This window comes from Chelmon rostratus, chromosome 2, assembly GCF_017976325.1.
Source record: "Chelmon rostratus isolate fCheRos1 chromosome 2, fCheRos1.pri, whole genome shotgun sequence".
NCBI lineage: Eukaryota > Metazoa > Chordata > Actinopteri > Chaetodontiformes > Chaetodontidae > Chelmon > Chelmon rostratus.
Window position 1 is genome coordinate 15,414,457 of NC_055659.1, and position 140,149 is coordinate 15,554,605.

The 140,149-nt window shown below is 41.0% G+C and overlaps 10 protein-coding genes across 12 annotated transcripts in view; 5 read left to right on the forward strand and 5 right to left on the reverse strand.

Annotated features, from left to right (window-relative positions):
- rereb (arginine-glutamic acid dipeptide (RE) repeats b) overlaps window positions 1-2,354 on the forward strand; it is a 10,492-nt gene extending 8,138 nt beyond the window's left edge. For both annotated transcript variants that reach the window (XM_041957425.1, XM_041957433.1), the window contains exons 14-17: window positions 1-65; window positions 175-315; window positions 428-602; window positions 1,315-2,354. The exon at window positions 1-65 is cut by the window's left edge and continues 638 nt beyond it. In XM_041957425.1, coding sequence (XP_041813359.1) covers window positions 1-65; window positions 175-315; window positions 428-602; window positions 1,315-1,348 — 415 coding nt within the window. In that variant the 3' untranslated portion in view covers window positions 1,349-2,354. The remainder of the gene's footprint in view (window positions 66-174; window positions 316-427; window positions 603-1,314) is intronic.
- Window positions 2,355-10,409: 8,055 nt separating this feature from the next.
- c2h1orf159 (chromosome 2 C1orf159 homolog) lies at window positions 10,410-16,423 on the reverse strand. Of its 2 annotated transcripts, none has more exons than XM_041956830.1 (9): window positions 16,251-16,423; window positions 15,341-15,421; window positions 15,161-15,245; window positions 13,883-13,978; window positions 13,733-13,789; window positions 13,384-13,518; window positions 13,188-13,213; window positions 13,005-13,029; window positions 10,410-12,726 (listed from the first exon to the last, which is right to left on the reverse strand). In XM_041956830.1, the coding sequence occupies exons 2-9, from the start codon at window positions 15,410-15,412 to the stop codon at window positions 12,623-12,625; spliced, it is 600 nt and encodes a 199-aa protein (XP_041812764.1). In that variant the 5' UTR covers window positions 15,413-15,421; window positions 16,251-16,423; the 3' UTR covers window positions 10,410-12,622. The 2 variants fall into 2 exon arrangements, with proteins under 2 accessions (XP_041812764.1, XP_041812773.1); XM_041956839.1 differs by lacking the exon at window positions 16,251-16,423 and adding an exon at window positions 15,622-15,753.
- Window positions 16,424-17,214: 791 nt separating this feature from the next.
- LOC121613642 (interactor of HORMAD1 protein 1) lies at window positions 17,215-20,589 on the forward strand. The gene is made up of 7 exons (XM_041947175.1): window positions 17,215-17,297; window positions 17,923-18,061; window positions 18,472-18,608; window positions 18,734-18,782; window positions 18,894-18,978; window positions 19,277-19,392; window positions 19,496-20,589. The coding sequence occupies exons 1-7, from the start codon at window positions 17,230-17,232 to the stop codon at window positions 20,204-20,206; spliced, it is 1,305 nt and encodes a 434-aa protein (XP_041803109.1). The 5' UTR covers window positions 17,215-17,229; the 3' UTR covers window positions 20,207-20,589.
- A 484-nt stretch (window positions 20,590-21,073) lies between these two features.
- On the reverse strand, window positions 21,074-24,900 carry kbtbd12 (kelch repeat and BTB (POZ) domain containing 12). Its single transcript, XM_041947162.1, has 6 exons — window positions 24,789-24,900; window positions 23,040-24,182; window positions 22,676-22,946; window positions 22,344-22,494; window positions 22,005-22,202; window positions 21,074-21,915 (listed from the first exon to the last, which is right to left on the reverse strand). Exons 2-6 carry the CDS (start codon window positions 24,110-24,112, stop codon window positions 21,746-21,748), a joined length of 1,863 nt encoding a protein of 620 aa, XP_041803096.1. The 5' UTR covers window positions 24,113-24,182; window positions 24,789-24,900; the 3' UTR covers window positions 21,074-21,745.
- Window positions 24,901-25,851: 951 nt separating this feature from the next.
- On the forward strand, window positions 25,852-33,427 carry slc26a6l (solute carrier family 26 member 6, like). Its single transcript, XM_041945556.1, has 19 exons — window positions 25,852-25,991; window positions 26,157-26,296; window positions 26,777-26,887; window positions 26,966-27,141; window positions 27,237-27,401; window positions 28,345-28,497; window positions 28,803-28,885; window positions 28,986-29,133; window positions 29,242-29,355; window positions 29,810-29,887; window positions 30,066-30,161; window positions 30,256-30,362; window positions 30,562-30,631; window positions 30,716-30,808; window positions 31,183-31,293; window positions 31,546-31,968; window positions 32,141-32,195; window positions 32,273-32,418; window positions 33,377-33,427. Exons 1-19 carry the CDS (start codon window positions 25,852-25,854, stop codon window positions 33,425-33,427), a joined length of 2,460 nt encoding a protein of 819 aa, XP_041801490.1.
- p4htmb (prolyl 4-hydroxylase, transmembrane b) lies at window positions 32,925-38,163 on the reverse strand. Its single transcript, XM_041960805.1, has 9 exons — window positions 37,609-38,163; window positions 37,410-37,491; window positions 36,456-36,646; window positions 36,245-36,341; window positions 35,544-35,706; window positions 35,242-35,427; window positions 34,914-35,004; window positions 34,623-34,746; window positions 32,925-33,678 (listed from the first exon to the last, which is right to left on the reverse strand). The coding sequence occupies exons 1-9, from the start codon at window positions 37,942-37,944 to the stop codon at window positions 33,461-33,463; spliced, it is 1,488 nt and encodes a 495-aa protein (XP_041816739.1). The 5' UTR covers window positions 37,945-38,163; the 3' UTR covers window positions 32,925-33,460.
- Window positions 38,164-40,320: 2,157 nt separating this feature from the next.
- Window positions 40,321-51,970, reverse strand: LOC121623504 (myosin heavy chain, fast skeletal muscle-like). Its single transcript, XM_041960793.1, has 41 exons — window positions 51,957-51,970; window positions 51,627-51,680; window positions 51,153-51,368; window positions 50,763-50,906; window positions 50,526-50,682; window positions 50,410-50,437; window positions 50,202-50,310; window positions 50,016-50,108; window positions 49,845-49,908; window positions 49,647-49,745; window positions 49,448-49,551; window positions 49,093-49,231; window positions 48,833-48,951; window positions 48,486-48,635; window positions 48,244-48,414; window positions 47,843-48,149; window positions 47,650-47,723; window positions 47,460-47,547; window positions 47,249-47,366; window positions 46,898-47,021; window positions 46,659-46,795; window positions 46,216-46,471; window positions 45,874-46,116; window positions 45,609-45,785; window positions 45,160-45,305; window positions 44,974-45,064; window positions 44,498-44,887; window positions 44,291-44,417; window positions 43,739-43,857; window positions 43,448-43,644; window positions 43,179-43,362; window positions 42,924-43,089; window positions 42,462-42,586; window positions 42,068-42,376; window positions 41,762-41,965; window positions 41,553-41,678; window positions 41,234-41,404; window positions 41,046-41,150; window positions 40,814-40,909; window positions 40,594-40,725; window positions 40,321-40,460 (listed from the first exon to the last, which is right to left on the reverse strand). The coding sequence occupies exons 3-41, from the start codon at window positions 51,354-51,356 to the stop codon at window positions 40,440-40,442; spliced, it is 5,814 nt and encodes a 1,937-aa protein (XP_041816727.1). The 5' UTR covers window positions 51,357-51,368; window positions 51,627-51,680; window positions 51,957-51,970; the 3' UTR covers window positions 40,321-40,439.
- Window positions 51,971-54,483: 2,513 nt separating this feature from the next.
- On the forward strand, window positions 54,484-73,152 carry LOC121617109 (myosin heavy chain, fast skeletal muscle-like). Its single transcript, XM_041952150.1, has 42 exons — window positions 54,484-54,532; window positions 59,637-59,814; window positions 59,968-60,004; window positions 60,155-60,365; window positions 60,474-60,617; window positions 60,722-60,878; window positions 61,073-61,100; window positions 61,216-61,327; window positions 61,406-61,498; window positions 61,777-61,840; window positions 61,924-62,022; window positions 62,111-62,214; window positions 62,426-62,564; window positions 62,762-62,880; window positions 62,984-63,133; window positions 63,221-63,391; window positions 63,486-63,792; window positions 64,060-64,130; window positions 64,599-64,686; window positions 64,847-64,964; window positions 65,041-65,164; window positions 65,256-65,392; window positions 66,233-66,488; window positions 66,583-66,825; window positions 66,914-67,090; window positions 67,172-67,317; window positions 67,411-67,501; window positions 67,866-68,255; window positions 68,370-68,496; window positions 68,618-68,736; window positions 68,831-69,027; window positions 69,114-69,297; window positions 69,382-69,547; window positions 69,734-69,858; window positions 69,990-70,298; window positions 70,380-70,583; window positions 70,679-70,804; window positions 71,446-71,616; window positions 71,749-71,853; window positions 72,501-72,596; window positions 72,762-72,890; window positions 73,037-73,152. Exons 4-42 carry the CDS (start codon window positions 60,162-60,164, stop codon window positions 73,055-73,057), a joined length of 5,811 nt encoding a protein of 1,936 aa, XP_041808084.1. The 5' UTR covers window positions 54,484-54,532; window positions 59,637-59,814; window positions 59,968-60,004; window positions 60,155-60,161; the 3' UTR covers window positions 73,058-73,152.
- A 7,184-nt stretch (window positions 73,153-80,336) lies between these two features.
- LOC121617102 (myosin heavy chain, fast skeletal muscle) lies at window positions 80,337-92,204 on the forward strand. The gene is made up of 41 exons (XM_041952137.1): window positions 80,337-80,350; window positions 80,557-80,603; window positions 81,042-81,257; window positions 81,665-81,808; window positions 81,890-82,046; window positions 82,284-82,311; window positions 82,463-82,574; window positions 82,710-82,802; window positions 82,882-82,945; window positions 83,035-83,133; window positions 83,226-83,329; window positions 83,426-83,564; window positions 83,664-83,782; window positions 83,917-84,066; window positions 84,151-84,321; window positions 84,410-84,716; window positions 84,806-84,876; window positions 84,960-85,047; window positions 85,168-85,285; window positions 85,373-85,496; window positions 85,604-85,740; window positions 85,846-86,101; window positions 86,201-86,443; window positions 86,532-86,708; window positions 87,012-87,157; window positions 87,253-87,343; window positions 87,430-87,819; window positions 87,900-88,026; window positions 88,461-88,579; window positions 88,674-88,870; window positions 88,956-89,139; window positions 89,223-89,388; window positions 89,525-89,649; window positions 89,960-90,268; window positions 90,371-90,574; window positions 90,658-90,783; window positions 90,957-91,127; window positions 91,223-91,327; window positions 91,421-91,516; window positions 91,697-91,828; window positions 92,075-92,204. Exons 3-41 carry the CDS (start codon window positions 81,054-81,056, stop codon window positions 92,093-92,095), a joined length of 5,814 nt encoding a protein of 1,937 aa, XP_041808071.1. The 5' UTR covers window positions 80,337-80,350; window positions 80,557-80,603; window positions 81,042-81,053; the 3' UTR covers window positions 92,096-92,204.
- An 8,800-nt stretch (window positions 92,205-101,004) lies between these two features.
- Window positions 101,005-136,396, reverse strand: LOC121616300 (voltage-dependent calcium channel subunit alpha-2/delta-2-like). The gene is made up of 38 exons (XM_041951035.1): window positions 136,281-136,396; window positions 125,712-125,793; window positions 120,259-120,375; window positions 119,803-119,862; window positions 115,719-115,763; window positions 115,427-115,562; window positions 115,182-115,313; window positions 115,029-115,086; window positions 114,897-114,947; window positions 112,561-112,660; window positions 112,258-112,419; window positions 112,050-112,160; window positions 111,876-111,954; window positions 110,097-110,146; window positions 109,821-109,910; window positions 109,645-109,710; window positions 109,246-109,320; window positions 109,058-109,132; window positions 108,793-108,864; window positions 108,514-108,585; window positions 107,279-107,340; window positions 107,070-107,146; window positions 106,911-106,971; window positions 106,733-106,830; window positions 106,550-106,640; window positions 106,363-106,425; window positions 106,145-106,248; window positions 105,129-105,227; window positions 104,529-104,620; window positions 104,383-104,430; window positions 103,757-103,828; window positions 103,517-103,669; window positions 103,381-103,433; window positions 103,082-103,137; window positions 102,573-102,696; window positions 102,346-102,455; window positions 102,145-102,227; window positions 101,005-101,100 (listed from the first exon to the last, which is right to left on the reverse strand). The coding sequence occupies exons 1-38, from the start codon at window positions 136,394-136,396 to the stop codon at window positions 101,005-101,007; spliced, it is 3,291 nt and encodes a 1,096-aa protein (XP_041806969.1).
- Between the last annotated feature and the right edge of the window lie 3,753 nt (window positions 136,397-140,149).

Consider the following 140,149-nt stretch of genomic DNA (forward strand, 5'->3'; position numbering starts at 1 on the left):
TCATCACCAACACTCTCACATTCACTCGCACCTCCACCTGCACCAACAGGATCCACTCGGTCAAGGTGAGGTTGGAATTATTGACTGATTTTGAAAAGTTAACTAGTCAGCAGTAAAATATCCGCTGGTGTGAAGTTGACCTTCATTTACTGTATAATTTATTTCTTCATCCAGGTTCAAGCCCTCATCCTCTAGTGGACCCCCTGGCAACAGGACCACGTTTGGCCCGGTTCCCCTTCCCTGGTGGCCCAATCCCCAACCCTTTGCTCAGCGATCTTCCTCATGACCATGAAATGCTGCGCCACCCGCTGTTTGGTTCATAATCTTATTTTTTTTAACTCTTAACATACATCCCACATCTTGAGTCTTCTCTGAGTCCAGCTCCTCCAATTTTGTCTTCTTAATGTAATGTTTGTCTTTTCCATAGGAGCTGCATATCCACGAGAGCTTCAGGGCCCCATTCCCCAAATGTCTGCTGCTCACCAGCTGCAGGCCATGCATGCTCAGTCTGCAGAGCTGCAGAGGATGGCTATGGAGCAGCAGTGGCTGCATGGGCATCACCTGCATGGAGGCCCTCTGCCAAGTCAGGAAGATTATTACAGGTGAGGTTTTTTGATGTAGGGCTGAAACAATTACTTGAGGAACTAATTTGCATAATAAACATCTTAAATTCAAATTCTCAGCTCAGAGCTTTATGCACCATGGAATTATACAGCAGACCAGTACTCAGGCAGTAATTACTGTTGCACTAAGAGCACCACTGTGTATTGTACTCAAGTTGAAAATAGATATTATAATAGGTTCATACAAAGAAACCCATGATTTTTGTCTTCAAGAGACCTGACTTGCGTGTTGGTACGCTTTGGAGATTTTTAATGTACCGTTGTAGCGATATAAGCAGTGTTTTAACCATTTTGTTTCATTGTTTGGATGCACATACACCTAAGCATATAGGCAGAGCAAAAAAAAGAGAAAAGAAAAACTCAGTGATGGAAAAGCATCCCATGATTATTATTATCATAGCTATTCAGCTAAACAGGAACTTATAGCTTGTATACAGTTAAACTGTTTACTCTGATTGCTAGTGTGGTTACCACCAAGCAGTAAAATCTGGGCCTGAAAACTGAAGCCAACCTTGGCGTGTCAAAAACTGCACTTCTTCGATTGGCCACTTGAGGCGTGCCCCAGAAGCGTGTGAATTCTGCAGACCACTGTATTAGCATCATTCCACATTGCTCTGTTGAATTCATGTGAAATGTGTTTTTCAGCCAAGTGCTCCAAGTGTTTACTTACTCTTGTTTCTGTTTTTTAAAGCCGTCTGAAGAAAGAAGGTGACAAGCCATCTTGAGTCCCAGGTGGTGCATGCGCTACACCCTACACCCATACTGTACCCAATAGAATACTGTGTACTTTTGAGACTGTAAGAGAATATTTGTGTGTCCGTTTTTTGTTTTAATATATTTAGAAAAGCTCTTTATGTGCATTCCTTGTTCAGCACTTAATGGGACTGTCAAAGTCCGTCTGAGATTTTCATATCGCTTAAGACTTTATACTAGTTTTATTATCAAAATGATTAACTGTCTCACCCATTCATGTGAGATTTAAAGTGACAGATTTTCTCTAACAAACTGTAAAACGGTTTCATATGCAGTGATATGAATTTGCTAAAACACAGCTCTTACAAAGGATATGAAAACAGACTGACTTTGGTGTTCAGTTTAAATATCCCTATGGTTTCTAAAGGATTTCCTTGTACAGAATGACATTTAAATCAGTGTTTGAATGATTGTAATGACCTAGCATGACTCAGTCTTCATATTTCACCAAAGTAGAGTAGCAAGTTGCATTGTGGTGTTTAGACTTTGAAAGCTTAGTAGAGGTTGGTTTTACTCTCAAATCTGCTAAATATTTGTCTAAATCCTAAAGTTTTATATATCAAGATACCTTTTCACAGTATAACCGAAGCTTTTATTCGCTCATTTTTGAGATTGTAAATATTACACGTTCACAATATTCTATATGAATGAGTACTATTGATATAGCAGTAGATGTGAACACTTGACCCTTGATTCAGCACGATAGCAGTAAATCATAAGCTAAAACAGTATATGGTATTATAAGGTAAGATAATTACTTATTGGACCATAATCTGTCACTACAGACAGAACGTTTGATTAGAATAATGTATTTACATTGTTTTGATGAGAATAACTGAATTGGAGAGAAACTAAATCTTGAGCATTTTAATGGACTTTTTAAAAGAACAGCCTCTAAATTCAATATTTATGTGACATTATATGAAAGTGTATCCATTGCATATTTATTTCAATAAATATTTCTGCAATGACACGTTATTCTCTTTGCACTTGGACTTCCTCTGTTTGAAAGAGAAAACACACCTGTGGTAAGTGCATTCAATTGTCAGTTTATCAGGTACGCCTAGCTAAAACTAATGCCATCGAACACAACAGTTCCTTGGTACAGCCTGCCTTCATTAAGGTTATAATGGAAACGTATTAATTGCATTATGCAGAGAAATGTTGCTGTTATTTAGCCTATTTCTATTGAACATTAAAACCTTCATGAACAAATGTATTGCAGGACTGTTGTATTTGCATTAGTTTTAGCTAGGTGTACCTTATACACTGGCAACTCCATGTGTATGTACTGTGGGAAAACAACAGTGTAGTTCCTGCTGGTGCAGTTGTTTCCCACACCCATCAAAGTAGACAGAGAGAAGCGTGGGGTATTCATGGTTTTATTGCATTAAATCACTTACTGCACAAAATCTGTCATATATGTAAAATTATATGCACCCAGTCTTGTTTCACAAGGGATATGAAGTGTTCCAACAGCAATCATTTGTTGGTAGATCTTTACATGGAATAGATTTTAACAGTGGCAATAACAGATATGAACAGAACAACAGATATGTCAGTTTTATTGTTTTGCATAAGCAAATTCGTTATTCTTAAAGCTTACACATGGTCTGTTTTTGCACCACAGCAGATGCATTGGCCTTTTCACTACACAGTATGCTTGACCAGTGGTTCACAACGTGGGGGTCCTGAGATTAAATCTAAGGGGTCGTCTATTACTGGAGTAGGAAACAAAAAAAAAAAAAAAACTAAAAACTGCTGCACAGACTTTTCTTCAGACTTGTCTCTAACCTTTGCTTTTTCCTTGTGCAGTTTAAAACTGCATAGTTTTACCTTTTCAGGCCTATAGAAATAATTCTAATTAAATGTTCTAAACAAGGAAAATCACTCTGAAGTGCTCACAACTCATGCAGCCTGTGAAGAAAGCACAGCACTGTTTTAGACGATTACCCATCATACACAGCTCAAGCAGGCACCTACTGAGTCTCTTTCATACAACAAACATACTAACCAGCCTACAACATGACTTTCTTTCAGGTCTTCACCCCCTTTGTTATCCTTTACATAGACACTCTGTATAAACTTTCTATCTGTCCAAAAACTCTACAAGCTGCCATGACGACAGACAAAGCCACGTCTTAAGCACAACAGGACATTCAAAAAGACAAGATAAAAAGTGTGAACAGAATGGTCCATATATCAACATCGGTTCACCCAGAACATAAAATTTGAAGTCATGAAAAGTTTAAAATGCAGCTGAAATGTTCTCATGTTTGCAGAATGAGCCTGCTGACATGCTATGTTTTTATTATTATAAAAAAATCCCATAAAAAAACAAAACCAACAATGTCTAAGTCTGTCTCTCACTGCTTTCACGCTTCCTCCTTCATTCTGTCTGTGGCTCTCAACCCCAAGCCAATCCGTTCCTGTTAGAGACGTAAATCACGTCTTATATACGTGTATTAGGCTTTTGGTTAGACAAATAATACGTGTTATTGGGATCAGGTCATTGTTGGTTTGTGTCTTTTCATAGAAAACGAAAAACATACTGTCCAGACTTATCCTTTTACTAAAAGTGGACAACTAGCTTCAGGCTGAAAAGAACTTAAAGCATCAGTTTGCTGGACCCAGGTGAAAATGTTTGGAAAAGACTTCTCTTGCGCGAACATGTCAGGGATCATCCTGAGGAGGATTCTTTGTCTTCACATACTGCCGCAGGTACTGGATAGCCGATAGCGCGCTCACGTTTGCTAGCAGAGCTGAAAGATTTCAATAAAGGTTGCTTTGTAGAAGTGGATGACAGTTAGTAAAAAGCAAGTTAAACAGTGCACTCTAAGTTGAGTAGTTCAAAAGCCTGGAAACTTCATTAAAAATCTGAAGTATTTCTCAATCACATTTAATATCGTTGACTTAGTAAAGTTAGTCCATCCTTAGTTATTGATATCTGTGAAGATTCTCAGTCATCTGGGTTGTGATTATCCAATTAGAAATTAATCTAGGACAACTGGACTTGTCTTTAGATAACGTTTGGAGGACAACAACATATATATTTGGATAGGAAAGACAGAGTGAAGGAGGCTGTTTACGTCGAAGTAGAAACTATCCCTCAACAGAGGAGGTCAGCGACACCACTTATCCTCCACCATTTCCATTTCCCAGGAGATTTAACAACTATTCATAGTTGGCCTCATGTGATAACTCCAACCGTCATTTCCACTCAGGTGACTCCGACAACTGCCGTTATGACAGCCAGGAGCGCTAACACCAGATGGTGTCAACGACCTTGATAATGGCCCCACAGAGGTTAAATACTTGGGACTCTCCACCAGGTAGACAGACCTGAAGAAGCCCCTTGGATGAGAGGCGAAACATTTTCAAGTTTGTACGAACAAGTTCAGTTGCCCTAGATTCAACCCTCCTCTGATTCTTAGCTATTTATTAAAATTCAACTCTCCAACAGTTATTAACAGAGTTTGAAAAAAAAAAAACCTGACAAAGTGCTTGGTGCACATAAATACCTGACATCACCTTTTCCCAGCAAAGTCTCGGTCACTTCAAACCAGTGACAAGAAAGAGCAAAAAAAAACCCAAAACACAATTGTGTGAATGAACTCAAACCTTTTTGGGTTTTGTTCTCTTGTGCTTGCTCCTAAGAAGTAGTGGTGGAGAAAAGATGTTTCTAAGGGCCTTTAATGTTGTATTTTAGACTCCAGGTTTTAAGTTAAATTAGTAGATTAATAACAGCAGAATATCTTATACAAGGAGTTTCATACCTGCTTTCCAGGCATCAGCAGCTTCTGGATCAGAGGATCTTAATACCCAGGAGGCAAAAGCAATGCAGACCAAACACATATCTGACTGCTTCAGTGTGGAGACGATGCCCTCTCGTCCTGTTCGAGACATAAACATGCACAAGAAAGTAGAACGCATTCAAGTGTAGTTTTGCTTTCAATGTGTTTTTTCATCCAATCTAGTGAATGAAAGAGTTCAGACTTACTTGCTGTCTGTGTAGTTTCCAAAATCCTCTGTTCCACTGCTAGCTCTCTACACAACTGAGAAGGAGTTGTAGATATGCTCCTATCTGTGAGCACAGGTACTGGTGGATCTGTTCCCTTGATGGTAATCTTGTCCGCCTTAACTGGAAACACCCAAGCACCGGACCCTCTGCACCAGATGCTACCTTTGTCGTGGAAGCGGATCTTCCTCACCGACAGCAAACTTTTCCAGCAGTCGATTCCACGCGGGTCTGCTGCAGACGCCCCCCAGTCAACGCCCTGGATGAAAGAGTGAGACACAACTCTGATTGGAGAGATGTCAGCCTCCGCCTCGCAGTCTGAGCTCAGGAGGACATACTCCGAATGTGGGAATGTGAGTTCTCTAACAGTGGGATGAGAACAGGAGAAAATGGGGATGGGTTTCTCCTCGCTGCGCTGGCAATCGCGGAGGGAAGAGAATGACGTTTCATCGCTGAATGTACGAAGAGTGTAGCGAAAGAGAGGAGCCAATGAGATGTCCTCTGGATCATAGATGGTGACGCACCTGGAGTCTGTCTTTGCTTCATTGTCTGTGAAAAAGTATTCGAACACTTGAGGGAAGGATATTGGAGTATGTTCATCCAGGACGTCGGTGTTGGATAGACATGGTGCAGGCACTAGTGTCCCCAGGGTCTCACTTTCCTCCAGAGGTGGACAGCTGCTGAGAAACAGACTGCTCTCATCATTACCAGGCAACAACTGCAGAGAAACATCCTCTGTGTTGAGAGCTCGTACGTTGCGCACACTTTTGCTTTTTGTTATCCGTCTCGGACACCCAAGTTCACCTGAAATGAAAGAATTTGAGTCCTGGTCCTCCAAACACTGCCCCGTAAAGTCCTCTGAGGGTACAGGTGTCTCCTTTCCTTCAGAGCTTGTGGACTCCTCTTCCTCATGCGCAGTGAAAGCTGAGTAACTTGTCCTTTGTTGGTTTTTGCTTTGAGGGTCAGGACTGGGGTTCCGACTGGTGCCAAGAAACTGCCAGTACTCTTCCTCAAAATCGGAGGTGGAAAACTCACAGCTTGAGCGATCTGGTTTGGATTCGTCAGGCTGCGTGAAATAGTCTGAGTCAGCGGTGTCGGACGTGTCCATTAGACCACCATCAGACAAATTATACTCCACAGTGTCAACCAAAGAGCTGTGATTTGGTGGGAAATCATCTACATTCGGTGTCACTGTTTCTTGTGTGTCTCTGGGAGGTGTGCTCCTATCCATCCTGAGCTGCAAGATGTCATTTATGGTCAATTTTTCCATTTCATCCCAAAAAGCAGAAATGGCAAACACAGGTCGAGTGTGGCCCGTAGCTTTGACATATGCTTCAGGGCTGCTGGCCACAGAGCAAGGGGTTAGGGTGACATCGGGAACAGGGGGAAGACTGAGCTGATCTCCCGAAGAGCAACCAGATGCTGAGAGACGGATGTCATGTTTTTGGAGCCCAGGTGCATCCGAGGGCGTGCGGAGCGGCGTGCTGCGTGTGATGTTATCGACCACGGAGTCGTCATCTGGCATTTTGTCTGCACGTTGGGCAGCAGATGGAGACGTCAGGTTAGGCTCAGCATTGGTGCTTTCATAACCTTCACAGTTAGCAGCTGTTACACTGCAAGAGAGAGGGCTATGACAAGAATGCATCTCTCTGTCCTGCGTGTCATCGACATCAGTGCGACTGAAGAGATGGATGTTTTCTATCAGAGATGGCGAGCTCTGCAACTGTTGGTTTCCAATGAGAGGATGCTGAGGTTCCTCCACTGATTCAGTAGCTGACTGATAGCTTTCAGACTCACAACTGTGAGTGGAGAGGAATTCAACACTATCTCCAAGCTCATCGGACTCCACACTGTCCAACCGTGAAGGGTCTTTGGGTGTGGATATGTCAGGCGATGTGGATGCTGAGCTGCTTGGGTCGTGTTTGTTTTTGTCTGTCGTTGGCCGAGCGATGTCCTCTTCACCTGACATTAAAGACACCTGCGATGAATCTGACATGACTCCCATCTGAACGCTCTCAGGATCGTCTTCAGCACTTGGATGCCCTCCTGAGCTCTGGTTTGATTGTGTGGCATACTCTTTGTCCCCCCCTCCCTCAGATTCATTATTATCCCTGCTTATCTCTAACTCCAAGCCATTTTCACCTGATTTCTCCCGCCCGGGGGTTCTGTGCACGTGGTTGTTCTTACGAAGTTTTTTTTGTCTTCGTTTTTTTTTCACAGATGTGGCGTGTGCCCGCTGTCGTGCGGGACTGTCATTCACTGTCACAAACCAGCGCTCTTTTTCTGCTCTTGAAGCAACACCGCTCACATCCCCGCCCACAGCTCTGTCTGTAGTGTGTGGCTCATTCACATTTAGTCCTGCACCGTCGTGGGAAAGTGGGTCAGGTTCATGTAGGGATGAAGTGTCACTCTCAGTTTCAGTTTTCAGCTCTGTTGATTCTCGCTCTGAAGACTGGACACACAGTTGCTCAGTTTGCAGCGTGGCTGCTATGTTGTCATTTGTCACCTCTGTGATGTGCTCTGCAGTCCTCACATTAAGCTCTGTGTTGATGCTGTTTCCTTCAGGACAATCAAGGCGTATCTCAGACTTCACCTGTCTTTCACTGTCTTTTGGTGCAAGATCATCTTGTTCTCCTCCTGAACCCCTCAGACTAATCAGCACCTCTTCCACGCAGCATCCTGCAGCTTCATGGCTGTTTGCAGCGTCACTCTGCTGCAGCTCCCTTTGGCCTCTGTTGAAGACAGAACTTGAGTCCTCTGAATCACTGAGGCTCACGTTATCAGGGCAGGCGAGCGAAGGCTGCAGCAGATCACACTCCTCACTGTCCTCATAGAAGCTCGTCCAGTCATATTCTGCAATGTGCATGCTGTGATCTAAATCATCCATTTTGACACCTCACATGCTCTTCGATCTGAAAGAAAAACACAAAGATTAGTTTTGGAAGGTTGTAGATTTGGGTATTTTATTTGAAAAATGAAAAGCAGCCTCATGCAGTGTGTAGTAGCAGATCCTTGGTATCCTCACTGGGTTATAGTTAAAGTTACATCAACACATGAGTTAAATACAGAGCATGCATTTGCTTTGCTTGACATTGCTTGTATTTAGGGATGCACCAATCCACTTTTTTTCAGTTATGATCCGATTTTGCTACCTGAATTTGGATATCTGCTCTACGGAGTACGGAGAAGTCCTCACAGTAGACAGGGATCATTCTTTTATGTGCATAGCAACAACAGGCTTGACTTAAACATTGCTTTTCTAGCTTTTGAATGGCAAACTGTTGCAAACACTTACAATTAAATTCATTAAATCACAATTAACACAAGAAGTTTTGAACAGGTAACTGGTGAAAAGTGTTCAAACAAACAAGAACCAAAAGTCACTGTAAATGTGTGGTGCAAATAGGCACGTCGACGTAAACATAGAGTTGAATCGAATAAATCTACCCCATTTGTCGCGATAGCTGATCCAGCTCTTCGAGTATCATTATCGTATATGTGCATCCGTACTTGTAATCAGCTGTCATTAGGAGACTGTTGTGCAGAGAGCAAATAAGCTCCTGTATTAGTTCAAAGCTCGAGAGATTAAGATGTCAGAGAGCAGCAAAGCAACAGCAGAGCACCGTGGTCACAAGCTCCGTAACAGACCCCAAAATACTCCGTGGCCCTGCTCTCAGTCATGTGACCTGATATGAAAAATTCAGCAGGCTAATATCAGCACAACGTAGCGTATCAGCTTAACAAACAAACTCAGTGGGGGAGTTAAGTTGCAAAAAAAAATTACACTGATGCAGTATGATGTAAACACCTAAACATCATTTTACTTACAAAATTGCACCAACTCAAATAATTCATGAAGGTGTAGCTTACATTTTGTATTTGATCAACACATTTTGTAGTATTGTTGAAGCTGCAGGGTAAAATATTTAGATTTTATGATCATTTGATCCTCAACATAATGGACAGTTATTAACCTCCTTTAACTTTCCTATGTCAAAGTCATTAAAGGCCTTGTCCATTACACATTATGAACACAACCAATATGAAGCACATAGCTGCATCACATTCTTGTTCATGTGTTTCTGCAGTAGGTAGGAACCTACCTGTGGCAGAAGGACCGAGCGTCCAGGTTGAGGGTGTCGGTACTTTCTCCATGCAGGGACATTTCAGCTCTGATGTCCGTCTGTCCTTGCAAAAGTCAGACTGGGGCCTGGCACTCAGCTGTTATAAATAGAGCAGTATGTCCAGTCACATGTAGCTGCTGGTCCTTCCATTACCAGAGGTGTGACATTTCAGTACCCTAAAATACAAGCCCTCATATATTTCTTAAAGGTGAGGTCGATAATCAATTCCATTATTAACATGATAGAAATTCACATTCACATTTTGCTACCATACTACCATTTTTTCCTAAATATTTTTTATTAACACAAAATCCTGTCATTACAATCACAGTATTTAACATCTAGCCTTAAAAGTCTGACACACAAAAAAAGCCTTTCAGTAGTTTTTTTACTTTAAACTTGAAAATAAAAAACCTGATTGTGGGGTCGATATTTATACTTTCAAAATGCACCTGTAGGACCACTCTCACCATCCCTTCATGATGTCTCACATCCTGTCATGCAGAATAGTGTATTTTAAATATAAATGTCATAATTCCCCCCGAAACAAAAACAGCATTGTGCTATTCACAATGATTTTGGACCACAACACCAGTTTCAACAAAATATTTCTCTCTCATTGTTGACTTGTAGTAGTATACTATTCAATTTATACACAAGAAAAACTATCATGCTGAGCTAACTCACAGTGTGGATATAGATGTGAAAGTGAAAATAAAGGAATGTATTATACCTTGGTTTCTGATGTGCATACTGTAAATTTAAGTAAAATCAATTAATTACTACATAGTTTGCCTATCTGGTAGGAGCCAATCAATTCAATAACCAATAGGGAAATTCTAAAGTGATCAGCAGAATAAATTGTCATATAAAAAAAGAATTCTCTTCTGGCACACAGTGAGGCATTGTTTATTATTAGCAGCAGGAATCACAAAAGAAACATACAGTATCAAAACTAGTCAAATTTGTCTTTGAACAATATGAAGCTAACTAGTGTCTGTACAACTGCACAGAGGGAAACAAAGGTTATGGAAAGGTGCTTTATTTCTCCAAACATCTTCAGAACATTTTTCATGGCACTGAAACTAGAATACGGATATCCTTACAAAAAACAATACATCATTTGTATAAAACAATATGTACATGTATTCAGCTTATGGTTGTCAGTACGACAGCATGAAGCAAAAAGGGGAATAATCAGGAATGATCGCTGCCTTTTGTTCACCTTATATGGCTTCACATATACTGATGGTGGAATTAACTTTTTAAAGCCTTAGAGCTGTCAAGATAAAAAAACAAAAACAAAACTAAGAAATAAAATGCCATGTAGCGAATAAAACTTGGATCACAAGCCTTTTTTAGAATTGTGTACAGTAAAGGCCACTGGATGTAAATCAAATACCCAATTATTCATCAAGCCATGAAGAAACGTTTCCTGGCTGCATTTAAAGCTCATAATGGCACAGTAATCACAGTAATGGCACACAGTAAAAGCCATTTTCTTCAGACAACATTTGGCAAAGTAGTCAAGTAACGTTCACAATGCAACAATAATGTTGCCATCTATACAACAAAAAAAAAAAGCCGCAATGACACTTGACGGCAACACGTTATTTCGGGTAATTCTTCTAAAAATTAGCTGATGACCTCAGACAAATAAAGTGCACAAGGGTTCAGTAATTTTATACTTCGAGAGAAAAATATGTTGGAATTTAAATTTACTTCATCGAACAAAATTAGTATTTTAACAGCTTTTGTAGGATCACTATGAAAAAAAACATGATTTTGTTGTTTAAAATGACTTTCGATCTTTCCTAATTGAGTGGTTCTGTTGTGGAATGTAATTCATGATGCGTTTGGCTTTGATGCATGACTTGTTTTACACGTCTAATACATTCACCTTGGTTAAGCTCATAGAAATAATAAATACAAAATGCAATCATAAAATCACAAGATGCAATCAAACAATCATCCATACAGGGCCTCCAGCAACTCTCCCTTAAGTGTCCCGATTAAACGCATCATTTATTCTGTTGTGCTGTCTCTGTTGTTCTGTTGATTGTAATCAGTAAGACTCAGTGCACAGTTACAAAATGCAAATAAATATCACACATTAAAAAAAAACAAAAAAAACCCCCCAGACTTCTATCAAATGTCACTGGGCTGTCACTTAGTCCCCCTCCCACGCTCGCATGCACACACACACACACACACAAACACACACACAAAATCAGCTTGGCTCAATTCATCTTTGCTTTAAAAGAACAGTTTGACATTTTGGGAAATATGCTGTCTTGCAGAGAGTGTAATAGATGGGAATATCAACACTGCTCTTGTGTCTGTTCAAATATGGCTACAGCTAGCAGCCAGTTAGTTTAGCTTAGCATAAAGACTGGAAACAGGGGGGAACAGCTAGCCTGGCTGTGTTCAAATGTAATGAATCTACCAGCGCCTCTTATGCTCACTGTTATATCTCATTTGTTTAATCCGGACAAAAACCAACATGGCAAAAAGATAAATCTCTGAAACAGTCCGGCCCGTACACTGGAGGAACTGTTTTATTTTCACTTCAGTTTTTATTCAGATTAAAAGAGATATAACATGTAACATGTGCGAGTCAGTATATTTCCTTAAATGTTGAACTATTCCTTAAACAGACCAGGTCCACATATTCATGAAAACATCACTTAGATTCTGGAACTCAGCTAAACACACAGTAGCAAACAGCAGATAAAAGCTATTTAATAACAGTGATTAGACTTAAAAACAAAGGAGTGATGCTGAAGTGCTGCAAAATACATTGGCTCTTTAAGCTGTCGTGTGAAAAAACTAATTCAATATGAACAAGTCAGGGGCTGTTTCAAGAAGTTGCCAGGTCCGTTTCTGGATGTTTATCGTTTTCAATATCGCACTCTTGTTAAATACAGAAAGAGTTAACAGCCCCGGTGGCAAGAAAGCAGCAGAAGCAGCTACAGTTAAATTTGGCCATTTATGTTCGAGTCAGCTGCTCTTCCTTCACACTGCTGAACCTTCACATGATAAGAAAATGTGACATCGTTCCTGAGCGATCTCTCCTACCTGCACCAGCACTCCCACCCTTCCTCCTACACATTATAGTCTTGAGTGGTGGATGTGGTGGGTACGGTGGCACTATTCAGTGTCGATGTTGCAGAGGGCCGCTCCCTTCTGACATATCTCGGCTTCCTCACTTCAAAGGAAACACAAAACAATGGAGAACATATAATCACCTCTGAGAAAAACATGAGGAGACATGCACTGGAATCGTTCTGAGCTAACTTTCGGCGTGCTTTTATGCGCAGGATTGCCATTTTTTTGTGTCTTGGCTGCACCAGCCCTCAAACGTGGAACACTCCTTGCCAACATTGCCAAATAGTCTTAATGTTTTGACTGCTTTGCATTACTCAATAGTTTCACATAGTCACACTACGACCTGTTCAGCTGGTTGTAGTGTGTTTACAGTCTCACCTGACGACGACGGGATCATGACAGCCTGGAAGGGAAGAAAAAACGAAGTTATAGCCACCCCTTTGAGACAAACATTTACAGATAAAGATCAGGCTGAGGCTATAATTAACACATTCACACTCACTACGCCAAAAATCTGTTCTGTGTGTGGTCAACTATGAGCGAACAATAAAACTGACTTACTGTCTCACTTGGTTGGAATATGAAGGCTGTAAAAGCACACAAAATGTTGTTAGATTTGAGTTTAACTGACTGAAAATCATGTCAATTATCTTGGATTTAGTGGGTGTGGTGGGTCAACAGGAGCTGCAGAGCTTCGTAATTCAGGTTCCACAAAACGGTGCTTGCATAATTACAGTCTGAGCTGCACACTGTTTACCCTTGTTGCGGCGGTAGAAGATGCTTGGTAGCCTATTTGAGCGTTTGAGGTAGAAAAAGGAGGCAACAGAGAGGATCAGGAACAGGCTGATCAACAGTGTTCCCAGAAGAAGAGACGCTGCCACACCCGGCCCTCCTGCTCAAAAACACAACACAAAACAGGAAGTGGTTGATGAGAAACATGGTGAATATCTTACCGCTGCAGACACTCGAAAAAGACAGTTGATTGAAACTGGGTTTTTCCTGAAAATCTAAACTTGTAGACACATTACAATAAAGGCCATGAAATAAATGTCATATGTGAGGAAAACAGTAAATCAGTCCATAACGGCTGTAGTGTGATATCTTACCGATTTTAGGAATGACAGTAGTTACAGTTGTGTGATTTCTCCTCTCCACTGTATAGTCTAGTGAGCACACAGAAAGGTCACATTAAAAACATGATACATTCAGATTTTTATGCATTTAAAGACACTCAGCCGACAGTTCCCCGTCCTTACTGTAGGTGCAGACTGTTATGTTGTCCAAATCCACAGCTGCTGAGTCACAGAATATGCAAACAGTGTTGCTGTTCTCAAGGACACGCAAGAAGCATCCTGTGCAGTTCAGAGGAAGAATATATTTCACGTTATTTGCCAGTCTTTGCCCATTCATGCTCTTGCAGTTATTCATTTCATCCTGTAACGTAATTGTAACAAGATGCAACAAAGTGATATGCTTTCCACAATTCATTACATACATTTTTTATATACTGTATTTATAATAACTTTACTGGTATTGGCTGAAATAAAAACATTTTGCCCAACTACTCCAATTCAAGTTTTCCAGTTTAAAAATGAACAAAGAAAGGTTGTTTTTTTTTTTACTGTGGCCTTAGAGCTCTATGCACTGTGATGTAAGAAAACACATGCAAGTAGACAAAACACAATCAAATTAAGAAAACATCTTTACCAATGTGACAGCAAGAAAAAAAAGCTACAGAGAAGTCAAAGCCAAATACAAGAAACATAACCAAATACAGAAACATTGTACGTAGCGTAGACGAGAACAGAAATTGAAAAATTAGCTGAACATTTGGTTTTTGTCAGTGGGCCTACAAGCTTGTGTCAACCTCTGTAGCTGGTTGTGTTTTCTCTAAATGTCGTGCGTGTGTTTCTTCATTTTCTTGTGCTGCTCTATTTGCCTGCGTTTTCTTGAGTGGCAGTGCGTTGAGCTTTATTTGCTTTTTAATCCTCCCACTGTGTACCTGAAGTATGCAGGAGCTGTTTAAATCATGTTAATACATCTCCTCAGTGCCATTACCTTTTAATGAATTCAGAATACAGTAGCTCTGTATTTGCACTCATAAAGCAGAGTTTAATAATGAAATATGATACATAAATACATAAATGCAAACTAAAGCTAACTGACTCTGTCTTATAGTAAACGGTAGCTGTTGAATATTCAGAGGCTTTATAGACCTCCCAAAGTCACATCGATGTTATTTTAATTTGCACACATGAAATATGATCTTGTTTGCACAAGACATTATCCTGTAAAAAGTGAAATGATTATCTTGTGGCATAAGATTAAAAAAAACAACAATTCAGATGTGGATGGAGGCTCCATAGCTTTATTATTAATTTATTTTTTTACTTTCATCAAAGTAATTACATGAGCTACACTGATTGCAGGCAGGAGCATCATTTCACTGAGGCTAATCCCTAACTGATAATGATAAAATCACAGTGATATTAAAACGTCATAACTCTGAGTGACATTGTGTATATCCACAGTACCTGGTTCACAGTGGGTGTCGTTTGAGCATGAACTGTTCACTCTCTGTTTCTCGCCACAGCACTCAAGTGAGTTCTGATGTAGGGCCTGCACACAGAACAGCAGTCACAGATTAACTAATCAGTGTAACCTGAACAAAGCACACACTGGCCCTTTGGCTGGAGCGGCTTCTGTTTTTCTACCTTTGTTACAGGTGTCTCGGGTCTGATAAGAATCACAGTTGCAGCCAAGACCAAAAGGAATGACAGAGCCATGTTCAGACCCTGAAAGATCACACAGACTTGAATTAGACATGCACAGACTGTAAGAAACACACCTTTACATTGAATAAAGGTCGAACATTTGCCTAATGAATGTGTCATGTTATGATGAGGATAACCAGAAATATTCAAATAGTTTCAGGTAATTTCCTGTCGAGGGATCTGCTTCTTATTGACCAAACAAAATCTAATTCAAACAATACCTGCAGTAGCCATTTTTGAGGTGTCTTGCAAGGCTGAGAACATGTTGTCAATTTCACAAAGCAGTGTACAACATCAGGATGTCTAAATATGTTATAAAGTAACTGCCTGAACAACACATTTGACAAGTTAAAATCAGCTTCTTCCGCACAAAGGCGTTTCTGGGCATTTTTGATACTGGTCAGCGTTGCATCCAAACTATACAACTATACATGAGCCACCCACCCAAACACAAGTTTGAATATTCATGAGGGGGAAGTCTTCAACAACATTAATGTCAAATACATGTTTTAACCTTTACGCCTACGTGTTTTAATGCAAAAATAATTATTTCACGGGTTAAGCAACGTAGCGAATGTCTCAGAAAATGACATGAAGTGTGCTAACGACTGTAGGAGTTACACACGATACAAGCAAGGTGTTTAGCTAGCTAGCACCTGTCAGTGGGATGAACTTGAGTCGTGATTGAGCTGCTAGCAGTCAGAGCTAAAATAACGATGTCAGCGTTACAGAGGCAGATTTGCTTATCTACTTAAATCTGTTTGACATCACAGGGTATGTCTGAACGTCTGCTTTCGCAGACTGAGCAGCTGCACATTACTGAATTTGGATACACACAAAGTTCACTCACCAGCCAAACACTAGGCTTTGGCCTGACCAAACTCTTAGGTGTGGTTTACCCAACGTCAGATCTCGTACGCCACAGCGGTATTACCACACAGTCACATATATTTTTGCCAGCTTTGTTATCAACACACCGCTGCAGTTCAGCCACAAATAATCCTACAGTGCGTAGCTCATAGCCATAGCTACCTGCTTTCATTTAGCAGAGACACTTCCGGGTGCAATTTTCAAAATAAAACCCTCACCGTTTTGTGGGCTTCGTTCACACAGTGCTTAGTACAAAAAAATAAAAAATAAAATTCAAGTTATTACATTTTTAATTTAAAATTAAGATTAGAATTAATCTAAAATATTAACCACCATTCATTAATAACTGTAGTAATTATAAATTAGATTGATAGAAATAGAAATTAAATTGAAAGAATGATCAGCATTTCCATGAAAGATTACAGTCAGGGTCCATTAATTTGTCACATAATTTCAGGGGTTTGCAGTACAACTATAACCTGCTCTAAAAAGCATAAAGGCATAAAAACCTAAGGGTGAATTTTATTTCTTGCGCATCACAAAAGGTTCTCCCAATGAGGATCAATTATATTAACGTTGAAAATCTTGTTCACTAAAGCACATTTTAAAAACAATACTGTGAAATGCGAAAATGAGACAAATATTAATATCAATTCAAATATATATATAAAAAACTTCTATTCAGATTTTTCGTTGCTTCCTTTAATGATAATATGAGATACAATATACTGTAAATATAGCCTGTTAGATAAGAAATAATACTACCTTTCTTACAATATAGATTATAATTGAACACAAAACAATTGTGCTTAATTTGTGGAAGTTTAATAAAACACTATTACATTAGGAATATGCATTATATGAGTAAAATTCAGTCCAGCAACTTAAATTTGACGTGAGTGTAGTCCTATTTTGTCGCCGGCACCTGAACGCAGCCAAGGCTCGTGCTGTAAGATGACATGGCGGGCGGGAGAGATTTAATACTGGCAAACACGCTTCCTGTATTGACTTCAACTCTTCATCACAGGTTATAGGAACTGTGAGTCAGCTTAGAAACCATCGCACAGTATCAAACTCAGCATAACTAGCATGTGGAAAAGGAGTAATAAGTGTTTCTTGCTAAAAAGTTAATGCTCATTTAAGATTTGTTTGCCTTCATGTTAGTCATTGTTAGCTAATTAAACCGTTTATAGATTCGCGTTAAAGCTAATTAGCGTGATTCCAACCCATCTGTCAGCAGTTAAATTGATGCTCTCAAGATGTCATGGCTTGCTAAAATTGCTACTAACTCGTTGTCTTTACAAACAGGTAACTAAAGACGATGAATCATATGAGGAGCATAAAAGAAATGCTGAGCATCCCAACTGGAAGCAGGTGGTTAGCTTAAGTGTTAGTGTGCTGTTAAACTTTGACTCCCATTAGCTATGACTTTTCTCCAGCTGTAAATAATGTTATATGAGGATGCTACCACCAGTTTTTAATCTGAAAACAATGTAAGATCACTGGATCATTAAGATATTTGTGGAGAAATGTTTTACATGTCTGTGAGTTTATGTGATTTCTACAAACACTCTCTGTTTTGCTGCACAAACAAATTGTGTGTTTGTGTTTTCTTTATTCATCACACGCTGTGGGGACAAAACAATGAACAGGAATGTGGCTGCCAGTGCCCACCCCTCTTTTACAGACTCTCAGTTTTTCTTTGGGTCTCAGTTTTGGCATGAAAATTCTCAAGGCACATCTCAAGATATGAGTGTTTCATCCAGGACCTCCCAACAAAGTTCACAAGAGGTGAGATTTATCAACTTCATCTTATAGCTTGTTCCTGGTAATATTTTCAGTAATGTCTTTGAGTACCCAGAGGCACACCCCTTTGGTTTAATGTCATTATAACTTTCACATATGTGAAAGTGTCGTGTTTATTAAGTGTGCATAGTAATGTGTCTAATGGGACAGCAGATGTGGATATTTGCTGGTGTGTTGCACTGTGAGAAAAGTCAAAAAGTCCAAGTGATGCTATTTGTGGGTCTACCACCGTTGTGCTTTTGTCCCTTCAGTAACTTTTACATACAGTATAATATTTTATCAGCCAATTTATAAGACCATGAGTGCATACAGTTTTATTAACCACTGCGATTATGTGAAAAATATGCATGTCTTATGTCTGTATCCTTTAACCTCTGTGTTTTCTTATTACTTAGGGAAGTGACCCAAAGTTTTCAAACAGTTACCACACTAAACCTCTCCTGTTTGGAGAACTGAAGGACAAAAGCAAAGCCTTTGGAATATTGGACACATTTGAGGAGAACAAGAAAAGGGCAAAAGAAAAAGCTGACAGGTTATTCTCTGTATCACTTGAAATATGCAACTCACCTTGAAATTATTAATGGGTGATTTTAAAGAAATATGCTAACTAACTTCTGAGAATTGTACATCTGTCCCATTGTCCCTTTTCTTTAACAGTGATATTTTAGTGAAAGAATACCATCATTTTCAAGAAACTCTCAACAATGTAAGTGATGATAGGCTTCCATTCTGTTGCTCTTTTGATCACACAGCTTCTCTTTTCTTTATGTAAAATATTTATTTATTTAAATAATATAAATGTTGCAATGTTTTTCAGATTCAACAGTTGGTTGCTGGCACAGAGAGAAATACTGCTGTGTGTCAAACGGTCCTTGAAAAATTTGACAATTTTGCATCAACATGTAAGTTTTCTAATTGATTTTTTTTTTTTTTGTTGAAATTATACTGCTTAGTATCACTCTCTGTATGCTCTGGATTTGGTTAGTTTAGTAAAAAAAAAAAAAAAAAGAGACTGTGAGCAAGCACTTCCTATTGCCAGTAGATGGTGCTCTTTGCCCAATAATTGAACATTAGTTACTCATACTCTCTAAATAGAAAATTGCTGTATGGTTCCATAATTTCCTACATTTCATTGGCTTCAGTGCCATAAGATGAAAGGTTGCTTTTAATATGCTAATTTATATCCTATTATTGATCCAGTGCAAAACAATCTTAGCAGTCTTCAGAGTGACATGTCCCAGCAGTTTGAGACATTATTGAATAAAGTGAACTCCCAGAAGGAGATGATGACTGAACTGGAGGACTGGGTGCAAAAGGTGAGTTGTATGGATGTAGTTTATAGTGAGTATTACTGCAGATTTAATAAGATGGAAGGCTGATAAATTCTCCTGATTAATGATGATCGTTTTTATCATTTAGAGTGGAGACGCCACAGCAGAACTTGGCTCAAATCTGCAAAGCTGTCTTGACTGTCTGAGAGAGGAACAGGTGAGAGAACGAAACATACTTGAAGAGGCTCTGAAGCTGCTCAGCACCTTAGTCTCAGAACGCCCAGCCAAACAGAGCTCTGAGAGACTGAATGACAGTGCCATTCAGACATCACCAGGGCTGGAACAACCATTTTCCAACATGCTTCAAGGCAAGCAGCTTGCATATATGTCACATAACCTTAAACACAGTCAGGCTGAAGGTCCCCCTCAGGATCCTAACTGCATCACAGGAAAGAGGAAATCCACTCCGAGAGGCCACAGGAGGCGCAAAAAGAGGCCGCTGGTGCTCTCTCAGAGGAGTAAACTCACTGTCACGGATGAAAACAGTCAACCTCTCATGAACTGTAACAAACAACAAACACCCCTCTGTGAGCATCGTGATCTGAAAGCAGTGACCGGCCAGGACAGTCTAAACCCAGCCTGTCTAACAAAGCCCGACAGGGAAATGAGGTCTATAGCTAGAGGTTGTTTGATCACCCCTCTCAGCTGCTGGTCTCAGGACAGCAACAGCTCTGCGTGCCCCACAGGAATCGAACCCATCTTAGAGAAGCTCTCAGCTGAGTCCAGGACAGGGACTGTAGCGAAACCTGAAGGCCTCTGGCAGTTGTTTGACAACAGTGATTGTGATTTAGGCTTTTAGAGGTTGAGTAGAGGACTCAGAAAGTGCAGCGTTTGTGTTCTTATTTTTAGAATACAGGGGAATAAAAGAAAAAAGTTTATTATTATATTTAATATTACTTGTGACCTATGTTCTATTAGTTGTCGAGATGTTTAGTGTTTTGAGGAATGAACACATTGATAAATGTTTTTGTCATGTGCTTATGGTGGAAGAACTGTAGAGGGGTGTAAAAAGGTGTGAATTACAAGTAAGTTAAGGACAGAGTGACCTACAAAGCATCACATTTAAAGTTTTTCAAGTACTGTAACAGTTAAGTGTCTCTGCTGACTTTAAAATTAAATTATTCTGTATTTATATGTCTTAACTTAAAATGGAAAATAAACTGAAAGGTTTTTGCAAACAAACCACAAATCTCTTAAATAATTATTGGAAACCAAATGTAACTACTATGCAGATCTATAAAGTAATGACTTACCCCACTTATCCACCCCACTTATACCACTGAGGGTAGACAAAATATTAGAAACACCTTTCAGTATGATGCAATACAGTTCAAAAGCACCATGAACAGCCTCCAAGATCACCGTAAACATCTCTCTTAAACAGTTCCAACATAAACTGAACATTCAGCTACATGAAAGTAGGATTTTAACCAATTGCACCTCATAAACTTGCAACTGAGACTCTACTTAAAGTTTACTTTAAAAGGAATTGAGTGTCTGTGTTCAAACCACAATAACCATAACCATAATATCGCTAAAGTGCAAATTTATTAGCAAAAGACAGTTTTATTCTGCTTTAGCAAGCATAGCACAAAAACAAACAAAACATTGATTAATACAGTACAATAATATAAAATATTTACTTTTTAATAGTTATATTTCCTTAGTCTGCCAATGTGTGTTTGCTGAAGTCATAACGTTTTAGTCTGTAATAACAGACCAAATGCTTTACCAGTACTTTGATATAATTGTAACTATAACTAGAGCTGCAATGATCAGATGATTGTCAGAAAATTAATTAGCAACTATTCTGATATCAGTTAATCATTTCAGTTATTTTCCAAATCTGTGTCAGTCCATCACTGTGGCCTCTGAGAAATTGTAATGCAATTTTCTCACTACTCAACATTTTATAGACTTAACAATTAATCGATAAGTCAACAAAATAATCACTGGATTAATTGAAAATAGTAAGAGTTATAATATAGTAATTATAACCATAATTTATGTCTGTTTAATGTCAAAGACAATCATTTCCTGGTGTTGCTGATAACACTCTGCACCACAGAGCTGCAGGTTGGAAGTGATCAGTCTCTGCAGATGTCAACAAGTTAAAAAAAACAACAAAAACACTGTATTTACAAATTATCTGCCTATTCTCATTCCAACAGCGTGCAAATCATTAACCGCAGATCCTCTTTCATGCAGCAGTGCACTAAGATCCTTTCTGCTTGAAAAAATGAACGCCTTTGGCCCAGCAATAAGTGCATTAATAATTAATGATTGATTTCCTTCACTAATTCTCCCGAACAGACTTTGATCTGATCTGACAGGGGTGTCACAGTTTAACCAAGTCTGCAGGTGGGGACATGAGTGCCCTTGGGTTGAGATTTGCCACTAAGCAGACATCGTAGTTGTCATGCATCAGAACGCGCCGAGCCACTACTGTCCACCGGTTGTCCCAGGGGTCCAGCTCCAAAATGTCTTTTGTTATATCTTCATGACGATCTAAGGGCAGAGAAGAAACAGTGATACAGTCACTTGGAAATGTCTCTCAAACACTTTTTAGTTATTGGATGTGGATATTCCTTATTCACCTGCTCCTTTGTAGTATCCACACACGTAAATCTTGCCCCCCACCACTGCTGCGTTCGGGCCGGTGGTGCGCAGTGAGAGTTGTGAACATGGAAGAGGAGGTCCGTCCCTCCAGTAATCTCCATCTGGGTTGTAAATTTCCACCGCATCGAGGCAGTGGCGTGATTGCCCACGGTCCACACCCTGACATCCAATACCTCCTGCAAAATAGCATCATTGTGTAAAACTAATTCTTACAGAAATCAGGTTATGCAGCAGGATCATGACAGTATTATGTACTGAATTAATATGCATTGAAATTAGCCGTTTTATGAGCAAGTTAACTGAATAAAATATCTTACCCAGCACATAAATTTCCCCATTGAGTACAACAGCACTGCAGCGATACTTGGAGTACTTCATGGGACCTAACTCCGTCCACTTATTTGTGTTTGGATCATACTCCAGGAGGTGGTTACTAAGACGTTCAGGCTCATCATCCATCCGATATGACTGGATGGTTGAAGGGGAGGGAGGTAGTGACAAAGCAGAGCAAGTGCAGTCAGAGAGGAGTCACGTACAGACACAGTCAGAGCTCACATCATACGAGTTCATGGAGTCTGATTTTCCAAGAACCAAACTGATTGCAGGTTTTTGAATCATTGCTAGAAGCTAACACACGTGTGAAGATCACCTGTGGTGTTCGACCACCCATCACATAGAGCCGATCTTTCATTCTGACCACGCTGTGATAGGCCAGAGGCAGAGGCAGGGGTGCTGCACTGCGCCAGGGGCCGCCTTGCAGAGACCAGCGCTCCACGCAGTTAGTGATGAGGAGCTGGTTCTTCAGCTTCATCAGCCCACCCAGCAGGTACAGAGTGTCACCCAGTGACCCCAGAGCGTATGAATCACGGTACTCCGCTGATGTCAGGCGCTCCCAGCTTCCTTGGGCCTCTACTTTGTACCTGGCAGCCGAAGAAGAACGAACAATCAGGAGCATTTGTGTGGGGCAAGCAAAATCCAAATTGATCAAATGCGTCACCTAATGTCTTCCTTACCTGTGAATCTCAACATTCATGTCCTTCTGCCTGGCCATTCTGCGTGCACTCGCCTCCCCTGCCACTATGATGTCATTTCTTTCAGTTACAACCCCGGCGCACACATACCCCAGAGCCTCCCCATACCGAGGTGAAGTGATGTAGTAGCTCCGGCCTGTGGATGGAGCGTAGCAAAAGCTGCGCTCAGCATAGCTGCCGTACCTTGACCTAATCCCACCGCTGTCGTTGCCAACACAGAGCAGCAGATCTGTGGTCTCCATGCCGTACCGCAGCTTTAGTTTGCGTGGTGCAGCTGAGGGATGCATTGCCGTGGCCTCCAAAGCTTCTCTGAGCAGCTCTAGACATTCAGCATCAGCCAGCAGGGCCGTGTTCCTTTTCATCACCTCTTTAAGATAGTCAGGGTTTATCAGTGGCAGACGGACCTTCCTCAGGAGCTCTGGAAGGTGCAGGATACGGACCTCTCCATCTGTCGGAGTGCTGCATTTGACCCAGCGAAGAACCACCTCCAGGATAGTCTCTTCTCTAGAAACATTAAGGTCGTCAGAAGACAGGAGCTTTCCCAGCTGGTGGGCCTCCAGCTCCAGGACCTCCTCACTGTGGCAGACTTGGACGAAGTGCTGCCTCAAGAAGCGCTGAGCATAGTCGGCCAGGTCCTCTGCACCAAGGTCACGGGCAAAGTAATACACACCAAGGCAGTTGGAGGCATCCATGTTCTCAGTCATGTGCTGCTGACAGCGAGCGAAGACGTCATCCATCTGCAGGAGAAAAGCTGCGATGGAGATGCCCTGAACATTGGCGTTAGTGAGAGGAAGATCTGAGCAGTACATGTAGTTCAAGAGCAGGGCCAGGCTGTCTGCAGGGGTGTCGCGCAGGAAGATTTCTCTGCTGCTGCACTCACGCAGGCCGCACGTGAACATAACACGGAAGTACGGGCTGAAGGCGGCCAGAACGACCCGGTGACAGGGAAAGCTGATGCCCTCAGCAACCAGCACCACATCCGTCAGATGCTCTGTCTCCCTCATCTTCCTCAGCTGGTCGAGCAGCACCAGCCCGTGTTTGGCTGTAAGATCCATTTTGCCTCAACGTTTTAGTAACAATAATATTTGCAGAGTTAAACCAGTAGTTTTAAACAGGAGGTTGTCTCTGAAAAACAAAGAAAAAAAAAGAGTATCTTGAAGATAAATTTACTTGTAATTCTTTTTGTGTGACTGATTGCCAAGATTTTAACCATTAAAGCATATTTAAGTAATGCAAAGCACATACTTTTAATGGCTTATGTAAAGGCAAACCTATAAGGATATTTCCATTAATTTCATAGTTAAGCAGCCATCATTCTAATAAACAAACTTTAAGATAAGATAATCCTTTTATTGATCCCTCAGAGGGGACACTCAGGTGTTATAGCAGCACAAGGACAGAATAAGTGCATGTAAATAGAGAAATCTAAATAAATGTGTATAAAATAATAATAAATTAAAATAGAAACTATAGAAATTTGATTCAGAACGCAAAATTACAGGCAATAGCAGCTTATATACAGCACCCACAACTAGTATTGTACCTGAACTATGCTGTCTCAAGCAACATGACAACATGACTTCCAAATTAGCCTTAGATATAAAAAGACAGGTTAGACGTGACAAGCACAAGCTAAATGCCGCCATTGTCTACATGACATGTGCACTCTTGTAAGTTAGCACTACCACTGTCCACATCATCCAGCAATCACCTCCTTTGTAAAAGCCTCACCAAAGTCACCAGCTCCTCTTGTCTGCTGTTATCTTTGGTCTAAACAGTCCAGCAAACGTCCATGTTTTTCATCAGGCTACATGTGTTGTTGATGTTGCCGAACGCGTCGGTCAGGGGGGTTAGAGAGGGTCTGAGCAGTTGCAAGAGACATAGATATGTGCCCCCCACATTGCTGCGGCCCTCTGAGCCACTAACCCAAAAATAGACGCTGTTGTGGCACACAATAAGTGGGTCAGAGGGGTTTGAGTGATCAGGAGGGAGCAGGTTTTAAGCCATGACAGTGACAAACATTGTCAATTATTTAGACATTCCTAATTTGTTGGACTTTTGTTTCTGGTAATTCTCCATCGCAGTTTGTTTCCCTCGGTCACGTGCATGTGGCTCTGGAATGACTGAAATAAAACATTGCTCCCGGCTTCAGATTTCATGACAGCACTCTCTTAAAGGCCCAGTATACTTTGAGCCCATGTGTCAAAAATCAGACCTCTTACAGTAACTCTGATTCTTGAAATCCCAAAATTCTTGAGACTGTTGCACCAACTGTAACAAAGTTTGTAAACTACATTTATTTTTTCACATTTTTACTTTCTGACTGTCCAGCTTTGTGTTTAAAATGAATTGAATCCACTTTTGCATCTAAAATATTTCAAGTATTTTGTTTAGAAGTAGCCTTCATAAAGACTCTCTTGCCCAATGTAACTTGAGCTTACGGCGACATGTCATGGTCCATTAGCTTTACTTTTGCTAGCGAATGGAAACAGCGGAAGGATGGAAACACACCTGTCAAACATCCATTGAAATTGAACAATCTTTAAGTTAATCTTTTTCCTCTTTAAGACCATTATTGCATCCTCTTCTTCAGGTCTGCCATCGTTGTCAGGAAGAGGCCCTGCCCACAACATCATGACTGTAGTTAACCATTAGGCAATATGATGTACATATGTAGATACAGTGCAGTGCAGCAGCATCGGCTTTTTGGGGACAGTTTGTCGTAAACAAGGGTCTTAGCAATAAATCTCCTTTACTGTATGTTAAAAAAGAATAAAAAAGAGATTTTGACACAATGGACTCTGCACACAGATGTGGGAAATACAGAGTTGAGCGGGAAGTGCTGGATGAGCAGAGACTGGAAGAGGTAACCCAGAGAAAAACCTACTCTGACACTCACCCTCCTCTAACTCAACAGCTTAAAGACTCGTTAAGGTAAGGCAAATGTAACGGCTTGATCTGAACTTTGACTCTTACTGTACTGTGGATGCAGATCTCGGTCTGATCTGAGTCTCATCTTCAGTGAATAGATGCTTTAAAACATGAGCCATTGATAAGATTTATACTTTTGCCTCTGCGTATCCTTTAAATCCTGTCCAGATGTACAGCACCGAGACTGAAACACGCTGTGATGAGCAGCATGCCTGTGTTGTACTGGCTGCCCAAGTACTCAGTCTGGGACTATGGCATGCCAGACCTGATCTCCGGCATCAGTGTGGGCATAATGCACCTGCCACAAGGTACGACAGTAGTCCATCATGGTTGAGAAAATATCAACAATATTGCAGAAAACTCATCTGTTCCGGACTGCCTTCTCTTTATAACTCCACTTCTCCTTGCTGCTTGTTTTTACTTGTTGGGTTTTATTTATTGTACTTGTATTTATCCTGTGTATTTGTGTTTTTATTGTGCTTGTATTTATCCTGTGTTATTTGTGTTTTACCCTCTCTGTAAAGTGTCCTTGAGTGTTCTGAAAGGCGCTTCCAAATAAAATGTATTGTTATTATTATTATAGAAAATACCCCAAATTCCCATAATCATGGTATGTTGAATGAATCTTGTGTCTTGAAGGTGTACAACAAAAAACACATCTATGATTTTATTTCTTGTGCAAATATTTACTGTCCTTCATTTACCAGTAATACTACAGTAAAAGTACAGCTTCATAAAGATATTTGCTTATAATCTACGATAGGTGCAACAAAATGTGTTTTTCCCAGGTATGGCATATGCATTGTTGGCTTCCTTACCTCCTGTATTTGGCCTCTACACGTCTCTTTATCCGCCATTGATCTACATCTTTTTTGGAACTTCGCGTCATATCTCCATCGGTAAGTCGAGAGAGAGAGAGACACTGTGCCGTAGCTGTTATAACATCTGTAAAACCTTGTGTTGCTATATTTGTTCAGGTACATTTACGGTGCTCAGCATCATGGTGGGTAGTGTAACAGAGAGACTCGCTCCCGACATGGATTTCCTGATAACAAATGGGACCAACATCACTGCAGAGGTGGATGTAACTGCTCGGGACTCATACAGGGTGCAGGTGGCAGCTGCTACTACTGTCCTAGGAGGACTTATTCAGGTCTGAGCACAACATCCCACATAATTGGCGAAATACACCATATTTTACAACATACAGCTGCCAAAACTCATATAAATAAATGTTTGTTGGTATAGGTGATACTGGGTTTGGTGAAGTTTGGATTTGTGGGAACGTACTTGTCTGAACCTCTGGTGCGAGCTTACACAACAGCTGCTGCAGCCCACGCTGTGGTGGCACAGCTGAAGTACATCTTTGGAGTTTCACCAACACGGTTTAGTGGTCCCTTGTCGCTGGTGTATGTGAGTACAGTCAAGCATTTGGTTGTGATTGCTGTGTTTTTGTTGATACAGCTGTCCTGATCTGGTAGCATTGTCTGTTATAGTGGTGAGACTGACAAAAGTCGTAAAAGAGTTGGGTGTGTGTTCCTCATCATTTTTATTCACTCTTTCTTTAACCAGGAAGTCTCTTACGTACATTATCTCTTTTACAACATTAAGTATCACAGAGTGACATAAGAACAGATTATTAATATACAACATTCACAGACTGTATAACACAGCAAAATAGGAAAGGAGTGACATGAGAGAGATGAAGCTTGAATATTTAAAACAATCACATTCCTTATGAAACATTTTTTAATGTAATCCTTGAATATCTGATATGAAGGCAGCATTTCCACATGAAGTTTATCTTGCAAATTACTCCAAGCCCAGGGTGCATAGTACAAAAATGCATTTTCATCAAGTACTCAGCAGCCTTTCCAGGATGCTCCTTTCATACCCAATCACGACACTATCACATGTTACCAATGAGCCTGTTTACCTGTAGAATGTTCCAAACAGGTGTTTTTGGAGCGTTCCACTGCTTTCCCAGTCTTTTGTTGCTCCTGTCCCAACTTGCTGCTGCATCAATTTCAGAATAAGCAGATATTTACAAAAATCAATGATGTTGATGAGGTGAAACATTAAATATATTGTATTTGTACTGTTTTCAATAAGTATTTGCCATAAAGGATTAGCAAATGATCACATTCTGCTGTTTTACACAGCGTCCCAACATTTTTGGAATCAGGCTGTGAGATAGGCGTATAATATAGCTTAGAGAATCAGCTAACAAGTGAAAACATCATCTTATACTTAATTATGACTTAAAATGGGAAAGCCATGAGGTTTGTGCAGTTAAGCATATGTGTTTTGGCTGGAAGCCATAACCACCTCCCGCTTTACCTTTCTCCCTTTTCAGACTCTGAAGGATGTTTGCTCATTGCTGCCACACACCCATCTCCCCACACTGGTGGTCAGTGCTGTGTCCATGGTGTTTCTAATCGCAGCCAAGGAGCTCAACTCTTTCCTCAGTCCAAAGCTGCCAGTGCCAGTCCCTGTGGAGCTCATCACGGTCAGTTGACACGAGGACACACTCTCTGGCCTCTCTTCATGTTATCACCTCTGTGCTCGGTGCTGCTGCTGATGCTGCAGCACTGAAAAAAGCACAGACACAGTGGAACAAGGCAGCTGAGTCAGCGGTCGTGTCAGGGCCTCTGCATTTGTGCATTTCACAGCAAAAAGGAGATATTTATGGATAATAATTAGGTTCACATCTAGCAAATGATTTACCAGATTTGTAATGATTGAAGGTTTGAAATGTGTTGACAATTTTAGCATCTTCGTGTGTTTTTGTGTTTCCATGTTCCATGGCTTTAGATTGTGGCCGGGACATTAATCTCATCCTATTCCCACTTGAGCAGCAACTACACTATTCCAGTTGTTGGTGAAATTCCTAGTGGGTAAGCATCTGGATTTCAGTTATAGCTGTATTTATTTGTTGAGTCTCATCCCCAGCTTGTTTAATACTCATTTCCTTCCTGCTCTCTACCTGTGAACCAGTCTCAGTTCTCCCAGTGTACCAGATGTGAGTATTTTTGGAGAAGTTATTGGTGATGCTTTTGCATTGGCCATTGTTGGATACGCCATATCTATTTCACTTGGAAAAACATTTGCACTGAAGCACGGATACAAGGTGGACAGTAACCAGGTAAACCAGAACTCCCATCAAATACCTGCTTAATTCTGCAGATACTGTGGAAGTTCTGTTCTCCTTTCTCTCTGTATTTCTTGTGTGTCTGTCTTCACCTGACTGCAGGAGCTGGTGGCTCTGGGCCTCAGTAACACAGTGGGAGGCTTCTTCCAGTGCTACTCTGTCTGCCCCTCAATGTCTCGAAGTCTCATTCAAGAGACCACCGGAGGAAAAACACAAGTGAGTGAGCAACAGAGGGGACGTCATTACGAAAGCAACATGACAAATAGAGACATTCAAGAAGTCTGTGTAGCAAAGCCGAAGTAATTTTACTTTTGTAGTGCGGACAGGCAACATGCGATAGTTGTACTGTAAATACGTAATGAATGCGACCTAGTTAAGGATGAGTGAGGTGATGTTGAATTATGCATGAAATGACATAACAAGTTGGCCTCAGCAGCCTGACCTAACAAATACAACCACCACATTTTATTTGTGACTTTACTATACATTTTTTATAGTCATTCATCTACAAGAATGCATCAAACACTAAAGACATTTTGCTAAAACAGCAGCCTGTAAATCATCATATCATGATATAATGATTTCATCCACCTCTGCTAAGCGATTTAATATGTTAATATGCCGACTGAACACAATAACACCAGGAGCAAATTCTGCGTTGTTCTTGCAGATGGCTGGAGTGGCCTCAGCTCTCATTGTGTTGGTGACTATACTGAAGCTTGGACCGCTGTTCCAGGAGCTGCCAAAGGTTCTGTTGCTCTATCACTTGTCTCTGCTGTAAAGTAAATTGCAGTAAATATTTATGATTCATGATATATTTTGTGTTATGTAAAGATTTTTTTCTTCTTTGTTTCAATCACTCTTCCAGGTACAGACTGATTAATCGTGTTGAAACTTTGGTATATGTGTGCATGTGCTTGTTTTAGGCCATCCTTGCATCGATCGTCTTCGTGAATCTGAAGGGCATGTTCAAGCAGTACTCTGACATTGTTACACTGTGGAAAAGCAGCAAGATCGATCTGGTGAGAGGTTAAATTATGGCCGCGGTGTTGAATCTGGAAGTGTCGTTAATTATGTTTCCCGCTAAAGAACGAGTAATGTGCTGTATCACCCCAGGTGGTGTGGCTGGTCACCTGGGTGTCAACACTGCTGTTCAATCTGGATCTGGGTCTCGCAGCATCCATCACCTTTGCTCTGTTTACTGTAATCTTCAGAACTCAGCTGTAAGGCTCGTCATCATAGTATGTTTCTCATTTCAGTATCTGAGTCATACTGTAAACCTGCCTGTGTGTGTGTGTGTGTGTTTGTGAGAGAGGCAATATCAGTAACTGATGCTAGGCTGCAAGATTTTCCAGATTAGACAAAATACTGGACACAAACATATTGCACACGTCAGGGTTTTTTTTTTTTAATTCCTTGCAGGCCAACATACTCTGTTCTGGGAAATGTTCCAGGGACAGAACTGTACGTGGACATAGAGACCCACAGAGAGGTAAAACAGAAAGAGGGAGCACCATAAATAAAGCTTTTCTACCCTTGGCGTAAATAAAACTGATGGTTTTGTGCTGTTTGGCAGGCGAGAGAGATTCCAGGTGTTACTATATTTCGCTCCTCTGCGACGGTGTATTTCGCCAATGCTGAGCTCTACCTTGAAGCTCTGAAAGAAAAGGTTTGTTCTCTTTCTGATAGACAATAATATCTATCTAGGACTGCAGCTAATCATTATTTTTATTATTGAGTATTCACATTCATTCAGTTTATAACCATATACGACAATGAAAAGTGCCAGCCAACCAGACAAATGTTTGGCATTGTTGCACAAAAAATGTCTGAAATGATTATTATCGATTATCAAAATAATGACTAATTGATTCATTTTCTGTCAATCTGTTGATCAGTTAACCGACTAAATGTTTTGGGTCTCATCTCTTCTCAATTTAAAGATTTTTGCCGTCTCTTCTTTACCAAACCAGTAACTTTGTTCCGTTTATCTTTTAATAAGATGCAGAGGACTTCTTACTTTCCTTCATTATCTGTTTTCAGAGTGGGCTTGACATCAGTAAAATGATCATCTATAAGAGGAGGCAGGAGGCCAAACAGAAACGCAGAGAAAGGAGGGCTGAGAGACGAGCAAAAAGGCAAGCCAAGAGAGAGGTAATGTGATAAAACTGCATGACATAAGTGCAGAAATGTGGATTCTTGATAGGAATGTTACAAATATTTTAAGAACTACAATGATTTTTTGGGTGTTTTGCTCACTTTGTCCTCTATGTGGTAAGACAATTGGTGGCAAAATCCTGTGTCTTAAAGTAAATAGATGTATGAAGTCACATGGGACAGAACAAGTCAACATACTCTGATACTTCACAGAAGTTTGATTCATTTCTTTGTCGCCCCACTCTGTAGAGACAGAGATCGGCGAAACCGCTGTCTGGAGCGACAGTGTTCTCTGTGGATGACGAGGCCGGCCGTTGGGGGGACACATACATGGACGGGGACGTTACAGTGAAAGAGGAGCAGGGTTGGACTGAAAGGGAGAACGGGACAGTGTTTGTCATCCCAACCACTCCTCGAACACCAGACGGCCACTGCAGGTGGGAGTACCTAAAAGGAGGAGATCCGGACTGCACCAGCTTAGGGTGGATGTCCGAGCTGCAGGACGGGGACACCGCCACTCTGGGCTCCAGCAGTGAGGACACGCTGAGCCGCGACCTGGAGCGGGTCTCTCTCGGGTCACTAGGCAAGTGGACCTGGGACATTCATTCCATCATCATCGACCTCTCCACGGCTAACTTCATTGACACTGTTGCTATTAAGACCATGAAAAATGTAAGTAATAAAGGGACAAATTTCCTTTAAACGAATGGTAGGACATGTCTCAAATGTTATTTTCCTTATTTTTAAAGCTTAAAGTTTAACAATCACCCAATGTGACAGATTATTTGGGCTGATAAGGCTTAGTAACACTAGATGAGGAGAAATATTCTGCATTTATCAACAGATTTTCCAGGACTTCAGTGAGATCGATGTGGATATCTACATGGCTGGCTGTCAGGGTAAGTGAGTACCTCCTCACGTCCTCGAGGCCGTGCTGCTTGAATAGGCTTCATCGCGGTTCCTGTTCTCTCTTCAGCCTCTGTGGTGGAACAGTTAGAGCTCGGCGACTTCTTCTCCGAGTCGATAACGAAGAGACGACTTTTTTCCTCCGTTCATGACGCCGTGCTCTACTGCCTGGACCATCGTGGAGCGTCATCGTCCCCAAGATACGAGCCCTCATTGGTGAGTACACGCAGCTGATGTTCAGGTGACACTTTGTTCGCTCCCATGTTGATACTCACATGTCACATGAACATAGTTCCCTGCATATTCACCGTTAGTGCACTTCATGACGTATTAGTTAATTAATAGTTGGTTATCAGCATTGAACTATTCAACCAGTGTGTGACAGATATACACATAGATGTACTTACTAAAAACATTTCATCATGTCATTTTAATGAAATGACTTTTTGGTTTTAGGACACATACAGCAGCACAAGATTTTAAGGACTTCAACCAAACAGGACATTTAGCACCGAGGATGGAAAAACGACCTAAACGTCTACTGGCTGAGAACTGGCTTAAAAAATACAAGACAAACTGTGTGAATCACTGATTAAATATTTCAGTGTGTCTCTTTCAGTCTGTTGTTGAGTTATATTGACATTTATACGTCTTGTCTTTAAAGTAGGAAGACCCAGACACATGACCTTAATTTAACTTTATTCAGCATGGGAGTGTGAGAGTGCATTCTTGAAGAAATATAGAAATAAATAAAATAAAGCATCCAAACAATACCTTTCAATAGGAATCTGGCAGAAAATACTGATTAATTCAAGGAACAAAGACAAGGCAACATGCATCACACTGAGGGCGTGTGAGCCTTTTTTGGTCATGGCAGCAATAACAAGGTAGGACATTGAAATGTTTACAGAGCCATTTCAATTTTCAAGTGCAATTTTTTTTTTTGCTAATAGCAACAGCAAACCTGTGAAGCTAATGCATGCAAAGGGATTTTTTTTTGTCTCGACTCCTTCAATGAGTTTCTAGTGCAACATTCCTAAAATGGGAAACTATAGCTGAAAAAATAACAGGATAACAACAATATCCAAGCAATATTTAACAAAAGCATCTCTTTACAGTTGCATAAACCCACTGTGACCTCATTCCCTGAATAAATCTTGTTTCTACATACCAGCCACAGAGGATGGTTCTAAAGGACATTGTGCACAAGACCGAGGACGGCTAGGTAGATTTCTTTGTTATGAATTTGGTTTATGAGCTACAGGTCTTGATGGATATCAGAACTGTGTGTGTCCAGGTTCAGAGTCAGACCTTCATCATCCTCGTCCCCTGGCTGCTGTGAAACCAGCTGCTGGTAGCGAGCCTGCCGCTGGTAATCCGGGTCAATGTTGATCCATTTATTTGCAACCCACTTAGTGCCGTGGGTGACCACACAGCCGCCGTGCAGAGCGTATTCATCCTGCTCTCCCACCCAACCTTTGAGAGTGAACAAAAAACCTCATTTTATGTTGATGTCCTTCATATTGTTTCTGTTGTTTTAAAAGGCTAACACTGATTTTGTGGTTGTCAAACACACTGCCTCAGCTGGTTGGTCAAGATGAATTCATTGAGTTTTATTCTCCCACCTAACATCTGAGTTTATTTGGAAAACTATTCATTTAAATAGTATGTTTGCTGTCTTTCTAGATTACATTAAATCTTTACAACACCAATACTGGCTTGAGTCTCGACCTTTTGACTGCATTCTGCACATTGCATTTTACTCTGTGCCTGAATTGCCAGAAATACATGAAAATTACACGTCAAATAATGTTAAATGCCAGGATGAACTGAATTTTTAGTTGTTGTGTTTTTGGCCGTGCTGGCAGGGTGGCTCCAGGGATGGTAATGTCGGCCTGCTAACTACTAACATTCCCATTAGCCTCGGCTGTTTCTCTTTGTGTTTAGTGCTAAGTGGCAAATGCTAGCATGCTAACATGCTAAGCTAAGATGGCAAACATACTGTAAAAAACATTATACCTGATAAACATGAGCAAGTTATCTTCGTTTCTAGCTTTTTAGTTTTTAGTTTTTTTAGTTTGTGCTTAAGTGCTTAAGCACAAACTAAAAAAAAACTAAGTGCTTAAGTACAGCCCCACAGAGCTGCTAGCATGGCTGCAGACTCTCAGTCTTGTTTTATTCTCATTAATATTGTGATAGAATTTGAAAATTATATGTAAAATGGACAGAACATTTGCATTTTAATGTCGGCAGACAACGTAGCACTCAGGGTGTGCACCGAAAACGTAGCTTTTTTAAATAGTAATAAATAAAATTCAAAATATGCCTAACATGAAATGAAAATGAAAAGAGCAGCTGCTGATTTGCTTTTCTTTATTGTAGCATATAAATCATGTGGTCAGTTTTGATGGGAACCCTACCTCTTCCATCAGAAAGGTAGTTGTACCAGAAAACGGCTGTCCCTTTGGTCGGCTTCACCTTCAGGTTGCTCTTGTTACAGTTCCTCCTGGTGTCCAAAAGATCGACGTCATTCTGTATTAGAGACTAAAACACAAAATCAAACTCAGTGACACAGTGTGCTTAACGTCAGGCCCAAGCCCTAACTGACAAACAAGTGAGTTAACACAGATATAAAAGACATGCACAGTGTGTGCACAACACTTCTGCAGGGCTCTCCCTACACATGTCCAGACCCACACACAGCTACGCACCACTTCATCATAGGTCCTGTTGTCTGCCACAGGGAATGCGGTCTCCCCACCCCCCTCAACAGAGTTCAGGTAGAAGAGAACTGTGATGTACCTGGGTGTGCAACACAGATTTAAATTGACACACACATGTATGTTGCAAACAAACTCTACACAAACACACACATTCAAACAAAACAAGTTTCAGGCACGCCATTTTTTCTAAGATGACGATGTGGAGTCACAGAAACTAACATGCCAGCTGTCACAATGGGGCGTCATTGCACCGTTTAGTAATCACACCAGATGGGTGAATTCAGATCCGCAGATCCGATCGCTGCGGTGATCTCACCTGCAGGACGTCTCAAAGGGAGTGGAGGTGTTGGCTGCGAGGCGCGTGTGCGTGCAGGCTGTTTCAGGATACACGGGGCCGCTGTCATGGTGGGCGTGGTAGTGTCCTCCCTCCTCGTAGCGAACCACCTGGAGCGGCTCGCTGAGGTCCACCAAGTAAGGCGGGAGCCGAGTGAGGCGAGTGACCCTTTGTTAGAAAAAGGTAGAAAAAACTTTTTCACTCTTTGTGTTAAAACTGACTGGTTGCTTCTATCAGTTATTATAGCACTGCAGCAATAAGAGAACGTGGTATGGCTCGCTTGCCTCGCCTTGATGTCTTGAAGGACCTGGTGTGCTCCTTTGCCCTGGTACAGCCACGTATGTCTGCTGTTCCTCACCAGCTGACTCCTTTTCACCCCTCGCTGCATCAGGAAGCGCTGGAAGGCGTCATTGCTCAGGAGCCTGAACTCCTCCAGACTCAGCAAACCTGTCCAAAATATAAGAATGTTCATTATTCTGGTGCTGCGCGTTCTGACACTATACATACTCTTTCTCTCATTGTAGTGGCCATATACAGTCTACTTAAGATAGAGCCCAGTTTTCACATTTAGTACCATACTCGTGTAAAATACGGTTTCTACTACTACCAGATATAATGTCTATATATACTTTGTGTTTAAATGAGGCCTTCGGGCCTTTCTTCAGAGATTCCTGGTGCATTTACAATATTGCATGTTTAAATTGAGGCTGAAATGAGTTTAAGATGAATATCCATTCATATTCATATTCATGTCCATATATCATTAATGTGCTTTACATTCCAAATGCCAAAACAGATGAACTGTTCCCACCCAACATTTTCGCCTGTCGTCCCTCCTGCAAACTTGTTTGTGGGTACCATGTTGTGTTTTACCTGTTGTCACAAATATGTAGGTGAAATTTGAATGTGTCACACAAATAATGTTTTCAAACTGGGTAGCCATGCAGATAGATACCAAAAACGATGGATGCAGCTGATTCCTTACCGTTACCATCCTTGTCAGCTTTGAGCCCAGCATAGATTTCTCGCAGGTTCTCCGGCGTGAGCCAGATGCCGTCCCGCACTCGAGAGTGAGTCAGTATCTGTTGGGGGCAGGATCGTAAAAAACAGGACACCTGTTCACCAACTCTGAACCAAAAGCCTACTGGGTGTCACACACTGCAACACGTGCTCACAATCCACAGACTGACATACACCTCATGGAGCTGCAACTGTCCATCTTGGTTGATATCAAGGAGGTTGAAGATCTCCTCCGGGCTGAGGTTGAGCTCCTTGGCCAGCTCCTCCTGGCCATCTTGCACCATCAGCTGGCTCTCCATCAGACCCTTTAGCTGCGCAAGCTGCATCACAACCCGGCACTCATCCTCCGACAAAAAGTCAGGGATCTCTGCAGAAAAGCACAGGGTCACACACGCCAAAGAAAACCTGTTGGGCCAACAGGACTGCATGATTGCAGCATTTTCTCTGCTCCAGGGTCCACATTTTCTGATTTGCTACCTCGATGGTGCAATGTTACATTTTTACAAGCAGCTGTAGTGATTAGTCCATGAATCAATCAGTGGCTCCACAGCCAATTCAGCATTATTTATGATATTTGACTGCTTTCATTCATCAAGCAGCAGTGCCTTCATATATTGAACATCTTTAGGTTGCCACCTTGGCCTCTTTGATATTGAACAAAAATCAGCAGTTATAGGACAAAATAAGAGTTTGCTGCAGCTCTAATGTTCACATTCATTTGATCAGCTGCTAGTTCTGCAGACCAGCTGATGCTGAGCAGAAACTTTCATATAAACACTGAGCCAAACACATGAACTCCTAATAATGTATGCTTGCTGCCTAATGATTTTTCTTCACTTCAGTTCATTTAACGACAGCACACTGTATGATGATGCACTGTTAGCTGTGTTTCCCAGTCAGCTTAATTGGGTCTGGTTTGCATCGTTGAGCGAGCACTTGCCTCAGGACTTATTGGCCTAGTTTAATGCAGCCTTCATTGATCTCAGAACACACACGCACTCAGCTGCGTGTTTGGCCTGAGCGGCTGTGATGAAGATGAGAATAAAGAAGAGGGAAACTGTGTTCTCTTCCTCACTGCTTGGCCACTAGAGGCTCGTGTTGGTGTGCTGCACGTTTGTTTTGACTCTCACCAAACAGCAGAGGTTTCAGACTCAGAGTGCGCATTTCATGCACTCTCCCCGGCACCAGTGACACCTTCTGGACATGTCCCACCTGAAAGGATGAACCAGAGAGGTGACTTGGTGGTGCTCAGTGTGCGAGTGAGAGAGACAGAGAGAGAAAGGGGGAGTGAATCAGAGAATGGGGGTGATGCATCGTCCCAGTACTCACCCTGATGCCCTCGATTCTTGTTAGGGAAACATCACGCAGGAACTCCGTCTTTGATGGCGGAGGTCCCGACTCGGGGCGCTGGTGGCCACTGCTCTGCGCATCGCGACTCCGACTGGCGTCCTCCTGCCCGCTGCTGTAGTGCACGTAAAATAACAGCGCAATGACATTAATGATGTAGACGTGAAAGAACACCATTACTACCACGAAGTAGGAGCGGGAGCACACGCTGCTCTTGTGGCAGGAGAGGCGCTCGCACGGCGGCCGGAGCGGCGGCAAGGTCGCGCTCCCGGACGGAGTCGTGTCCTCGGTGTCTGTGGTTTCCTGGTCGTCTGTCATTTTCCTGAGATTCAAGAGGGAGCGGGTACTTCCTCAGCAGCAAAGTCCATCTGACTAGTCGAACGACAAGATGAACATTGGCTCGGAAGAGATGTCCAGTTCAGTTAAAAACAGAAGATCATCCCAGCTTCTCCGCTGCGGAATTGAAATCGTTGCGCACTGAAAAACCGCGGACGGTTCATGATGGAACCGCGCTAAGCCGAGAAGTCAGCCGCTGCTGAGACCGTGTCGGTGTGTTTTCGCGCACAGACAGCGGCGCTGCAGGCTCGGACAGGCTTGTTTACACTGCAGCAGTCCCAGTCAGCGGCGGCAGCGAAGCGCACTGCGCATCCCAAACCGCGGCGGAACTCACCCCAGAAGCCTGATCCATAAACCCGATCCAGCATCGACTGACTGCAGTGAGCATCCTCTAAAATGAAGCAAACATCACCGGTGATCACATCCAAACATCGCGGTCGACGATTTACACGCCCGAGCTCTTCCGTGGACAGCGACTGTCTGCCGTCCAATGCTGACCTCTGGTGACCTGAAGCGATAACACAGTCCTGTCTTCATGCCTCACAGTGCAGCTCCCCTCTCTCTACCTGTTTGTCCCTCCATGTGTTTCTGCTCTGTACTGTCTACTGCATAAAGGCAGATAAGAAAAATAAACACAAACACATAGTAAATGAAGAACTTAATTAAAAAAGTCCAGCATGTATCTGATCAGCTCTGCTCCAGCATGTTGGTCCTGAAGTGGCCAGCTCTCTGTGTAACAGGCAGCATTGTCAGCTCTTGTTTATATGGAAAGGTCTTCTAGAATGTATCAACATTTTTTTATCCTCAGCTCTGACCTGGAGAGCTTATCAAATTTGATCTGCAGACTTGCTTCAGCTACAGGTTCCAGTGGGAAATGCTGAGCTTGGAAAAAAATAATGCTCAATAATCCTGGTGGAACAATTTAAAGCAGATCCTGAAGCTCAATACTCTGGTCAGTCCTTTCGGACAGCTTACTGAGTGCATGATTAATCTTAGATGTGCACGTTTAAGCAGTGACAAATACACTGATACTTAAACTGTGACCAATGCTTACAATTTCTGTATTTAAACTATTACTTTTAGGATTATTTTCTTGTATCGGCGCCTTTTATTTCATCTTATTGTTGCATGTTCTTGTTGGCACGTTTTTGTGTGAGTGATCCCACTCAGTGTCAGTATAAAAAAAAGGTAAAATTAAAGAGAGAATGGCTGAAGTTTAGTTTTATAGTGGATGTTCACATCCATATGTGGTACTGTAAGACTTACAGACCTTTCTACACACATTTAGGTACAGAAACATACAGGTAAGGCAGCCAGTATGGTCATATGGCCCCAAACTGCAAGGCTGGCCACTTCAGTCACCAGATACCAGGCATGTGCTGATATCTGGTGATGTCTATGAGAGGAGACCTCAGGCATTCATTGACTGCAAAATCAATCACAACTAAATTTCATATATTAATAAACATATTGTCTATCCTCCTGGCCTATTTAAGGGGTCAGTTCAACCAAGTTGCTGCTAAAATATATTCTCAATACGTGCTTGTGGTATCTATAGTTGGGTTTTTGTTCCAGATTTTGTAGGTGACTGGAATTGATTTTGTGATGCTCACGCCATGAAAAAACAACCAGAATCAGAATCCAGTGGAGTGTGGTAGGTAGATTAGTATATAACAGTCAACAATTTGCATGGAATTAGCCTCTTTTATTATGTAGAATAATCCCTATGAAAGTATCCACAGTGAGGTCTGCTGAAAATTTCACCTCCATTGGACTGGAGACAGAAATCTGAGAGAAAGATGGCTCACATTTATACAGCTTTATTTATTTATTTATTTTTTACATTACCGATAATTTGATTATAATCTAAGATGTATTTCGGCTAAAACTGGGCCTACAGACATGTGCATATTTAGGTTTAGAAAGTATGCAATTTTAATTCAGGAAAAGAGTTTTAATTTGATAAATAGGAAAGGAAAATTTAGGACTGGAGGGCACAAATTAGAAGGAGCACTGAATATTTGCATGTTTCCTTTTTATTTAAAACCCTGTTTGAGTCCTGCAGGATTAACATGCAGTGAATCAGTGGACTTGAACAAACTTGGACTAAGGGGATATATGTGCTCTGTGCTGTAGTTGCTTATGTCTGGTATTTAACATAGTGCCATGTACTATATTTGACAATATTTGATTCTTTTATTAGATTGTACAGCTTACTTGTGTATCTATCTGGTCTAAATTACACAATGAATCATATTGTACGCCCCCAAAGGCTTGGATCAGTATCTAAGACGAGTAAATATTCATTAATTGAATCAAGTCATTGAAAAATGAAAGGAAAGACAAGGAGAGGCAGCAGACTATCTACCTTTTATTGACGTTATCTTGTCACAGCAGACTTGACATGCTCGAAAAAACATATAACAAGATATTCATATTGTATGACTTCTTGTTACTGTATAACCTCGATATCTTCCTCACTCGCTTCCTTCCTTGGTCTGAAATGACAGAAAAATGGCAAGTAAAACATTTGGCCAGATAATCTAAATTTAAAACAACTTGCAAAGTTGAGTGCTGACATAAAATGACCATCGACACAAACTTGATTAATCTCAAATAGCTCTTTTTTACCTTGACAATTTCCCGACTCTTGGCTCTCAGCTTGTTGACTTGGGACTCGGCGATGTCAGCACGCTCCTGCGCCTCCTCCATCTCATGCTGCACCTTCCTGTACCTGGACAGGTGACTGTTGGCCTGCTCCTCCTGCATGATAAGCCACAGCGAAGTCAAAACCTGCGGACTGAGTGACATTTTCAGAGTGTGTGTTGTTATGAGAATTAGGTGCACTCACAGCATCCTCGGCCTGTCGCTTGTAGGATTTCACTTTGAGCTGCAGCTTGTCCACCAGATCTTGAAGTCTGGCTACATTTTTCTTGTCCTCCTCAGTCTGTTGTAGATCAGAGATTAAAGAACGTTATAATACAACGTTAATACTAGCGGAAGCCTACTGTTTTATTTACCATATATTATTATAACCATTAATAATAGTGCTTTGAGTCTCAGTGTTGATGAAAGCAATGTACCTGATAGGTGAGCTCCTTCACTCTTCTCTCATACTTTCGCACTCCCTTAATAGCATCAGCACCACGCCTTTGTTCAGCATCGACTTCAGCCTCCAATTCTCGAACCTTGAGCGAAGACGAACGCAGCGACTTGAAAATGCTGTCCCGGCGCACAGTAAATGTAAGATGTCTGTCCTCAGGACACTTACCCTAGCCTCCAGTTTCTGGAGCTGCTTCTTGCCGCCCTTCATGGCCAGATTCTCAGCCTCATCCAGGCGGTGCTGCAGGTCCTTCACCGTCACCTCCAGGTTCTTCTTCATCCTCTCCAAATGAGCACTGGTGTCCTGCTCCTTCTTCAGCTCTTCAGCCATCATGGCAGCCTGAAATGTTATTGCATTTTCTATTATTGGATCTTGTATTCTAAGGTTTCAACCACCAGAGCACTAGATACAGTGGAGAAACGGCCTAACAGGCTTGTGGCACACTATATGGTACATAGTTATGTAGTGAAGTGTGAGGCTGACTCACATCAGTGATGGCCTTCTTGGCCTTTTCTTCAGCATTTCTCGCTTCCTGGACAGAATCTTCCACTTCACCTTGGATCTGGACAAGATCAGCCTCCAACTTCTTCTTGGTGTTGATGAGGCTGGTATTCTAATCAAATAATAGTTGGGATTAAATGCTGTCATTTTGTGTTGTCATGTGTTTCACATGTCAGTATTTGGATCTTTATCTACCTGAGAGTGTAGCAGCCCCACACGCTCGCTGGCATCAACCAGCTCCTGCTCGGCCACTTTGCGGCTTCTCTCCGTCTGCTCCAGTGCAGCTCTGAGCTCCTCGATCTCAGCCAGCATCAGGTTGTTCCTGCGCTCCACCATGGCAACCTGCTCCTTCATGTCTTCATGGCCTCTAATAGCTTCATCAAGCTGCAGCTGTAGATCCTGAGTTCAAGATAATACGAATTCCATTTAGAAATGTACATATGTTTGGACCACGTGGCGGTATTTTTAGTCACATTTATAAATTGCATGTTTATGTCCAACCTTAACATGTCCCTGCACGTTCCTCAGCTGTTTCTGGGCCTCAGCCGCCTGGCGGTTGGCATGGCTCAGCTGAATCTCCATCTCATTGAGGTCTCCCTCCATCTTCTTCTTGATTCTCAGGGCATCGTTCCTGCTCCTGACCTCAGCATCCAAAGTGCTCTGCATGGTCTCGATCACTCTCTGGCTGTTCCTCTTGATCTGATCAATCTCCTCGTCCTTCTCTGCAAGTTTTCTGTCAATTTCGCTCTTGACTTGAGTGAGTTCCAGCTGAATGCGGAGAATCTTGGATTCCTCATGCTCCAGGGTAGCCTTGACAAAAAAAAAAGAAGTATTTTGTAGCTCCAGCATAATTTAATATTTTGTGTTTAATTAGAAATATTTTGTTAGACAGTACCTCTGCCTCTTCAAGTGAAGTCTGGAGTTCAGACTTCTCAGCCTCAACAGTCTTTTTCCCTTTCTCCAGTTCATGAATGGTCTTTCCACTCTCCCCAATTTGCTCTGTTAGATCAGAGATCTCCTCTGGAAGAAACAAGGTATAAGTGGTTATTTAAATAGTTGTGAGCTGAATTTGTTCTTTTGTCTCTTTGGTAGAGATTTAGATGTAATGTACTATATATGTGTACATTCATAGATAGCCTGTAGACTATATTGCATTTGATGTTCTCAACTCATAGACCATTAAACCTATTGGCCCACTGGGGGGCACACTTGTCCATACTTGTCATTTTATACAAAGCATATGACAAAGCTGCAAAGGGAAAATCAGTTATCAGTTATCTGTGGAACGCCACGATCAGATCACTCTCGATTGATTTCATTAAGTTAAATAAGTATTCTGCTTTTTTATGATCTTTACGTTGCAGGTTCTTGTTCTCTCTCTTCAGGGTCTCCAGGTGGTCCAGAGCTTCCTCATATGAATTTTTCAGCTTGAACATCTCAGTGCTGAGAGAGCGAGCCTCCTTCTGAGCTCCCTCCAGCTCTGCCTGGCATTCCTCATGCTTCTGTTTCCACTCTGAAAGAACCTGAAAACAAAATAAAGACCCATGTGTTTCAGGAATTCACAATTCTATGGTCATCATTTTAGCACACAAAGCATGAACAAATATCTAACCTTGTCAAAGTTCCTCTGCTTCTTGTCGAGGGTAGCAGCCAGAGAATTAGCTCTCTCCACATCGATCATCAGGTCTTCCACTTCACCCTGCAGTCTCTGTTTTGTCTTTTCCAGAGAGGAGCATTTTGCATTCACAGCCTCGATGGATTCCTCTGCATCCTGAAGACGCTGGGCAAGCTTTTTCCTGTTGAAACATTCAGTAAACAGGTTTTATGATGATTTGCAGGATCTAAGCACATGGAAACTGTGATTTCAGGACTGTTCATTACTTAGCCTCCTCCAGCTCCTCAGTGCGCTGAATGGCATCAGTCTCATATTTGCTTCTCCACTGAGCCACCTCGCTGTTGGCCTTGGACATTCCACGCTGCAGCTCAGCTTTGGCCTCCTGCTCCTCCTCATACTGCTCTCTGAGCAGGTCGCAGTCATGACGAGCTGACTGAACAGCATGAGCCAGGGCGTTCTTGGCCTATAATGCAAATGAGTGCCTGATTAATATTTGATGCCAGTCGTCTGGTGGCCTTTTCCTCTGTGATTATCCTGCTGATTTCATAGACTGTTACCTTAACTTCCTCCTCGATGTGCCTCTTCAGCTCCTCAATCTGCTGAGTGTAGGCCTGCTTGCCTCTTGTCAGCTGAGAAACAAGAGCTTCTTTCTCCTCCAGCTGACGCGTACATTCACCTATTCAAAGATATTAATGGACTTAATGTACATCAGAACAAAACTGAATTAGGTGACTTAATACCATATAATCAGTGTTCACATTATCATGCAAGAAAGGTTTTGCTCTTGGGCCATCACAGTGAACAGAGATATATCTGCAGATTTGTGTGCTGGTGCTGAATGTGTGCAAATCTCAAATTTAGGGAGAAGAGTGAAGGCAATGGAATTGGCTTGTTAAAATAGGAGATAAACAAAAGGAGGTAATTGAACTAATTCAAGTGTTACCTGAATTAGTTTGTTTACGATGTTGCTGCTGTTAGCATTCAGCCTCATACAGGAGACTTGAGTATTATTACCGCAGAGAATAGTGACGTGGCTAAATAATGAATATTATGGAGATTTGGTTCAAATTGGAAAGGATAATTAACCCCCCAAACCATGATATTCATACCATTTTCAGTTTGAAGTCTTGCTCTATGTGCACTCATGTCGTTGAGCTGACGGACATTTTCATCATTCTTGGATTTGAGCTCACTCAGCTGATCTTCTAATGTCCTGCACATCTTTTCAAGGTTTGACTGGAAAAAGAAAACATGTATTAGTATGAAAATATGACCATTATTTTTTGCTCCCTGTATGAAACTTCAGCACTCGCAACCTTTGATTTGGCGACAGCCTCCATGTTGCTGGAGAGGTCATCGATCTCCATCTTGTACTCGCTTTTCTCTTTCTCCAGCTTCTGTTTGACTCTCTGGAGGTTATCAATCTGTTCTCCCAGCTCTGCTACGCTGTCAGCCTGCTTCTTGCGGAGAGCTGCAGCGGTGGCCTCGTGCTGCAGGGTGGACTCTTCCAGGTCACGACGCAGCTTCTGAAACTCGGCCTCGCGCTTCTTGTTCATCTCGATCTGAGCAGATGTCGCTCCGCCGGCTTCTTCCAGCCTCTCGCTGATCTCCTCAAGTTCCCTGGAGAGATCAGACCTCTGCTTCTCCACCTTTGCCCGAGCAGCCCGCTCAGCCTCAATCTCCTCCTCCAGCTCCTCAATACGAGCCTGGAACATACAGTTGTTGAGTTAATCTGAAAAGTGTTGAAGATATTTCAATGTTCCTATTGCTGTCAACTCAGGCTTGCTCTTACCTGAAGTTCCTTTATCTTTTTCTGTAGCTGGATTCCAAGAGACTGCTCGTCCTCGATCTTACTCAGGAACTGGCTAATCTCAAAGTCCTTCCTGTAGGGGACGGAATCAGTTCAGCATATTAGAGTTGGGTTCAGGTGGCCTTTCATTAAATTATTGACTTCAAGCACGTGTCAAGTAGTTCTTACTTCTTTATTTTCTCATCAGACTGCTGCTTGTCATTCTCCAGGTCCATTATGGATTCCTGGGCCAGTTTCAAGTCTCCTTCAAGCTTCCTTTTGGCACGCTCGAGATCCATACGGAGCTTCTTTTCTTGCTCCAGAGAACCTTCAAGCTATGAACAAAATAGATGAAATTAAAATCATAATTTTACAGATTTTCAGAAAATCAAACTCAGTTATGCATGATCTTGACGGTTGTCTTTTCTTTATGCAAAAGCCATTTCTTGGCTGTATGAGGCGCGCATGTAATCCAACATAATCTCATCTTGTTGATAACAGCTTCAGGGTTTACTTTTTACTCTGGGACCTCTAATACAAATTGTACTTGTTGTTGCCGTAGTAACCACTTGTATCACCACATAGTTCATTTTCTGATTGTTAAGTTTAACTTTTGCTTTAAAATGTAAATAACTCACATCGTCCACTTGCTGCTCCAGCTTGGTCTTGGCTTTCGTCAGAGTGTTGACTTTGTCTTCCTCTGCCTGCAGATCATCGAGGGTCTGCTGATGGGCCTCTTGGAGGGCTTTCTTCTCTTTGGACAACTTGGCAATGGTCTCATCTTGAGAAGCCATTTCCTCAGTAAGGTTTTTGACCTATAAAAGTTTACAGCACTTTGAATTAACAACACATTTGTAATCTACTCTGAAGTTAAAACACAAGATAAAAAGCTTGTCTTGTGACCTTGTTCTCAGTGGCATGCTTCTCCTTTTCCACTTTGGCCAGGGTGAGCTCCAAGTCATCAATGTCTTTCTTCAGCTCGGAGCACTCGTCCTCCAGCTTCCTCTTCTTTGCCGTCAGTTCAGCATTGACCTCTTCCTCATCCTCCAGTCTCTCAGCCGTCTCTTTGAGTTTGGCTTCAAGCTGGATTTTTGCTTTAATGAGCCCCTCACACCGTTCCTCTGCATCACTCAGGTTTTCACTTTCCTAAAAGCCAAAGCAAACAAGTTCATGTCAATGCCAAATCAGTCATTTGATGCAGGATATTTAGCAGACATGCACAAGCAGCGTGATGATCCAGCTTACAGACTGCACTTGCAACAACAGGTCGTTCTTCTCCTGCAGCAGAGAAACCATCTTCTCCTCCAGTTCTTTCTTCTTTGCCAGAGCCTTTGCCAGATCCTCTTTGGTCTTTTCAAAGTCCTCTTTCATTTGCGCCATCTCTTTTTCAGTCTCTGCGCTCTTTAGCAGAGGCTTAATCTTGAAGTAGAGCTTCATCCATGGCCATGTTTTGACATTCATGAATGAACGGATGTTGTACTGGATGGAGTAAATGGCCTCCCTATGTGAAAACAGGTATTACAGTAAGTGAACAGATTCATTTAGATTCTTCAAGCTGTATGGTATGGTGTATGGATTGGATTTTAAAATAAAATCTTTAGCTTGAAAATCACAATCACATTGTCATCTACAAATGTACAGGTGCCCCTCGATGTGTGAAACTACTGTAAATATATATATAAAGGTACCTGCGCTCCATCATCTTGACAAACTCTCTCCTCATGAGGAAACCTCTGCAGAGAGCCTGCGTCATTGTGACCAGGATGGCAAGTTTTTCATCCCTCATCTCCTCCAGAGTTCCCAGTAGACCCGCTTTGAAGAACACCTAAAACAAAAAAGTGTTTCTTGACATGAATGACTACACTAACTAGCAGTATCAGGGTTAGCAGTCAAAGAAAACAACACCCATAACGGACGAACAGATTACCTTTGTGTGTCCAAATTTGTACTGAGTGTGGTCAACATCAATCGAGCCCAGGAGTTTCTCTGAGGCCTTTTTGTTATCAATGAATTGCCCCTCAGGGATGACACTGGCATTCAATACTTTGTATCTGATTGGAGGGAGATTAATAGACAATGAGTAATGTATGTATAATGCATAATGTAATAATCTGATGATAAAGACGTATGCTTGAATTGTACAAAACAGAATTCAGAAAAATTTAAATGGAAAACATTAAATTTGGGAGAAAATAAAATAGAATCTGGAAAGAATTAAAATGGATTTCACAGGGCCTCAGTTAATAATGTCATAAATATGGTCAATCTTAGTAAACACCTCTGCTTGAAGTCACCGTAGAGGATTCTGCTGGGGAAACCTTTCCTGCAGATCCTGATACCTTCCAGCACACCGTTACACCTCAGCTGGTGGATGACCAGGAAGTTCTCCATGAGACCTAAAAGACACGCCACAATTCTGTCTTGTGTTGCATAATTACAGCAATGTCTAAATGCATAGATTAATGCGAACCTAAATTAATTAGGCTTACCTGGAGTCTTTGATTCATTTGGAATCAAACAACGTACAAAATGAGGATGAGTGCTCCTTAAGTTGGTCATCAACTTGCCTAAATTCTCCTGAAATATGGAAAAATTCAAATTATGTAGCAGCTTTGGGAACTAAGTGGTATCCATATTGTATTATAAATATGTAGTGAGGCAGGCCTTTGTGATTCTTACCCTGAACAGAGCAGATACAGTCTGGAAAGACCCACCCTTCTTCTTGCCGCCTTTTTTGCCACCACCACCCTCAGCTGTACCACGAAGGTTAGATTTTGATTATTGACTTTACCAAATGTAATACATTTTTATTTCAAAAACAATGAAAACACAAGAAAACTTCAAATTATGTTCCCTAAAATAATATCTTTACCTTCTGCAGAGGCATGAGATGCGTAGAGCAGAGCCAACAGCTTCACTGAAGACTTCTGGTAGAGCTGAACCACTGAGTCATTCAGGGGGTCTTTGTTCTTATCCAGCCAACCAACGACATTGTAATCAACAGTGCCAGCATAGTGGACCAGAGAGAAATGGGCCTCAGCTTTGCCCTTGGCCGGTTTGGGTTTCTGGAAGGGGGCACTTTTACCAAGATGCTGGTCATACAGTTTGTTCTTGAAGGTGACGTCTGTAGCCTTGGGGAACATGCACTCCTCTTCAAGGATGGAGAAGATGCCCATTGGCTGTTGACAAGAACACAACATTAAAATCCTGTACTGATCAGATATGGAAGGGGTCATTATTTTTTATCATTATTAAGAATTTCTCCTGTAGTACCTTCTCAATCAGCTCAATGCAGGCAGCCAAGTCCATCCCAAAGTCAATGAACTCCCACTCGATTCCCTCTTTCTTGTACTCTTCTTGCTCCAGCACAAACATGTGGTGGTTGAAAAACTGTTGCAGTTTCTCATTGGTGAAGTTGATGCACAGCTGCTCCAAGCTGTTGAACTGAAGAGATGAAGACAACAAAGGTCAGCAAAGGCCTTAAGTAATATGAATTTAATAAAAAGCATACTTACATCAAAAATTTCAAACCCAGCAATATCCAGGACGCCGATGAAGAAGCTTCTGGGCTGCTTGGTATCCAGCATCTCATTAATTCTGACGACCATCCATAAGAACATCTTCTCATAGACAGACTTGCAGAGAGCCATGACGGAATTGTTGACCTGATTTTACAAATGAATGATACAATATGAACAGGGATGTTGTAAAAATGAACACAGTTGACTCAGCGTTCCAGGGATTAAACAGATTACAAAGCCTACAAAGCTATAACTTTGAAAGCCTTGGTTGCATTGAGAGTCAGAAACATATTTTCTATTTGTATGTGTCTTTCAAAATGAAAATGGAAGACATCCCATACCTGAGGGACGGTTTGACCTTTGGTCACAAACTCATTCCCAACCTTCACTCTGGGGTAGCAGAGTGCTTTTAGCAAATCGGCAGAGTTCAGACCCATGAGGTAGGCGATTTTATCAGCCACTGAAAGAAGGACACAGATAGTTAACCTCCAAACCCATTCTGGGAATACTTCATGAACTTGTACTTCTAAATCACAAGTTCTCTTTCAAGTGGCAAAAACTTAACAACAACATTAAAGCTCAGCGTGTGTGGGCGTCGTACCCTCAGTGCCATCGGGCTCAGCCTGCTCTTCACGCTGCTTCTGCTTGAACTTCATGTTTCCGTGATGTATCACAGCTCCGGTCAGCTTGTACATGCTTGCCTTCTCTTCTGAGTTGAAGCCAAGGATGTCAATAGCAGTCTGTGAAATAAAGACTCATTTTAAAACACGTAAACCGCTGTTGCCTTGTGTCCCCAAATGTTTAGCATCTATCACATAATTGTAATACAGCTTAGTTTATTCTATTTCCTGATAGCTGCTGATAAATACAAATGCCCCTCCCCAGTTAAGATGTAATAAATTACTATCTTTTTGTATCATAATAGTGAGCAGTGATCAAAATGAAGTTGTCCTTACATCAGTAGCAATGAATTCTTCAACGTCATTGATACTCTTGACAGTGATTTCCCCCTGACTGACCATGGCATAGTCATATGGATTTGTGGTGATCAGGAGAGCCTCTGAAATGGGAGAAAACATGTGTAAATAAAAAATATATGACACATTGTTCTGCATGCTGTTAAATAGCTGACACTATTAATCACTAATCTCACACCTATCAGCTCCGGCTTGTGGCCTGTCATGAGCTGATAGAAGATGTGGTAGCTCCTCTCAGCAGACAGCTGGAACGTCACTCGGGACTTCTCCAGCAGATCTGTGTGGATTTAAGGAAAATTCTCTGTGACGCACAGCTGAAAGAATTGATGTCGTAATGAAACAGAAAACGCTTGATGAGCTTCACAGAAAATCTTACATGTTTCAATATCAGCTGAGGCCAGCTTTCCGGTTGTCCCAAAGTGAATTCTGATAAATTTTCCCTATGCAAAAACAGGTTAATGTTTAAATTGACCTCACAGTGATTATGATTATTGTCAGAAAATAACAAACAGTTTCAAGACAAAGAGAAATCCAAAGAAGAACTTACAAAACGCGAAGAATTGTCATTCCTCACAGTCTTGGCATTACCGTAAGCTTCCAACAGAGGGTTTGCTGCAATGATTTGATCTTCCAGTGACCCCTAGAAATATATATATTTTTTTTGTCAACATGACAGTAATAAGCTTTTTCCCATTTTAGATTTAATTTATCTATATTGTTTAACTCCTCTTACCTTCATCTTGCTAGAAACCTGTTCTTTCTTCGATCCGGACACTGCAATTGTTGCAAAGTACTGGATGACACGCTTGGTGTTGACAGTCTTTCCTGCACCGGATTCTCCGCTAGGTTGAGAGTGTGTTTTCATAAATCTTGTTAATATAATATAATATCACTACTGTTGTCAATACTTGATATATACATGATATACAACTGTCACTTACGTAATCAGGATTGACTGGTTTTCTCTATCTGCAAGACATCAAATTGTTGTACAACAGTTAGGAGATGAAGTGCAGCTGCTGTATTTCTGGACAGAATCTTACTAACTGAGTGATACCTTGGAGCATGAACTGATAGGCGTTATCAGAGATGGAGAAGATGTGGGGTGGAGCCTCAATCCTCTTTTTGCCTCTGTATCCTGCTACAACCACTGAGTCGTACACTGGGAGCCACTTGTAGGGGTTCACAGTGACGCAGAACAGCCCCGAGTAGGTCTGTGGAGACAGAGGATTTTTACCAACACACGTCTTCCTCTATGGTTTTATCTACTGACGTGAAAGAAGGTCAAACTCACGTAGATCATCCATGCTGCATAGCGCTCTTTGAGGTTATACAGCACGGCGGGCTCACTGAGGTGGGTCATCATGGCCATGTCCTCAATCTTATCGAACTTTGGAGGGTTCATGGGGAAGACTTCATCCTCTTTTACAGTGATGGACTGTCAAAGAAATAAGCTTAGTTACTGTCCAGCAGTGGTGTGTTCTCTGATCATCCACCAGCCTGTCTGAGAAACAGTTTTTTGACTGGACAATTATTACTTTTTATTTTTTACTTTTAAAATGTATTTCAATTAAATGTGTTCAACCACTATGTCAAATAGTTGATTTATGTTGCAGCAGTCTAGATTCAACAGCAGAAATGTTAGGCACTGTAAAACATGTGATTCTGCTGCCTTCAGTCTCACCTTCCCAGTGAGAGTCTCCACGGTGGCTTTGCCACCCTCTCTCTTAACAAGTTTCCCCTTGAGGTACATCTCTGCGGGCTCAGTCACAAAATATGCTGTTTTAGCATCAAAGGGAGTGTTCTGAGCTTCAATTCGCTCTCTCTCTGGCTTCCGGAGGTAAGCGGCCGCCGGGCCAAAACACTCCATTTCAGGGTCTGTACTCATGGTGAGCCTTTACTGCACGAGAGGAAACAAGACAGCAGTCATTCATTTTAAAGCACATAGAACTGCGTCCAAGTGCTAAATCCAGCTTCTGTTATTACTGTAATCAGATGAATGTTCTACCATTAAGATTTGTTAATACAGGAAGCTACTGGTGTACTAGAACTCATCAAAGTGCTAAAAACACAGTGTGTGGGTAAGGGACAAGCTTTATATGTTGAGTATATATGCAATATTAGTTATTCTCCAGGACAAATACGACACCTAATTTACCGTAGATGACACCAGGTGAGCAGGGCTTTTTCTGGCAGATTTCAGTACAGACTTCTGAAAAGAGGAGCAAACATGTAATGTTCACAAAGGCTACCTCCCAGACTTAACCCTTCTGCTTACTTCTTTATTCTAAAATAAGGTTCGAGAAATGAAATGCAAATATATTGAAAAAAGTTTCTGTTTGAAGTAATATAAATATCTATCCCCTATATCTTATCTTTTATTTTCACAGTATTGACTTGATACAAATGATAAATGGCAGTAAGTAGAATATCTTGTACTGGAGTAGTTAAATGACTCTAAGTACAGCTGAGCTGCTCAGAAACTTACCTTTGCTGGGTGCCTGTCCTCAGTGGATGTTTGCTGTGCCTTTTATATAGAGTGATGGGAGCCTATCACATGAGCGTTGCTGTATTTGGTCATGTCGCCTGTCTCATTACACAGTTTATGGGGTGTCTTCAATGACAGACATTTGGCAGGCTTATAAGTTGTTTAGAATAGTCATATATGATCATGATTGTTGGAAAAATTGTTGGTAGGCTGTTGTGCTGCCTTTAGCACCATGTTTTGTAATATTTATCAAAAAATTAAAAGAAAATGGGAACGGTGCTTTGTGATGTATCTATATGTCTTTGGGTAACTATGAATTGAATGCATGCTCATGTATATTGGAGATGTGGCGATGTTTCTGCTTGTGGATTCGACTGTTTGTGCAAGTAAGGTGCAGATGTGATGGTGACTCAGTTCTTTCTCATGGTCAAGTCAATAGTTACAGGCAGTCCAAAGGTGTGACTAATGCATCTTTTTTATGCTCCCTGGCACAACAGTAGCCCCTTGCCATGCTTTGGAGAACTTTTTAAAAAGTCAATGGTATAGTGTTTCAGAGTCCTTACAAGTCAGAAATGATTCAAAAATGAAATGAGTGCCAATGAGCTTTGAAGAAAAGGAAGGATCGCCAAGGGATTATTCTGCCAACACCTGTTCTTATTCTTCTCACAGGACACACAAGAGAGCCTGAGACAGTCTCCCTAATGTAGAGCAACTGAGTGATGGATTCCAGCTGTACTTCCTGTATATTTTGCAAACCACTTCACTTCACTTTAGAATATATCAGAGTTCAGTGTGTTTAGAGATTTTAATGTGAATCAGGTTTGTTTATCATAAGTCCATTGTATATGATGAGATAGAAGATGTTGTCATAGACAGCAAGCGTATGGTTTTATCAAGAAGGCTGCACATAGCTGGAGAAATGCAAAAGTACGGCCAGTCCTGAGGAACCATTTCCATTGGAAAGAATAGAAGAAATTCTAAAGTGGTTACCCACAAGATATAATCAGCCTCTGTCTTAAATGTTACACGATACCTGCTCCGAAATCTTCTGTCTTATTAGGGCAAAACTCAAATATAGCACCAGGCTTGCGGTGATGCTCAAACCAAATGCCACATGCTCAAGGGGCTTATTGTGTTTTTATGGTCTTTGATCTCCCCGTCTGTCAGTTTCTCCATTTGTCAAGCAGGAACAACTGGGTTCCCGATAACAGACCAAGGTGAGTGTTGAGTAACATTCCAGTCTACAAGATCTCCACAAAGAGCAGGGATGTACATTTACGTTTATTTTGTAAGTACATATATTTTTAGTCCATTTCAAACATATTTGTTGATTGTAATTGTGACGCGGTATTGCTATTATGTTATACTTGTTAAAGCTTAGATTCTGTTGAAAGATGTTGGCGCACCTGTGCTTCATACATAACTAGTCGCTGTGTGTAAACTAGTCTAAATGTCTGTGGGCTGATTTTTGAGTTTGACTGTATGGTGTGGGATGATTTCAGACTAACTGGAATCATACTTTTTGTTTTTTAATGAAGCAAAAAGTTTCAAACCTTCAGCACCCATGTTTTTGATTTGTAAAATAAGGATGCAAGCTGACTAACCGTGCAGCCGTAGCCTCGAGGTCCTCAACAGTCTCAAGACTGCTTTTGTTTTTAAGAACTTCTCTGTCTATCCTTATTTAACTGCTTTGCTCTCATGCATACTTCATGATGTGCACTGTAAGCTTGTATTGCAATCGTTCAGTGCCTGTTCACACCAAGCTGTGCTGAAATACTGCTCCAATAGCCAGCGACTGGGGTCAAAGTCATGCTAATGAATGTCAAAACATTTTATTTTTGACAAGGTTCAGGGTGTGTTGGTTAAAGTTAGGTCTCAGTGTGGGACTTTGACCCTGGCTACTTGTCCACCTTGCAGTAAAGCTCCAGGGATTAGAGTATAAGATGGTGATAAGTGAGGAGCACCGACTGTTGATCTGACACCACCGGTCCATTAGCCATGCATGATATTTTGGAAGCTTCTGGCTTTATGTGAAATTTATGCCACAGAGCAAATTCTTTTTGAAATTCTTCGAGATACACTGTGATTGGCCTTTCCGTGACATCTAGATGATGCAGACTATTAGCTTTTTCGAAGTACTGTAACTTGAAACTAACTTTTCTTTATGACCACAGTGCATGGTGTCCCCGGGTGCTGTCAGTTCCTGGCGGTGCTAATACTGTCACACGGATGCGTGTGTGTACTAATGTTGTTGCTGGGGGTCACTGGCATCTTATAAACACCAGAGGGAGCCTCAAGTTGCAAAGGTGCAGACACGCTGCTACTGTTACCGGCATCATCATTCTCTGCTCCCTTAACATTACACCATGTCACTAACTCACACTGAGGACATTAAATAGTAAGTATTCTGAAATGATTTATTATTGGTACAAATATACCCTTTAAGAAATCTAAATTAATTTATGTTTCGTCTTTACTTTGTTCCTCTTCAGGGTCACAAAGGCATGTTTGAAACTATTCCACCACACATTGAACAGAAGGAAGAGAGACACCCTGGACAGTCCTTTGAAAATATGGTATGACAGACTTACAGATTTAGATTTTATCTTTTATTTGTTGATCCTTGTGTAGAAGTTTTGTTACCTACATGTCAGCACTGCACTGTTTGTGTCCTTCCCTGTGCTTTTCACTGCTGGTGTGTGGACATTGTTTGGATGTATTTTATGTTTTCACTGAGCGAGAGTTTAGAACTTACTGACATCGCTCACAAGCTTTGTTCTTAGAAATGTGGAAGTCAAGATAAAGTTCAATTAATTGCTGTACAGACTCTCTCTGGTTGTAATTGTTTATTCATGACTTCACTATTGTGTATGAGTGATTTAAAATGTAGGGAAGTATTACAATTCAGTTCCAATCCAATTCCAATACTTGGTGCTGGTATCATGTGTAAGATTACTTGAGGCTGAAACTGAACTTGAGTTTACTGGTGAAAGTTCTGTGTGTGATGGATTGTGTTTGTCCAGTCAGAGTTTTCACCATTGGAAAGCGTGTCTAGTGTTCATGGTGCCAAGTTTGTGCTCCGGTTTGCCCTTAAATTTCAATATCGGATTATCGCATCCCAATAGTAATTCACAGTAAAACAAATTATATGTTTATTTAAATGCATTTTGGGCAGTTTTCTTATTGCCTTTTGAAAGATGATTTGAAATGTGCAACTAAAATAAAATGAAAAATAAGACATAAATAACAAGTTTATAAAAAAATATAAAATAAAGAAATAGAAGTATAAAATAAAAATTGTCAGTTGCAGAGTTAATTATTTCAGTCAGGCATCAGTATCTTATCTGTCCTAAGGGGCAGTAGTGAGAGAGGCAGTTATATTTTTGTTAAAGAGCTGATTTATTACTGCACTTCCTTAAAGTTGGGAAATTCATAAGATGCAGTTTAGGTTCAAAGTTTTTCTTCTCACAGGTCCATTTAAACAGTTACAGTTTCTGTAATCATCCCTCCTGTTCAAACCAGCCATTAAAAGATTTCTTCCTAATGTGCTGCTGGTGTAAATGATTGGCACAAAATCCACAGACCTCCCTCTGTGTAAAAAGACAAAGTTTATCTGAAGATAGTTTGAGTCATCAGCAGTCTGAGTGAGACAAATCAGGTACGTATCGTCCAACGTCTTTCCAGCACAAAAATCCCTCTTTGTGCTTCATCTGACATAATTTGCTATTTTAATAATAGTTCATATGGGCATGTGATAATTGTAATACATAAACAAATAAACCATAATAAATAAATGAACCAACAAACTGATGATATATTAGTCCTCATCCACAGCACACATGTATTGGAAGAAGAAGAAGAAAAGAGACCTGTGTGAGATGGATCAATTCACACGAACTGACGGAAGCATCAAAGAAAAGTATGAGAGATTCAGGAGCTCAAGGTATAACACTAACTGCTTGAAACTGTTGTAAAAGAGTTTTCTGTCATTTTTTTAAAGAACACATACTTGCAGTTGTTTCAGGACAAAGCAGAAAATTCTTAATCATGAAATAAATACTACCAACAGTTCTCAATAAATCACCCAAACAAAGTTTATTTGCATTGGTGTGCATGACTCCGGTTATACATCAAGTTAATTGGCAGTTTGTGCACTTAAAAGTGTTGCTGGATCAACAATCATTACCTTGTCAATTCAGTAATATGGGATTATAATAAATGAGAATATGGGGATTTCAGAAATTCATTCAGAAAGGGACTTATATAAAGGAAGTGAAGTGGAAAAACTGGATGACTGTTCTGTCTTCAATGTAGAGAACCACTGAATTCCAAACACGTCACTGTATGAATGAATCTATTACTGAAGTAAAGTACAGAGAAACCCACGTCCACTGTGCAAACTGTTCTGAAAAATGAAAGAATAAACATTGAACATGAACATGATATTCCACACAAACCAAACAACCAAACCTCAATCACTGAAATGAAAATAAAGACCAATTATCTACATTTAAAAACTGTCATCAGGCCTCTTACCTTCACTTTATCTCCACACTTGCATGAGTGTGATCTCTTCAAACTTTATGAAATCCAATCCAAATGTGCACCATTCAGCAACTGAGGAAGTATTTTCTCACCATAAAGTGAGGAGTTTGATATTAAGAAGTGTTGTGGCTGTGACGGCAGCATAAACTGTACCTTCAACTTCGTCCACCGCCTTCTCATCGTCCTCCCACTGCCATTTTTCCTACAGACTGAAGCTTACATATTAAGCAAAAGATGACCGAGGCCTGACCCTAATCTTAATGAAATACAGCACCTTGATAGATTAACCCCAATTAGAGTTGTGGTAAACAAAACAAAACAAAACTGATATGATCTTAATCTTATGCATAAATTAGTGCTTACACACACACACACACACACACACACACACACACACACACTAATTTAGTGTTATCATTACTCAGCAACCACGTTCTAACTATAAAAGACTTGATCTTGTTATTAGGTGACTTTCAGTACTCCATACCAGATACTTTGCTGTTATATTCATGTATGTGAGTGTTGAGTTTTTAGTATTTTTTCTGCGTATGAAGACAAACACGTAGAGAAGAAGATGAAGAATTTCACTTGACTGGAAGTGATACCTGTATGCAATTCGAAATTTCAGTTCATGCAGAAAAGGTGTTCACTCTCAGGCCACGTGAACAGGCACTGTACCGTCACTGCATCACATAAAACACAACAAAAAGCCATCATGTATCACCACTGGCAGCTATATCAAGTGCCATGAACCACATAGTTACACATGCCTCATTTGGGTGGCGCAAGCATTTGTAGCCATCATAGGCCACCACACTACAGGACCCAAACAATAAGCAATGCACCATGCACCCATCGAACTGATCAAACTACAGAAGAACAGAAACAAACCTTTATAGATCTCTGCTCGCCAAGATGCACCTAACATAAATGGAACTTGATGAGTTTATGAACTTGTCACAATACTGATAATCTGAACCAAGAATAACAACCCTCACATGCTGGAATTTTTCTGAAGCCCTCAGTAACAGGATGCTGAAATACATCTGGCTTGTAATTAACAGAAGCGTTCAATGAATTTGTCAACAATCGCAAAAGCAAGCACTTGGGCATTTGTGAGCTGGAGGCTATATTTGCTTTAAGTCCTAATAAGAGCGTAAAGAAAGCCCAGACATATTGAATATCACCTTTTATTGCAATTTAATCACACCACAAGGGAATGCTTTCACATGCGTTCATGTATGTATGTACATACATGTGTTGTATGTGAGTATTGAGGTTAAATATTTTTTAGCATATGAAGAATATATAGAGGAGCAGATGAATTTCACTTGGCTTGAAGTGATACTTCTACCTACTTTGAAATTTTTTGAAATCGAGGTAATGTTCACTCTCAGGCCACATGAACAGGCAACATGCCATTACTGCGTCATATATTAACTAAAAACCATTAATGTATGATGACATATTATATCATTTTACAGTGTCTCAAAACAATTATACAATCTTACCAGTGTCATGGCGGTGAGATGAGATGCAGACAGAAGCTATATTTTTCATGATTCTGAAAAGGAAATCAAGCATGCTGCAATTAACTCATAAATATCTTTGCATTATCCATTAATTAAAAAAAAATAATCATGCCTGCTATTAGACCTTTAACCTTTACAGGTAACCACAAATAAAAAACATCCAAATACAGACAATGCAATGACAAACAAATGACCTTTCACAAGCCTCACTCACTGGTAATTTATGAAAAGTATTTAACTTACTTGAACTTGGCTGCTTTCAATATTATAAGCATAATTCAAAACGCTTCTGTTTCGGCGTCGACTAAAGAAAACGGCAAGGAAAAGCATCACTCTCAGCCTCTCTGTTCCTCGCTGCCTTTCTGGCCTCACTAATATTAACTTCTCCCGCACACATGAGCAAAGCACATACACATAAACAAAATTCGCATGTGCTGCGTAACACCTGCACAGAGATGTCTTATTTATCACACACAGGGGAATATTAGCTGCTTCGGAATTCAAAAATGTCTCGGCCACCCTGAAAACTAAACAGTGTTTACCAAAAACTAACAGGTGGTCCATTAAGTGGACAAGCTGTTAATCTGTTTTCATTAAGGCAAATATTTGCAGTTGATCATTGGTTCTATTTTTTTCTGAATTAATATGATAGATGCAATTAACAGTTTATTAATGAACAAAATCAGAAAAAGCAGCGTGTTTTAATTTCCACAATGATGTTTTTCAGCGTTAACCAGATTCCCTACCCTGTCTCCCATTTGCTAGCATTTATAGCCATCGTAGGCCACCACACCACAGGACCCAAACAATAAGCAATGCACCATGCACCCACTGAGCTAACAGAGGAACAGTAACTAACCTCTTCAGATCTCTGCTCACCAAGAGAACCTGATCTAAATTGAACTTGACGAGTTTATGAACTTGTCACAATACTGAACCAAGAATAACAACCCTCACACGCTGGAATTATCTCTGAAGTGCTCAGTAACAGGATGCTGAAATACAGCTGGCATGTAATTAACAGAAGCGTTCAATGAATTTGTCAACAATTGCAAAAGTAAGCACTTGGGCATTTGTGAGATGGAGGCTATATTTGCTTTAAGTCCTAATAAGAGTATAAAGAAAGGCCAGACATATCAAATATCACCTTTTATTGCAACTTAATCACACCACAAGAGAATACTTCCACTGTTTCCTAGGTTTCATCTTTCTGTGGAGAGAAAGCACAACAGCATAATGGACCATAATGGGATCTTAAATTAGCTTCAGCTAAACTCTTGGCCTCAGTCTCCAGAGATGCTTGAAACAATGTCGCTGCCAAAGTTTTTCTTGGTATAACAAACTTACAATGTGTGCATGTGGATTAACATTGTTGACATAATCCACTAAAAAAGACTTTCTGGCACACATTCACAATGAATTTGAGTAAAAGGTTAATTCGTAATTTTCATTTGCACTAAGAAGCCCTGTAGTAACTCAGACATACAGTATGTATCAATTATGCCTCATAGTTAATCACTTTGCACAGATTAGGACGTACTGATTGGTTTTTGGAGAGGAATCTGCAATTTTGATTTTGGCTTAAATTGAATGTTTGTTTTAGTATTCTACAGGATAAGGTGACACCAGTTGTGGTGATGAGGCCATATGATATCATTCTTCTAAGAGAAGCTCAGTGACCTAAACAGGAGGGCTGCTCCTGCGTGGTGTCTGGAGATTTCAGTATAAAAGAAGCACTCACAGGCTCGTCAAAGTTGTGGACTGACAGGCTGCCAGCGGAGGTGAGTCTCGATCATGTTTTTTGCAGTGATGGGTGCTTTGAATTAAGTTGTTGTTTCGGAGCTGTTCTTTTGCAAGATTGCAAAAAGAAGTTGTTGATTTAAGCTTAAGTGAGACTTACATGAGTTTATTTATTTTTTTCTTTTTTAAATTAGTATCCAGAAAACAGCTGCATCACTTGGGAACAAAAAGGTAAATGACTTTCACGTCAACTAGTGACTTAACTGGAAATCAAATTAAAGATGTTAGTCACGCTCTTTGGATTTGATTGAATCTGCACTTAAAATATCTTTATTCAAATACATTCAATTTTCTTATTCAAGTCATACTTCACTTTTACAGAGCTGCCATGAGTGGGGACGCTGAAATGGAGTGTTTTGGCTCGGCGGCCATATACCTCCGAAAATCAGAAAGGGAGAGAATAGAGGCTCAAAACCTTCCCTTTGACGCCAAAACAGCTTATTACGTGGCGGAGCCCACTCAGATGTACGTGAAGGGGAAGCTGGTGAAGAAGGAGGGAGGCAAAGCTACAGTCGAAATTCAGGGCGGGAAGGTATGGAGACATCTATAGTCATATATGACAATGACTACGTATCCTCACACTTTATGTCATAATGATGCTGCACATCCTTCATCATCATTCCTCACTGTTTTAATACAGACCCTCACTGTAAAGGATGATGACATCTTCCCCATGAACCCTCCAAAGTTCGATAAGATTGAGGACATGGCTATGATGACCCACCTCAGTGAGCCTTCTGTGCTGTATAACCTCAAAGAGCGCTATGCAGCATGGATGATCTACGTAAGACCTGTTTGAACATTAAACAAAACTTGTTAAACTATATTAACAGTTTAAATCGCAGGTATGAAGGTGACATCTAATACATACGTCCTCTTCTTAAACAGACCTACTCGGGGCTGTTCTGCGTCACTGTGAACCCCTACAAGTGGCTCCCAGTGTACGACTCAGTGGTTGTAGCAGGATACAGAGGCAAAAAGAGGATTGAGGCTCCACCCCACATCTTCTCCATCTCTGATAATGCCTATCAGTTCATGCTCCAAGGTATCACTGTTTTTAAGCTACAATCTGTCCTGAACAGCCATTGTTTTCCACAGTGCTATGTTGTCACTTAGAAACAAGCAGTTTATGGCGAACGTCTGGTTGCTGTCACATAAAAATTCTAATGCTTTAATACTATTTAAATAAAAACAAATGTAATAACATAATGTGTGTGTTAAATGTCATTCTCTCAACAGATCGTGAGAATCAGTCAATCCTGATCACGTAAGTCAGTGTTGAAGAGAGCTAATTTGCACTGATATAAGTCAGACTGGTTATTTCTGTGCTGTATTATGTCTGACTTCCACCAACGTGTGTCATGTAAATGTCTGTATTCTAGCGGAGAATCCGGTGCAGGAAAGACCGTCAACACCAAACGTGTCATCCAGTACTTTGCGACAATCGCAGTGTCTGGAGCAAAGAAATCTGAGTCAGTTCCTGGAAAAATGCAGGTAAATGATGCGATGTGCTGCACGTATATTTGATATCTAGGATAATGTCAATACAAACACATTCTGTTTGTTTCTAAGGGGTCGCTGGAGGATCAGATCATTGCAGCCAACCCACTGCTGGAGGCTTATGGTAACGCCAAAACTGTGAGGAATGACAACTCATCCCGCTTTGTAAGTTTTGATTCACAAAATCCTGCTGCTTTAAAAAAGTGCCTGTTTTGAAGAAGTTTTTAGTCTTCTAGCCTCAGTAATATTTATTGGAAGGTTAATATGATATGGTCATTTAATTTTTAGGGCTTTCTGCTGTTTCTTTCTGCACTCTCTCTGTAGTTCAGTGGAAAGTCCTCCAATAAGATTCATATAACAACATTTATTACCAAGTATAAGACATGTGGACTAGCAGAGTGAGTCATGAAAGTGCCCACACTCATAACTGCATTCTCCTGTAGGGTAAATTCATCAGGATCCATTTTGGATCTACTGGAAAGTTGGCCTCAGCTGATATTGAAACATGTAAGCATGCTGCCAATCATTGTCCAGACGGTGTGATGACGAGAAGGACAAACTGTAAGCCCTCTTACTGCCTGCTTTCACAGATCTGCTGGAGAAGTCTCGAGTGACGTTCCAGCTGTCTGCTGAGAGGAGCTACCACATCTTCTATCAGCTCGCGACAGGCCACAAACCTGAGCTGATAGGTGAGCATTTTATCCATATATCATTTCATAAATACTTTTGAATGCTTCACCTTAGTCTGTGTAATGAACTGCACTAAATATATTTCAGAGGGTCTCCTCATCACCACCAACCCGTACGACTTTCCCATGATCAGTCATGGTGAAATCACTGTCAAGAGTATCAATGACGTTGAGGAGTTCATTGCCACTGATGTGAGTAGACATTGCCAAATCCAGGACATTAAACTGATTAAACATTGCATGCTCGGTTACGATTTGTTGGATCATTTGTTGGATCTGATAGCACCCATCAAACCTGTAAAACAGTTGTTTGTCATGAGGATCATTTACTGAAAGACATAAACATTGTGAATAAGAGAAACATGTTGCAATCCACCTGTGTGTTGGATGATTGACTCTGCAGACTGCCATTGACATCCTGGGCTTCACTGCAGAGGAGAAGATCAGTATTTACAAGCTGACTGGAGCTGTGATGCATCATGGAAACATGAAGTTCAAGCAGAAGCAGCGTGAAGAGCAGGCTGAGCCCGATGGCACTGAGGGTAAATGCTACAGATAAATTTCATCATATCGTAATTGTGCAACCAATTTATCATTTTCAGATTTCTACTTTTATATTTTTATTTATTCGGTTGTGCCTCCACAGCCTGGATCTAAAGAAGCATCGCAGGACGAATGGGTGGATTAAATGTTTTCAAATGTTTCTGATGTGGATCTGTGTGCTTTCTGTTTGTATCAGAGGCTGATAAAATCGCCTACCTCATGGGCCTGAACTCTGCTGATATGCTCAAGGCTTTATGTTACCCAAGAGTCAAGGTCGGCAATGAAATGGTGGTTAAAGGTCAAACTGTGCCACAGGTAATCTACATAAAAATATTAGTTTATGTACATAAACTAATCAATTGATATAGAAATACCACTTGTTACACATAACCCCAACTTCCTTTCTTTCGATCTTTAGGTGCATAATGCAGTGATGGCTCTCTGCAAGTCTGTCTATGAGAAAATGTTCTTGTGGATGGTCGTCAGAATCAATGAGATGTTGGATACCAAGCAGCCCCGAAACTTTTTCATCGGTGTCTTAGACATCGCAGGCTTTGAAATCTTTGATGTAAGTAAACCAGACATTGCACTTGAGTATTACAGAGTGAATGAGCACAGTGAGAGTTTGACGCTGTACCTTTTTTCTTATCTCAAGTTCAACAGCTTGGAGCAGCTGTGCATCAACTTCACCAATGAGAAACTGCAACAGTTTTTCAACCACCACATGTTTGTGCTGGAGCAAGAAGAGTACAAGAAAGAGGGAATCGAGTGGGAGTTCATTGACTTTGGGATGGACTTGGCTGCCTGCATTGAGCTGATTGAGAAGGTACTACAGGAGAAATTCTTAATAATGATAAAATATAATGACCCCTTCCATATCTGATCAGTACAGGATTTTAATGTTGTGTTCTTGTCAACAGCCAATGGGCATCTTCTCTATCCTTGAAGAGGAGTGCATGTTCCCCAAGGCTACAGACGTCACCTTCAAGAACAAACTGTATGACCAGCATCTTGGTAAAAGTGCCCCCTTCCAGAAACCCAAACCGGCCAAGGGCAAAGCTGAGGCCCATTTCTCTCTGGTCCACTATGCTGGCACTGTTGATTACAATGTTGTTGGCTGGCTGGATAAGAACAAAGACCCCCTGAACGACTCAGTGGTTCAGCTCTACCAGAAGTCTTCAGTGAAGCTGTTGGTTCACCTCTACGCATCGCATTCCTCTGCAGAAGGTAGAGTTTTTTTTTTCACATTTAAAGTACTGCACCACAAGTAAGATGGAGGGAAGCATACTGTATCATGGTAATTTCCGCCTGACATCAAGTACATTTTTTTCCAACAAAGGAATAAGGGAAGCTGAGGGGGTTTATCCAGAGTCACCCTCAAACAATTTGAGATAAAACTATAAAAAATATATGCGGCAACATCAGTACCATTACAATCAGTGTATATACCAAATGAGGATGCAATGGAAATAAAACAGTAAATGCTTTTTACAGATGCTAAAGGTGGAAAGAAGGCTGGCAAGAAGAAGGGAGGCTCCTTCCAGACAGTGTCGGCTCTCTTCAGGGTAATTTCTATTTTACAAAAGTGCTTTTTAAGGTCACTTTTTAATACTTACATGAATGGCTGTAGCTTATCAATGATAGCTTTCTTCTTCTAGCAGCCAGGGTTATTTCTTTAAAACACATTGCTGCAGAACAGGCTGGTGCATTGATCAGGGAGACCTTCAACATAGGTGGTCCGTTTCAATGTCCTGATACAGCACTAAGTGTGAGAAACAAACAAAACAACAAATTTCTTGCCCAGATTATCTGTAAAACATATATTTTAAGTTAGCACATAGCACAAAGCTTATCCCTCTCAACCTCTACAAACTGAAACTTCAATGTGAACCTTGCTGATTTGTCACCATTTCTATTTCTATGTGCTGTGTGGTTGTGTTATATGAAGTTATGGAACATGGAGGGTATTTTCATCATGTCAGTGTAGAACTTTGGGGGCAAATATAAATTAGAAATGTTTTGTTCATCAACAGGAAAACTTGGGCAAGCTGATGACCAACTTAAGGAGCACTCACCCACATTTCGTGCGCTGTCTGATTCCCAATGAATCAAAAACACCAGGTAGCTCCCAAAAAACTCACTGACAGAATTCCTCACATCGATTCAGATGAAGGAGGTCTTTGTTTTTAATGTTATTATGCAAATGATGCACCACCACAGCACCAAGAGCTGTTTAAGGGCTTCATGTCTATCACACTGAGTGTCCTCCTTACTGTTTAAGGTCTCATGGAGAATTTCCTGGTCATCCATCAGCTGAGGTGTAACGGTGTGCTGGAAGGTATCAGGATCTGCAGGACAGGCTTCCCCAGCAGAATCCTCTACGGTGACTTCAAGCAGAGGTGCAGTATTTATTTTCTTAGTCCACACATGTTGATTGTGTTCTGTTGATGATCTGATTAAAATAAATCCTTTCAGATACAAAGTATTGAATGCTAGTGTCATTCCTGACGGTCAGTTCATTGACAACAAGAAGGCCTCAGAGAAACTGCTGGCGTCCATAAGCGTGGACAAATCACAGTACAGATTTGGGCATACCAAGGTAAATAAGCAGACTTAATCATGATCATGAAATAATGAAATCACTGTGCAGTTCAGTTTGGTTGAGTTAATGTTATCACATCTATCATCAGGTCTTCTTCAAGGCTGGATTACTGGGTATGCTTGAGGAGATGAGAGATGAGAAGCTGGTTGAACTGGTCACAATGACTCAGGCTGTCTGCAGAGGTTACGTGATGAGACGAGAATTTGCTAAAATGATGCAGAGAAGGTGGGTTCACTATTTTTGTAAGGTACTTTTGGCACTTGTAGATTTTTGATATTGGAAAATATTTGATATAGGTATGGGATGATATACAGTTTTAGAAATATCATCATCACATATCATCTGGTTTTTCATCACTTTATGCAGCTGCGACTCGCACAGTAACAGTGGCCCATTTAATTATTTGAAGTCCGGTGCAAGCATCACAAGTGTGACCGCAGTACAATAAGCTTTTGTTTTCTTGAGTCAGTCACTGTTAAAGAACACTGAAAGCCACACAAAGCTGGGTTTTCAAAACCTGAGTGAATGAAGAAAAGCATTGAGACTGTGAAGTGAAATACTCCTAATGCTGATCAGGATATGGTATCAGTGCGTGTTGCTGCTGCAGAGTCTCAGCTGGTGCGGGGAGATGTAAAAGTACGGTTGTTTCAAAGTGGTTGCTCCTGGTTAATTATTAAATTCAGGACAGTAAGTACTGTAGCAGTGGTGGGGAAAGAAGACAGCTGACATCCTGATATGATCCAGGGAGACACAGGAGTCTGCTCATCTAATTTTGCAGAATATAGGAATGAATGATATACATTTTGGTGTTCAACATAAGGTTTTATTTTTTCCTGATACTCCAAGATTAGTCAGGCAAAAGAAACATTAGAAACATTATCTATTTGACACCAACTGAGCCTTCTTCATATGTCCTCTTTATTTTTATCAACTACCTAACAGATCAATGGCTCTATAGCTGGGATGCCTTTTGATGGCTTGTGACGACTGCCCTGTGTTTTAAATTAACGTATTCTGGGCGAGAAAGGAAGAGTTCAGGCATATTTCTATGTCTTGTCTCCCCAGGGAGGCCATTTACTCCATCCAGTACAACATCCGCTCATTCATGAATGTCAAAACATGGCCATGGATGAAGCTCTACTTCAGAATAAAGCCTCTGCTAAAGAGCGCAGAGACTGAAAAAGAGATGGCGCAAATGAAAGAGGACTTTGAAAAGACCAAAGAGGATCTGGCAAAGGCTCTGGCAAAGAAGAAAGAACTGGAGGAGAAGATGGTTTCTCTGCTGCAGGAGAAGAACGACTTGCAGCTTCAAATTCAGTCTGTATGTTGAACTGAAACAGGGAATTGCTTTCCAAAGATCCTGGTTTTGACAATGAAATAAATTTGATTTAAATTCTGTGTCCCATCAAATCCAGGAAAGTGAAAACCTGAGTGATGCAGAGGAACGGTGTGAGGGGCTCATTAAAGCAAAAATCCAGCTTGAAGCCAAAATCAAAGAGACGGCTGAGAGACTAGAGGATGAGGAAGAGGTCAATGCTGAACTGACGGCAAAGAAGAGGAAGCTGGAGGACGAGTGCTCCGAGCTGAAGAAAGACATTGATGACTTGGAGCTCACCCTGGCCAAAGTGGAAAAGGAGAAGCATGCCACTGAGAACAAGGTCACAAGACAAGCTTTTTATCTTGTGTTTTTACTTCAGAGTAGATTACAAATGTGTTGTTAATTCAAAGTGCTGTAAACTTTTATAGGTCAAAAACCTTACTGAGGAAATGGCTTCTCAAGATGAGACCATTGCCAAGTTGTCCAAAGAGAAGAAAGCCCTCCAAGAGGCCCATCAGCAGACCCTAGATGACCTGCAGGCAGAGGAAGACAAAGTCAACACTCTGACGAAGGCCAAGACCAAGCTGGAGCAGCAAGTGGACGATGTAAGAGCCTGTGTGTTTGATTGAAACTGAGTGCATCTGTATCTCCACTGCTGCTCATTACACTATATGTGAATGCACCAGATTGAAGGTTCCTTGGAGCAAGAGAGGAAGCTCCGTATGGATCTGGAGCGCTCAAAAAGGAAGCTTGAAGGAGACCTGAAACTGGCCCATGAATCCATCATGGATCTGGAGAATGACAAGCAGCAGTCTGATGAGAAAATAAAGAAGTATGCCATAATGAGAGCTTAATTTATGTCCTCCACAATTCCCCTAATGACAGCGTACATCTGTAACATTTTTCATTGCTTTTGCGAACAAAGGAGGGACTTCGAGATAAGCCACCTTCTCAGCAAGATAGAGGATGAACAGGCACTCAGTGTTCAACTTCAAAAGAAAATCAAGGAACTACAGGTAATGTGTCTACGTGTTTGAGCTGATATGGTTACAGTAATCTTTCTAATGGAAGTTACTGATGGGTAGATCAACAGAATTAAATTCAGGAGCATGGTTATTTTATACTTTTATACTCACTAAAATTATAACAACTCCTCGACCTTTTCGGTTTGCTTGTTCAAAGGAATTTGTTCTTTTCTAAGGGAAAAGTTGTGAAAAGTTGATTTTCTCTCTCTTGCCTTTTTTGATCATTTACAATTTAGCCATAGACCAAAGAAAAAAAAAATCAAACCTGCTTTTACTCTAAATGATCAGCATTTGAAATAAGGCTTGGCATACGATTCATTCTAATTTGACTTCATCCTTTGTTTCTGTATCACAGGCTCGTATTGAGGAGCTGGAGGAGGAGATTGAGGCTGAGCGGGCTGCTCGGGCAAAGGTGGAGAAGCAGAGGTCTGATCTCTCCAGGGAACTTGAGGATATCAGCGAGAGGCTGGAAGAAGCCGGCGGAGCGACATCTGTTCAGATCGAGATGAACAAGAAGCGCGAGGCCGAGTTTCAGAGGCTGCGTCGTGACCTGGAGGAGTCCACCCTGCAGCACGAGGCCACCGCTGCAGCTCTCCGCAAGAAGCAGGCTGACAGCGTAGCAGAGCTGGGAGAACAGATTGATAACCTCCAGAGAGTCAAACAGAAGCTGGAGAAAGAGAAAAGCGAGTACAAGATGGAGGTTGATGACCTCATGAGCAATATGGAGGCTGTCGCCAAATCAAAAGTAAAATTTACAAATGATTTTTTTATATAAAGAATAGTGATTTTCACAATTACTGTTTTGTCACCTACAGAAGCTTTATGGCTACAGTGGACATGTGTTGATCTGTGTCTATAGGGTAACCTGGAGAAAATGTGCCGTTCTCTTGAGGATCAGCTAAGTGAACTGAAGGCCAAGAGTGACGAGCATGTGCGTCAGTTAAATGACATGAACGTTCAGCGGTCGAGACTGATGACTGAAAATGGTAAGTGTGCTATCTGGGGTGGGAACAATAAGACAATCTAAAGATGCTGCGTTTCAAAAAACGTTACAATGTAAGGTAGCACGAATCGTTCAGCAAAGAATCTTTCTGCTTTTCCGATCAGGGGAATTTGGTCGTCAGTTGGAGGAAAAGGAGTCTCTTGTTTCACAGCTCACAAGAGGAAAACAGGCTCATATTCATCAAATTGAGGAGCTCAAAAGGCACCTTGAGGAAGAAGTTAAGGTGCTGCAGGGTTCTCTTGTTTATTTTAGCAACAGTTGATCTAATGTATTTCCTAATAACAAGACATTTTGTTTGCCGTATTGTGTCATCATAGGCCAAGAACGCCCTGGCTCATGCTGTTCAGTCAGCTCGTCATGACTGCGACCTGCTCAGAGAGCAGTATGAGGAGGAGCAGGAGGCCAAAGCTGAGCTGCAGCGTGGAATGTCCAAGGCCAACAGCGAGGTGGCTCAGTGGAGAAGCAAATATGAGACTGATGCCATTCAGCGCACTGAGGAGCTGGAGGAGGCTAAGTGAGTCATTGCAGGTTTAACTTCATATAAACACTATCAAAGACACAGGCACAGATTCTATAACTCATCATAACATATCTCGACAGGAAAAAGCTTGCCCAGCGTCTTCAGGAAGCAGAGGAATCCATCGAGGCTGTTAATGCAAAATGCTCCTCTCTGGAAAAGACAAAACAGAGACTGCAGGGTGAAGTGGAAGACCTGATGATCGATGTGGAGAGAGCTAATGCTCTGGCTGCTACCCTTGACAAGAAGCAGAGGAACTTTGACAAGGTTGGATGTTGCAGTGATGCACAATTTCAGTTGGTTAGAGTAAAGGGACAGAAATTTTTTTTAATTTTCTTGTTTTATGTTCAGGTTCTTGCCGAGTGGAAGCAGAAGTTTGAGGAGAGCCAGGCAGAGCTGGAGGGAGCTCAGAAAGAGGCTCGCTCTCTCAGCACTGAAATGTTCAAGCTGAAAAATTCATATGAGGAAGCTCTGGACCACCTGGAGACCCTGAAGAGAGAGAACAAGAACCTGCAACGTAAGACAACAAACCCTTCGTGTGACTGTTGAGTGTAAAAATGACACTCAAGGCATTGAAGTTTGGGCTTCAGTGGCAGGCTCGATCTTACTATAGAAAAAATTAATGAGGAATTGATGCAACACTTAACTTGATTGACAAAGAAATATTAATGTATTATGGGAATTTTGTTTTTTGTCTTTTTAGAGGAAATCACTGATTTGACTGAACATATTGGTGAATCAGGAAAGACAATTCATGAACTGGAAAAGGGGAAGAAGACAGCAGAGAATGAGAAAGCAGAAGTCCAGACTGCCCTGGAGGAGGTGGAGGTATTTAAAACGACTTATTTGCAAAGAAAAATCCAAACTAGAAACTTCAGAATGAAGAATCTTGATCTTGAGACAAAAATTGCAACCTCCTCATACACCTGAAGATTTCCACCTCACGTTTAATTTTGCAGGCTACACTGGAGCACGAAGAATCCAAGATCATCCGTGTCCAGCTGGAGCTCACCCAGATGAAAAATGAAATTGACAGAAAACTTGCAGAGAAGGACGAGGAGATTGATCAGATCAAGAGGAACAGCCAGAGAGTGATCGAGACCATGCAGAGCACTTTGGATGCTGAGATCAGGAGCAGGAACGATGCCCTGAGAGTCAAGAAGAAGATGGAGGGAGACCTCAATGAGATGGAGATCCAGCTGAGCCATGCTAACCGCCAGGCGGCTGAGGCCCAGAAACAGCTGAGGAACGTGCAGGGACATCTTAAGGTTGGCAGCTTACAGAAATACCACCACCTAGTCCAAACATATGTGCATTTCTAAATGGAATTTGTATTGTTTTGAATTCAGGATACCCAGCTGCAGCTTGATGAAGCTATCAGAGGCCATGAAGACATGAAGGAGCAGGTTGCCATGGTGGAGCGCAGGAACAACCTGATGCTGGCTGAGATCGAGGAGCTCAGAGCTGCACTGGAGCAGACGGAGAGGAGCCGCAAAGTGGCCGAGCAGGAGCTGGTTGATGCCAGCGAACGTGTGGGGCTGCTGCACTCTCAGGTACCATAACTTTCTTCTCTCTAGTCCTCTTAATTATAAGACAGTTCAGTTCATGTGATAAGAAAGTGGAAACCTCTCTATGTTTTTCCTTTTAGAACACAAATCTCTTAAACAATAAAAAGAAGTTGGATGCTGACCTTGTCCAGATGCAAGGTGAAGTGGAAGATGCTATCCAAGAAGCAAGAAACGCTGAAGAAAAGGCCAAGAAGGCCATCACTGATGTGAGCCCTGATTTGGTTTTTAGCGTGCGCTGACTGCCACATTTAAATCCCGGCTGCTCATACAGCAGGTTCAAGATCAGAGCTCAAAGCTGTGACATTTCAGCTTGAGACATTTCAGTGATTAATTTAGAGCGGCTGATAGCAGCCTGTTTTTGAATAAAGGGCAGCTAAATTAAATTAATGACTAATGACAGACTAATTATGAATAAAATAGAATATGTGGCCTGTGGAATGGAAAACAACCTCAGGCAGCCATCAACAATACAATTTAGGAGGAGTGAAAACAATGTTGAAAACTATAGCTACATAAATATTCAATCAATGGTCAATGCAGCTTGGTTATGTAACAGTAGTATCAGCTAGTAGTCTGTCAGCTGAGCAGTTACAACATTGAAGATGGTTTATGCAGCCCTGATGCTATTTACAGTGGAAAATGTTGTTTAACACTGAATTTTCTCAACAATCTCGAAAAAATATCTCAGGCAGTGACTGACGTTAAAGAAATATGACTCAAGTCTGTGCAGGACAAAATAAAATATGACTTAAAAACATTAACTTAAAGTACCATTGTGTTGTTTTATGTTTGAACACTGTTCTATAGTAATCTCTTTTCTTGTTTTACATTTGTTCTCCATGTTTAGGCTGCCATGATGGCTGAAGAGCTGAAGAAGGAGCAGGACACCAGCGCTCATTTGGAGAGGATGAAGAAGAACCTGGAGGTGACGGTGAAGGACCTGCAGCACCGCCTTGATGAAGCTGAGAATCTGGCCATGAAGGGCGGCAAGAAGCAGCTCCAGAAACTGGAGGCTAGGGTAAGAAGAATGACTTTGTTTATTTCAGTGGACTGCTTCCTACTTGTGACACACCTGCTTACCAGGCTCATAAAAGACTGATCATATTTCTCATCTGTTCAAACCATGAAATCTGCCCTTCTGCTCACCAAGGTCCGAGAGCTCGAGTCCGAGGTGGAGGCTGAGCAGAGACGTGGAGCTGAGGCTGTGAAAGGCGTCCGCAAATATGAACGCAGAGTGAAGGAACTGACTTACCAGGTACAGACAAGCAAAACAGCTCGAAATCAAAACAGCGATGCAAATTCTTATTATCATTTAATGTGCTGCTGAAGACGAACTGAATGCAGAATATGTTTCAGACCCCTAGAGGGCATGAATCACCATCATATGTCTGGAGCTCCTGCAGTGCTCCACATGCTGAAGTGATATAGAGGAGACCACAGCTAAAAATAGACCTTCTACAGTCGCAGCTATAAATACATGCAGTTATGTGCTCATATGAGTCTGACCACATGTCTGTGTAAATTTATGATATCTATAGATCTGTTTAGCAGGCTTTCACCATAAATGATTGAATAGCAGAGGGAGTCTTGCATGCCCACTCAGTTCTCACAGGCAGCTTGATTGACAGAGATGGCTGTGTTTTCACAGCACTGGAGGGTCCCCTGAAGATGTTGTGAAAATATGTGCATTTCTCTGCCGTTGTGCACTCACATCTTCAGTATTTTTAGCCTGTTTGGTTGGCCTTGCTGCTGTCAGTCTTTCTGAAGTGGCTTCACTGTGGAAGACGTATGTATGAATGTGCTGCGTGCTCTTGGGAAGCTTTGAAGATGCACTTAAAACACAGATGATGGTATTTGCTTTAGTGCTGGTCTCAAACAGACTATACTGTATACCGCCTCTAGACTGAGGAGGACAAGAAGAATATTGCCCGACTTCAGGATCTGGTGGACAAGCTGCAGCTGAAAGTGAAATCCTACAAGCGACAGGCCGAGGAAGCTGTGAGTGTGAAATATTCGACACATGCAACACGAATAGGTGTCACACCAGTAACACCTTTTCTAACACCAGAGGACTTGACAGCATGATGCAGCATGATTTAATGAGTGTAGTTCATCCCATACAACTGGTAAGATAGTTTAAATCATCAATGTTGCACTTTCCAGGAGGAGCAGGCCAACACCCACCTGTCCAGGTACAGGAAGGTGCAGCATGAGATGGAGGAGGCTCAGGAGCGTGCTGACATCGCTGAGTCTCAGGTCAACAAGCTGAGAGCAAAGAGCCGTGAGATCAGGGTATGTTCATCTTTCACTTCTTTCCATTCAGTAGTTAAGACACTCTTTCATAATATTAACAAGAGGAATTTCAGTGTCATTAAAGAGCATCTTGTCAGAGTCTTGAACCACCGACTTCTCACTGTCTCTTTTGTATTGATTCAAAGGGAAAGGAGGCTGAAGAATAAGCATCAGACAAGACTCAGTGCAAGAAATCATACAATATGATGTTTTTGTCTGATGTCTGTCTGTGTCGAGCAGAAAATAAATATGCAAGAAGCTGAATGCCTTTTTGTTTTGTTTTTTTTTTTGCTTTTAAGCTGTTTCATTGACTTCTTCATTCAAATGATATCTAGACAGAGTTCACTTTCACAAACATTCCCAGGTGAAAAAATATTCTACTGAATAGCACTTCGTGCTATTTTGCTGCCTTCAAGTATACTTAAGTAGTCCTTGAGGACCACGTGAGTAATACTTGAGAATACCTGAAGAATAAATATTATGCTAACTTGGCAAAACTTTCTACAAACTCAAAGTGTATTGAAGTACACCAGTGAAAATTAGGATTAATGAGCATTCAAAACTTACTGGCAGTACAACAGTATTATATCACCAGTGTTTTGGAAACATACCTAAACTGAACTGAAATTGAAGTACACTTTAATTGAGCATGCTAATAGTGCATAACAAAGGACTTCAAAATAAGTGTACTTTTCATAAGGGCACTTTATTATGGTTAAAAGTACACGTTTTAAGAGTACACTTTAGTACAACTTCTAATACACTTACAATAGAGTACACTTTTTACAAGTACTGTGTAATACAACTTTAAGTATTGCAGAATTGGTATATTGATTTTTAATGCATTTAAATAGAATTAATGACATCTGTCAAAAGTACACTTTGTAAAAGTATATGTCAAACATACTTTAAATTAAGCATAAAAAGTAAAAGTATACTTATAATAACTGTACTTAAATCCTATTTCTAATACACTAAAGTATACTACATTTTGAGATCAGTTGCATGCAGCACAGTTCAAATGTAAGGTGTATGTGTGTATTATGTATAGTAAACCTTTAAATAAGGCCAGAACAAAGTGTTCCAGTGTTTTTACACAAACTGGGCAGTGATTCAACTGTGGGGATATATCTTATCCTCTGGATTATTTAGAATACTACTATTTACTAAACTACTTACTACTTTATAGCGTAATCACACAAAAAACGCTTTTGCTTCATTGATTAACCAACTACATGCAGAGATTCCTCTATCATATCCACAAAATCATAATAAATGGCATAACTAGAACACACTTCATTGACATTAATGATCCAGAGTTAGAAATCAGACAAGTCATCGTTTTCTCAGGAGAACTTTAATTGCTAATTTTACAGGAAATAAACTGAGTGGTGCACGTTGAGTTTAAGTCAGACTAGTGTAGCTTCATCATTCAGAATAACTGGGTTGTCAACTGTCGCCTGTTATCACGTAAAAGTCTTCGAGGTTACAATAACTGCAAATCTTTGCCCTGTGGTGATAATGTTACTGACAGTCTAGTGACCTCACAGTTCTTTATGTGCCTCAAAACATATGTCTCAGCATGTCAAGTCGCGGCCCTGCGATGAAAATAGACCTATTAGACAACCAGATCATATGCACAAGCATAAACAGTCATGTCTTTAGTTAGGTAACCATACTGTATCTTAATGTTCTTCATAAATCACAGGCGCAAGCAAATACAATGAAATACAGAATTTGGCTTTTCTTGCCAATAATCAAGTTATCACCTTATTTGTTGTTTAACCAGCATTCAGAGTTAAAAACAGATTGTATATGTATGTTTCACAAATGTTATCATTAAGGGTTCAATTTTAGAGATGGTTTTTTTTCTTTTAAAGAGTTGACTGTAGAAAAAGGAAAGAAGGGAAAAATTAATCTGACCAAACTGTCGGGAAGAAATAATCATGCTAAGTGCATCTGGAAGAAGGAATACAAATGACTCCAGACGGAGTTGGGCAACATGAAAATATAAACCATGAGAAGATACAAATGTGTCAACCATCAGAGATTTCTCCCAAACATTTATGTGGAGGTTGTTACCTCTTTAACATCTCTTTTGGGTAACACATTGATCACTTGTTGTGCATATAAGTTGCATATTGACTCTTTGTACATATGAATCTCTTATTCTAGGGGTTAGGTTATTAAGATTGTAATTCAGTGGTTGTAGAATATGTTCGTGCAGAATAGGGCATTAATAAGTACTTTATAATAACTAATATCGAGCCAGTATGCTACTAATATGTGTGCTAATAAGCAGCTAGTTAATGGTGATTATGTGCACCTTAATATAAAGTGTTTCTGAATTTTTCAGCAATGTGATGAAGTACCTTGATTTGTTGGGTATTTTAAAGCTTTTAATTAGCAAAAAACAAACATTACAAAGTGGTTTCTGGAAGATTCACTCATAAAGCTATGTATCGATATTTATTCTCCTCTATGCACAGTGCATTGTACATCGTAATCATGATGTGGGATACACATACCATATTGTATTTTCATTTCTCATTCCATTATTATTTATTTGAGACTGAAGACTCGCTGGGCAATCAAGTGTCAGACTGGACAAAAGTAATTGTTTATTTTGCCTTATTGATTAGTAATCCTTTAAAATTGTGTTTATTTATCTGTCATCAAACATATCTGCTCAGTGTTAGCAGTTGCTAGATTTAAACATTTATCAAACAGTAAATGAGCATAATAGGATTTTAAAAGATCTGCTGTTTGAGACTTGTAAACAACAGTGCCCTTTTGTCACGCCGGAGACTGAGCCCAGCAAGGAAGTGAGAGTTTTATATCAAAGGTTGTTCCACACTAAGACTTGAAGCAGTGACAAATAGCTGAGCTCTGAGAACATTGCTGAGGAGACGGCTATATTTGTATTTCTTCCAAATAAGCACACCCGGGAGCATAAGAGATCAAGTATCACATTTTTATTGAATATATGGCCTATTTTGTCGGGTGTGAAGTCCTCAGTATTTAGCTTCTAATGCCCTCGCCCCATCAAGTGTCATCTTTCAGCAGGGAAAGAATGCAACCTACTACACATCATATAACATGATCCCCTCCTTGTGGCACATGGGGAACAAACACTTGACTTAGGGGAAGGTCAAGCTGCAAGCCTGGCCTTGTCTTCAGTTCATCTGTCACGGCGCAGTACAACAAGCCCATTTAAAGAAAGGGTTTAAAAATACATCCGCACCCTCGAGACAACACAAGTGCCCGTCCCGAAAACCTGGAGACACAAAACTAATCACCTGTTCACTGCAGATTCCACATGGGACAATAGAGCTGTAAGTGACCATTATAGAGTTTACTGTCAAATAAACTATACTTTATGAAGCGCGATATGAAGAACAGAGCTGCCAAAGTAGGTGGTGTCGGAGGGTCGGAAACATCAAACAGCTGTGGTTTGACCTGCAGATAAATCTGCCCCCGACTGAGCGGTTACACTGTCAGAAATGCAGAGGAGTCATCTGATAGGCTGGAAAATACAAAGGGTGAAAGTGATCAGAAAAAAGAATGTTTGTAATGTTTTCAATACAAATATGGTCACATGTAAGGGAATTTAGAATATGAGGGATTACGTAAGAAAAACAGGCCACGTATTATCATATTTCAGAGGACATTTCAACTTTTAAGTAATGCCTGGGAGGGTGGAGAAGACATTCTGCTAAAATACAAAAATGAAACAAACTTGAACACAGCACATTTGACTCAAATGTGCTGTGTTCAAGTTTCATCGTTTGTGCTGCTGCTAGATTTCCAGCGTGGTTGTTAAATGTTAGGTTCAAGTCATTTTTGTTGCTGCTCCAACACAGTGCTGAAGGTTTGACAGTAAAATTCAGTCCTCCTATATAATAAACAAATGTCAGCAACAGAAGTTTGTGACATTAAACAATAAATTGTAAATAGTAATAAAAAATCTCTTGCTTTCCATGATAATTGATCCACAGCGCAAACAAAGATTTACCTTTCAATCACCATCTTTTGATTCAAATCCGATCTGAATTACCGCGCGTCCGATTTTTTGAGTCAGTGTGCTAATTTCAAACCTAAACTAAACATAAACTAGATGTCAATTCAGATTTAGTTGAATTCAAAATACTTTGTCCCTCAGGTGGGAATTGGCAACACAACTAAAGCTTTCAGGTAGCCGCTTCCTCAGTGCGCAATTTAATTAAGGAATGGAAGTTAACAGAAACGGTGGAGGTCAAATTGAGGTCTGGAGGACCAGGAGAGCTTTTAGAGAGAGCACACCTCAAAAACCACGATGGACTACCTCAAGGCAATGGCCCTCACAGTCCCCCAAGCTAAAAATCATACAAAATAGACCTCAAATGTGCAGTGCATGCAAGACGGCTCAAGAATCTCACAGAACTGAATCCCCCAAACAAGAAATGAAATACTGAAGTACTGACCGTGCCATAACTTTTGCTTCACGCCCTTTCCCTCTTATGTTATTTTTAAAACTGTAAAAGATGGGAAAACAAAAGAAATCTTAGATGGATATTTAAGAAATATGTCATCTTGAACTTTATGCTGTTTACTTGCTCAACTGTTTGCAGTAGCAGAAGTTTTGACCAAGGAGGCTGAAGCTTTCTCACGCCGCTGTAACTCTATGTGTGATGTGGCACCGACAGCGTGATAATGTTCATAATATCAGATTTCAGAGACAGTCCCTAGAAAGCGGGCGCCCTTTGACCTCCACTAGACATTGCCAGACGACCCCTTTTAGGATGAACACGTCTGTCATCAGTCTGAGCTTTAGGATTATCATTCCGTCATAAACCACGACAAAAAACAGACCCGTGGGCCAGTAGAGCACTAAATATTTGACATTCTGTAGATTCGTAAGAGCAGTGTGAGCTTTAAGGGACAAAGTGGGTCAAAAATTATGAGAACCAAGCCTTCAGACCATTGGAGCAATGTGAGTTAAGGATTAATGGAAAACTGACTCTGTTTCACCTCCAGACAGCTCCTTCGCGTCACATATACTACTGTCAGTGGTCACAGAGCATGAACATGGCAACAGCCCTTATTACTTTGATAACGTACATCCAGATCAGTTTGCTTAAATGTATTTTAATGGACTGTGTTGACACATCAACACACTTGAGTGAGTATCACATCAGATCATAGTGTCTCTGTCTATCAAATGACCCAAATCAAGACAAACAGGCTCCCTTCACTTTTCAGACATTATGTAGTTCAAGTTTATTTGTATTTTGGCACAACTTCACTCATGTTGCCCTGAATGACATTAAGAACATCAAAAGGAGAGAAGAGCAGAAGCCTTGAAATCATCAGAGAGACTAAAAACGAACGCATCGGAAAAGTACCGATGAAGACACAAGTAAATGACCCAGACTGAAGACTTGCTGGAAAGTAATACGTGTGTACAAAAATAGACCGAGGAGCCCTGCAATCATCACCTGTCCATATAATCAGGGCAATACGGCTGTGGGGCCTAAATTATTCCTCAGTAATTGCAAAAATTCTTTGGGATAATATGTCATTAGTCTAAAAACAGGACTGCTTTTCTTAGAGCAGTTTAAATAACACCTGATTGCTCTCAACTGTCCATTTTTATGTCATGTGTAATTTGACATTAACAGAATTTAATACACTTTACACACATCTGGGTAACACTTTAGTTCAAGTCTCCCTGTTTAGCATTAATAAGCAGGATACAAACATTTAACAAATGGTTTATAACACGCTGAATGTAGACATTTTCAAGTGTTCATTAGTGTCCAGCATTTGTCAACAATCAGAACTTCTGCAATGAAGACATTTTGTATTATTAGTGCTGTGTTTTACTTTATTATCTGTTTATACACCAGCCTCCACTTAAAGCTGCCCACAGGAGCAGTTATAACTGGTGACAGTGTGTTAAATTCACACTTACGTATATCTGCATATAACTACATCATACAGTAGTGTGTTATAAACTGTTCATTAAATGTTTCTATACAGCTTATGAATGCTAAATAGGGTTGCTGATGTTTATAAAGATCTAAGTCACGCAAAAATGTTACTTTCTAACTCAAAGAGTGTGTGTCAGGGATGGTGTGCGTAATTTGATCACATTTACTCAAACATAGGCCCTGCTCCAAGATTGCCATCATCAGTTGTTATAATGAAATAATTAGACGCTTTGACAGGCATTGTTGCTATGCAAAGTGGCACACTCATCTCATTTTAGGAGGTTTTCATGTTCTAACACTGTGCTGGCAGGATGCCAGGCTGCACTTTTTGGATGAACGTGTTGTAAAATACTGTGATTCTGTGAGATCTTTATTTGCAGCAAATGGAAATTTTGAGAAGACTGACATAACTGTACATAAAGTGCTTTGTGGTGGTCTCTTTTGTCAAAGGAACTTCAAAGTAAATGCCAAAGTAAAAATTTGTTTGACAAGTTGTTTTTCACAGGATGCAAATGTCATGTTTTGCCAGATACATAAATATCTCAACAGAGGAAATTAAAGCGCTATAAATATAAATAGAGTATTGTTCTTCATTCTATTGTCCTTCCTCCCTGCAGAACAAATCTAATTAAGTTTGGGATTTCATAAAACGCAGAGCTCAGCGAGTGTTTCTGCCATCATGAGGTATCATCATTTCCACAGGTTCTTAGATTAGCAACTGTTAGGCCCAATCCTGCTCCTTTGTCACAGGAAAGACTTGCAAGGCTTCTGCAACAAAATACCAGTGACATATGAGAGCTTCTCCACGGCTAAAGTCGGATCCTCTGCAGTGCCAAGATGCATTAAGGAGATTATCGTAAAGTCCAAAACAATGTCTGAACTTCAGTAACCAATACGCCTGCCAGAACAATATTTACACAAGATAAAAAAAATGTTGCATTGTAAGTGTCTTGATCTTTTTATACACTTTCAAATCTCTAGTCTCTAGTGAAAGAGCTCGCAATGACACAAATGTTTTATGTACTGTAGCTCATAAGGACATTGTGGTTTCTATTTAATATTCTATTTCAATCAAACACACGGATCAATATTCTTGTGGATGTCGGTGGATGACAGTTTGTTTTCACTGATAAAGATGAGTTAACCTGGTGATGCTGGCAGCAAGGAGCTTTTGCAATTTGTACACACTAATAAACCATTCAACACCAACAGTCTTTGTATTTATTACAATATTGTATCTTGCGTTTTCTTGTTTAAATTGTTCTCACTATATAAATTCTCCCTGCGTAAAGCAGTGATTGTGAAAGTGACTTTCATCTGTGATAAACAAAAGATGCCAGATATCAGATTAGAGGCAAAAATACTCAAGCAGAGAGTGTAAAAGTGCATGACCAAATAAAGCAAGTCAAGTCTGCTGAGTGGACACTGATCTCTCTATATAAGAAGGGAGGCTGGACACCCCCAAGGACTGACAGGCGACCAGTCAAGGTGAGTGTGTTGCAGTCTTTTATTAGCAGGAGGAAAACCAGCAGCTTAATGAACAATGCAGGGCATGAGCACTTATTGCTCCGCACCATAAAGTGAATGCAGAAGTGTCGTGTTTATGCCAGGACTCCAGTGTGCAGTAAGTTCATTTTTAATATTATATAGATGAATTATGGTTAATAATTGAATTTGTTTCTTTCATTCTTCAGAACCCTCATTAAACCATCAATATCTTCTTCTGAGGGGAGGGAAAAAGGTACCACCTTTTCATTTGGTCTAAAGACATTATTGAATCAATAGCAGATTTGTGCATCTCACTCCAGTAATGATGTCTGCACCATGAAATAGAAAAAACAATCACTTTTCCTTAGCGTTATTGTGGTTTACATTGTATAACATCTTATACTAAACAGTGGTCATGTAAGAAGTCATGGCATGAACAAAGATAATATACAGTCAACAGAGATGTCACTTGGTTGCTACAAATCGTAAATTTAACCTACTCATTAACTTTACATGAAACATAAACAAGTAAAATACAGCATTGTCAATTTTTCTCTGTTCTTCATTTGACATTTATCACATTAACAACTTTTAACTTTGGTTCAATAGTGAAGTGCCATCATGAGTTGCAGATGAAGCACAAATGATGACTGAAATGAATGACTGCTGTCCTGTTTTTACTCACGTGCAGTAAAGGGTCACCATGAGCACGGACGCAGAGATGGAGTGTTTTGGCCCGGCGGCCGTTTACCTCCGGAAGCCAGAGAGAGAGAGAATTGAAGCTCAGAACACTCCCTTTGATGCTAAAACAGCGTACTTTGTGACTGAGGCCACGGAGATGTACCTCAAGGGGAAACTTACCAAGAGGGAGGGCGGCAAAGCCACCGTGGACACTCTCTGTGGAAAGGTGAGAAGAATGGCAGTGGAATAAAACAACAGTTTTATCATCTGAATGAATTTATAGCTCAACTTCACAGTGAAAACTGCTTATGTACAAACACAAGTCAGTGTGACAGACTGTGTGCTTCTCTGTGTGATGTGTGCTTTCTCTGTTTCAATCTAAGGAAGACATGTCATTTTAGAAAAGACTGGCATAACAGTGCATAAAGTACATGTCATGTGATGGCACAACCTGTGTTCAGCACTATATTTTCTCTGTAATAACCTTAAAGGGAATGGTAGATAGATTTTAAATATGCTTTTATAAATCATGACCTGTGGCTCTAATACAAATAGTGAAGACTGACCAGCTCACTCTCATCATCAATCTACTGTCAAAACTGAAGTCCTGTGTTGTTTCTGTCCCTGTAACAGACGATCACTGTAAAAGATACTGAAGTGTTCCCCATGAACCCTCCAAAGTTCGATAAGATTGAGGACATGGCCATGATGACCCACCTCAGTGAGCCCGCCGTGCTGTATAACCTCAAAGAGCGCTATGCAGCATGGATGATCTACGTGAGTTTGACCTTCTTTCACGTCAGTAGATAAAACCATAGAGGAAGACGTGTGGTTGGTAAAAATCCTCTGTCTCCACAGACCTACTCGGGGCTGTTCTGCGTCACTGTGAACCCCTACAAGTGGCTCCCAGTGTACGACTCAGTGGTTGTAGCAGGATACAGAGGCAAAAAGAGGATTGAGGCTCCACCCCACATCTTCTCCATCTCTGATAACGCATATCAGTTCATGCTTACTGGTGTGTAAGAAATTTACAGGTTAATAAGTGTGAACCCAGGGTCAAGAATAACTGTACAGTGTGCATCAAATGTTTTGAACTTAAAAAACTTGTTTTTATACTTTTTAAATATTTTGACATTATAAGATATCATAACCCCACATCATTGTACAGTTGTAGCGTTGTTGGATCTAATGAACATAAATTGAAACTTAAAACCGTGAAAATAACATGAAAATGTTACTTTTTTTTTTACAGACCGCGAGAATCAGTCTATCCTTATCACGTAAGTTTGCAATAATTTTACAGGTAATCCTGAAATCAAAGCAACTGCATGTCAGACAAGGGTTTCGACACACTATTTATATGTGTGTGTGTTTGTGTGTGTGTGTGTGTGTGTGTGTGTGTGTGTGCATGACCTGTTTTTATGTTCAAAGAGGAGAATCCGGAGCAGGAAAGACTGTCAACACCAAGCGTGTCATCCAGTACTTTGCGACAATCGCAGTGTCTGGAGGAAAGAAAGCAGAGCCCGTTCCTGGAAAAATGCAGGTAAATGAACATTTGTGTTTGGAGGAAAAAGTGTAAATAAAGCTGACATTAACATACTGAATGTGATCATGGACTCTCAGCTACGAGGCATTCATTTTTGTTTTCTCTTGGATTTCTCCTATTTTCTGAATGAAGGGGTCGCTGGAGGATCAAATCATTGCAGCCAACCCCCTTCTGGAGGCCTATGGTAATGCCAAGACTGTGAGGAATGACAACTCATCCCGCTTTGTAAGTGTTTGTTAACCTAAGTTAACAATATCAGAATGCACATGGTTATCAGTCTAATCTACAGTCTTCTTTTGAATAGGGTAAATTCATCAGAATCCATTTTGCAACAACTGGAAAGCTGGCCTCAGCAGACATTGAAACATGTAAGGCTACAGATGACAAAGCTCAGTTTGTTGTTGTACCTTCAGTTCATTGAACAGGATTGACTGGTGTCTAACTGTGTGATCGACAGATCTGCTGGAGAAGTCTCGAGTGACGTTCCAGCTGTCTGCTGAAAGGAGCTACCACATCTTCTATCAGCTTATGACAGGCCACAAGCCGGAGCTGATAGGTAAGATGTTCGAGTGAGTTCTAAAGGTCACTCATTACTCCAGATTATATATTTGCTCACAAGAATGAACCACGTGTGCTTTCTTTTCTCAGAGGCTCTCCTCATCACCACCAACCCGTATGACTATCACATGATCAGTCAGGGTGAAATCACTGTCAAGAGCATCAATGACGTTGAAGAGTTCATTGCCACTGATGTAAGAAAATGATCAAATCTGTACCCTAAAATAAAACTATTAATTTAGGAATGTTTGAATTTGTTTCCTGAGAGCTTCTGACTTTTCTTTCAATAGACTGCGATTGACATCCTGGGCTTCACTGCAGAAGAGAAGATAAGCATGTACAAGCTGACCGGAGCTGTGATGCATCACGGAAACATGAAGTTCAAGCAGAAGCAGCGTGAAGAGCAGGCTGAGCCTGATGGCACTGAGGGTGTGTTGCACTTTTTTTGGGGGGGTTTATTAACAGCAGAACTCCTGAAAAAAAATTGAATCTTCTGTATTCTCTCCAAAATTGCATCTCTCTTTTCAGTTGCTGATAAAATCTCATACCTCATGGGTCTGAACTCAGCTGACCTACTGAAGGCTCTGTGTTACCCAAGGGTGAAGGTCGGAAATGAGTTTGTGACTAAGGGCCAGACTGTGCCTCAGGTAAAATGTTACATACAGTCCTGTGGATCATAACTCTGTAGCCTGTTTAACTCCTGAAAACTTTCAGTCTTTTTATCGTTAATTCTTACAACAATGCTAATAATGTTTTATCATTGTTGTATCTGTAACACCAGGTCAACAATTCCGTCATGGCTCTCTGCAAGTCTGTCTATGAGAAAATGTTCTTGTGGATGGTCGTCAGAATTAACGAGATGTTGGACACAAAGCAGCCCCGAAACTTTTTCATCGGTGTGCTCGACATTGCTGGATTTGAAATCTTCGATGTAAGTTTGGTGATACAGTTTCTCTTAAATTTGGCTTGTTACAAACAAATATTCATTTACCCCTCGTTCCTCTTTTGACAACAGTTCAACAGCTTGGAGCAGCTGTGCATCAACTTCACCAATGAGAAACTGCAACAGTTTTTCAACCACCACATGTTTGTGCTGGAGCAAGAAGAGTACAAGAAAGAGGGAATCGAGTGGGAGTTCATTGACTTTGGTATGGACTTGGCTGCCTGCATTGAGCTGATTGAAAAGGTGAGACACATGCTCTGCTCCATGTTCACAAACGCAGAAAACTCTAAGATGACTTGACAGCTTGTAAATAATCATTTCATCCTTACAGCCAATGGGCATCTTCTCCATCCTTGAAGAGGAGTGCATGTTCCCCAAGGCTACAGATGTCACCTTCAAGAACAAACTGTATGACCAGCATCTTGGTAAATCCAAGTCCTTTGAGAAGCCAAAGCCAGCCAAGGGCAAAGCTGAGGCTCACTTTTCTCTGGTCCATTACGCTGGCACTGTTGATTACAACATCAATGGATGGCTCGACAAAAACAAGGACCCTCTGAACGACTCAGTGGTTCAGCTCTACCAGAAGTCTTCAGTCAAACTGCTATCCTTCCTGTATGCATCTCACGCCTCAGCAGAAGGTAATTGCTGTTTCCTGTCTCTATATTATGATACATTAAAAATTGCGTTGAATATAATAATTTTAATGTAATTGTTGTTCCCCTGACAGCTGAGGGTGGTGGCAAGAAAGGTGGCAAGAAGAAGGGTGGTTCCTTCCAGACTGTGTCTGCATTGTTCAGGGTAAGATAAGTACAAGTGACTTTCATACTTCATTGAATTAATTTAATGCCTTTTAGTAATGTATTGTCCTTTTAATTCTTCAGGAGAATTTGGGCAAGCTGATGACAAATTTGAGGAGCACACATCCTCATTTTGTGCGCTGTCTGATTCCCAACGAATCAAAGACACCAGGTACATGATCTTTGTCTTAGTGCCGATGGTCAATAAAGTTGAAATTAGAGTTATAGAAAATTTCATTTGACAACTTTGTGTACAATTTTACAAATCATGTCACAAAAAAATGTATCACAGGTCTCATGGAGAACTTCCTGGTCATCCACCAGCTGAGGTGTAACGGTGTGCTGGAAGGTATCAGGATCTGCAGGAAAGGTTTCCCCAGCAGAATCCTCTACGGTGACTTCAAGCAGAGGTAGCAGACATATTATCTTGACCGCCATTGAATTGTGTTTATTATCTTCAAGCTGGTGTGTCTAACTGAATGAAATCTTTCTTTTAGATACAAAGTATTGAATGCTAGTGTCATCCCTGAGGGACAGTTCATTGACAACAAGAAGGCCTCAGAGAAACTGCTGGGATCCATCGATGTGGACCACTCTCAGTACAAGTTTGGCCACACCAAGGTAGAGTGAGAAACGCTTCCTTACACAGGGCTGTTTCCAAAGAGGTATAAGACAAACTACCATCAATAATTCCTGACTTAAAAACGATTGTAATTATTGCCACTCAGGTGTTCTTCAAAGCCGGTCTGCTGGGAACTCTGGAGGAGATGAGAGATGAGAAACTGGCTGAGCTGGTCACAATGACTCAGGCTCTCTGCAGAGGTTACCTCATGAGGAGAGAGTTTGTCAAGATGATGGAAAGGAGGTACTGTGTGTCTGTTATTGATGTTGTCTTAATTTTGTTTTTGCTGTCTCTAACTTTATTTATTCTAGAAAGATTTTCAAACTCAATTCTTTTTGTTTTTGTCAGAGAGGCCATTTACTCCATCCAGTACAACATCCGCTCATTCATGAACGTCAAAACATGGCCATGGATGAAGCTCTACTTCAAGATTAAGCCTCTGCTAAAGAGCGCAGAGACTGAAAAAGAGATGGCGCAAATGAAAGAGGACTTTGAAAAGACCAAAGAGGATCTGTCAAAGGCTCTGGCTAAGAAGAAAGAACTGGAGGAGAAGATGGTTTCTCTGCTGCAGGAGAAGAACGACCTGTTGTTGCAAGTGCAGTCTGTAAGCTGGATCATCACACTGCTTGTGCATGTCTGCTAAATATCCTGCATCAAATGACTGATTTGGCATTGACGTGAACTTGTTTGCTTTGACTTTTAGGAAAGTGAAAACCTGAGTGATGCAGAGGAACGGTGTGAGGGGCTCATTAAAGCAAAAATCCAGCTTGAAGCCAAACTCAAAGAGACGGCTGAGAGACTGGAGGATGAGGAAGAAGTCAATGCTGAGCTGACGGCAAAGAAGAGGAAGCTGGAGGACGAGTGCTCCGAGCTGAAGAAAGACATTGATGACTTGGAGCTCACCCTGGCCAAAGTGGAAAAGGAGAAGCATGCCACTGAGAACAAGGTCACAAGACAAGCTTTTTATCTTGTGTTTTTACTTCAGAGTAGATTACAAATGTGTTGTTAATTCAAAGTGCTGTAAACTTTTATAGGTCAAAAACCTTACTGAGGAAATGGCTTCTCAAGATGAGACCATTGCCAAGTTGTCCAAAGAGAAGAAAGCCCTCCAAGAGGCCCATCAGCAGACCCTAGATGACCTGCAGGCAGAGGAAGACAAAGTCAACACTCTGACGAAGGCCAAGACCAAGCTGGAGCAGCAAGTGGACGATGTGAGTTATTTACATTTTAAAGCAAAAGTTAAACTTAAGAATCAGAAAATGAACGATTTGGTGATACAAGTGGTTACTACGGCAACAACAAGTACAATTTGTATTAGAGGTCCCAGAGTAAAAAGTAAACCCTGAAGCTGTTATCAACAAGATGAAACTATGTTGGATTACATGTGTGCCTCATACAGCCAAGAAATAGCTTTTGCATAAAGAAAAGACAACCGTCAAGATCATGCATAACTGAGTTTGATTTTCTGAAAATCTGTAAAATTATGATTTTAATTTCATCTATTTTGTTCATAGCTTGAAGGTTCTCTGGAGCAAGAAAAGAAGCTCCGTATGGATCTCGAGCGTGCCAAAAGGAAGCTTGAAGGAGACTTGAAACTGGCCCAGGAATCCATAATGGACCTGGAGAATGACAAGCAGCAGTCTGATGAGAAAATAAAGAAGTAAGAACTACTTGACACGTGCTTGAAGTCAATAATTTCATGAAAGGCCACCTGAACCCAACTTTAATATGCTGAACTGATCCCGTCCCATACAGGAAGGACTTTGAGATTAGCCAGTTCCTGAGTAAGATCGAGGACGAGCAGTCTCTTGGAATCCAGCTACAGAAAAAGATAAAGGAACTTCAGGTAAGCGCAAGCCTGAGTTGACAGCAATAGGAACACTGAAATATCTTAAACGCTTTTCAGATTAACTCAACAACTGTATGTTCCAGGCTCGTATTGAGGAGCTGGAGGAGGAGATTGAGGCTGAGCGGGCTGCTCGGGCAAAGGTGGAGAAGCAGAGGTCTGATCTCTCCAGGGAACTTGAGGAGATCAGCGAGAGGCTGGAAGAAGCCGGCGGAGCGACATCTGCTCAGATCGAGATGAACAAGAAGCGCGAGGCCGAGTTTCAGAAGCTGCGTCGTGACCTGGAAGAGTCCACCCTGCAGCACGAGGCCACCGCTGCAGCTCTCCGCAAGAAGCAGGCTGACAGCGTAGCAGAGCTGGGAGAACAGATTGATAACCTCCAGAGAGTCAAACAGAAGCTGGAGAAAGAGAAAAGCGAGTACAAGATGGAGATCGATGACCTCTCCAGCAACATGGAGGCTGTCGCCAAATCAAAGGTTGCGAGTGCTGAAGTTTCATACAGGGAGCAAAAAATAATGGTCATATTTTCATACTAATACATGTTTTCTTTTTCCAGTCAAACCTTGAAAAGATGTGCAGGACATTAGAAGATCAGCTGAGTGAGCTCAAATCCAAGAATGATGAAAATGTCCGTCAGCTCAACGACATGAGTGCACATAGAGCAAGACTTCAAACTGAAAATGGTATGAATATCATGGTTTGGGGGGTTCATTATTCTTTCCACTCTGAACCAGATCTCCATAATATTCATTATTTAGCCACGTCACTATTCTCTGCGGTAATAATACTCAAGTCTCCTGTATGAGGCTGAATGCTAACAGCAGCAACATCGTAAACAAACTAATTCAGGTAACACTTGAATTAGTTCAATTACCTCCTTTTGTTTATCTCCTATTTTAACAAGCCAAGTCCATTGCCTTCATTCTCTTCTCCCTAAATTTGAGATTTGCACACATCAGCACCAGCATACAAATCTGCAGATATATCTCTGTTCACTGTGATGGCCCAAGAGCAAAATCTTTCTTGCATGATAATGTGAACACTGATTATACGGTATTAAGTCACCTAATTCAGTTTTGTTCTGATGTGCATTAAGTCCATTAATATCTTTGAATAGGTGAATGTACGCGTCAGCTGGAGGAGAAAGAAGCTCTTGTTTCTCAGCTGACAAGAGGCAAGCAGGCCTACACTCAGCAGATTGAGGAGCTGAAGAGGCACATCGAGGAGGAAGTTAAGGTAACAGTCTATGAAATCAGCAGGATAATCACAGAGGAAAAGGCCACCAGACGACTGGCATCAAATATTAATCAGGCACTCATTTGCATTATAGGCCAAGAACGCCCTGGCTCATGCTGTTCAGTCAGCTCGTCATGACTGCGACCTGCTCAGAGAGCAGTATGAGGAGGAGCAGGAGGCCAAAGCTGAGCTGCAGCGTGGAATGTCCAAGGCCAACAGCGAGGTGGCTCAGTGGAGAAGCAAATATGAGACTGATGCCATTCAGCGCACTGAGGAGCTGGAGGAGGCTAAGTAATGAACAGTCCTGAAATCACAGTTTCCATGTGCTTAGATCCTGCAAATCATCATAAAACCTGTTTACTGAATGTTTCAACAGGAAAAAGCTTGCCCAGCGTCTTCAGGATGCAGAGGAATCCATCGAGGCTGTGAATGCAAAATGCTCCTCTCTGGAAAAGACAAAACAGAGACTGCAGGGTGAAGTGGAAGACCTGATGATCGATGTGGAGAGAGCTAATGCTCTGGCTGCTACCCTCGACAAGAAGCAGAGGAACTTTGACAAGGTTAGATATTTTTCTATAAACATACAGGTTTGACTGGAAACATGAGGTGACAAAAAACACTCAAGTGTTTGTTGTACTTTCAGGTTCTTGCAGAGTGGAAACAGAAGTATGAGGAGAGCCAGGCAGAGCTGGAGGGGGCTCAGAAGGAGGCTCGCTCTCTCAGCACTGAAATGTTCAAGCTGAAAAATTCATATGAGGAAGCTCTGGACCACCTGGAGACCCTGAAGAGAGAGAACAAGAACCTGCAACGTAAGACAGTTCATTCCCAAACAGATTTGCACTCCCAACACCAAGTCAGTGTGTTTGAAGTATCTCTCTTACTCTATGTTTTTTTTTGCATAGCTGAATATTCTAAAATTCATATCTTACAAATCTGCTCCAACAGAGGAGATTTCAGACCTGAGTGAACAACTTGGCGAGACCGGTAAGACGATTCATGAGCTTGAGAAAGGAAAGAAGACCGTGGAAGGTGAGAAGACAGAGATCCAGACTGCTCTGGAGGAGGCAGAGGTAAAACTGAATCATCATATCAGTCATTACAGCTCAGAGTCACAGTGGTGGCAGAACTAGCTTGCTCAAATCATTCAGCTGTTGTAGAAAGCGGGGGATTTATTGGCCAGATTCACATAAGAACATGAAGTATAGATACAAAATATAAACTACTGAAAAAATAAAAAAGTTGTATTCCTTTATTCTTGTGAAGGTGTTGGACATGACCCCTCGGTGCTATTTTTCTTCGCTATGACTCAGCCTCGGTTTCTGTATTTTTAATGAAAGAACTCATTCCTGCCCTAGTTAATAAAGGTCACACTTTTTGCAGGCTACCCTGGAGCATGAGGAATCCAAGATTCTCCGTATTCAGCTTGAACTCACCCAGGTCAAGAGTGAAATTGACAGAAAACTTGCAGAGAAGGACGAGGAGATTGAGCAGATCAAGAGGAACAGCCAGAGAGTGATTGAATCCATGCAGAGCACTTTGGATGCTGAGGTCAGGAGCAGGAACGATGCCCTGAGAGTCAAGAAGAAGATGGAGGGAGACCTCAATGAGATGGAGATTCAGCTGAGCCATGCCAACCGCCAGGCGGCTGAGGCCCAGAAACAGCTGAGGAACGTGCAGGGACAGCTTAAGGTTGGCCATAAAGATGCAGCTTATAAATATGACCAAAAATACAGCCACGTGGTCCAAACATATGTACATTTCTAAATGGAATTTGTATTGTCTTGAATTCAGGATGCCCAGCTACACCTTGATGAAGCTATCAGAGGCCAGGAAGACATGAAGGAGCAGGTTGCCATGGTGGAGCGCAGGAACAACCTGATGCTGGCTGAGATCGAGGAGCTCAGAGCTGCACTGGAGCAGACGGAGAGGAGCCGCAAAGTGGCCGAGCAGGAGCTGGTTGATGCCAGCGAGCGTGTGGGGCTGCTGCACTCTCAGGTAGATAAAGATCCAAATACTGACATGTGAAACACATGACAACACAAAAAGACAGCATTTAATCCCAACTATTATTTGATTAGAATACCAGCCTCATCAACACCAAGAAGAAGCTGGAGGCTGATCTTGTCCAGATCCAAGGTGAAGTGGAAGATTCTGTCCAGGAAGCGAGAAATGCTGAAGAAAAGGCCAAGAAGGCCATCACTGATGTGAGTCAGCCCAACATATTCCTATGAAACTGAACACAAAGCATAGTACATAATATGTCAGTGCATAACATCATACTTCAGTTTCATTTTTCCTCAATTTTCAGTGCTCTGCAGTTAAAACATTAGATTGTAATTACTTACACTCAACAAAACCATACTCTTCAACATTTCAGGCTGCCATGATGGCTGAAGAGCTGAAGAAGGAGCAGGACACCAGCGCTCATTTGGAGAGGATGAAGAAGAACCTGGAGGTGACGGTGAAGGACCTGCAGCACCGCCTTGATGAAGCTGAGAATCTGGCCATGAAGGGCGGCAAGAAGCAGCTCCAGAAACTGGAGGCTAGGGTAAAGATGACTTGATTGCAAAATCTGATTTCAGCTTCTCTTTTAATGTTAAAATCTTGCCCTTCCAGTAATAATACACATTGTTCATATTTCAGGTGCGTGAGCTTGAGGCAGAGGTAGAATCTGAGCAGAGACGAGGAGCAGATGCTATCAAAGGTGTTCGTAAATATGAGAGAAGAGTGAAGGAGCTCACCTATCAGGTTGGAATGGCTTTTATTCCCTATTGATTGGTACAGCTCTGACGCAAAGGTGCAAATGAATGCATTTCAATCATGAAATTATGTTCACTGCAGACTGAGGAGGACAAGAAGAATGTGATCAGACTTCAGGATCTGGTGGACAAGCTGCAGCTGAAAGTGAAGGCCTACAAGAGACAGGCTGAGGAGGCTGTGAGTCACAAACTTGTCATAACTTTGTCAGTGTGTCAAATAAAGTCGCACAACAATACATAGAAACAGAAAAAATGCGACCCCACCCTTATGTTTGTAAAATGTTTGACAGTAAAAACATCACCAGAATCAGTAAATCTCTGTATCCTCAGTCTTGATGAATGTTGAATTTCCTCACAGGAGGAGCAGGCCAACACTCACCTGTCCAGGTACAGGAAGGTGCAGCACGAGATGGAGGAAGCTCAGGAGCGTGCTGACATCGCTGAGTCTCAGGTCAACAAGCTGAGAGCAAAGAGCCGGGAAATCGGAAAAGTAAGTAATACATAAAATGTAGTGAGCTGCTGTAATCGGTTAAGTCTTACAACACAAGCTAATGTTTGTCTGCAGGATTTCACATGCATCAGTATGCTGCTGTGACTGTTCATTTTCATTCATTCTGAAAGTTAAAGCTACATACATGCTGCCTGACAATAGGTTTTCTCTGCATAAGTCTTTCATCAGTTTTCAGTTTCAGTTTGTCATTCATTATTAATTCTCTCCATTTTCTGTCTTTTTTAGGCAAAGGAGGCTGAAGAATAATCTGCAACCTCTTTGAGGGACCCAAGTGAGAATCATAAAATATGATTTTTCGTTGAACTGCTCTCACTAAATATTGTAGATCTATATTAAATAAATTTTGTTGCCAGTCTGCTGCCTGTTACCTTTTCTTTGCACAACAAAAACAAAAGTACTACCGCTTGGTTTATAGAAGAGAAAAGAAGTGCTGGTTGGATCTCTGGATACACTTGACTGAAAACAGTGTTGTAGTAAAAGTAGTAGTAGTAGTAGTAGTTTGGGTGTCTGGGATCTAAACTTACCACTGACTTACCAACCAGCTGTACAGCAAAAACTGCAGAAACAGAAACTTCACATAAATATGGCGATGTACCCAAACATTACTCACAATCAGAATCACTTGGCATTTTGGTAAATATGCTTATTTGCTCTCATGCTCAGAGTTAGGCCGATATCAATCTTATGTCTGTGTTTTAAATATGAAGCAACACCCGGCTAGCTTATCTTACGCTAGCAGGGGGAAAAAGGCTAGCCTGGCTCTGCCAACTGTGACAAAATCTCTACCAGCACCTCTAACGCTTACAAATTAACACGCTACATCTAATTTGTTTAACTGGCATAAAAAAAAAACAAAGTGTAAAAACGACACACTGTTGTTTTATGGAGGTTATATACCTGAGGCTGTGACTATTTCCTGGCAAGGCGTAGTTACTTCCTGGAATCATGTTGTTGTCATTGAGGTTGCCAATCAACCAGGCAAGACTCTCAGTAGGACAGCAAATAGCTGGGTTTCCCTCAATGTTGAACTGTTTCTTTCAAATGTGCTCTGACACACAGCAGTTTCTCTATTTTAAGTTTTGCTTTCATCTTTACCTCAAGACGTTTTATAGCAATGCATTTAAGATAAACATCACCATTGTATATATCATATACCTGCACAGGGTTTCTCTCACCTTGACTGCTGGGCAGGTCTACCTGCAATGAAGTGTTCATCCTGCAAAGCAGTGAAAACACATCACATTCTCATGGCACAGACCTCAGCTGTAATAGACTTAGTCAGTGAATGCAACATTTTTAAAGACGATCATGTACGCAGATCGTGGGTCAGGTGAAGTGTGTGTGTGTTTCATTTGTTGCATCACTTCTCTTCCTGACAGCAGAGAAGAAAAATAACTTCCTACTTAATCGGTAAATCCTTTGGGGTAAAGCAGCCATCCGGTACCATGTGTTTCCTCTAAGGGGAGATGTTTCATTAACATTGTGACAAATGACAGCTGCCTTTCTGCCACCACGGATCTCAGTGCATCTGTTTGTCCCTAAAAGACTTGACTTTATAATGCAATGTTATTGTCTTACTGCACACACAGTTGGGCATTTTACGAGTATTTGCTTAGTTAGATTTTGTATATTGGTCCTTTATAGTCATAAATATCAACAGAGCACAGTATTGTATATTACAGCAGTATCTTTCTAGGAATAACTCTAAACCTTGTTCAAGGTTGAATTTTGCTGTAAATCCCTGTTACACTTGGACCATCATCACTGTTTTGCTCGTATTTTATCATGAATAATTCCTTGAAAAATTGTTCCTAAAAAGCTTAAAAGCTATTAAGTGCCTCCAGTATTTAGCACTAAACTCCTTACCTGCTGAAATTTGTTCCACAGAAGAAGTAAGCTCTCTCACACAATGCAGAAACACGGAATCGTGTATTTATAAACCGCTCGAGCACAAACTAAAAAGAGACAAAACTTCTGGACACAACATCTGATGCTACAGCAGATTCTACTTCTCCTCTTTGATAAATTATTAGAAAAACAGTTTTACCCAAAAGGAAGCAATCTCCAGCAGCAGACCTTCATCACTCCTCATCGCCTCTCCTGATCTGCTCAGTGTCTCTGTCGTGCAGCCTATGAAAGACGAGCCTCTGAGGTCTGCTGGTTATACCTCTCATGATGGATTAAAATGACAATAAGATTCTGAACTGCTTTGCCAAACACTGATGGTGTGATTTCATAGCTAAATCAGACTGTATTTCTCTTGAAGCCATGACAGGCCTCTATGCCAGCTGGAGAGAAGGTATCGCTTTAATCCATGCAGGACCATTGAGAGCAGCTGGCCTGCAGGACTGTTGGTGATTTAAAGGAGCCAAAACATCCCACAACCCCCATCCAAAGATTTTATTGTCTGTGGATGTAGCCAGCAACCTCTCGTCTTTCCTCTGAGGGCCTCAGCTCACTGTCTGAAATGCTTACTGAGTGACATTATGAGCAAATGCACATGATGAATCATGCAAGCTGCTTGACTCTTGGATTTCTTTTCTGGTCCTCGGCAAGCCGCCCTAAACTCATGTTTTAATCCTCGACAGCTGACACAGAAACACAGTCCCTCTGCATTAGATAATGGAAGTATACTGGAGTGGATCAGTAGCATTGGCTGCATTGTAAACCTGCAGTCCAGCGCCAAGACATGCAGAGTCTTTACTTCAGAGGCAAAAACAAACTCCTCTCACTCCTCACGTCTCATGGCTGAGGAGTCAGAAAGGTCACCTCTGATCTTCTGATCGCAATTATGCCTTTTGCTGTGTAACCCAAAACATCTAATTATCCATGTAAAATATTTGGATTGAATCCATTAATCATTTAGGTTATTTATCAAGCAGAAACAACCGTTGTCTGGTTCCAGCTTCTCAAATGCAGAGATTTGCTGCTTCTCTCTCTTTTATATGTAAACTGAATGTCTTTGGGGTTTTGCCATTGTTTTGCCTGATTTCTGGAATTTTATGGGCTGAACAAAAATAATTGAGAGATTAATAAACAATAAAAATAACAACTCGTTTCAGCTCTACTTTAGTTTTAGAAGAATTAGTTCATGTTTTCGCCGTTTGTGAATTTCATACCATAGTTTATGCTTTGTTGATGCCTGAAGATAAATCTGTTTATTCTCTTTTCCTTTGGTGAAACAAGTTTATTTTTTTATTACACTCCTGCTACTTTATGTTTTTATTACCTTCAGCCAGCACTAGTCACTGTGTACTTGTCTATTAAAACCATGCCAGCGAGTCAGTCCTTTAAGTCTCTTATACCCTAAACGCTGTCAGTTTATCTCCAGTTTACTTTCCATGTACAGATCCTGTAGAGGTGACTTCTTTGTGCTGATTCACCTTCCTCAAGTTCTCCTCATGTCTAGATTTGGTGTTCTATAACAGGAAGAGCAAACGAAAGAATATTAATAGAACACTTTTATCTAATTAATGTAATAGTAAACACAGGTGGAGTCTTTGTTCACCTGCCACACAGTTTAAAATAGGTAAAACCTTCAGCTGGTAGAGTTTGGACTATAACTGATAAGTATACTTTAATGGAACAGACTGATGGCCCTTGTGGTGCAAATGTTAGAATGATGTAAAACAATAACGACTCAGAGCTGAAGTGAAAAATATCAATAGCATTTAATCACCAAAGATATAAACATTTAAATATCCATTTTGTAATGTGACTGACAAAATCTTTTACAAAGTTAGCCTTCATCTTCTGCTGACTGCTTCACATCCTCTGTACAAAAAAATGAGGTGGCATCGGAGACTGGCACAACGAGAGGAAACTGTCCCGAGTAAACGACAACGCCAGCAAAATGAAAAGCAAAGTTACAGCGAAAACATTAACATTCTTATCTTTTGATACTCAGTAAATAAAAAGGGACAAAGACACACATTATATATGCTTTTTCTCTGTTTTTTCAATTTTCTTGTAAACTGCTTAGTGCGCCCACGCAAGCTTCAAACACATTCAGTTCCTTTCCATTCAATACAAATATTATTCACAATACCCAAATAAATCCATCAACTAATTAAAGAATACATAAATAAATGAAATAAGCAACACTCAAATCTATGTAATAAACAAAGTTAATTAATAAAGGGGTGTCCCCACACATGCCACTGCCTTGCTTGTTATACAGCCTTTAAATGCATAAATCAGTTCCAACGTTATTTATGTCACTTTTCTCCTAAACAAATGACGAAAGTTGAATCAGGCAGTATGTTGCTCATGACGCTGAACTCCTCTGTGCTTTAACCTGCCGCACGAGACCTAACCTGCAAACACTGACAGTTATTGTAGGCTTCACTGAAGTCAAACTTTCAGCTTCCTTAGTTTACACACAGCAAAGAGCTCGGAGGCCTCTGCACCACCTCAAACATCCACAGAGGGCGCTCTCGCTTCTCCCCACAGCACTGGAGAGCTGGATGTGGACAGGAATGTAAAATATCCATCAGACTATGTACACAAATCTGGAAATTGTTCAAAATATCATGCAAATAAATACCGGTAATTTTAAAACAGAACTACAGCACTGACCTCATATATAGGCTATAAAGAGTTTCACAAAATGCCTTTTCTTTAATGTACAACAGTGTTGTTTGATTAATGCAATACAACCTAAAGTTAATACTGCAGGTCTTAGAGTAAAAGCTGTTTTTTGTGAAGTTTTTTTGAAAGCAGTTTGGTTTTTTTGTTTTTTTTGTTTTGTTTTTTTTTTTTGCTGAGGTCTCCAAACAGTGTTGAGCTTTAACCTGCTTCTCCGGGTCCCCATCATGCTCGGGTACAGCAGAGATGCACGACAGTACTTTACATAAACATTCACTCGTTTCATTCAGTCCTAATGGAAAAGTACATGTTTCTGACAGGCTTCAAATATAGAATATACAGTGTGCGGATGGGAGTAAATCTATGAAAATGGACAGTGTCTGTGCTTTGATTCGAGGCAGAACCACAGTGTGGAGATAAATGACACGCAGCAGAAGGGCAGCAGAAGGGCAGCGGGGCTCGTTCTCGTCGCTTTGCCAAACATCTGTCCACGAGAAGGCAGGAGGAGCGGACGGCTGCTCGACACACTTCTGTTGTGCTCCTTCGCCACCGTGCTTCACTCCTTCAAAAGGTTTCATGAGTTCACGAGAAGCATCTGTTTGTGCCCTGACCGAGAAGTCCATTTAGAGTTGAACCACCGCAACCCTTGCAATTCAAATGCGTCTTTCACGCGGCCTGCAGGATGAACGTCCACACGTCTAAGATCCAAATGTTCCTGCCGTCCAGGGTGAGTGCAACAAGGCACTGCAAGGGTGGAACACCAGTCAGACGGAGAAAAACAGCATTTTACAAATATTTTGTCAAAAAAGCTTTTTAAAAATTTGCCCCTCTTTGACCAGATCAAATGGAAACACGGAAAGACATCAGGGGCTGATGAATCACTGTGGGAAAATGTTTTCAGGATTTTATCATGCATTAACTCGCCACTCTTCAGCATTTTCTCATTCATTTGAATAATTTAAAGTCAGCTTGACCCCTAAATGTGCTCTGCTCATTGTTCTACACTTGTGGATGCTTGAGCTTCACCGTGCAGAGTTTGACACTAAAAGGCTGTTTTTCACATTCATCTGCTGGACGGGGGAAAGTGTCTCTGTGCTCACCTTAAATCTGAGATTAAAGCGTGCCTATGAACAGGATACTGTGACATCACAACTCGCTCCAACCTCCAGTGCTACACACGCACACGGACACACACACACGCACACACAAATAAATGCCTTGAAATGAAGAAGTAGATGTAATTAGAAGAATTTTTAGCAAGGTAGTTCATGCTTTTTGTGGAAAAACCAAATCAGACACAAATTATCACTCTAAGAGGAGTATTTTTATGCCTTAAAACATGTCTGGAAGGGATCTTTAATTTTGCACAATTATGATCATATTTTACTGTGCTTTAACATCACATTTTTCTTTTCTTTCTTCTATTTTAACCTTTTAAAAAAGCTTCCTGTGAACAGGTGTAAATTAGCTTTTCGTTTTAAATGCAGAGCATCTGTTGCTTGTGCAGAATTGTATGTTGTAGTCTCAATGTTTGTCAAATTAAGCAATCGATGGAGAGTTTAGTTAAAACAGCCTGCAAGGCTACTCAACCCCTTGCTCACTCTTTGAGCTTCAAATCAATGACCTGTATGTGTCACAATGAGAGCTTAATACATTAAATATATGTCACAGCTGAAAAGTTCAGCCAACAGAAAATTAACTATTTTGACCATTAATTACTTGTGCTTGTTCCAGCTTGTGCAGCGTGAGGATTTAATGCTTTTCTCTGTTTTATGTCACTTTAAAATGGAATATTTTGGGGTTTTGGACTATTGGTCCGACAGAACAAATCTTTTAAAAAACGTCAGCCTGAGCTCTGTTCGTTGCAGCCCTAATATATGTTGTGTGTATTATTTTTGTGTTATGGGGTTAACATTAAACCAGTATGCCTGCATCCACATAAAATCATTTAGAACAAAAAGACTTCCATCCCTGTAATAAATCAAATAAAACATTTTTAGTGCAACACCACATGCAGCACTGGGCAAACATTTCATCACGACTGAAGTCCTACAGCTTCATGAATTTGTAAAAAATTGAATCAAGTGTCTTATGAGACATGCATGATAAAATAAAAATATTCTGCCACAGTGAATCATCACTTTCAGTGAGACATGAGAGGAATCTCAACAGAGGGTCGAAAAGCATCGCATACTGATAACATATCGATAACACTGAAAGCTGTTTCAGAAGCTACATTCCCCATACAGAAGCATACATAAGTGCATAAATTCAGGTTTGACAAATAGTGGCAAGAACAAGATACAAAAAGGGACAGAGAGCTTCCTCTCAGTCAAACAACTGATGCAATACGCTTCAAAACATGTCAGCCACACACGGACTATGTGCTTTGTGCTATAAGACTACATAGATAACACTGCATGAAGATTACTTCAGATTTACGATAAATTGATGGTGGTGATAATTACTGCTGGGATAAAGCATCCGGTCATCACAGCAGTGTTGCAGTGGTTTTGGAGGATTCACAGACATTTTTGTGAAAAAAAATCACAGTTAACATTTGATCATTTTGGTCTGATTTTACAGGTTTTAAGAATTCTTATCAACTGGAAGCACTTCAAGATCATACCAAGTCTCTGTGGAAGTATTTCAACAAAACAAACCTTGATTTTAACAATCCTTGTATTGATAAAACTACATTTAATCACTGATATGTGTTATGAAAACTCACAAACTCTTGCTGGAGGTCTTACTTACGTATTTCTCATCATACTGGCTTTTCTCATCTGTTGTCCTATAAGTCAAAGTGCTCTAAGAAAATATTTTTAGGGGAAAAAAATACTTCATTAAACTTCATTCTTTATCTAAATTCTGCCTGAAATCTAGTGAGATTTAAAGATTATAAAGTCTGGGCGTACTTGAGATGATAGAGGGAAGTCATTCTGGGTCGTGTATGATACAATTTATAGTACTGAAACTGTCTTGGCAAAGGTCAGACGTGGGTTGAAAGACACTGAAGTGAATGTGAGTTAAGGCCCGGATTTACTATCATGTAAAAACTGCTCCTTTGTGTGCAAAGACGTTTACTGGGACTGGACATGCAAATGAAACCTGGCGCAGATAATTCAGAATTCCACCAAGCCAACAAAAGCTGAAGCTGCCAGACGGAGCACAGTCTGAGCAAACTGTGAAGCTCAAACAGTAGCGCGTTCTCTCTATTTACATTGTCATGCTGCAGCACTTAGCTTAATGTGTGGCGGGCACAATGTAAAACTGTCAGTTGTGTAAATGCCTTGGACATCTTAACCCATCAGTGACAAAGAAAGATCTAAAAACTCAGAATGGTGTCTCTACAAAGTTGCTGTATCACTCATCTGTGTATTTTCAGTCATTTACTTAAGTACGACACTGCTACTTAAAGGTAGCCTACGGAGTTTTTGAGCATTTGAAGCGTAGGGTCCCTGTCATGCTGCTCTCGTGTACAGTAAGTGGATAAGCATGCAGGTGACGCGATACGCAGCCCTGCCAATGGTTTGACGCTATTCCACTGACCAACAGGTGGCAGTAATGCGCTAAGAAATGCTGCAATACACCAGAAAACCGCATGAAAGAAGAAGACTGCTTGCAAGTAAACATGGATGCAAACAAAGCAGTGTCAAAATATGATGCAGGAAATGCATTCAACACATTTGTTAAACATCCATACTACAACAATACAACATACAACAGTATACAATACATACATACATGTTGAGAAACACTGAGAAAAACTCAACAGAGCACCTTTAACACTTTAACTCCCCTGTTTACTGGAGGGAAATGCAGAGTTTTTAAGATGATTATTTGTGACAAAACAAAAATATTATACAACGTAGTGGAAATTAGCTCCATCCTGATGAGCTACCAAACTAAAATGCTGCTTCAATGTTAATATATCAGTAATGATAATCTGAATAGTACATGAAAGGGTGAGATGACACTGACAGGGTCCATTCTGCTCTCTAATGAGCACTTTTGCTTTTAACATTATGTAAATTCTGTTGCTAACACTTGTATTTCTCCACTTTGGTATTGCAATTTCACTTCTTCCACCACAAATCAAACAAATCCTGGTGAGTTTTTAGATCTTCTCTTATTTCATCACCACAATCCAGCCTAAAATTGGGATTGACGTCTGTTCGAGCTGGGTGATTATTTATTGGCCCGTTAAAAAGTACATTTCCGCTGCCTCCCTGACTTTTTTGGTGACTGTTTACATGGCTGAGCCTGTGTGCAATAATTTTAAACATGCTTGTCCTAGTTTAAGAAGCATGCACACTCAACACATTCTCATCCTATATTTTGCACTCAAGCCCCAAAACACCAGCGAATGCATAAGCAATAAGGCAAAAAGCACTAAGAGCTGATCCATGTAGTTTTTTGTTGTTGTTTTTTTTTGTCCTCAGCACAAATGGGCTGTTTGTAGATCAAAAAACAAGAATTTTGCAGTTGCTGTTTGATCTGACCTTCAGTAGATCCGAGCCTAAACCCAAAGAGATGAAAGATGGCAGTTAGAGTGCTTGCACGTGTCAGAGATGAAAAAGAGGCTGAATAAGCTGAATAAAGAGGAGGACTCCTATGGAGGACTGCAGAGCATGACCCCGTCCACACTCTGATGTGTTTTCCTGCAAAGAGAATCAACAATAAATCCTCTTTTTCCAGAACAAATGATTCATAACATGTACATCAATGAAACTGTGGTTGTGTTAACTTCATATGTTGAAACTGTGCTGCATTTTAAGCAGGCGATGGTGATATTTATTATCTCGCAAAGAATCATTTAATTTGAGCTGAAATCTATCCTGTGCTCAGCAAATTAATTCAGGTGTTGATCTGCACAAAAGCACAATAATAACCTCTCTCTCTCTCAGTTTTAATCATTTTTACCCTCTCAGCCCGGTGCACTCGCCCAATTGAAGCGCTCTGTAAAATGGCATGAAGGTCAGAGTTTCGGTTTCAGAAGTTTACAGAAAATGTCAGACACAACCGACACCACAAATTCAATTCAACCTTCTCACAAGCACTTCTGATGAATCATAATGGGAGCTTAACGCAGAGAGCACTGGGAGAAGTAAGTGGGAACACCACAGCCACACAGTTTACAGTTTACCTCATTTTATGAACCATTCCAGGTGTCTGTGCTTTGTTAGCTTTGCAACCTAGCTATGTTGGAATGTAGCATTAGCTATAGCTAATGCTAATGTAAGCTAGTTAGCTAACTTTATAATTGCCAGCTGGACACACTAGCATGCTTTTAAAATTAATGTCATCAGAAGCCATATCCTAGCTTTAAATTTACTCACATTTAGTACAACTGTAGAAGGAGCTATATTAATTATTTTAATGCCTTAGCTGTCTACCTGGAATAATCAAGCTAGCAAGCTAGCTTAGTTAACTACTGTTTATCTGGCAGAGACAGCTAGGAAGAGACTAACTTACAATTAAGACTTTAATTGAGATGAGTAACACTGAGTGAGAGAGGTTATCACTATGAGCTTATGTGGACAATAGCAAAGATGAAAATATTTTTGTTGAACACAGAATAGATTTTTGCTTATCAAAATGAAAAACTGCTAATAAATCTGGGCTCAGGATGTACCATCACATGCTCAGGATTGAGGCAGAGATATAACGTAATTAATTACTGTAATTATATTGTATCTACTCACTAAGGCACTGTAGTCAAAGCAGGAAGTCGGGCCTTTGCGATATCGTGCGTTGCTCAGTACTTCGCATGGATTCTCCTCCTGAACTGTTTGCTTTTAGTTAAAGGAGGTAACCGTGAACTTACCTGCCACACAAGATCGGTGAGATTTCCACCTTCAGCACAAATGTAGGCACCACAGAGTGTGTGAGCATAAAAAGGATACACTCTGTCCTGACCTGCGTCAGTCTCTCTATCTCACATGAGCTGCAGGGGAGCGTCTCAGCGACCACAAAGAGGAGGTTGGTGTTCTCTATCCGCTTTGCGTGGAACAGCCTATGGGAGACAGTGATGGATATGTCATTAAGCCAGCGTCATGCAGCGTGTTCAGTGCAGGTATGAGAGCACGAACACGCTGCAAACACATTCTGCTGATGCTCCAGAAAAACACACCGTGAGCAGTTTCCACAGTCCTGCAGCACGTTGTACGAGTTGGTGGTGTTTGTGAAGTAGAACTGGCTTTGGATGGTCACACAGCTGCTTTCCTTTGTCTCAAAACCGTCGACCAGGACATCATCTACAACACAAACACATTCAAATTTAGCATTTTATGTAATACTTCTAACATATTTGAAGCTCATTTTTTGTTTTCTAACTGAGACTAATTTAGCTTAAACTGATTTTCACACAGATTTTCATCTAAATGTTGTTTGCTGATTCCCTTTGTTAATAAAATCTCCTTCTAATGAGGTCAGAACATGTTTATGGCAAACAAAGGTTTGAGCCAAAAAATAGGGACAAAATGCAAATGAGCTGCTTGTTAGATTGGCTTCTTTCATCTAATTTGTATCATATTTTACATAAAAACAGAAAGTAATGAGCCTTTACAATTCCTGAAGCCTTTAATTCACACAGGTATTGATGTGCGCACACAAAAATGGTGTTAAGGTGCACAAATCTACCTTGGTAGAGCCAGCTGTTGTACGCCAGTCCATACAGTAGCTGCTGGGTCACAGACCTGAAGAAGGGTTCACATGACACTTTGTCAAAGAATGAAACTCAATCTGTAACCATCAATAAACAAGAATAAACACATGTCACAGCTGCAGTAACACTGAGCTGAAAATAACTGAGTGGCAGATGCCAAGCACGAAAAAGAAAAGCCCCTCCTGGTTTCATGAGGAGTCTGTACACTGTTAGGATTGCTTTAAAGGGCACCTCAAGTGCTCTCGGTGTCATCTGATTTGCAGTAAAGTCTCACCATGCCACTGTGGATGTCCACCATGCCAGGCTGAGGATGTCAGCGATGGATGGCTGCAGACAGAGAATAGTTATCAATGAAAGCTTTCCATCATATTAAAAAAGTCCCCGGATCTAAATCTGCAGGGGTCTCTTACCACAAAGATGCCCCTCGGTGCTGCGCCCGTGTGGCTGCTGCTGACTGGTTCACATGCAGACTGGAAGTGAAAAGACTGACGCCGAGTGAAGATTGAGTTGTTGTAGAGTGCGTGCATCAGGTAAGGGTCCACATCGCCAAAGAAAAGACCAATCTGTGATGGATGAAATAAAGGAAAGACGTTAAGAGAGAGGAAAAGAAAGTGCATCAGGGGAGCAGCTGAAGGAAGCACAAGACTTACCTTTTTCCAGTGATCTCTCTGATTGGACATGACCAGGAAGCCACCATCATCAATGAGATAGCAGAGGAGGTCCTACAAACAACACAGCACAGTCTACATCAAAAGAGCGGCACACACAGCCGCAGTTTTTAACTCTTTACTCCATCACTGAACGGCAGCAGGATACAGAAAGTCTCAAGATTAATCCTGACGTGATGATGAAGAGGAGGCAGCAATGTGCAAGACAGTATAATATGTCTTCATACTGTGAAATACTAAAAGCGGAGTGTATGAATATCACACTGCAAAAAGTCAAGACAACTTTGTCAAAACAAGCCTATTTATAAAAAGTGATCATTTCTGTAAACAAGTTTTCTGGTAATTAAACGTCAAAACAGAGTAAAGCAATTACTTTTGCAAAAGAAAAATAGATTTTAGGGCTGGAATATCGGACTAAATTACTTGTTAAGAGGGAGATTATATACAGATTTAATTATGCTGAACATGTCATCGTGTTCAAGTGTTTGTCTTATTTGTGAGTTGACTGATTCTGTGCTAATTTAATGATACAGAGTTTTAAGAACAGGCAGGTCTGCTGCAGTCCGGTGGTTCTGTTAATGTGAGAAAGAAACACAAAGCGTTCTTACGTCAGTGTTCACTTCACAGTCCATCTCACAACTTCTGGATGGTCCACACTGCTCAACAGAATGTAATGAGACAAAAATGTCACTTGTGTCTCTATAAACGCAGTCTAAGTCAGTGATTACTCGTCATTAGCGGCTCTGTGCTGTACCTTGTGTGAGCCCTGTCGACTGTCTGACACGTTGCTGGCCAGGATCTTAAACTTGTCCACCCACGCCTCTAAATCCAGCTTTACTCCGACCACTGAGTGACACCCACACGATCAGGGTGAAGAGAAGAAGAGCACAAGATGCAGGTGATGGTGAGAGGAGAGAACAAAACAGAGGCAGCTGAAGTATCTGAAAAATATTTCAGATAAAGGAAATTCCTGGGAATCTCACAGGGCACCACATTAAAGGTCCAGTGTGACAGATTTAGGCGGATCTAACAGAAATGGAATATAATGTTCATAAGTATGTTTTCATTTGTGGATAATAACCTGAATATAAGAATCATGTTTTCATGACCTTAGAATGAGCTCTTTATATCTGCAGCTGGGGCATGGAGTCCACCATGCTACACTGTTCTGATTCTACGGTAGCCCAGAACGGACAAACCAAACACTGGCGCCTTTCACAAGTTTTTGCACATTTTTAGGGGCCAGCATAGCTGAAGGCAAGGTGAGTTGGTTGCAGTCTGCAACCTCACCACGAGATGCCACTAAATCCTGCACACTGGACCTTTAAGTGCCACATAAACATATTTTTCTCACCTGAAGGTTTGAGCAGTTTGCCTCCTAAATTAACCTCAACAGCTGAACTAACCAGAATTCCAACCGTGCCGTTTTCTGCACCTAAAGGGTCGTCCAAGGCTGAAACAAACAAAACATGAAACTACCAGTCAAGTTGCAGTTTACATCCTTGTCTGTTCAGACTCATCCAATATATGGAGTGCAGACTTTGAAGGAGTTTAACAGAAGGTATTAAGTCTATTTTTTGCTGAAATGGAAGTCATTATATTGGCATGTATGATTCCAGAGAATAATTTCCAGTGAGAGGAATGCTGTCTTCACTATTTTTACAGAGGAGTACAGAGTACCAAATGTCAAATATTGTCACAATCTCTACTTCTGTTCCTGAGTTATGGTGTTGAATAATGGCCAGAAAAGTGTTTTTCCAAAATATTATAATGTCAAAAAGTTGCCCTTTGACCTTTTGGCTATAAAATGTCATCACATCATCATTTGATCCTAGGGGCCATTTGTGTGAACTTCATAATTAGCTAGTGAATTCTTAAGCCATGGCCGAAAATGTGTTTTGTGAGGTCACAGTGACCTTTGACCTTTTACCACCATAATCCAAGTGAATGTTTGTTCATAATTTGTTCTTGAAATATCACATTCACAAGAATGGGAAGAAAGAGTGGATGGACAGACAACCCAAAAACAAAGTCTCTGGCCATGACTGTTGTCGGCACGGAGGCATAAAAACCTGTGATGTCACACACATATGTTTGACTGTCGGTTGGTGCTGACCAGGTGAAGAACAGTGGCTTTTTTTTTGCTGAAAACAGCTGCCTGCTGCAGCCACAGCCCGCACAATGAGAGCAGTAAGAGTAAACCAAAACAATGAGCTGAAAGATCCTATAAAGCTCTGTGGTGCTGAATGGAACTGCAGAGACAGGAGATAATTCTCTGTGGGTTCGTCACTGTGAGTGATTCCTTTCACATACGCACACTCATTTCACTGATCTACTGCTGTTACTATAACACTTTAGATTTAGACTCACAGGATCTCGACGGAGCTCTGAACATGTAGCCTTTGTTGTCGAGGCTCCGTCTGTAGTAATTTGAATTAAAAGGTTCAGGATCCTCATCCCATAACTCAGCAGCTCTGCACAAAAAGAACGCAAATCATTAGAAGTTTTCTGAAAAAATACAACTGTTCATGGGCAGAATATCTGTGAGATCACTAATGTGTTTCTCTGCTTTAGTAAGTCTCACTTACATGTTGGGGAAAACCCGTGTTATTCCTCCATCAGTTGATGCAAACACAGCCAGGAAGCCGTACCTGTAACAATTAGTTTTTACTTAGCTTCGCAGCAGATTGCTGTTCAGGTGTGTTTTTGTCCACGCTGTTACCATGATGGACGGTGTGTGAGAAAGCTGTGTGAAGCAACAACAAGTTGACTCACGAATTCAGATCCTTGTTCTTCCAAACACGTGATGCCAGCTGCCCGATAATCCTAGAATCCAAAATTAGGTTGTGGATGAGGCCTTGGTCACCTGAGACACAAAACAAGTGCATTATCTCATCTGTGTGTCTGCAGCAGTGGCAGATATTTAAAAAAAAAAGCAAACGTCACTAAGACACTCACACTCATCCGATTCTGGGGACATGTCCAGCATGAGTGAGAGGAAGCTCTGCAAAAACTGGGTGTTGTTGTCAGAAAGATGCAGACGTTTGCAGTATTCCCTGGAGAAACAGAGGACGGAATTGATACCAGCAGACAGAGACAGGGCGAAATCAAGGGAGCACAGCGAGACGGCGCTCACCTTGGAGCCAGGAATACATGCCCTGCAGATTCAAAAGAGCTGGGCAGCAATGACTGCATATCTGTAACATAGACACAGAAGGTGATTTTAGTCTTTTCATCTTATATCTTCGCGTGACATCTTAAGAAAATCTTGAAAGCTCTGCGTCCCTGTACTCACACTGGAGCTGCAGCATCACATCACTCAGGTCTGCCTGGATGTAGAATTCATTGTAGGGGGGTAATACCAGACCAAGACTACAGGTGACGGCATGCCGACAAGGAGAAACAGAGAGGAGGAAGGGTCTTAGAATCCATCTGTGCATGCAGTCCTCATCAGTTCCGAGCTGGCTGCTTATTAATTGCAATTCCAAACATGTATCAGCTCACCTGTAATCTGTACCGTTGATAGGAGTCCAGGTGTAACCCCTGTACACCTCATCAATGTATTGCTACAGTGAAAGAAAGACATTTGGGTAATTTAATTTACTTTATGTAACATTTGTGCAATATGGTTTTGTGGAGGTATCATAGTCGTTTTTACTTCAGTTTTGAGTGTTTTTCTCTCATAAAGCGTGAGAACAAAATGCCTTCCAAGCTCAATTTAAAGAGTTGGCACACCACTACAATTCAACATACGCGGTGGGGCTCACAACAGACATCTAAATTTAATAAGCTAAAGTTAGCAATGTTTTCTGTCACTGATACACTTTCCTTACATCAATATTTTCTGTGAATACGAAAGAAAAAAGGTCTGTAATCAGCCAAATGAAGCACTACTAAATGCACCTTTCACATATTTTTTTCGTCTTTTTTGTACCTCCTTTGGTAAATATATACATACTCTAAAAACAGATAGATTTGACATGTTTTAATATTTGTTTCATGCCATATTTTTATAGTAAATTTGCATTTTATATTCATGATTCTTGACTTTTGTGGCGCTTGTTTTTTCTCGTTGCTCTGACTATGATTGTTGTTTTGCACCACGGTACCAAGACACATGAAAACCAAGTCACTAATAAACCTGACTCTGATGATAGTGTTTTCAGACTAACTTTACAAACAGCACATGAAATTAATTCAATGCATATGGTCAAAAAAATGATATGGCATGTGTACTCTAGAGGTATTTTCTGTTTAAGCCTGCAGGGATGGTCTCGTGAGCTTCATCTGTACTTGCAGTATGCTGCACATTACTGTCACTGTCTGATACAAAAACAGCAGGTGTGCTAGGATTAGGATTTTTAAATCAGGACTTACACAACATGAGTTGTGTGCAGTGGGAAGTACAGTAGGATAACCAAGACAGTGGCTATAGATTAATATTTGAGGTAAAATGCATTATCATTTTGGCCAAATGGGTAGTTTAGTTTAATTTTAATTGCCTGAGCAGCATTTTTAATGGATCTACTAGACTGTGTCAAATCTGTGAGTATGTGCGTCACCAGGTCTATGATTGTACAATGAAACCAATGTTTAAGTTTTATGGTAACCAATTGCATTGTAGCTGAGACATGAAGACTAATACTGCAAAAATAAAAATTAAATGATGTAAGCTCATTGTACCGTTGATTAGATCTGATGGCTAAAGACTAAAGCTAGTGAGAAGCGATTTTACTTGCCTCATCAATCGACTTGATAAGAGTCTTGACCTGCATTTCCCCTGGTCTTCCATCAATCATTTGTCTTCGGATCTGGAAAACGCAAAGGCACAAACATGAAGACATGTTGCGTAGGCCTTCAGTTACCTGCACAGAGCTCTGGCAGACTGGCAGGCAGATTGTCCTGAGGCAGATGATGTTGTTCACTGGCCCGGTAGTAACTCTGAACATGAGCTTAACAACGGCAAGGAACAGAAAGCGCCTGGAAACAGAAACTTTTCAGTCCCGCTGAGTGCTCACCTCCTCTTTATTGCTGTCCTCAACCTCTGCATCCAGGAAGTCCAGTGTCACAGGCTCGGGGAGGTTCACGAGCTGAGAGGAGCGGAGTGAGAAAAACACATCATCATCAAATGTAGGGATTGAACACGTATATCAGCCTCATAATTATCTTAATTAAAAAAATCATAATTTGAATCCCAAAGTTTGTATTCTTCTGCATATACCTCTTCCTCCTCCCTGCTATACGCAGTTAAATATGTTTTTTGGCAAGTTAAATACACATCACCTTTGGCTGAAGATTAGGGTGAAGGAGAAGATATCCATTTGGATCAATAGCAAATATGTATCCATTGGCTCCAAGCTGTTGAGGAAATAAAAAAAGGAAGGCAGAGTGATGCCTCGGTCTGTGCTGTCCATCACAAGTACAAAGGAGGACAAATGTGACTAATAATGGTGCTAATGTAATGTACATACATTGTACCGCGGTGTTAGTCGTTTTATCTCGTCAAGATGCACGTCGACTCCCATGACACCTAATATCAGCTGATTCTGGTCAGAAGAAAGCAACAATACATGCAGCTAGTTAAAGGAACAGTTTGACATTTCAGGGAATACGCTTATTCGTTTTCTTGCTGAAGGTTGCGAGACAATTGATGCCCTAACTGGAGCCAGCAGCAGGTTAGCTTAGCACTAAGAAGCCATTGCACCCAGCCGGGAAATAGTCAAGACACATATCCCACCGTAAAACTAAAACATGTTGATTTTACACGGCACGAATTAACCACATAAAAGACACAACATGTTAATTAATGAGCCTTTGAAAGGCTGTAAAACAAAAAGACGATAACCTGCAATATGTAAACGTTTTGTTACCTGTGAGTTTCCATCCATGGTGAGATTAAATACAGGCAAAGTCCCAGTTACCACCATGCCAAGGCCCTAAAGAGTCCAAACACAAGGGATCTAAATTATGAGATCATTTATTCAGGGTGTACTCTCTGTTTTATGCATTTACTATATTTACAGCCGGCAGGTTCATGCAGTCTCACCAATGCATCCTGATACACATTGGTCCACTGAACCTGCTTGGCATCGCTGCCTGCCAGGACCATGGGGCGTCCCAGCACGTCAAGGTACTCCTGACAAAACACAAGACATACGTGACCGTCTGCAGCTTCAAAACAACCAACAACATCAGGCCAAGGGGAGAATGGGCTGTGCAAACAAATGGAAATAGATGTTTCTACAGAGTGAGTGAGCGTCACGGTGAGAATTAGAAACAGCGAACGGGGATCAGCTGTGTCAGAGGCACTAGACAAACCCACCTGGGTGTTAATCCTTATAGCACAGATGGAACGGATCTCAAAATAGTAACCTGGCAAGTGAAAGAGAAAAAAGACAGAGAGAGAGAGAGAGAGAGAGAAAGAGAGAGTAAGAGTATGTGTGAACGATGCTATCGGAAAAAAAAAAAAACAGGAGTGGTGCTCATAAATATTCCACATTTTACTAGATGTTACTAGACCAGTGACTCAGCCACTTAACTCCCACAGACAGGACGCTTAAGACAAATACCACTGAGCTCTAAAACTGAGGTACCTATATTTCTATTTGCACAGTTCAGCCAAGACCATTAAATCAGCTGAAAGCACCACCTGCAGAACCCGAAACCAAATTTCCAATCAGAATCTGCTCCACAGCTTTGGTGTCAGATCCAGCTTTACATTACTTTTATGTTGACTGAAAAATTGATTAATTAAATTATTGCACTCTAATCTACAATGCAATCCAATGACTATTAATATACTAGAATTGTGTAGAATTGAAAGCAATTGTATTATTAAGGTGCTAAAATAACTTGTATAATTTTATATAACTTATAATTAAAAAGGTATCATCTTCAATGGCCAAAAACACAGAATGTGTGATCTATTCATTTCATAAAATCACATTATTCATCTGTGTCATCTTTGGCTACGAAGTTCACAAAATCATGTGACATATAGGAGCATTTCCCTCTCAGATACTAGCCCTTTCAGAATAATAAGAAAACCTGCACGCAAAAGAAATCAGCTTTGTGTGAGCGAAAAGCAACACAAGTGCGGCTAGTGTCTAAGTGCCATGACGTCACCGTGCCTGCACGAGCGAAGAGCATCGTCACAAACACGAGTTCTCCTGGAAGGATCAGCGTCACAGAGCCTCATGAGAGCCGAACACGCCTCTGCTCACAGATCTGAGAGGCAGCTCCATTAAGAGGGCCTGTGAGTGTGCTGTACATTAGGCTTGGTGATCAATGTGCTTGTTGTTTTGTCTAAGCATTGATCCGGACTGAGAATCAACGGAGTGAGTCTATTATAGCAATGAATTCAAAGATCATATGCTAAGCTAAAAGTACATATGCTCAATTTACTGTTTATGCTTTACACACAGCCACAATGAGCAAAAAGCCCAACTAATAACAACAGGTAAAGACCCTAATTACCTTTTGATTATTCTAATTACTAATTATCTTCTATAGTGTTTTATTTTTGATAACATGGGGCAGGTCCATTCGTATTTACTGCAGTCATTCCCAAACAGAGGGTATTTCTGCCATTGCCAGGGCACATGTAAAAAGCTGAACTAATTAAAAAGCAAAAACTGTAATGTGATTTGAAAAACATATAAACACACATAAAATACAGAGCCAAATAGGATTACAAATTGGTTTTACACTGATCTTCAGTAAATTAATAAGAACTTAGAATAGTTAGGTAAAAGTATTGGATAAATATCGAAATAGTTAGCTAAAAGTGATAAATAAAAAGATTAAGCTGCTTAAAGCATTGGAAAACAGTTGAAACGTCCAGCTTCTGCCACTCCAGACCAAAGCAACCCTAACACTGATAAATCAATTGTATGAAAAATAGTAACAATAGTTAATAGTGTTATGTTAAATAGCTGATTTAATTCACAATCCATTAACAATGGCATGTTTGGAACATGACGGGATACTTGAGGCCGTTTGATCTGAGCGTTGTAGGTGTACATCAGACAAAAAAGGTTGGGAACTACTGCTTGACGGCATGTGAAGTAAAATGAATGAATCCCATAGAAAATCAGCTCACCTTTATTGGTGCAAGCGATCCACTGCAAAGGTGTGACATCATAGTTGTGTTGACCCACAGAAAAGGTGAAAACTCGAACCTTAGGAGGCACAAATGAAATACAATTAAGACATAACCGTAAATCCTTTTCAAAGGCTGGTGTTTGTCGTGGTGAGGCGATCAGAAGAAACCAACCGTTTTATTGGGCCAGTTGTATTGCATGAAGACATCCTGAGCTCTGTCCTCTCCTCCATCCGTAAACAGCATTATTATTTTATTGCAGTTCGCCCGAGGGACATTTGTCTTCTGAAAAATACATTTCAGAGGGAGATGAATGAGAATGACTGGCAGTCTCGACAGTAAAACAGTGTCCCTGCTTGATGTAAATCAATATGTCACTTACGTTTAACAGCTGGTTGAAAGCAAAATGAAATCCAGACTTGTAGTCAGTGGTGCCTTTAGCCTGCATCTGCTGCACTGCGTCCTTGAAGATCTTTTTGTTGCGCACGTTAGCCTGGACGAGATGCTTGAAGCAGGGAACCACAGCCTCAGCCTTCTCGTTAAACTGAAACACAGCAGGGGACAGCCTGGCCTTAAATATGTAAAGACCGAAATTAAGGAAACAAGTGCAACAAAGGGAAGACAAAGGGATGTGAAACAATAGAGAGCGTGTGATGAAGGTTGAGTAAGTTTAGCAGGTACCGACCCTGGCCACGTTGACATAGTCATCATCAGACAAAGTGTCCAGCATTTCCATCACTGACGCTTTGATCAGTTTGAGGGTAAGTCCGCTGACGCTGCCGCTCCTGAGGAGACACACAGGTATCATCCCAATCACATGCTCAAACACACACATAGGCAAACACAAGCAAAAATATCATTATCCACACAGGTCAGCTAAACGATGCAGGAGCACATGCTTCTATTTAGTATTTACTGAAACTGACGATACTCAGTGTGAGGCCAGCTGCAGCCCATGTGAATAAAGTGTTGCTTAATAAGACTAACTTGTGTGCTATTTTAAGCACATTCTGTGCAAATTAGCTGTGGAGCTGCATTTGTGCCTTCTCCCCACAATAATGGAGGATATGCGAGGAAATACTAGCTCAACATACAGATCAATTGTGAAATCCTCTCAGAATTATGAAGGATTTTTTTGGTACATTTTTAAACTCCTGGAGACTTGAACAGCTTTACAAAGACCCAATAGGTGTTCTTAATACGTACAGTATAATTAACTGCTTCAAGTACAATGTGTTCTCTCTCGCCCTGAGCGCCTGAATAAAGTCTTCAGTAGTACTGAAAACTTAACACATGCTTCCTCCAGATGTTCAATCACAGACGGGACTTCCCCTGCAGCAGTGATTAATCAGCACTGATAAATCCCTCTCAGCGGCTATTTGTTTTGGATCTCCGTTCCCTCCTCCGTACAGTTTGCATTAACCAAGGATAATTTTCAGCAGTGCTGCTAAAACTGCCAAAAAAAACCCTTAACATAACCCCAGTGAAAATATAGACAAACATTATTAAGTAAATATGCCCTGATGACTCTAAATACAGACTGAATGAATAAATATAGAGCCTGTGATTTTCAGGTTTTTCCTCCTATGGGGTGTTAAGCAGCATTTCTCACTATGGGTGAAAAACAATGCAATTATAATAACGAAAACAACACACGGGGTTACTCAGTGTTTCCTATTTGTATAAATTTGTGGCTGCCTCAGTGACTATCTTGGTGTGTAAACAGACATGTTTCATGCTGATGAAAGGTCGTTCATGAGGGCTACTCTCCTGCTTTCCTCATTCAGTGCTATAATAGAATTAACCTTGCAAAGAGTGCCAATGAACGATCTGTTATCACCTCAATGAATTGCAGCCATGGGGACAGAGCAGTGACGTAGCCGGCTGCTGTATTTAACCACGAGTTTAACAATAAAACACACTCTACTACCTGATCTACCACAGAAACAGGAAACACAACTCGGACTGATCAAGTTTAATGCAGTTTAACATTGATAATTTGCTTTCTAGCTGAGGAGATCAACACCACCCTTAGGTCTATCTGTTAAATATGAAGCTACAGCCAGCAGCCGGTTAGCTTAGCTTAGCATAAAGACTGGAAACAGGGGGGAAACAGCTAGCTTGGCTCTGTCCGAAGGTAACAAAACCCACCTTCCAGCACCTCTACATCACACTAATTAGCATGCTTTGTTTAATGCGTACAAAGGTTTAACTGTAAAATTGACAATTCGTTGTGTTACCGGGGCGTCTGTGCTGGACAATTTCTTGGCTGGGAGCAGTAACTTCCTGGAGACTCAGCTGGTTGCCCAGCAACTGCCTGGCTAGCTGTTCCTCACTGATCCCAGACTTTGTGTTAAGCTAAGTTAACCAGCTGCTGGCTGTAGCCTTATATTCACTAAACGCACATATAAGTGGTATCAATCTCCTCACCTGACTCACAGACAGGAAACAAACGTATTTCACAACATGTAAAACTATCCCTTTAAATAGTAGATGGACTTTGCTCGTCTGTTTCTCCAGTTACAGACTATAAAACATATAATTCAAGCCAATCACATTCTGTTCTAGTGTATAAATCATCTCTGACTTTCGGCTGTTACCCACGATAAGCAACATGAGCTGCACTCTCAGCTGGTTCTGGTGCAGAGTCAGTGCCAGGTGCACTGTTTTTCCACTGCAACACAACTTCAGTCTTTCTTCTTTCTCTACTTTCTGCTGGCCCACGGGACCAGACGCAAGCAGGAGCTGCTCACTTATGTGAAATATCACCTTGGACGGTGTCTTCACTTCAGTCGTGAGCGAGAAAGAAGTGCAAGGAAGGCTGAGGAAAACTTCACACAAGGATTTCAGCGCCAGTTAATATTTAAAACGGCAAAAAAGATGCTGTATGCCTTTTAGAATTTACAGAGCAGCAGTACAGGCGATACACATATACTTTTTTTGCTACATACACATATAAATAAATTACTAAACCCAAGACAATGTAGACCAAACTTTTTAAAAATGTTTTTAATTACTTACACATCAACAAGAATGACCATATCTTTGGGTGATGAGGCTCCCTGGATGTACCTGTGATGAAGGAAAAGAAAGGATGTAACACTTGTATATCTACTGCACCTGTGATAAGAACAGCATGAAGAGATACTGTACCAGGGCCTCCTCCTGACGTCATACAAGTCGATTTTATCAGGGGCTTTCCACGGGGTGGCTGAAAAAAATGAGAAGACATTGTACTCATACTTTTATGAAAGTATATATGCTAGATCAGGTGAGGAAGAACGGGAGGGGTTGTTAAAGACCCACCTGGGTAGTAGCGAGTGACGCCCGTCGCACTCCCGAACGCTTGCCACAGCAGTGACGGATCCTCCTGACTGTTCTCCATGAACACTTTCTCCAGTGCCTGCGTCCAGTTCAGCTCATTCAGAATGACTGGAGCTGATCAGGGAAAAGAGAACAGCTTCTTAGATCCGCTCCTTAAAGGATGCAAAGTAACTCAAATCAAGAAAAGTGACATCTGCTTCGTGATAAACGACAAGAGCTTCACTCGCCTCCTTTATAAATATCTGTGGGAATCTGAACAGCAGTGTAGGAATAGTTGACGTTGTTTTTGAAGTTTGGATCATACACAAACTCCAGCTTGATGTGCGAAGGGTTCTCCACCTCTCCTTCTCCATCCATGGAATACTGTGAGAACATGAGAGAGCATCTTTTCAGCAGCACTATCACAACGACCTCCGCACCTTTTTCCTTTCAGACACTTTTGATTTACAGCACATCAAGTGATCTCCCTGCTGTCGAACGGCCTCAGTAAACATAAACGTTTCATTTGGCCTTACTCACATAATCCAGCTCTGCCTTTGAGTCATAGTAAGCCATGTCCAGCTCCTAGAAGAAGACAGACGCAGACATGAGGAGGCTGCAGTGCTGACAGCCATGTAACAACATGAGGGCCAGTAGTCATATGCACGCACAGGTCAGCAGACACATGGAGTGTGCCTAATTAGAGCGCTAACAAGCTTGTGTTGATTAATCATAACTAATCTTAACTATTTATTAACCTTCTTTCATGTATCTGCCTCCCAAAGTCTCTCAATAGCTTGAAAAAGAGTGTAATGCACATTTTCTTTCAGGGTAATAAAAGCTATTTACAAATTAAACAAATATTTATTGTGAATAGTTGGAGTCAAAAAAGGATTGCACACTGTAGCTCGATTACATGCAATTTGATGGCACATCCACTAGGAATGCAGAATTTAGGTTAGGTATTAGGTAAAAAAAAACAGCTACAAGATGCATGTTAATTTAATTCTAAAGGTGTCAAATATGAAAGCACATTACAGGTGATACACCGTGAATTAGTGAAATGTTTGAGTGTTTATTATGGCCTTACAACAGCATCATTAAGTGAGAATGAACTCTTTGCAGCCACTTCCCTCCATTTCTGGTGAGTCAGACATGTTGCTCAGATCACCATAACACTCAAACAAAAGTTTATTTTCTCACTAGAACCAGGTAGATCAATGTGTTGACTGACAGCAAGACAGACCAAACAGTTTGTGTGTAAAATGTAACATAAATGGTGCGATCGTTTCGTCTCTAAAATGGCGACAATAAGGACAAAATGCCCATCCAAAGCGAGAAGGAGCAAATCCGTGCATTTGTGAAGCTGTGGGCACCAAATGTTTGCTATTGTTATCGGCTCAGTGCTGTGACATTATGAATCAGGAGACAGGCTGTCAGGCATGGCTAGAGCATCGCCATCTGTTAGTCTTAGTTTTTTGAGAGACCTAGCATACTTCAGAATAAGCGTGACATCTACTCGGGGGTTGCTATGTTCCTATTTTTGGTTTGTTCTGATTACCGAGTCTTTTCTCCAAAGAGGGCCTTAGCCTATATTACAATTCAGCTAAATATGACAAGTCTGTCTGCTGCTCGTCTTTGTGCTGTTAGTGATACAGATCTCCTGTCCTCAGAGGAGCACAGCTCTAATAACATCCAGCCATCATCACCTTCGTTATCAGTCAGTCCAAACAAGTGATATTGCTCTTCCTCCATGCGAACTTCTCGTGAGAGCTCTGTTTCTTTAAATGTGAGCCTGTCAGCTGTGTTTTCTGGAGATGCAATATGCTACTCAATGAGCTATAGAGGTGCTAAGAGGCACATTTCATAACCCGTTTCCAGTCTTTATGCTAAGCTAAGCTAACTGGCTGCTCAAACTATTCCTTTAACCAGCAAGTTATGTTGGCTGTATTAAAAAACAAATCACTGAGACAAATGTAGATTCACAGATACACAGCCGTCAGGACCATTTGTTGTTTGCTCTGCAGAGACGTGGAGAGAAATAAGCAACAACATCAACAATGAAAAACCCTGGATCCTCAGTTCAGGATTCAGTCACTTTGAAGAGTTGTCTTTGAATGTTTGCAACTCCTTGGGTATTTCAGGTTGATTTTCACATCATATTGATACTGGAGTACAGTGGAACAGATCTACGAGCTGATGGCGTGCTTCAGAACATGGTTGACACTGTTGGAAAGTCTACACGATTTTCAGTGAAGGGGCTAAATCACGCTAAAACCGCCAGCGTCTCTTAAAACGAGAGAGGGAATCGGTGCCTCTGGGAAGGACGTGAGAGGCCATGTGAGAGGATGAGGTTAACCCCATCTCATTTTGTTGGGCAAATGAAGCAGACCAAGTGGAAAAGTGGAATGCCAATGCATGTAGGACTCAACCGAAGCGCACGGCCGAGTGCACTCAGCCGGTCGTCCGATTCAGCCAGCTGAGCGCTGAGGGGTCTGCTCAGCTGACTGGTGTAAATGTTCTTTCTTTCTCAGGTCATCCCATTTAGAGTCACAGCGCTCTGAGACATGCCCATCTGGTCTGAATTTACATCAGTGGTTAAATTTGACTGCGTAACATTTCCGCTATATGAGGAAAATAGTTCATCTTTATTCTTCTGACCTTCTGAAATGTAATTTAGTAGTTGAATAGAGAAATGTCACAGAAAAAAAACCCTTAATAAATTATTGATCCCACAAAAAACAATATTGTTGTTAGCCTGTTGCATATCTAAACTAGATATATCAATCACTATAGTACCATTGATATTAAAACAAACTGTAGCTTCTATTTTTGTGACTGTTGTTGTGACATGGTGCATGTTTCTGACAGGAAATCCATACAAAATTAAAACATTTTTTCACTACTACACTGAACTGCGTAACTGTAAATCAACTCAAGTTCAAATCCACTGAGGACATGAAAGACGCGTCGCTACAAAAAACCTCCACTTGTATTTTCCTAAGGGCTCTACTTTCCTGAAATAGATCAAAGATGCGAACGCAAGCAAAGTCTGCAGGCGCAAGCACAAATGGACGTGACCAGGAAATTCTGGGGTCTGAAGGCAACGTGGAAGGGAGGCTGAATGCATTACTAGGAGGAGGAATACAGGATCAGCAGGTGGGGTTGTGACCAATCACATGAGCCCCTCTCATCCCCTTTAAACACAGCAACAGGTGAAACACAGAGACAGCAAGAGAGCTCCTCTCACAGTAGGAAAACATGATATAAACCCAAACATTATTATACCTCACCCCGAATATGCTGTCATAGCAGGGTAAACAGGCAGCTGATGTTTATTGGTGTAGCTGCTGTAATTTTGGCGCAGCTGATCATAGATGTGCAAACAATTAAAACAGGCTAATTAATTAAACATTTAAAATCAGTGCTTCTGCTCCTCCTCTGCACATCTGAAAAGCCTCATTAATGTCTTTTAAGTCCAATAAAGATAAATGAGTCTATTTGCAAAATATCTGTCTTTATCTACCCAACAGAACTGCATTTTTCTACTTAGCATTTGGAAAGATGCTTCTGATTGGTGTCTCATCAAATGATTTAAATAATTGATGGAGGTATCCACGCTGTGCCAGCTGTGAGTAGAGCAAGCAGGATTTTGGAGAGGGGGTGAGTGTGATCTTTGTGCAGTCGGCTCTGAGCAGAAGGAAAAACAAGTGAGCGTAATCCACTGAAAGCTGGAGGGTGTTTCTGCCTCCACAATCTGCACTCTGAGTGCAGATTTTTACTTATTTTTAATATTTATTCATAACCTCTTGCCTTTGTGCGCCCTGACAATACTCTGCACCCTGAGTTTTTGCCTCCTCTGCCCAGAAGCAGCTCCGAGCCTAAATTTAATTATGGGTCAGGTCTGGTCTTAAATTAACGAGTCGAGTCCGAACCGGAATTCATTTAGAGATAACTGCAAGTAACAGAGCAGTTCATAAGCTCTGCCAGTAGGGGGCGGGTACAGGTTTGCAAACTGGACCAGTGCAGGACTCCAGAGGTAAAAACAATACCTCACTTGTGTGAATTTGTTGTTAAACCTACGATGTTTTATTTGTTCGCAGCACATAAGATTAATCATTTCATGGTGTCCCTGATTGCATAGATGCACTTTTTTACATTATACAGAGCTTTTAATGACGATGCTCTAATTAATTTTACTGTTAAACTTGGAACCTGGTAATCACCAAACAGGCACATATGCAAAAAAAATAAATAAATAAAATAGACTTGCACCCAAGGAAGATTGTGTTTGTCGTAGTGCTTTGTTTGTGCCTAAGAGTCAAAAAAGTGCCACAGACCAACTAAACACTGCAATGACAGGTGCAATGACAGAATAACATGGCAGCACACAGGCCACACTGTGCAGCCTTTATCATTCAAAAACAGAACAGAAAAAATGAAGTTTTTGGATTTGCATACATGACACAAAGCAATAAAAAGGGAGCAATAATACTGATCAGATGCAGTATTGTGCTGTATCAGGTGCTCTCAATAATGCTGACTATAGTACTTCTACTATTAGTCACTCAGAAAGTAGCAATGCATTACTTCACTGAAAACGTCATGTTATTGAGGATTTTACCTTGATTCCGTCTTGCCATAGGTGCTCTCGCTGGAGCCGCTCTGCTTCATTGGCTAACCTCTGAAAACAGAGCAACACTCACATTAGAGGAGCAAGTGCAACAATGACATGTCGGAATTCTCCAACAAGGGGGAAGAACACTGTGGAACACAACGGTTCCTCCGGGGCAGACCTGGGCCTACTGGCGTTGGAAAATAATGTAGCCCTGCATTTTGTACCACAGGCAAACTGTTCAGACAGGTCCATTCAGGAGGAATCCAGTCTATCAAATACTTTTCTGTCAGTGTCTAATTTCTTAGGGTCTAATTTTTAAACCCTATAATAATAATGATAAAATGCATCAATGTTTATGATTGATTTATAGTTAAATACTAAAGGTGAAAAAAGTAGCATATAAAACAGTACAGTCAGTGGTGTCAGTCACGTGTTTCATATTAGTCAGAAACATGTACTCACATCGAGTGCTTTGCGCTTCTTTGCCAGGAGTTTCTCTATATCTGAGGCCACCTTCTCCACAATCTTCCGGGGCTGATTCTTCACCAGACTAAACCGTCGTCTCTCTTCGTTGTATATCTGTAAATTTTTAATGGACAAAGTTAGAGATTTAAGAGCAATAACAGCTGCACAGTCATTATATTCAGTCCACCTCTGCTGACCTAATGACTTGCTATTGACAATTTGCTAACCTTCGGCATATTGTCTGTGCTGACTGAACATAAATCTGTGTTCACCATTAGTGTAGCTGATCGGTGCGGGCAGTGTCTGTGGTGTTGTTTGATATTTGAAAATAATATTTTCAAGTCAAATGTTTGAGGAAAGGTTTTGAGGATGCAGAGAAGCTTGACTGTCAACATGTCAGAAGAACGGTGAAAAGCAGACAGAACCTAATTCAAAGCTCGTGAATTATAAGCAAATCCATTTTTTCCATTTAAATACTGAGGACACAGGGGGAAAAAGATCACTTGTTGTATTTGTGGGTTCAATCCAAATCTAAATATGGATCCTTTCATGCCATCTACTCACACACAATGTCTGCTGCCTTTGAAAGAAGGCTTCACTGAAGAATCAAAACTGGAATTTCATTCCAAAAGGGCAAAGACACCATGTGGTATTTATTCTCTTAACCACTGAAATGAGACCATTCTGATATCCACTTAATCTTATGGGAATATTATAGTCTATTTATGACACAAGGCTAGATCTATTTTAATGTATAGAGCTGAGTCACAGTCCTCTGTGTCATACACTCTGTGAAAAGGTAAAATGGCCGTTTGCCCTCTTCTTTACATTCTGACCTGGGTCTAAAGCTTATTGCAAACTGAACAGACCAAATTCGCCCAGATTCTGCTCTTAATGCTCTTCTCCAGAGGACCTGGAGTTAAATTAGACCTCACACAGAAACACATCACAGCAAACTTCAGAGGACCTGAAATGTGGCCTTTCAACATCCTCCAAAGTATTCCTTATGATTTCACACATCAGAGATCTTTGTGGGTCATCGGGAGACATCCGGGAACGACACAAATGTTTGAGTGACTACTTTAAAACTTAGAACAAACAACTTTACAACTGTAGGAAAATGTTTGCACAGGCTCTCAGAAATAAATTGCTGCAAGACAAAGCTTGAACTGCATGAGTAATGACGTACAGTTTACAGTGACATGTAGAAACACCCTGGTTTTTAGTAGATTAAAATCCCTCTTTTACTTTTCTCATCAGCATTTAATGAGAATTTCACATCACTACACTATTTTAATCATCATACTGTATATTAAGCAGCTCTGTTTAATCTTCACTGCCTGTTTTATGTTTAAGATTAAAAGTACACACCCTTTACAGTCACCTGATTTCTTGGTTTTTAGTAAACTGATGTGATTTTATTCCCTTCAGGCAGTCAGCGCAGGAAAGTGTGAGACTCAAAGTCTCAAAGTCCAAAAGTCTCCAAATAAACTAGATCCGGTGGTGTAGGGAAAGTTTGGTACCTTTTGGCATGAAATGCTGCCAGTTCCCACACGCCGATTCAAGAACAGGAGCACAAAGAGGAACTTTCACGGCTTTAGCTGGCAGGAACACACATTCAGGACCTCTCCAAAAAACAAATAACACCTTTTATTATACCCTTGATTTTGACTGAAATAGCTAACTACAAAAACATTGTCTTCAGTTGTATATCCTTACACACAGAAACAATGGAGGCTGGGAGTTCAAGAGGTTCATCATCATCAGAAATGCAGGGGACACGATATGCACAGTATCCTGGCCTGAGCTCGCGGTCTGGTGGGTTTTATGCTATCAGACTCTCTGCCTCATGAGGAAAGATGTCAGAGGGAAGATGAAAACAAGTCAGGCAGTGACCTGGATGAATACATTCTCGCATACAGACTGTATGGCAACCCTAGCCATAAATGGACTTCACAAAATGAACTTCAAGACATCCCTCAAGTTTTGAAGTGACCAGATGCTTTATTGGCCCACGCTGCACAGATGGGAACATGCAGTAATGAACAGGGTGTTTCTGCAAACTGTGTGCTGTCTGAGAAGAACTAGGTCCTGTGTGGAATATATTCAGAATCCAAATGCACCACTGACGACAGATAGGATGCAGACAAAACCCTGACCAAACCAGCCTTTAACAAAATAAATTACTTTTCACAAGAATGAGTTAGGCCCGAATAACGGGACAAGGAAATGTTTACTGTATCACACAAACTGCAATAAATTAAAATTCTTCAAGCATACATTGTACCTTGTCTTTATTAGACAAGCAGTGTGGCTGTCAGTCTATCTGGCCCAGACTGCAATATCTCAACAACTACTGTATAGACTGATTGCCATTAAACTTAGTGCAAACATTCATGCTCCTCAGAGGATGAACCCTACAGACTATAGTGAACTCCAGACTTTCCATCTGGCATACCAGCAGGTCAAAATATACTAATCCACTGAAATGTCTCAACATACTTGATAGAGTGCCATGAAATTCTGTACAGACATTCGTGGTTTTCAGATGATAAAACCTACTGTCTTCAGTGATCCCTCGACTTCTTCTCACTCCACCATGTGGCTGACATTTGTGGTTTTGAGTGAAATGTCTCGACAATGACTGGATGGACTGCCATGAAATGGTGCAGATCTCCGTTTTCCCCTCAAGATACATTAAAAGCAATTTGGTTACTCCTGGCACTATCAAGAACAGCACTGCCATACTACAGGCAAGCCATTTTAGTGGTTAAAAGCCTGAAGGAGAGTCGGGCTGTATCACAGAGACCTTTTAAAGTAAACGCGAATGTAAAACCGTGGCTTTTTCTTGGTTGAGGAATTGAAAATGACGCTTCATTTAAATCACACGTGTTTCCTCGACAAGAGAAGATTGCACTGAGGTTTCTGCACAGAGTAGAACATTTCCTTTAACAGATCAGAGCCTTTCAGGAGCATGGAGGGATTAATGAGGATTGAATGAGCGAATGAGTCTCACATCAAGGCATTACTGCAGGCTGCAGGCTGACCATCTGCTCTGCTGTGACACAAACAGAGAGGACACGTGCCGCTGCTCTCTGCTGAGGGAACGCCCCCACACATCTTCACAGAGCAGGGCTCTCTTGCCCCCTACAGATGATATTTGGTCCCGTTTTTTGGCATTTACCTTTTCAGGGACAACCCCTCATTCCCATCCACCTGTTACAGCGAGGATGTGAAATAACCTTCATGACTTACTGGACACAGCAAGTGAACGGTGAAACTAGATCGTTGTGAGAAATCAGGTGAAAGTGGAAAATTGGACATTAACATGCAGTGCAATGGTCGGAGCATTAATAAGTCTACAACCCCAGCTTACAGCACATGCAGCCAGTGGTTGCAGCCTCTTCCACTATGACCAATACGTCTTGGTTCTGTTTCACACTTCAATATCAATCAATATGCCGATTGTTTCCTTGATTAATCAGTAAATTCTTTTGCAAGAAAGTAGCCTAAAAAAACCCTGCTACCTTGATCACTGATTTTTACTGTGATTACCAGATTTCACTTTTCCCCTCCAAGGATCAGTTCACCAAGATTTCAAGAGAAGAACTACAATTCTCACTGCTGCATTTACATCCATGTCTGTCCAGACTCATATAATATATGTTGTGAAGACTTTGAAGGAATTTAATAACAGTATGATTCCAGTGAATAATTTCCAGTGAAACATGCTGTCTTCAATTAGAGACTATTTTCCAGAGGAGTACAGAGGACTGATAGAGCTTCATCACATGGTGCAACAACAATCACCTGAAGCTCAATATCAGCAGAACCAATGAGCCGGTGGTGGACTACAATGCCTCAGATATGGAAAAATTCCCTGAAGGCGTTCTTGAGATATTAGGTTCACAAGAATGGGACGGACGTTCGTAGAGGCAGACAACCCTAAAACATCAAGCCTCCGGCCATCTCTGGAGCAGAGGCGTAAAAGGCTTCATTTTTTTCACTTTAATGTGCCCAGCTTTTGAGATCTCCTTCTCAGATGTCTCTAATACAATGGAGGTGGAAGGAATTTCTTTTGTGCTGCTTGCAGCATTGAAAAGTTAGATGTAAAGGACAAGTCTGGTGATATTCTACATTTTTCACATCGTCAACATACCCCATAAAAAGATCAAAGAAATGAACATGAATTGATTCTTCAAACAAGTTTTGCTAGTATAGCCCAATCCTGATCTACTGCAGCTCATTCCTCTGTGCCTTCGAGCTCCACTGGCGTCCATAAACTGCTAAAAACACATAAATGAGCTGTGCTGTTGCACTGGATGACAAGTTGTTTCATTACAATGAAAATGGGCCCTGGTGTTTATTTTGTCTAAATCCCTCAGACAGTCTGTAAATAGCAGCTACAGTAGCAACCAAATCTGTGGTTGAAAACAGTCCCAAAAATGCATTATTCACTCCTGTTTGAGTAACCTTTGCTAGAATGCTACAGTGCCCAGCAACTTATTTATCCTTTAAAGTAGGAACTAATGGACTTGGAGCTGAGAGCCACAGACAGAGCGAGGACATTGTAGGGTAAACAAATGTCTTAACAATATCCTGGTAACTGTGGATAATCCACAGACCTCAGTGATTTTCACTTTTTACAGCAGAAACAATCCCTCTGAAAAAAACTGTTCAAAATCCAGACCGTTTATCTTTTATAATGAAACCAGGTTCCTCATCTACAGAATGACAGTTTAGATACAAGCTTACTGCAGAGAGCCATGAATCCAATCACCTGAATGCCTGTGATGTAAAAATAAAACATCAAAATACATCAAAATGCACCTGACTGAGAGACTGATGAAACATATGTCACGTGCACGAATACAAAGTAATGCAACGGTTCATGAAAGTGAATTGTTCCAGTAAAACAACAACACAGGTATTACATGATTGGCTTATGAAAGATTCGAATTAGTATTCATGAATGTAGGTGTTATTAAGCTCATGACTTCATGAAACATAATACTAGATATTCTAAATCCAACCACTGTAGGCGTGCGTTCAGGCACCTCGTACAGTGTGTGCAAGATTGATAATTATTGCAAACAACACACAAAGTGCCAGCAGAATTTGGCAACGACATCTAAAAAACAGAGCATACATGCTGGAAACTGCTGAATATAAAGCTATTAGAGACAGTTTGTCCAGGGAAAACAAAAACACTGTGTTGTTGCTCTGCAAGAAGTTCCAAAAAAAATCTTGGAAAAAGAAACAAAGAGGTTTCTGAAGGGTGGACTGTAATTGTTTTCTTGCTTCATGCACCTACTCAGCTTTACCTTTTAAACTTAATGGATTTACAGCTTTTCTGCACACTGACCTCTCGGGCTGGTGCATTTCTTTGAGTTTATGCAGCACTGTGATGAGTAAGACCTGTGTACTATAAAAAGAAGCAACACACTCACCCCTTTCAACTGCTGAGCTCCAGTGATGTGCTGAAAGACTCTGTCAATCTCCTGCTCAATACGCCTGGCCCAGTGCATTATCCTGCGGAGAGACATCACAGGCCGACTGTCACACAAAGCAAACAAATGAAAAAGATATGTGTGTTCGTGTGGGTAGGACACAGGCTACTTTTAGGGACACATTTCAAACTCAAGACCAGTATTAATTGGGGAGAGCTGCTGCAACTGGGGATAAAGGCTGTTTCCCCAATTGGAAAAACAGCTGACTGGTTAATGTTAGGGTTAGAGTTAGGCAAGTAGTGGTTATGGTTAGGGTAAATCTCCAGGTAATGAATGTAAACCTATGCAATGTCCCCAAAAGTGATGCAAACAAGACTGTCTGTGTGGGTGTGTATGTGTATTTCAAAGAGGTAGGCAATGATGTTGCAACAATAGCAATAGCTGTTGCATGTGCATGTGCATGGATTAGAGCACAGATTGTGAAAATGTGCTTCATTTAACAAACCATATTAATCATCAATCATTAATCATCTCTGAAAATTAGAGGATTAGTTCTTCTGGCTGACATTAGAATAAATGGATATTGTTTCAAGATGTGCTAATGTATAAAAAATGTGCTTACACCCTGCAAACAACATTATCAATACGGGAAATAAAGTTGGTCACGTCTGAGAATTTCACACCTTTGGAAAACAACTCAGATTTGGGCACCTCTTTGATACGGAAAACATTTCCACCTGTGTTATTACCACTGACAGCAGCAGTTCAGCATTTTGTCATTCGCTGCAACTTTCTCAGAAGGACACGACGAATAGAAAAGAAGCTTAGACAACAGGTGCATCCATCGCTGAGGTTGAGAGTAAGCCACGAAACATTAGTAACGCTACCTAATCAGCTTTGTTGACTCATCGTCATAATTCTGCGAAAGGGTATTTCCAAAGCAAAGAAAAACATACAGTTTGAGACATCATTATTATATAAGTACATAAATAGCTTTTAAGCCCTGCGGTGACGGGCAGGATCACTTGATGCATTTGGAATTTCTTGCTATGCTGCCAAAACAGAGCAACTAATGAGCCGCGATAAATAAAACACCTGCTGTGCGATGAGTGTCAGGGGCAACAACAACAGAGGCGGTTCAGTGAAGGAGAGGTATACATGTGGTTCTAGAGGTGAGGCATTAACAATTCTCTGGGCGCTATGAATTAAACCTGAAAATGTTTAATGTCAAGACAGGTAGATTAATGCTTGTGTCTCTCTCACTGCAGTGTAGGCTGTGTTTTGTTTTTGTTCAACCACAGAATGAGTCCATCCTTACTCAAGTAGAAGTATGTGAGTATTATCAACAAAATGCACTTAAAGTATTAAAGTAGTAAAAGTACTCATTGTGCAGTAAAATGGCAGTGTTTTGCTGGAGTGGATTAACTTTACTGCTGCATCAGTGTGGATGTTGCATTTTACTGCAGTAGATGTTTATGGTTGAGCTCTTTTTAACTACTGAATACACTTTTGAGTCGTTTCATCAATGCATCATATTCTGTAAAATTTGTAGCATCACTGTTCTGTGACAAACATGTATCTTTATAAAGTCCAACTGTTGGTGAGCTCAGAAGAACAGCCTGTTTTCAGCTTTCTGATGGTGCATTTTCCAGCTAATCCAAGAGGGTTTATTTAGTTTATAGCTTATTTAGCTTGAGAAGTCAGAGAATTTTCCCATAAAGGAACATTTTATCCTTCATCCTATTAGAAAAAATTGTAATTCGAAATCACCTTCAGACAGGCAGGATATGAGAGTAGCCTGAAAAGTTACTAGTAACTCAAGCTGTCAGACAAGTGCAGTGAAGTAAAAAGTACAATATGTGCCTCTGAGATGTAGTGGAGTAGAAGTATAAAGTTGCATAAAGTGAAGATACTCAAGCAAAGTACAATTACCTTAAATTTGCACAATACTTGAGTAAATCTACTTACATTCCTCCACTGTCCAACTGTGTTATCAGTTCTGAGCCAGAAGATGTGTCTTAAATCAATAAGTAGCTTGTTCAATTTTTCAAGTGTTTTCATGCTCATTTATAACTTTGCAGCCTGTAGCTGTGTCATATCACCATTTAACCACAACCACAGCACAATTCTGCCGTGGTTAGTTGCCTCAGTGGACTTCAAATGTGTATTTTAGTTGCTTATTTACACTTCCAGCAGTTACGGGGCAACATTAGCTTTCATCTGGAGTCCTGTTTCTGTCCACCTGGTGATATTAACTCTCTTTCAGCTGTGTTTCTCCCAACTCCTGAGAAGAATATCTGTTTCTTTCGCTGCAAAATGTTCCAGTATGTTCACCAGCTAGCAACTGTGTCTGTCTGTCATTTGGTGCTCAGCAGGTAGCGCACAGTGGGTTTTTAGAGCTTTTTCACTGAAAACAGCTGCCTGCTGCAGCTGAAAACGACATTATGAGAGCAGTTAGAGAGAATCTAAACAGTGAATGGCAGCTGGACGGCTAAACAATGCGATAAAACTCATTATAAATATCAGTTAAGATTTTTCTTAAAAAAGAGAAAGTTGTAGATGATCTTGATACCTTGCCATTAAGTGATTAAATGATAAACAGTATCAGCACTCCCACCATTATCTCTGTCAAATGTCAGCTCCAACACAGCAATCACACCCACCATTGGCTGCGCACCAGAAACGCCACAACAACCAACCACCAGCACTGACAGACATCACCACGGTTATTCCAGTGGCTTTGGCAAGGAACTGAGGATACAGAAACCAAAAAAGGAAAAGAAGAAGGAGAAGAAGAAGCAGAGGAGGAGGAAGCAGAAGAAGAAGAAGAAGCAGAGAAGGACGCAGCAGCAGAAGAAGACGCACAGGAAGACGCAGCAGCAGTAGAAGAAGAAGAAGAAGAACAACAACAACAACAATAACAGCAACAACAACAATTGCTTTGGGACACTTTTACATTCAGACCTACAAAGAAACATGTCCAGAAAACTAAAACTGCAGATACAATTCGAGACAATATAAATCATTTTCAGAAACCTGTTGAGAGCCATGCTGCTACTGGTTAAACACAGACTGACTTCAGATAGAACAAACATCAGATGGTAGGCTTGTATTGAGGCACAAAAACATTTATTAATGTGTTAACTATTTTTTTCTCTGCACTGAACTATTTACAGACAGTATTGGGGTCCCACACAAAAGTCCGCCTGACCCAATCGCGGGTTAGGATTAGCTGTCAATCATGATGTAACGTCCCCTTTTTATAGCACCAACTAACTATTACAACCAAACTTAGCAGAGAAATGAACACTTGAACGTACATCGTCGTGATAAGACCTGTCTAAAATGACAGAAACCATCTCTGGGAAAAACATTTTGACATTAACGTATTTATGACCTATACCGCAACCAGCCACCAGGGTGCGATCGGAAAGTTTTGGCTTCGCTTCCATCTTTATATACATTTGATCAACACTTGATAATTACTTTTCCTGTAATGCAGCCACGTCTTTCAAATTTGAAAGCCCAGGTTTGTAAAGCAGGCTTTCTGTTTAAAATTTCAAAGCCTCAACCCCAATTAAAGATAACTGTGATGACATCACTATGGCTTCATCAGAGTTATCCTGGTTCGCCTCCCTGCAGAGCCAGAAAAAGAAAGAATTAAACAGGCTGAGTAGTACTGCTCATGAAGAGCACCCTTTCAAAGCAAATGCTGTGGCTGTAAGGTTAAAGTATAGCTGCCGTCCTGTGAGGAAGCGCAGTGGTCTCAAGTGCAAGAGGCAATCAACTTTTTGGAGACCATATAATGTTAACCACTTACAAGACGGACAGCCACTCACAAAAAGTGGGATTTCAGCTGTGACTCACCTTGGCAAGGAAACATCCATGTGTAAACCTTACTGATTAAACCAAATAGTTTTCTATATTTTCACTGATTCCAACCTTTGTGTGGAACATTTTCTGAGAAACAGGCCCGTTCCCTGATGAATTCAAAACATCCAACAAAAACAGTGGAGGTCAGAAGAACACTGTCAAACCATCTGCATGTGAATGCCTCTCAAACTTCAGATCAGAATCACAATCAGGTTTATTGTCAAAATATTTGTAAAAGAGCAAGATTTTCACTGTTCTTACATACAGCCATGAACAAGGACAACATATGCTGAACAAACAGAGGTAAAGGAGGCTAGAGAATAAAGAATGGGCAGGACTCTACTGTACACTTATGTGAAAAAGATGAATAAAAATACCCAATGACCAACAACATGAAGAAAAGTCTATACACAAGTCAAGTATTCTAGCCTGAAAGCAATCCAATATAGAGCAAAGAAATATTGAGTGAATATGCATAAGAGAAGTGGATGATTATGCACATTATTCATGTGTATGTATGGACAGCGTGAAGGATTTATATTGGCAATGACAGTGCATGATGATATGTACAAGTATATGTATGATATGTCTCATAAATATTAACTGTAAAAATGTGATCTACAGTGGCAGTAACTTCACTTCACAGTTTTTTAAATGCTCAGCACACAGCGTCAGCAACACAGCACGTACAGTATGTGCTCTGTATGTCTTCTTCCAAAATGTGTTCTCAGTGATAAACAGCATAATCTCATCCAAAACGGCAATTTGAAAGCAGCACGCACAATCCTGCACAACCACCAATCAGAACAAAAGCAGCATCCTGCAGCAGAAGAACTCGTGTCTGTTGTCGATGCATCAATGCCACGTTGAAGTCTATTAGCCACGGGGAACAGCATCGCTTAAGATGAAAAATATGCTCCAAAAGAAGAAACACTGTAGTGAATGCTGTAGCTGTATTTATCTTATAGACTCCCTGTTTGCCCAAACCCTATCCTCAAGAGACCCTGAGGATGGCTGAATGAAAGCAGTCTCAATGGAGATCACTTCATTCACTGGCTGAACATGTGATCCTGCTGTTCAGCCCGGCCAAATGGATTAGAGTAGACTTTGTGCAGGCGAAACATTTATTTTGAGTTTCCTTCCTAAATTAGTGCAGGAAAAAAAGCGTAATACCCAGAAAATCATCCTGCATCCCGTATAGGGCCGGGGAGTCGATACATTATCAGTCAGACAGTTCCCAGCAGAGTTACAAGGCAACACCTCAGATTAAAGCCTTGTTGGGCTTGTTTCTAGTGTTGGAAGAGCCACAAATCAACAGTCCAGATCCACAGAAAGACATTTCACAATGAAGACACAATATTTGAATTTCTTTCCCCGTTTTTTGATTTTCTTATGAACGGAGCACAACCGAAAGACTTTTAAACCTGCAGATGAACAGAAAGCCCTCATGCAGTGCCAGACTTTTCACACTGACTCCACCTCATCTGATAGAAATGCTCCTCTGGATTGCAGAAAAGCTAAAGGAAAACTAAGATGTAAGCTATTTGGTTTTGGGGTTTTGTTTAACTCCAGCAGCACCAAGACTATCACTCTAAAGGCCCATTTATGATAAGATTGAACGCCTGACAAGGTGCCCTCGACAAGCACAGCACAATTTGAAAGTGAAATTATTTTCAGCTTGAGGCAGTCGAGGCAGCAGCTCTGAAACAAAGAGCAGCAGCTATTGACAGCTGTGAAGGCAGCAACAGAAAACTGCATCCTGTGATAAACCCTTTAAAAAACACATTCCGGTTGTCAGAATGCTTCATTTGCAACTGATTTATCACAGGCCAGTGTGTTAGTGTGATTATGTGACCACCATGGCTGATCAAATCAAAATGTTTATGAAAATAAGAACTGAGCTGTTCTTTCTTGCTACAGAACGGAACAATGGTGAGTCAGCAACTTGTGATTCTCACACAATTCTTATTTGCTTGGCACAAATAAGATAATTAACATAAAAGAAAAAGCCAGACTTGCACATGCAATCTTGGGATAGTCTTTAAGATCCAAATCAGTCAGACTCTACCTGTTTTGTCAGTTTATGATTTGATTACGCTTTCAGATGTCTGCTGTGGGGATATCATCAGTGTCCCTCACAAAGAAGCAAATCCATCGGGTTGAACAGAAAAGCACAGCAACATAAAGAATCTGAAAATTTAAGTCAAATCGGTGTTAATGTTTCTGAAAGGATGCGTGTTGCCCTTGTTTCTTTAAACCTCCTTCACACTGTGTGATAACAGAGATCTTGCAGGTTCGTTGCATATCACACTGCGCGAGATGGCTCTCATAAAACATTTGTCACAATCTGTGTCAGACTGTACAACACCAGCTTTGAGGCACGTCAAACGCAATTAAGATCTGGTGAATTTTAAAAAATGTAGCCCCGTGCACATGCAAGCAAAGTCATCCATCTGCAAGGCTCTCGTGTTTTGAAAAGGTCTATTTGTTTAACTGTAATTGGTTTAAGACATGGTGTGAGCTAAGGACTTAAATTTTGAACTGATGACCGAATATTTCACTACGTTTCTCTCATGACTGTCAACTTCAGGCTGGGATAGCCCAAAATCCCACAGCGTAAAGGGGCCTTAAGAGGATCATGTATTGAACCAATTCCTACTGGTCCACTAGCCCACTGTAAAGACACTAAATCCACCAAACTCCAATGATACCTTTAATCCTCGAAATAGGTCATAGGATGTTTAACAACAATATTAACATGCAGTGCATTAATTGAAGTCAATTATTTTTTTAAACCTATTTTTTAAATCAATAGAATCACTAAACATATTTCAAAGACTGGAGTCAACAAGCCTTTTGCATGACAAATTAATTTAAAATGCCCTCGAGAAGCGTTGACAAGATCCTGCCGTGTGAGTAAATCAGGTTTGTTATATGACTGTAGCCCACAGAACTGCAGAGCAGCTTTAACTGTGTGAGTCAGTGCGGCTGAAGCACAGTCCTAAGTTTTTGTTTTTTTTTTTTACTGTGTGCTCCATTTCCTCTCCTCTGGAGCCCTGTGGGACGCCAGAGAACGCTGTATCGCAGCGCTGCGATGAGGCGGCTCAACGGCGCGCCGCACTCGTGCCTCTTCTCTGTTACCTGCTATACTCACACACCCCTGGGACAAGAGGCGGAGAAGCAGTACGCGATGTGACCCATATTCACTTACAGCACCGAGAGTGAGGGGTTGAGAGGGTGGAGCGGCAGAGCGATAGGTGGAGTATAAGCAGCAGATAGGGGAGGCATTTACAGCTATATTTATAAATGTATGTGCTATATCTGTATCTACAGTGCAGTATCACGCCAGCCATTCATCTGGCACCGTAGCTTCCAAAGAATTATGTTTATATAGAAAAAAATATGTTTTGTAGGCTGCATGAAGCGGTCTGAATTACATTTTCAGCCATCGAAGCAGCATGGCTCTAGGGATGGACATGTCAGTCTGTCAGTCGGTCCACCACCTCCTGCCCAGGCTGATATCTCAACAACTACTGGATGGATTCCCAGGAAATGTTGTACAGACGGTCGTGCTCCCCAGAGGATGAAGCCTACTGACTTCGGTGATCTCCGGCCACTTCCTCCAGCGCCACCGCGAGGTTCATGCTTGTGGTTTTAAAAGAAATGACTCAACAACTGCTGGATGGATCTGAATTTGGTTCAGACATTCAAGTCTCGCTTAGGATGAATTGCAATTATCACAGCTGAACAGTATTTTGGTTTATGGCAAAATGCGTGCAAGTGTATGCGAGCTCGTCAGCCTCGGCCAACATCATCGACCTGCAGAGCCAGAGAAACACAGCATTTCCAAAACCACCATTTTAGACATTATGTTCCCATTCAGTTCCCTAACGTTAGCTACTTTCAACGAATAATGTCATCCTATCCTTTGCAATACTACCAACAGTGTAAAATAGCGATTAGATTTCATTCATTCACTGCTACGTCTGGATGAAAAAACATGCTAGAGTTTGACTCCAGAGGCAGGGCTCTCCTTTCATCTCCTACAAACACTGACAGTGTCTATGATCACATTTTTTAATTGCATATTTTGGCATTTTTAATGCATGAAACAATTGTGCAGTTTGCTTTTCAAGTGTGCTGTGTGTCTTTGGCCTACATCCAGTCAATTAAATGTAACTCAACAAAGAAGCAGCCTCGTGCATGTGTACGTCTAAAACAGTGGGTCTGGAGCTGCTGCGTCCAGATCTGCAGGAGCTCTGCAGGACGATGTTTCTGGCCTCAGCCGGACTTTGTGTTCAGTGTGTTTGTGAAATATTGGCTTGCTAACATGCTAAACTAACATGGTGAGCATGATAAACATTGTACCTACTAAACATCAGCATGTGAGCATTTTCACTGAATGTTACCATGCTGACATCAGCATATAGCTCAAAGCACAGCTGTAGTCTCACACAGCCACACATTTCCTCGTGTGTGTCTGGAAGTGTATTTCTCTATGACCAAAGCAGGAAATTTTCAAAATCCCAGAATGTGAGGATTTGCAGCTCATCTCTGTTTTAGATCAATGTAAATTCATTACATTTGGGTTTTGGTCTGTTGACTGAACAAAACCAGACATTTGAAGAGTTCTCATTGTGCTTTTTGCTGTTTTCTATTAAAGAACTGATCCACTGGCTCTCAAACATTTCTTTCTGCCTCCAAAGTTAACCGATTTGAACACTAAATTCAGCTGAACATCACATAGAACATGAACTGGGTGTTTCTTTTTGTGCGTGTGGCTGCGGTTGAAATACTAGAAGTTTATCAAACTCAGAGACACAGAAGACACAAGGCTGTCCCGCTCCGCTGACAGCGAACTTGAGAGCATGACAGGCTTTTTCAGGAACTGACTGATGAGCATCGCCACTCTTTTCTTTCCTTCCCCTGTTAAAACGTCACACACTTTGCACTCTGCATATTGTTTTGCTAGAACAAATCTTGCCATGCTTTTCCACTTGTGTCTGCAGGTCCGACTCCCAGCTTGACAGCCACTAGCTCAATCGATTAATCAAAAAGATCTGTATTTTGGTAGCCTAAACCCCATGAAGTATAAAGATGTCACCCTTCCACTGCATTTCCTCCACAATGTACTTGGAAAGCAAATTAGTAAACAACATATTATTAAAGAGATCTATCCATCTATCTATATATCAATCCATCTATCCATCTACCCATCTATATGCAGAGACAGAGTCAGACAGAAGGGGCGGGAGTGAAAAGTGCGAAGGGGAATAAATCCTTGCTGCTGCAGTATTAATTCTTAATTGGAATGAGATGCTGTTTTTCAGTGCAGCGATTCTGCTTCATTTAGCTTACATGAAGAGACCCAGGGCAGAGGGCTACGTAGCTGTTTCATAGCACTCAGCAGAAAAATAAGCAGAAAGGAAGAGGAGGAGGAGGAGGAGGAGGAGGAGAAAGCGGTGGCTATACCCTACTTGAAATAACCCAATTCATCATAAAACACACACACACACACACCTGATTTATAGACCCCTTTCCTAATTGGTAAATAAACCTTCGGATCGCCAGTTGTGATTGGCTAGAAAGCCCTCACTGTGTGCCCCGAAGATGTGTGGACCATCTGGCCCGTTCCTCCCTCCAGAGCGGCCTGATTGCAGAGCCTGGAGGTGGGCCCAGATAACTGTAGTCTCCAGTTAAGCGCCAGCTGTACTTAACAGTGACGGGTGAAAGGTTAAGAATTACGATCCAAGCGCAGGATTGATTTAAACAGAGAGAAAGTGTTAATTCTAACGCCGCCTTCACAGTAAAACCACACCTTTCTTCTTCTTCTTCCTCTTCTGTGCAACATCCTACAACTAGTACCCCTGAGCAAGCAATACTACCAGGAGCTACTACTGCACTGTTGATCTTCTCGGGAGGTTTCAAGAGAGGTGAGTGTTTCACCAAATAAAGAAATGTGTTGCTCTCTACTTGAAAGCCTGCATGGAAAAATCTAGCATTGGCGCACAAGAACAGCAGGGGCAACGCTGAAAAAAAAAAAAAACCTTTTTAGTTTTACAACCACAGCACAGACTTAATGTTGTCTGTCAAACACAATGAGCCTCTCACTGCTTTCACTAATAAAAGCCACCAACAACTTCACTGGCTTCACTTCACAGTGTCACAACGAAAACATCTCCCGATCCTTGCCATTATTATTTGACATCTACAAGAGAAAACAGAGTAATCTGAGCTATATTGCATCATTATATGTGTGTGTGTGTGTGTGTGTGTATTACATTATGTATTTATATATTTCATATTAAATAAACACAAACATCTGATCTGATGCAAGACATCTACAGCGCTCAGTGTTCACATCATTAAAAATAATGGATCATCTGATATAAAAGAAGAAAAGAAAGATACATGAATGAGGTCCTGTGAGATGTGATTGCTCACACACATAAATAAATGATCTCTGAATAGCTTTCCCATGTATGCCCAGTCATACTGTGGACTACACCTTCCACAGCACTGAGCTGTAAATACCCAGCCTTTACATTGATGTAATCACCAACACAAATTATGTAACAGCAGCAAATAAATCGGGATGACTGAAGTATCTCTTGACACCAGAGCTGAGCGGACAAGCCCAAAGTTGCCTCCCATCGGAGCCCCGCTATGTTTTCAGTCAGGTTGGCCGTCACTTACGTGTATTGCTGGGGGAACGTGAGACCCTCCGCTCCAGGCCACGATGCGCTGAAAATCAAGATGATCTGGATAGATACCAAGCAGACGATGCTGCAAGACCTTTTGCCTATCGCCATTTTCCATTAACAATTCTCGTCGCGGGGTTTCGGTGCGTGAATGAAGCGCTCCGGACTCTCTCCGGGGGGCATACAGCGGGCTGGTGTGGACGTCCGGCTCAGTTTCCCGACGAGTTCATGTCGGCGTGCGTTGTCAAGTGGACGCGGAGGAGGCAGGCATTGGCCGTGGAGGCATCGCAGACGGTGGGAGATGCACTAATGCAGCTGCCAAGACACTGCAGAGTCTCTCCTCCTGCTCCCACATACACCACCGCCGCCGCCGACACCACCACCACCACCACCACACAGGCCGGCGCGTCCACGACCGCTCTCTCTCTCCCTCTCTCATCAGCAGCGGCCCCGTGGAGCCAGGCGCGTTCACGCTCGCCAGGCAACAGAGGAGCAGGAGAAGCATCTAGTTTGGCTTTATTTATCTCTGCGGAGCCACGTGGGATTTGTCATCGACACAGATTTCGTTTTTGTGCAGGACTGACCGCTGCTCGTCTGTGTGGGGCGCGGGCCTGCTGCAGGCCTGGAGGATGCAAACTGATGAAAGTGCCAAAGGGTCCCTGAATGCAACAAAATGAAGCATTAAATGCATTAGAAATCATAAGTTTGCAGTTTAAAATGCACATTGTGCTTTAATATGCACATATCATCCATCTATAAATCCTCAACAGTATATAGACATGCATACACACACAGGCTACATTCATGCATATTAATTAATCCATGGCATTTGTTTGCACTACTGGTATTTGTTTACAGTTTAGAGAAATATATGACTATGTTGTCAGTCACTGTTGCTTTTTATATGTATATTTATATATCTTCTTCTTCAGTAGTACATTATAGTTAAATGTGTATGTTTACCTCTTTGGCCTTGTTTTTACATGTACAAGCCCTTTTTTTTTCTTACATATACTCCATTGACAGTTGACAACATATTTAATGTTTTACCTCATCAGCTTAATTGATTTTTGTAAATAGCTGCTTATTCTGAATTTGATGCAGCAACACATTTCAAACAAGTTGGGACAGGAGCAACAAAGACTGGGAAAGTTGTGGAACGCTCCAAAAACACCTGTTTGGAACATTCCACAGGTAAACAGGCTGATTGGTAACAGGTGAGAGTATCATGATTGGGTATGAAAGGAGCAAAAAACAAACTTTGTCTAGTTGGGCCTCTTGTCCCCCCTTGCAGATATCTGTGAGTATCTGAAAACCAAATACGATTTAATATGTATTTATTCTGTCATATGGAGTAGAACAGCTGTACAAAATGCTGAGACTGCAGTAACATTTAATTAAAATACAGTACAAATAGTAAAGCAATTTAAATCAGTTTGACAGCAGATATGCACTGTTTTAAGAAATTATATCATGCATCTCAGGCTTTCTTTGGGTGGTTTTAATATTCTGTCTTTTGTGGTGTTGTATTTTGTTTCATATCTGTGCAGAGGAGTGTCAGTGTGGATCAGCCTTGGACAGGAGCCAGACAGCCTTTCTTCATCTGGTTCAATTGAACCAACAGCAGCACTTCAGAGTCCTGCAGGATTTGACAGAGAAGCAGCACGATTACAAATGATGCAACCGTCCACGGGTGCAAGAGAAAGTACATTATCGGGTTCTTGATTGCAACAAAATGAGAAAGCTGTTTATTTACTCACAAGGCTGGATTACCAAGCAGGCAAAGCAAGCAAGACTGGGCCCCAACGGGCTCCGGCTCATTACAAGGCTATGGAGCCTCAAAACTGACAAAGTATGGTAAAACCTTACCAGACAAGTCAAAAATATTAACAAAACATATCAATAAATAATACTGAAAAAATAAATATGACGCTTTTTTACTTTTCCCTAGTTCAAATCATTTGGTAAAAAACTTGTCTGATAGCTCTTTGCTACATTTTGCCAGTGCTGGGGAAACTAGCCCGGGGCTCTACACTTCCAAGGGCCCCAAATGTCTCAGGTTCACTCCCTAATTTCAGTCATTGTAATCTGCAATATAAAAGTTCAGTTGCCATAACAATTCACACCACACTTTAATTCTAAGCAGGGTTTGAGTATACGTGTGTTCACACAAGAAACACTCAAAGCAGATAGGAAGCATACTAGTCAATCCTTATTATTCTATTCACACACAATGCAATGCATAAGTGAAACAGAAGAGCTACTCACAGCTGAAAAGAACTGAATAAACTGTTGAGAAAGATCCAGAGTGGAAAAGAAAAAACAAGGATTAAATCATAAGAAGGACAATTTGATCATCTTTGCTTTCAAATCAGTCACAGTTTTATTGATGTCTAATGGTGCACATGTTGAGCAAACAATGTTGATTTCTTTTGTCCACTAACTGCTAAAATAGCATACCATGACCATAGTACTACATGCCATATAGATGTAGTTTCTATTGACTTGTCGCACAGTATGCTCCAAATCTGTAGCTTAGAAAATTAATGATGCCTCTTTTGCATTTAAGTGTCCCAGCAGGCCAGAGAGCCAGCATGCATTACACCAGGACCATGCAACTGGGACACCTACATCTGGATGCAGTCAATATCGTGCCATGACATATCAAATCGTCTGCTGTAAAAAAGGCCTATTGAAGCTGCTATGTATAGTTTGCTAATGACACGAAATAGGAATGTGGACAAGTGCATACACAATACAGTAGATGGCGTGTCAACAGGGGCCCAACTGCAGATTTCCCCCCTGGGGCTCCCACCATGCTCTCCCTAGAGAGGAGCACATAAAGCACTAAATTGTGGATGTGAAAAATTAGCCCATTTAAGGTGAAAACTATTAAGTGAATACATTTACACTTGACAGGGTCTTTTCTTTCGCCTCCTCACCTTTTCCTAGCAAACATTTAATCAATAACCTTTCTCACAGCAGACATTTGACTTGTTAAACACAGGAGTAGCTAATAACATCAATAATGGCTGCATTCCATTTAGGTGTGACGGAGCCTCTGCGCCGGTGTTGTGCAGGTTGGCTTTGCACCTGAATGGACTGTGAATGTTACTCCTCACAACTGTGTGAAAAAGAGGCTGCTATCTATTTGCCTTTTTGCCTACACATTATTACTATATTATAATAAATATACTCTAACAAGGATACTAAGTATGTTTGTCATGTCCTACGCTCATCAAACATCAGTGGTGAATGCAGATTAGAGCAATCATGACATCACTGAACTCTATGGCTTATTATTATAATATTACTGTCATACAAAGTGATCTCTCTGCTGTGCCGGAACAACACAGAGCACACGGAGACAGACCTCAAAATGAAGAAACATCTACTCTACAGGCAAAGGCATTCAGACATGCTCTACATAAGCAACAAAAGAAATGTTGCATGGAAAATGAATGATAAAAAATGTAAAAACAAAACCAGAGGAAGCTGAAAGTGACAATACAACATGAGAGTTACATTTATTTCATCCCCTGGTTGGTGGTAATAAAATATAAACACAACCAATTGATTCTCTTAATTATTGAAGTCAGGCAACTAATTTATTTCATTATTGACTCATTAGACTGGCTATCAGTGACAATAGTCACTCCTGGGCCACCATACAAAAATTGTTTGAGGAGCTTTGGGAGCTTCTTTCCCATCTGTCAATCCTTTACAAACAGCTATGCAATTATATAAGTCACCACCTGTCAAACAACAGAAGCTTACTCAGACGGGCTTCCTGGATGCAGTCAGTCGTGTTTCACATGTAAAGACATGAAAATCCGCCACCTTTAATCTATATGTAGATTTGCA

Excerpts from the sequence above, each read along its gene's own strand:
- p4htmb (XM_041960805.1), bottom strand. The coding sequence starts at position 37,944 with ATGACAGACGACCAGGAAACCACAGACACCGAGGACACGACTCCGTCC. Across the intron at positions 34,747-34,913 it reads ACAGGACCTATGATGAAGTG|TCTCTAATACAGAATGACGT; the intron begins GTGCGTAGCTGT and ends TTTGTGTTTTAG. Across the intron at positions 33,679-34,622 it reads CTACCTTTCTGATGGAAGAG|GTTGGGTGGGAGAGCAGGAT; the intron begins GTAGGGTTCCCA and ends TCACTCTCAAAG.
- c2h1orf159 (XM_041956830.1), bottom strand. The coding sequence starts at position 15,412 with ATGGCTCTGTCATTCCTTTTGGTCTTGGCTGCAACTGTGATTCTTATC. Across the intron at positions 13,979-15,160 it reads CGACACCCACTGTGAACCAG|GATGCTTCTTGCGTGTCCTT; the intron begins GTACTGTGGATA and ends TGAACTGCACAG. Across the intron at positions 13,214-13,383 it reads CTTCTACCGCCGCAACAAGG|CCTTCATATTCCAACCAAGT; the intron begins GTAAACAGTGTG and ends GTGCTTTTACAG.
- slc26a6l (XM_041945556.1), top strand. The coding sequence starts at position 25,852 with ATGGACTCTGCACACAGATGTGGGAAATACAGAGTTGAGCGGGAAGTG. Across the intron at positions 25,992-26,156 it reads CAGCTTAAAGACTCGTTAAG|ATGTACAGCACCGAGACTGA; the intron begins GTAAGGCAAATG and ends AATCCTGTCCAG. Across the intron at positions 31,294-31,545 it reads AAAGGCAAGCCAAGAGAGAG|AGACAGAGATCGGCGAAACC; the intron begins GTAATGTGATAA and ends CCCACTCTGTAG.
- LOC121623504 (XM_041960793.1), bottom strand. The coding sequence starts at position 51,356 with ATGAGTACAGACCCTGAAATGGAGTGTTTTGGCCCGGCGGCCGCTTAC. Across the intron at positions 45,786-45,873 it reads AGCATGCCACTGAGAACAAG|GTCAAAAACCTTACTGAGGA; the intron begins GTCACAAGACAA and ends AAACTTTTATAG. Across the intron at positions 43,645-43,738 it reads ACATCGAGGAGGAAGTTAAG|GCCAAGAACGCCCTGGCTCA; the intron begins GTAACAGTCTAT and ends TTTGCATTATAG.
- LOC121613642 (XM_041947175.1), top strand. The coding sequence starts at position 17,230 with ATGGCGGGCGGGAGAGATTTAATACTGGCAAACACGCTTCCTGTATTG. Across the intron at positions 18,062-18,471 it reads CCCAACAAAGTTCACAAGAG|GGAAGTGACCCAAAGTTTTC; the intron begins GTGAGATTTATC and ends CTTATTACTTAG. Across the intron at positions 18,609-18,733 it reads GCAAAAGAAAAAGCTGACAG|TGATATTTTAGTGAAAGAAT; the intron begins GTTATTCTCTGT and ends TTTCTTTAACAG.
- LOC121617109 (XM_041952150.1), top strand. The coding sequence starts at position 60,162 with ATGAGTGGGGACGCTGAAATGGAGTGTTTTGGCTCGGCGGCCATATAC. Across the intron at positions 60,618-60,721 it reads ATGCAGCATGGATGATCTAC|ACCTACTCGGGGCTGTTCTG; the intron begins GTAAGACCTGTT and ends CTTCTTAAACAG. Across the intron at positions 65,393-66,232 it reads GCTAAAATGATGCAGAGAAG|GGAGGCCATTTACTCCATCC; the intron begins GTGGGTTCACTA and ends TTGTCTCCCCAG.
- kbtbd12 (XM_041947162.1), bottom strand. The coding sequence starts at position 24,112 with ATGGATCTTACAGCCAAACACGGGCTGGTGCTGCTCGACCAGCTGAGG. Across the intron at positions 22,495-22,675 it reads TGGGTGGTCGAACACCACAG|TCATATCGGATGGATGATGA; the intron begins GTGATCTTCACA and ends TCAACCATCCAG. Across the intron at positions 21,916-22,004 it reads TGGATACTACAAAGGAGCAG|ATCGTCATGAAGATATAACA; the intron begins GTGAATAAGGAA and ends CTCTGCCCTTAG.
- LOC121616300 (XM_041951035.1), bottom strand. The coding sequence starts at position 136,396 with ATGGCGATAGGCAAAAGGTCTTGCAGCATCGTCTGCTTGGTATCTATC. Across the intron at positions 125,794-136,280 it reads ACGTTCCCCCAGCAATACAC|GATAATGCACTGGGCCAGGC; the intron begins GTAAGTGACGGC and ends GTCTCTCCGCAG. Across the intron at positions 104,621-105,128 it reads CAAACTGCTCAAACCTTCAG|TGGTCGGAGTAAAGCTGGAT; the intron begins GTGAGAAAAATA and ends GGTGTCACTCAG.
- LOC121617102 (XM_041952137.1), top strand. The coding sequence starts at position 81,054 with ATGAGCACGGACGCAGAGATGGAGTGTTTTGGCCCGGCGGCCGTTTAC. Across the intron at positions 81,258-81,664 it reads TGGACACTCTCTGTGGAAAG|ACGATCACTGTAAAAGATAC; the intron begins GTGAGAAGAATG and ends TCCCTGTAACAG. Across the intron at positions 90,269-90,370 it reads ACGTGCAGGGACAGCTTAAG|GATGCCCAGCTACACCTTGA; the intron begins GTTGGCCATAAA and ends TCTTGAATTCAG.